Here is a 144,179-nt window from a genome sequence, read left to right as displayed (position 1 = left end):
TTCCACTGTTTCCCCATCTATTTCCCATGAAGTGATGGGACCGGATGCCATGATCTTCGTTTTCTGAATGTTGAGCTTTAAGCCAACTTTTTCACTCTCCACTTTCACTTTCACTCATGTTAAATCTTAAGTCTAATGAAAACCCACAGCAACTAGGTCTATGCATCACAGAGTGAAGCAGAGAGCAAATGAGTCACTTTCTAACATGACAGGGCATCTGAGCAAACCAAATGTTCTTGGTTGAGGAGAATTTCAGGCAGTTGACTGCACAGAGTTGGCTGGATCAATTTGTCTGTAGTCTGAATGGTAATCTTTAAGACAGTTGATTAGTTGGCCATTAGTTGCTTGCTCTGCAAGGCTTCTCTCTCTTTCTCAGGAATGGGAATGGCTCTGTCTTGGATGATAGATGGGCCTGGAATCTCCAGGCAATGGAGACCATCCTCCTCCCCTCCACAGCAAGAATCTTGACATCCCCAGGTCCCAGCTGATGTTTAAATGAGAAAGGAAGGGAAGGCACTGAGCACAATGAAGAGGAACCTGAGCTCTTGACTTCAGCAGCCTCCAAACTCAATGACCTTGATTGGATCCTGGTGGGGAAAAAAAACTCATACACTACACACAAACACGCACATCAGTACATATGTATGTAAGAGGATATCAGGACAGTGTAAAAGACATTTGGAAAAAATACGATACCTTAACCATACTGTTTGCTCAGTTCTGTAGACTGCTTTTAAAAATATAAAATTATAGACATCTTTTTAAAAATGTTGCTGTATGACCTTAAGACATTATTTAAATTGCTCTCTACAATTCTGCAGAGGAGTTCTGTTGCAATTTAACCTACCTCAGCATAACAGGTTGGTTATGTGGATTATTTGCTCTCCTCTGCTCTGTTTAGTAAGAGCAAAGAACATCTGGCTAGAGCATCTTTGTGCCTGAAGCCTTAAAAATATATCTATCTATTTTTGGGGAATGAAGAAGCTGCCTGCAGTAAACAAAGGATGCTGTGGCCATCAAGTCATCAACCACTGCAGCCACCGCCCCCCCTCCACTGTGCATGCTGAGGCAATTTGGGGTAGAGAAGAGCAGGATACTGGCCCTAGATAGGGAACGTGCATATCAAAGGAATGATTTCAGTAAGCCCAAACTCTTGCATTTTCCCAGCATAGATAAGCAGCAAATTCATTAACTAGAGATATCTGCTTTTCTTGAATTAACACGAATCTTTTGATGTTCCAACTACTGTTTTTCTTTTCTTTTTTCTTATTTGCAAAACCTCTTATATATCCTGGCTCTCCCCCTTACCTCTTTGGAGCAGACTCTCAGAGTTATCTGAGAAGCTGCCTTCTGGGCTTAAGTCCTCAGCAAGTCTACCAAATAAAACATAATTCTCATCTTTTAGGCTGTGCATTTTATTTCGGTGAACACTATCTTCTATCCATCCATCTATTCATTAGCTACCTATTCACCCGTCGATCCATTATCTATTTATCCATCATCTATCCATCCATCCATCCATCTATTCATCTATCTCTCTAGCCATCATTTAACCATATATTCATTATCTATCCATCAATTTATCCATTGTTTATTTATTATCTATCTACCCGTCTATGTGTCTACTTCCCTGTCTCTATATCTACCTGTTTATGTATCTATCATGTATCTATTTTTCTGGAGTAGATTTACAACTCAAAGGGAGAAAAACAGCCTTTTAGGACCAATTGGATAGAGCTGAAGTCTCCATCCTTCTCTCTCTTTCTCCCTTCTTTTCCTCATTTCTTCTTTCTCTCCCTATTTCCCTTCTTCTTTCCTTTATTCCCCACTTTACAAATTACTAAGACAATTATCTCTTCCCAGTAATCCTGGAACATTGGCTGTTAGAAGCTTCCAAGGGATGAATATAAAAATCATGAGAAGGAATGCATTTTTGTGCATCAATACCCATGGACTTATGCATATAATTGATGCAAAGAGTCTTAAAGTTGGAACTAGCTTTGTGCTATCTTTTCTGGAAAAATTGATGGGCTGACATAAGGCTGACGGCATTCTGATTTGGCATTTAGAAAATACACAAATATATTAAACCACCCAAACCAACACCCTATTCTGTCACCACAAATTCTTAAAAGACACTAACACCCTACCCTAAATGTCAATATATTTAACTTCATGAAAAATTAACTTCATTGAACTTATTTTTCTCATTTTGTTGCAGATGAGGGAGTGCTTGATTGTGAACTAGCATTTAAAAGTCATTGGTTCTGCCTGCAATGCAGGAGACACAGGAGATGCAGGTTCAGTCCCAGGGTTGGGAAGATCCCCTGGAGGAGGGCATGAAAACCTCCGCCTGTATTGGACAATACTCCAGTATTCTTGCCTAGAGAATCCCCAAGGGCAGAGAGCTATAGTCCGTGGGGTCACAAAGAGTCAGACTTGACCTAATGACTGGACAACTGGATTCAAGGAACTGCTTTGAGCCCTGCCTACTCCTTTTAGTTTCCCCCCACCCCGTCAGCTCTCATCTTTAATCCTTCTAATAAATTTCTTTTTTGGCTTAGATTACACAGAGTCTGTCTCTGTTGCTTGTAATTGGGTGGCAGAGCCTGGAGATTAGAAACCTAGGCTCTTAAACCTCTGTTCTTATCCCAGTTCTGCTGTTTACAACTATGTGACATTGGAAAAATTGCCTAATCTCACTAAGGATGTTTTCTTACCTATGAAATGGGGCTAATAGGAGTGTTGAAAAAGTGAGCCGCTTCATGTAATTCTCTTAGCAGAGTGCTTTTTAATTAAGTCCTTAATAAATATTGGCTGCTCTGATGTGCCTTAGCAAGCTAAAAAGAAGTATGTTTGCCCCCATCTCAATCCAGGACCAGGCAGTTTAAGCAATATTAAATATAAAGAGATATCAGAAAAGAAAATCACAAGAATGAAATTTTACAAAGTCAGAACTAAGGATAAACTGAAGACATACAAAGCAGTAGAATATGGAGGATTTGGGGGGCTAGAAATTTTGCAGATTTCAGAGCATTAAGAACTCACAAGATCATATGATCCAGTGTCTTGATTTTCAGGTATTTAAAAGTTTCGATTCCCACTTTACAGCAGAGGCAACTGTTGATCTTTTGTTCAGTGAGTATTTATTGCGAGTCTGACAATGTTCTTGGGACAAAGAGGAAAAAGATACGGCTGGGAGTGGAATCCAGGTTGGATCCAGAAACACAGGGCGTCACGGATGCAGCAAGCATGTCTGAATAATGGCACGAATCCTGAGTGGACAATCAGGAAATCTGACCAATACTAATGACCTGTGCTACTTAGGGTCACATTAAGCCACAGGAACAAGCAAAATCTCTAACATTTCAGTGGTTTAGCATGAAGTTAGTTTTTTGCTCCCAGAACTCTTCTGCATGGGTATTCTTGGTTTATAAGGAATGTTTTCCATTTGATGATTCAGCGATGTAGGTTTTTCCCATCTTGTGGAATTATCACCCTCAAGGGCCTCAGCATCCTCTGGGTCTAGTCAGGAAATGGGGGAAGGGAGGTATGAAAAAGCACAGCTGCTTCTTAACCTGAGATGGTTTAGGTGCTGAAAAGCCTGGGAGTGACACTTCCGGCTTCCCCACCCACTCTGTTGATGTGACCACATGGTCTCATTTGGATGCAGAGGCCACAAGACATGTGCTGCCCCTCACAGCAACTCTGCTGTATGAAGGGAGCAGAACCATTGCTGAAGGTCCAGCCGTCTCTGCCCCTCTGAAGACAGAACTCTCCGGGCATCAGTTCTTTAATATTAAAATGATGGTTTTGCACTGCCATGTGTAAAGCAGGTCGTTAGTAGGAAGTTGCTATATAGCCCAGGGAGCTCAGCTCTGTGCCCTGTGGTGATCCAGAGGGGTGGGAGGGAGGCCCAAGAGGGAGGGGATATATGCATGCATATAGCTGATTTGCTTCGTGGTGCGGCAGAAATTAACACAACATTGTAAAGCAACTATTGTTCAGTCACTAAGTCCTGTCTGACTCTGTGTGACCCCATGGACTGCAGTACGTCGGGCTCCTCTGTCCTTCACTATCTCCAGGAGTTTGCTCAAATTCATGTCCATTGAATCAGTGATGCCCATCTAATCATCTCATCTTCTGCTGCCCTCTTTTCCTTTTACCTTCAATCTTTTTAGCATCAGGGCCTCAAAAAAAAAAAAAATAATAATAAAATGACGGCTTTGACCTCAAGATGACACATTCCAGGGTTCTAAAAGTTTATGAACACTAAGAGATGCTTGGTTTTTATTTGACACACCAAATTTAAGATTCCATTTATCCACCAACAGACACAGACACACAGATAGTAGAAAACAGATGGAGTATTGAATCATTCTATTAACATTATACTAGCTTGGTAATTCTTTATAGCCTTATCTAGAAATAGTCTACATACCTTAATTTAACACCACTGTACCTTGAAAGGTAAATATTTTGTGTTTACATATATTTGTGTGTATAAAAGTTTTTCTTATCTAAGGAAATTCTGGTTTTATTCTTGAGGAGCAGAAGAATCTGATATTTTAGCTATTATTTATTTTTATTTTTAGTAGTGAGGTTTGCTCAAGTGATATTTATTAATTTTTATTAAAAAAATTTTTTTGTGATACCACATGGCATGTGGGGTCTTAGTTCCCTGAACTCATGTCCCCTGCCATGGAAGTATGGAGTTTTAACCACTGGACTGCCAGAGAAGTCCCATGGCTATTATTGAAACTGCAAGCTTTGAATCTGAGGTCAAGTTTTCCTCTTTCTTCCCCTTCTGCTCATTCTCTTTTTCACCGTCTTGTTTCTCCATTTCTCATTTTTCATCTTCTTGAGCAGCTGCAGAGACACCTAAAATGAACTGACTCCATGAAGATTAGTTCACACAACGTAAATCAGGAGATAGGAATTTTAGTGTGATTCTATGAGTATGCAAATTAGACTATGCTTCATATCAGGCCAAAGAGCTGCCAAGAAAATTAAAGGGAAACGAAATCTTACTTCCAAATTTTCCCTACACTTGTTGTGAACTGGAACTGACCATTTTGATTTTTTAACAGTGTTTGTGTGCTAAATGGACTTGACCTCTGTATGCTTCCAATATTTTTCAACCACAGTCTGTATACACAATGCATTTGTCCCATGTGTTAATTCAAATCAAACTTGAACACAGAATTGTGATGGCAAGCAGTCATTTTCTCCTTTGTCAGCTGTTTCAATCAATCATTGACCCAAAGGATGGAAACAGAGCTGACAATACTACCTCTGAGATCCTATCTATCTATCTACTCACTAGGATTGTTTTAAATAATAATGTACCACGACTCCATAAAAATCAGCAAGTCAACATCTTTTTCCCTCCTATGGCCAGGGCTACTAGATACAACACCCTGTAGACACTCCATAGACACTTGGCAGCTAAGCAGTAATATGTCAGTTCTCTTTCCAATAGTGGAGACAGAGATGCAAAAACGATGTATGCAATAGTTAAAAGTAAGCTCCAAGATCACATTGCTTAGAACTTACAAAACCAGGATTTCACACTGAGACAAAAATGATGATGGGAAGGTGACCACTGAGAGGCAGAAGGACAGCAAGTGCTTGTCTCTAAAGCAGAACTCTTCTGTTGGAATCACAGAACATGAACATCTCATCTTGAAAAGGCTTCTAAATCAATTTCATCCATTGCTTAGTTCTTAGATGAAGTGGCTGAGGTGCTTCTAGTGGCAGGTCACCCAGCTAGATACTAGGATTCAGATCTTCTGGTCCCCAAGGCAGTGCATGCATCGCTATTCCAGAGTCAATTCATGACGCTGGAGGTAAGAGGTTCTTTCAAATCAAGGGTTTCTTTCAATTTTTTTTTAAAGTTAATTAATTAATTATTTACTTTTGGCTGTGCTAGGTCTTGTTGCTATGTGAGGGCTTTCTTGTTGCGGTGAGCGAGGGCTACTCTTTTATTGAGGTATGCTGGCTTCTCATTGCGGTGGCTTCTTTTGTTGCACAGCACAGGCTCAGTAATTATGGTACACCGGCTTAGCTGCTTTATGGCATATAGAATCTTCCCGGGGCAAGATGGAACCTATGTCCCCTGCATTAGCAGGTGGATTCTTAACCACTAATCCAAGCCGATTACAAAGGAAGTCCCCAAACTCTAGGTTTTATTAGCTAGTTCTTTGCTTCCTTTAAATAGATTATGACATTGAGGGCTGAAAGCTGTGGTACATATACACAATGGAGTATTACTCAGCCATTAAAAAGAATACATTTGAATCAGTTCTAATGAGGTGGATGAAACTGGAGCCTATTATACAGAGTGAAGTAAGCCAGAAAGAAAAACACCAATACAGTATACTAACGTATATATGTGGAATTTAGAAAGATGGCAACAATAACCCTGTATATGAGACAGCAAAGGAGACGCTGATGTATAGAACAGTCTTATGGACTCTGTGGGAGAGGGAGAGAGTGGGAAGATTTGGCAGAATGACATTGAAACATGTAAAATATCATGTATGAAATGAGTCACCAGTCCAGGTTCGATGCATGATGCTGGATGCTTGGGGCTGGTGCACTGGGACGACCCAGAGGGATGGTATGGGGAGGGAGGAGGGAGGAGGGTTCAGGATGGGGAACACATGTATACCTGGGTGGATTCATTTCAATAAAAAAAAATAAAACCTTCCAAAAAAAAAGTCAAAAACAAAACCAAAAAACTGTCCCTATCCTTGCTCAGATCTGGGTTTCCTCTCTGAGGTAGAATTGTCTGCTTATTTGGTTTTTACTGAGTACTTGTATCTCACATCCTGGACCTGGAGTAGGAGGCAGGGTTCCAGCATGAAGGTCACAGAGTCGGCTCTGTTGCTTACTAGATATTTGGTCATGGGAGAATTGTTTAATTTCTCTTTCTCCTTTCTTTCTCCTACTTCTAAAGTGAGGGCCACTGTGAATACTTATCTGATAGGGTTGTTGTAGTAATACAAGTTATATGTGGAAATGAATTAAAACAGTGACTGTGAGTATAAGGTAATATAATACCCTTATTTAGGGAGGTTATAATCTAATGGAGTGAGCTGGCATTATTTTTAAAACTAAGGTACAAGTGTTTTGTTAGAAGGAGACCAGGGTTCTGGAAGGCTATACAGGATGGAGACTCAGGCTAATGGAAGTGGGGACTCCAAGGGTCCAGGAAGATGGCTCATCTGGACCAAGTCCTAGGGAGGGCATGTTGGAGAGGGAAGACCTGCAGGGGAGAAGAGCCTGCCACTTCCTGGGTGTGTGTAGCTCCATGTGCTCCTTTACAGCAGAGAGACAGGTGGGGACAGGGGCAGGAGTTGGATGAGCCGGGAGAAACATGGAGGTCAGACCACGTGGAGCCTTGTGCGTCATGCTACGGAGTTCAGACTTTGTCTTCGAACCAAGACAATCCAATTGTTTGCAAATCATTCAAACCACCTATTGTGTGATGGGAAGAGTAGGACTGGAGAAACTCAGAATTTGCTTGTGATACAGAGGAGTTTTGTTCCATGAATCCAGAAGCATTGCTAAAGTTTTAAATTATGCAATGACTATTCAAAATATTAACAGTTGGCTTGAACATGGAATGCAGAGTAGATTTCATGTCTTATACAATTGCTTGCCTCCAAAACTTAATTTTTTTTTACCTTATTTAAAGTGACGTTTGATGAGAAGAAGCAATTTATTTTAAAATGCACAAGAAGGACTTGCTGGTGGTGATTTTGAGAGACTGAGTAGGAAATTCATCAGGAGACTGTGAGGGTGACTAACAAGATTTTGCAAGGTTTTGTCAAACACTTGTCAGATGAGACCTGAGGATGAGACTATTTTTCCCTCTTCACAAGGGAACACAAGCCAGGCTCATCTCTATTACTGCTCTCTGGTTCCATGGACTTCTCAGGCTTTGGAACTCTGGAAGGGGTTTTGGTGACAATTTTCATAATTTCCATACTTTTTAAAGCTTTTTCCATATCTTTCAAAAAGCCTCATTTTTCAATACAGTCCCAGATGATCTATTTCCAGAATATCCTATGTGTTCTTTAATTTGGTACTCTTTCTTCACAATTGAACATCCAAAGGACCGGCTTCAGTCCACTGGGGATTCCGATATAACCAAAGATTGGCTTGTTTCAGCACACCGAGTGGTTTTTTTCTTTGTCTCAATTGTTTAACTGCTAGTGTCAGTGCTTATGTTTTTCCACTTCCCACTCATCTTTATAAAACACTAGGGCAAAGTGCAGGAGAACACCGAAATGACTGCACAAACACAGCTACAAGGGCCAGTGATGCTGCAGAATATATCTGGATTCTGATTATGAAGTGGCTTTAACGAAGTCCACAAGAAAAGGAAATATGTGGAAATCAAGAATTGCTGTCATGAATTTATTCAGTCAACACATTGTCTTAGGGTGACTTTTCCAGAAGCAGAATCTAACACAAGGATTTGCATGAAACTGACTCATTTAGGAAGAGTTCCCATTAAAGCCTCCAGGAGATTGAGGAAATGAAACAGGAAAAGGAAGCAAGCCAATCAAGGGTATACAGTTACTTTGGTCACAATAAGAAAATAAGCTAGAAAGGTCCTGTGGAGGGGACCTTGGTTCACTCCTGTAGGTGAGAACTGCAGGCAGGGTAGGTCAGAGCCCAGAGTTGTTCCGGCCTGGGGGTAAAGGGGCTGGAGTCTTTACACCCATTACCACACTTCCTCCCTGAGGGCTCAGCAGTAAAGAATTGCCGGCAATGCAAGAGACATGGGTTCGATCTCTGGGTCGGGTAGATCTGGAGGAGAAAGTGGCAACCCACTCTAGCATTCTTGCCTGGAGAATCCTATGGATAGAGTAGCTTGGCGGGCTACGAAGTCCATGGGTTCGCAAAGTGTTAGACACGACTGAGTGCGCACACACCCCGTTTCCTGATCATTGGCCCGGGCTATACACATTCCCAGTCTTCAATTCTCTGTACTTCATTGCAGGTCAATCCACCTGGCCTTCATCAGCCATGGGGGGAGCCCTCCAAAAGGAGAAGCAAGGGCTGGTTGTTGAGAGTGTGCAGAAGTGTGCACAAAAATGATAAAGGAAGTTTAAGGGAAGGCAGACGAATCCCTCTGCCAGGCATTCTGCAGTGGAGAATGGGATAAATATTCTACCTCCTCTCACAGAGCTTACAGTTGGGTAGGAGGAAAATAGGCAATAACAAACCAGTTGCAGATTATTATACATGCATTGAAATGCAAGGCAAGGGACTGGTATGGAGACTAAGAAATCTACTGTATATAGATGATCAGGAAAGGATTTTCTCTGGTAGTGATTTTAAGCTGTGGCCTAAAGGATGTCAAGGAGTAAACCACTGGATAAGGCAGGAGGGGGAAATTTCCCTTGTCTAGGGCTCAGAAAACTGAGAGAAGACCAGAGAAGCTGGAGCACAGAGCCTGAAGGGTGATGGTAGCCCCGTTATCCTTTGCTGCCTAACATACCTCCCACCAGCTTAGGGGCTCGAGATATGTCTTGGCACTGTAGTCATGTTGGAGGCTTTATGGTCAAGGAGGGCCTCGTTCTGGCAAACGCTACTGCTTCCTGATGGACCATGTCTCTAATAGGTCAGTTTGGACTTCTTTATGTGGATGGAGTATTTGCGACTATAAAGTAGAAGCTGTAATGTCTTGTGAGGCCCTGCTTCAGAAGACATCAGTATCACTTCCACCAAATGCAACAGGTCAAAGGCAGTCGTAGACCAGCCCAGAATCAAAAGATCAGGAAAATGACTTCACTTCTTGATGAGGGAGGCATTGCATAGTATTTGCGACCTTTGAAAAATCTACCACATGAGGAGGATGTGACTCGAGATATGCCAGGGGTCATGTGAAGCAGGTCATTGTGGGCCATGGTAAGGTGCATAGATAGTGGATATGTGAGTGTCCAGAATCCATTCTTGATCAAGATCTAAATTAATATGTAAATATATTAAAGGTGTTAAGATGCCTGGACATCAAATTCTTCCTTTATTGCTTAGCATGTGGTTTGTGTCTGTGAGCACATGAAGTCCCTAATAGAGAACCACAGAATTAAGCAGAATTACCCACCTGGTCACTGCAAAGCTCTTCAATTATTAGATGCGTGATCTTGAACAAATTGCTTACCCTTCCTGTTAAAGAGAATACAAGAAACAATGCTTTCTAAGTGTATAGTCCAGTCTGTGGCGTGGAGTGGGTGTTCCACAAAGTCTGCAACTGTTATTAATAAAAGCAGGTAACTCTAGGTCAGTGACCTGCACAGAGTTCATGGAGAGTAGTATGCCTGCTGTTTTCTTCTTCCCTTATCTTCTTTTTTGAAAAGCCACTATTCCTCCTTTTATCATAGCCTTTTCCTTTCCTTTTCTCCAACATTTTTGGTATTTGCTCTCATGGATGTCTCAGGCATAAGAATGAAATAGATTTCAGCAGAGAAACATTTGTAGATCTTAACAAGTGGTGGTGGTGGTTTAGTCACTGTCGTGTCCAACTCTTTGCAATCCCATGGGCTGCAGCCCACCAGGCTCGTCTGTCCGTAGGATTTCCCAGGCAAGAATACTGTAGTGAGTTATCATTTCCTTCTCCAGGGGATCTTCCCGACCTAGGGATTGAACCTGTGTCTATTGTGTCTCCTGCACTGGCAGTTGGATTCTTTACCACTGCGCCATCTAGTAAGTCCCCTTAACAAGTAATTCTTTGGTTTATTATCTTAGTGAAGATGACAGTGAATTTTAATAAAAATAATCAACAAACCTCATTCTTTTATTCCATTATGAAAACAAAAACCATGAGAAGTGGTTCTTGGCATCATCTGGTATAACTGTTTCTCAGAAGACAGACAATGAAATATTTCCTCTTAGGAAGATTCCACGAAAACACACAGATGTATCTGATGCAGTCTCTCAGATCTGAACTTCCAGACAACTAATCGTTTCTGTCTTTAACACTATGTACTGCAGGGAATCCATAAATTCCATAATTTGCTATATGTCATTGCTTATACAAAAATGATGGTCGTTATCTCAGACATATTTATGGACCTGGCTAATACTTAGTATTTAAAATGTTATTGGAGATTTAAATCTAGGCAAGTGACTTTCACCAAGCTCCCAGAGATATCCAGTTTGCTGCTCCCGTTCCAGAGTGAGCCAGCCAGATATGGAAAAAGTATTACATGGTTGGATGAAAAGGAAACAGAATAACAGAAATAGCTTCCACCACTAAAGGACAATGATCTATGAAACAGCTAAAGGGGATAAGGAAATGAAGTTTCTCAATTAAAAAGGAGAGTGAGACCTAGGCACCGAGACACTCTACATCCATCGAGAGACAATGAACGCTCTTGGAAATCAACTTCCTGTGCATGCTTGCTGCATTTACATCTCTTGCTTAATTTCCTCCAACTGTTTCCTGCAGAAATAACAGTCTATTTCAGAATATTTTTGTATAGTGTCCAGAATACGTTTATATCACTTTATCTGATTTTCATAGTTTCATGAGACCTGCAAGATAGGGCTGGCAGATGATAACCCTGCCTCAAAACAAGCTAATACAAAGGGGTCCTCACACTCTAAAGCTTTATAGAAAAATTTTCTATTTTATCTCAGCTTGTAAGAGCAGGGAATAATTGAGAGAGATAAAAAAGATGAGCCACACACACACACACACACATAAGACACAGGGTTGGGCTCTGAACCAGATCTCCCGTCATTGGTCTGGACAGCTCTAGAAAGACCCTTGAGAATAACCAATTCCAAATTCTTCACTTGTCACAAGCAGAAACTGAAGCCCAAAGGCAGGGGAGTTACTGCCTCCATTCTCTGTACCAGCTGAAAAAGCTCATTTTAGATCATGGGATTTCTAGAACTTGGCCAAGAGTTCTTTCCTGATTCGCAAACCAATTTTCAAAGCACACGGTGAGATTTCTATACAAGAAAATGTGAAGAAACTAAAAAGGGAGCTAAACTAGTAAATTTTCACAAAGCTAAGGCCATCACTCTGTCTCAATGCATTTTAATGATGCATTGATTAATGTACAGCAATTTTTCTTTGTTGCTGAAATCTGTCTCTGTTAAAAAAAAAAAAAAACAAAAACACAAAACAGTGAATCAATAAGTGTTTGTATATTCTGACTTCCACCTTCCTTTGTCCTTCCTTTGTGCCCTAAACCTCTTATTTTGCCTCTTACTCTCTTTATCCAGGTATTTTCTCAAATCTCCTGCCCAGTTTCATCTCTGCAGGGAGGTCTGGTGGAAAAGAGACAGACCTGAAGACAAAGAGGGTTGGGTTTAAACACCTCACTGGTCTCTTGCCAGGTGTGTCAGGTTGGACAAATCACTCATCTTTGACATGCTGGTTTTTCTAGAAGTACAACTCTTCCCTTAGTAAGCACCAGCCCCTTTTTGGCTTGAGTCCATATGTACTCACTGACCCACTCTCCATCAAATATTTTTGAATCTTTGCCTCGTTTCAGTGTTTGTAGGATGTGATTACCTGAGCAGGTCACCTCCAAGGTCTCAGGGAGACAGACAGAGCAGAGATAGCTCTGCAATTTACAACCTGTGCAAAATAGAACACTTTTTATTTTTTTCTTTTTTTTTAAAATTTTATTTTATTTTTAAACTTTACATAATTGTATTAGTTTTGCCAAATATCAAAATGAATCCATCACAGGTATACTTTTTAAAATTCTAGTTAAGCCTCATGCATTCCTCCAATTCCTCATGCAACCCCTGCAAACAAGATAGTAGGAAGACAGACAACAACCAGACTAGGAAACTCTAGGGTTGTGATGAGTGGTATGCAGTTATGATGGGGGTGTGTCCTCCTGTTACGCTCTCACTGGGTCTTTTTGTTTTGATTTTTTGTTTGCTTTGCTTTCTTTTACTTGGAACTATTTTAGGGCTTTAAAAAATAAACCTGTTTTTATTGGAGCACAGTTGATTTGCGATGTGGTATTAGTTTCAAGTGTACAGCAAAGTGAATCAATTATACATACACACACTCTTTTTTAAGACTCCTTTCCCATATAGATCATTACAGAATACTAAGTAGAGTTCCTTGTGCTCTACAGTAAGTCTTTATTAGTTATCTATTTTATATATAGTATTGTGTATATGTCAAGCCCAATCAGGTCTTGTACATTTTTTTCAATTTTCCCTGGTACTCTGTAATGTTTACATATTAGAATATACATTAAAATCCTCCATTAGAATCCAAGTTTATGAAGAAATGTGACCTTATCATCTTACTTCTAAATTACCAGTTCTACCTGGGTCAGCTCAGTAAAACTTTGTTTACATTTTCAGTGCTAACCTCATCCTTTCCTTCATCTTATTTTTTTTCTCTACTCTGACTTCCTTTCTTCCTGAGGTCATAACATATTTGCACATGTTTTTATAAACTACTAAAAATCTTTTCAGAATGAGTTGACTTTGTATAAGTCACTGGCAAATAAATAAATAGAAATATAAAATGCCTGAAGAGTGTGGAATGGATAAGTGAGTAAATTAAGAGGTATGTAAGCCTAGGTTAAACAGCATTTCAACTTTTTTGCTGTTAACACTAATTTAGGACTTATGATGGAAAACAGTAAAATAGTGAAGTGAAGACTTATCAGACAGACTTGAGTTTGAATATAAACTTTTTTTGTGACTTTTGGAAAGCAGCTTACCTTTGTTGACCCTCAGTGTTCTCATCTGAAAAATTAGGTTAATGATATTCGCTTCACCAGGCTTCTGAAAGGATTAGAGAGTATTATGTACAAAGAATTCTGCATGCGATTGTGAAAGCTCACCTCTTTGAGTCCTACTTCGTACCAGTGCTTTATGTTTGCTAAAGACAGAGGCTCAGAGGGACTGATCAGTCTACCAGATGGTTAGAATCAAACTGATGTTCTTAATCACAACTCTAGATCTTTAGGACCACAAAGTAGGCACTCAATAAAAGGTAGCCACTGTAGTATTGTTTATTATCTCTTTTTGCATTATCTCTTTGGCAATATTTAACATTCCACAGAAATGCATTTTATGAGATGAGAAAGCACAGACCTACACTACTCATATAAGGCATGATGACCTCAAACTAGGATGAACACACAACCTTGCTTTCCAGGAACTGTCCCAGATTACTCATCGTCATTGGGTAAGAGTGCCCCACCTGCCTTTTTACAAAAATGTCCTGATTTATACAGTGACCCAATAAAGCTGATTCATATTCAATGACAAGGGTGCCTAAGGAGGAAAAAAGAGGAAAAAAGAAAGAAACAGAAACACAAAGCACTCTCACTGTGTAAACATGTCTTCTTCTCACGCACACGTCCTCAAAAGAGTCTCTGATTTATGGGTCCTGATTCGTAGCAACTGGAAGCGTGTAAGATTTGTCACCTTGGATTTTGAGGGTCTAATTATTTACACTCTAAAACCGTGTCTTCACCTCCCAGAAATGATGGAGGGGTGGTATGTGATGTCTCATGTTAATGGGAGGGCTGCAAAAATCAATGGCAAGATTGGGGATGGAGCCATTTAATCTCATTTCTGCAGCTAGACATGCCAGCCCATTTGTCTTTCTCAAGAGTATACACACAGCTCTATTAGGTGCTGGGCATGCCATAATTCTACTGTAATTGCAGTAGCATTATAAATTATTGTCATAACACCATGGACTAAGTGTGCCAGAGCTTTGGTTCATGGCTCTATATGTTCTCTGTGTGTGGCCATTTTTTTCTTTGAGATGGTATACGTGGCTGTGGGCATAAATATGCCCATACCCTCATGTCACATGATTAGCCTGCTATCTGCTTCTCTGATCAGCTTTGTGAGATCATGCAGTGAAGTGAGGATGGAGTTGTGTGCTCTACTTAACATTACTCTTACTACTACCTATGTGACCTTGTAAGGGTCATATTCCCTTCCTCATTTTCATGGTATGTCAAGTAAGTGCATTGAATTGAATCATGGATTTCAAATTTCAGTCATTTTGCTATGTCCTCATTTTGGGATCCTTTTTGCAAATTGCATGTACTATTAATCTTTTTTCTTTTAATTGCCTATGCTCCATGCAAATCATTGTAATCACAGAGTTATGCAAATAGCATGCACAAGGATATATATATATATATATATATATATATATATATATATAGAAAGTGGTTTTCTCCAGGTTTGAGAGTTTGTGTCAGAGATGGAGACAGAAAGCACAAATGCCCTCTGTATTATTAGATGCACCTGAAGTCTGTCCTTGGGGCTTCCAAAACTTGTGTCCTGGCTCATTGTTATTCTTGTAAAATATGGTGCCTGCCCCAGCAGACATACAGCTGGTGCTAAGAAAGTGTGTCTGATAACCTTCTCCTTCTTATGTCTACTACCCACACTGATATGCTTCTGCTTTAGAAGCCGCTGGGGTGAGCCCAACATCACCACACCTCCCAGTTTCTTTCACAGTCTACTGCTAAGTCTTGAGATTAAAAGCATTCTTGGGACTCAACTTCCAAACCTTTTGAAACTGAATTTGGAGGCAAAATGGTCTGACCTGCCTCTTGAGAAATCTGTATGCAGGTCAGGAAGCAACAGTTAGAACTGGACATGAAACAACAAACTGGTTCCAAATAGGAAAAGGAGTATGTCAAGGCTGTATATTGTCACCCTGTTTATTTAACTTATATTCAGAGTACATCATGAGAAATGCTGGGCTGGATGAAGCACAATCTGGAATCAAGATTGCCAGGAGAAACATTAATACCCTCAGATACACAGATGACATCACCCTTATGGCAGAAAGTGAAGAGGAACTAAAAAGCCTCTTGATGAAAGTGAAAGTGGAGAGTGAAAAAGTTGGCTTAAAGCTCAACATTCAGAAAACGAAGGTCATGGCATCCGGTCCCATCACTTCATGGGAAATAGATGGGGAAACAGTGGATGACTTTATTTTGGGGGGCTCCAAAATCACAGCAGATGGTGACTGCAGCCATGAAATTAAAAGACACTTACTCCTTGGAAGGAAAGTTATGACCAACCTAGACAGCATATTAAAAAGCAAAGACATTACCTTGTCACCAAAGGTCCATCTAATCAAGGCTATGGTTTTCCCAGTAGTCATGTATGGATATGAAAGTTGGACTATAAAGAAAGCTGAGCACCGAAGAATTGATGCTTTTGAACTGTGGTGTTGGAGAAGACTCTTGAGAGTCCCTTGGACTGCAAGGAGATCCAACCAGCCCATCCTAAAGGAGATCAGTCCTGAGTGTTCATTGGAAGGACTGATGTTGAAGCTGAAACTCCAATACTTTGGCCACCTGATGCGAAGAACTGACTCATTAGAAAAGACCCCGATGCTGGGAAAGATTGAAGGTAGGAGGAGAAGGGGACGACAGAGGATGAGATAGTTTGATGGCATCACCGACTCAATTGGAGATGAGTTTGAGTAGACTCCAGGAGTTGGTGATGGACAGGGAGGCCTGGAGTGCTGTGGTCCATGGGGTCGCAAAGAGTCGGACATGACTGAGCGACTGAACTGAACTGAACTGGTCTTGTCCATCTGTCTTTCAGGCAGATCCCCATTGTACCATCTCTTCCTAATCCTCTACTCTTCTTTTCTGGTACTACAGAGGCAATTCTAGAGATTTACAATTATGCGGGCAACAAATCAGGCTTCCCTGGTAGCAGAGCAGTAAAGAATACACCTGCAGTCCAAGAGACAAAGGAGGCGCTGGTTGGATTTTTGGGTCAGGAAGATCCCCTGGAGGAGGAAATGGCAACCACTCCAGTATTCCTGCCTGGACAAATCCTATGGCTAGAGGAGCTTGGTGGGCTACAGTCCATGGGATCACAAAGAGTCAGACATGACTGAGCGACTGAGCACAAAAGTAGCTAACTTAGCACCCAGAGTGATCATTTGAAATTAAATAGAGGGGATCTCCTGGCAGTCCGGTGATTAAGACTTTGCCTCCCAATGCAGAGGGTGCAGGTTTGGTTCAATCATTGGTTGGGAAGCTAAGATCCCACAAGCCTTGTAGCCAAAAATCCAAAACATAAAACAGAAGCAGTATTGTAACAAATTCAGTAAAGATTTTAAAAATGGTCCACATTAAAAAAAAATCTTTAAACAATAAATTAATTAAAGTAAATAGAAATCAGATCTGTTCACATCTTTGCTTAAAACTCTTCAACATTTTTTTCCTGTCACTCAGAGAAAAAGATATAATCCTTAAAATGATACTCAAATCCATGTACATGCTGGCCCCAGCTAAAATCTCCATTTGTACTTCCTCCTGCTCACCTCTGTCTTCAGTCAATCTGGCCATGCTGGGTGCCACGCAGTTTTTAAAAAGCTAAGACATTTCTGCCTTGGGGTGTTTAATGCTTCCTCTTGCTTCTGCCTGGGATATTTGTCTGTTATTCTCCCTCTAGAGTCAGACACGACTGAAGTGAATTAGTACACACTCATGTATGCACACATGCACACTCCCTCACCTATAGGTCTCTCCTGAGTGTCCTCTTAGCTATGAAGCCTTCCCTGACTACCCTATCTAAGGCAGCAACTTCTCTTTCCCCTGGCCTGCTCTATTTCCCTTACTGTGTTTTATTTTTCTCCATCTTTTATCTTTTGACATATAGTATGTTTTTTTGGTCTGTTGTCCATCTCTCCTCTTTAGAATGAAAGTTCACAAAGACAGAGATTTCTATCTGCTTTCCTTATTGTCTCATACTCAGTACTAGACTGGTGACTGACACAGAATGGAATTCAGCATGAGTTTGCTGAACACATCTGAATCCATAATTGTTGAAGCAAGCCTATTACTTTTCCTTCCTATTTATTATGTTTCTATCTTGTTCTTTTTTTTTCTGCTTAAAAAATTCACATGTAATAATTCATGTCATCCAGAAATCATAATAAATAAAATGCTGTATAGTGTGCAGCATTAAAAACATTACTTGTATTTTAAAAACATGATTTCTTAAAAGAGAAGTGAAAAAATGCTATCTCATCATGTTCATGTGGGAAATTCTTATCCTTGTTTTTGACTATGTTGATTCTCATTAGAATTTCCTAAAAAGCAGATGAAGTAGATTTCCTAGCTTTTTTTTAATGCTCTGAGCTTTCTGAATTGAAGTGTTTGGGACTTCCGTTCTAGCAGTGTAGATACATGTTTGCTGAGTCAATCATTACCTCTCATTCAGACTCCTATAAAAGAGTTGCCTAGGGATAGAAGTGTGTGGGCTATGAAAAGAAAATTTACATCTGAAAGGAATGCATTTTGCTATTGGGAGAAGTACTGGAGTTCACTAATACTCTTGCTTTAGAGAGGGTCAAGTTTATTTTCGGTCACATAATGTAACAACAGAGCCAGAAAGAACCACAGATGCATCTTGCCTCACACATCACTTGAAAGATGTAGAAAGTAAGTTTAGAGTCTGGAACTGACTTACCCCAGGGTTTCAAGGCCAAGAGTATTGATCCAAAAAGTTTAATGCAAAAGTAAGTTGGAGGGTACAGGAAAAGTAACATTCTGGAACACTATTCAGATTATGCAGACCAGTGGGCAGGATAACTGTTGTATATGCACACAATTGTTAAAAGGTTGCAGTAATAGCCATTCAGACTTTCTTTGTCTTATTCTTGTTAAAGACTAAAATAGTAATCTAACAATTCTATATAGCAGAAGCCCCACGTGTTACTCTTGCTCTACTACTCTTAAACATGTGCTGCAGTTGTTAATCTCTCAAATCTTTCTTCCCAAGGGCCTCCCCCCAGAGGACCATGGATTTGTGTCTGGACTTGGAGGGTAGGTGAAACTCCTTAGGCTTTTGTGCAGTGTGTGAGCCAAGCCATGTCTCCAGCCCAACCTACTGAAGAACATATAACTGGAGTCAGCTGAAAGCTCATGTGATTATAATAAATATATAATTATATAATATATAAATAAATAAAGAGGCCCTTGATTTTTTGTTTTCTATTTTCTCTTGTGCATTTCTCTCTCTTAAGACTTTATAAGAAGGTAACATGGAAACATACCTTACCATATGTAAAACAGATAGCCAATGGGAATTTGCCGTATGACTCAGGGAACTCAAATGGGGGGCTTGGTAACAACCTAGAGGTAGGAGGGATGTTCAAGTGGGAGGGGACATGGGTAAACAAACCTATGGATGATTCATGTTGATGTTCGGTAGAAACCAACGCAATACTGTAAAGCAATTAGCCTTCAATTAAAAATAAATAAATTAAAAAAAAAAAGACTTCCATAAGAAGGGGTGATAAAGCCTAGGCTGCTGCTGCTGCTAAGTTGCGTCTGCGGTGTCGACTCTGTGCGACCCCATAGATGGCAGCCTACCAGACTCTGTGGTCCCTGGGATTCTCCAGGCAAGAACACTGGAGTGGGTTGCCATTCCCTTCTTCAGTGCATGAAAGTGAAACGTGAAAGTGAAGTCGCTCAGTCATGTCTGACTCAGCGACCCCATGGGCTGCAGCCCACCAGGTTCCTCTGCCCATGGGATTTTCCAGGCAAGAGTACTGGAGTGGGTTGCCATCGCCTTCTCCAAAAGCCTTGGCAGGGTGTGGGTTTTCATGGGGCCTATAAATACCCTCTATATGTGTCCCCAAACTCACCATAATCCCAAACAGAAATTGTCAGTACACTTCAGCTATGTGTCCAATTGAGAAGTGGCTATCTTACTGCCTGTGTGTACAAGTACAGCTTAGCAGGGCACGAGATGAAATTCTCTCCAAGTTTAAAGGCAGCCACGTATTTAATTAAGCAAAATCATATGTTTATCATTTCCCAATATTTCTAAAGTATTGGTTCAATCTGTGCTGCAGATGCTTTTTAAGATGTATTGTAAGCTGGCCAGGGTGACTTTGGGAATGCTTAGATTATGACTGCATTAGCAGTGCAAGCAAATAGGCCAGAGCAGGAACCTGCAAAGCAGAAAGCCTGATGAGTCCATAATGGATCCTCTCTTTGGTAAGCAAACTGGCATCTGCTCCTCTTTGAACATCGTTAGAGCAGATTACCTTTCCCTTCTCTGTGCATTGGAGAGACGGGGGTTTTCTTCCATTCTTTTTAAAATTTAATTAATTAATTTACGGCCGCACTAGGTCTTCGTTGCTATACAGGCTTTCTCTAGTTACAGCAAGCGAGGGAGAGCTACTCTCTAGCTGCAATGCACAGGCTTCTTACTGCAGCGGCTTCCCCTGTTGCACAGCACAGGCTCTAGAGCACGGGCTCAGTGACTATGGGCTTAGCTGCCATTGCAGCAGGTGATATCTTCCTGGACCAGGGATCAAACCCGTGTCCCCTGCACTGGCAGGTGGATTTTTAACCCCTGGACCACCAGGGAAGTCCCTGAGGTTTTCTGCTTTAAGCAAGAAAAAAATTATTTTTGGATCTAATCTTTTGAAGATAAGATTGGAAAGAAAGGTCTAGGCAAGAGGAAGTATAGACAGAGGAGTACAAGTAAATGGAAGGATGTCTTCATAATTACCAAATGGCTCTGTGTGGCTGGAGGTTCAGAGCAAGGACAGGAAATAAGGGAAAGAAAAGAAAGGCAGGGGAAGATAGCAGAAGAAGCCAGGGTTGGATTTGGAAAGATGTAATCTGCCACATTAGGGGTCCTTGACACTATTCTATGAACAATAGAGACCTATTAGATTGCTTAATGCATGGAAAAATATGATCAAGTTTATATTTTAGAAAACTGACTCTGGCTGCAATTTTGAGAGTGGATTTAAAGGAGGCAAGATTGGACACAGGGCTAACTTTGAAGCTATGGAGGTGGATGGGGATGACTGTGTAATGAGGGTAGCATGGCAGACATGGAGTTGGTCATTGTCATACATTAGGTGACTCAGTTCTCATTGCAACCCAGAGGTAGAGAATATCATGTCCCCTGCTTTATGGATGAGGACTTGGCAGTCACACAGAGAGTAAGAGGTAGACTAGGATTCCAACATGGGGGTCTAACTCTGGAGGTGGAATGTATTTTGGAGCACAAAACATGGAGCGCCTGAAATAAGCCAGACCTTGTAGATCACAGATCACCAGGTCAGGAAGGCACCTATCCACTGGATGGTTCTAGTTCATCTGTTGACTCTTCCCAACTTTATTAGCTTGAGCATTTCATTTATTTTTAACACAGATATTGTAGAGGTAGGTGAGATAATTTACCTGATGCTAAATTCTTAAAGAGATGGGAATACCAGACCATCTGACCTGTCTCTTGAGAAACCTGTATGCAGGCCAGGAAGCAACAGTTAGAACTGGATATGGAACAACAGACTGGTTCCAAATAGGAAAAGGAGTACATCAAGGCTGTATATTGTCACCCTGTTTATTTAACTTATATGCAGAGTACATCATGAGAAACTCTGGGGTGGAAGAAGTACAAGCTGGAATCAAGATTGTGGGAGAAATATCAATAACCTCAGATATGCAGATGACACCACCCTTATGGCAGAAAATGAAGAGGAATTAAAAAGCCTCTTGATGAAAATGAAAGAGGAGAGTGAAAAAGTTGGCTTAAAGCTCAACATTCAGAAAATGAAGATCATGGCATCTGGTCCCATCACTTCATGGGAAGTAGATGGGGAAACAGTGGAACAGTGTCAGACTTTATTTTTTGAGGCTCTAAGATCACGGCAGATGGTGACTGCAGCCATGAAATTAAAAGAAACTTACTCTTTGGAAGGAAAGTTATGACCAACCTAGATAGCATATTTAAAAGCAGAGACATTACTTTGCCAACAAAGGTCCGCCTAGTCAAGGCTATGGTTTTTCCAGTAGTCATGTATGGATGTGAGAGTTGGACTGTGAAGAAACCTAAGCACCGAAGAATTGATGCTTTTGAACTGTGGTGTTGGAGAAGACTCTTGAGAGTCCCTTGGACTGAAAGAAGATCCAACCAGTCCATCCTAAAGGAGATCAGTCCTGGGTATTCATTGGAAGGACTGATGTTGAAGCTGAAACTCCATGCGACCTCATGTGAAGAGTTGACTCATTGGAAAAGACCCTGATGCTGGGAGGGATTGGGAGCAGGAGGAGAAGGGGACGACAGAGGATGAGATGGCTGGATGGCATCACCGACTCGACGCACATGAGTTTGGGCGAACTCTGGGAGCTGGTGATGGACAGGGAGGCCTGGCGTGCTGCGAGTCTGTGCAAAGAGTCAGCGATTGAAGCGACTGATTGAGCGACTGAACTGAACTGAAATTTTTTCTCATCCATCCTGAGGAAGTTTCTTATGCAGTTATAAAGGAGGAGAAAATTTAATCCAGAATTTATAAAGACTTTCAAATGAAAGTGGTTAGATTAATGCAAAGTATTGTCCCAGAAACACTCTGACATCCTTGAAGGCAAATGTAAGTCAAGTAAATTACACTTAATGGTAGGGCAGATATTCTATGAATAAATGTAATTTGGTCTGTTTTTCATTTCCATGAAAAAAAATTAGTGCCCTGTGTTAGATCTATTAGCTAAAAATAAGTCTCCTACATGTTAGGTTCAGAAAGAGTCATATTTTAGATTCTAAAATTGGAATACCACTTATATATCCAGTTTTCGTAGAAAATTGATTTTTTTTTTAACCTTTCAGTAACTCTAAGTTTTTTCTTATGATGAAAATAAGGACTGGATTAATATCCCCAAACATCTTAAAATAAATTTGGTAGATTTTTTCCCCACCTTCTCTCCTTCCCTCCCTTCTCCTGTCTCTCCTTCCTTCCTTCTTCCCTCTTTTTTATTCTACTTTTGGCTGCACCACATGACTTGTGGGATCTCAGTTCCCTGACCAGGGGTTGGACTCAGTGAAAGCGCTGAGTCCTAAACACTGGACCACCAGGGAACTCCCACCTTTTTCTCATTTTAATTAAGCACTCACCAAAGGCAGGGAAATCCATTTGAAGAAAAGAGTGAGCTCTTGTCTCTTCCTCCTTGTGCTGTAAAATCTGCACCTCGTTGACAGAATGTTGATTTAGAATTACACTAATTGACAGTGAAAGACTTCATATAATCCTGTTTATATGACCTCCAATAATGTTGAAAGATCAAATAAAAGACCTACCCTGGCAATTTTCAGAAGCCGTCATAGACTATAACAGAAATGATTTAGACGGATGAACTTCCAGTTTCCACAAAATGTGAATTTACATTTTACACAAAACCTACTTCATCAGTCACCCGGCCTGCTGCACAAGGAAGCCTTCCGTGGGGACCAAGTGCCCACTTTTCTTTATAGGCACATTCAAAAAATCCTTATTAACTGTTTCTTATCAGCTGCAAATATGGTCACTTCTCCAGGAGAATCACCACCAGGTCTTTGTGTCCTTTATTCGGGAGGGACACTGGTTTTCAATATCAATGCCAAGACCCATCAGTAACACAAGTGGAAATGGTTCCTGATGCTAGCGAGGGTCATCATAACCTTTTCACAGGTAGATATTGAAAGAAAGGGCCAGATCTTTAAAGACCGGTCTAAAACAATATACATAACAAAATCTGAGACCATTCATGCTTTCCTAAAGGCATACTTTTTTTTTCTACTTTGTTATAAAATAGTGATTCACACAACTGCTTATGTAATTTTCAACATACTGTATCTTTTATATAACCTTCAGCGTCTTTCTTTCCTATTCTTAGAATAAGAACATCAGAACCCAGAGTGACCTTACTTAAGAAGCATCCTTTCCATCAGCTCCACCAGGGGCAAACAGTGCTGAGAATGAGCAGCAAGACGTGCACACTGGAGACAGAGAAGAATGGAGGCTAGGGATGTGGGTAACAGAGGGACACTGTTTCAGGCTGAGCAGCCAGAGACTTGAACAAAGCTAGGGTGTGAGCCGTGCAGATGTCTGGAGCCAGGGTATTCTTGGCGGAAAGAACGGAATGTGTACGCTACCCGAGGTGGGAGTGGTTGTGGCTGTGATAATAGTTATTTGCAACCTTACAGGGCTCTGGCAAAGCCAGCCTAGGACACCATGTGTGATAGTATCTAGAACACTCTCTGGAACTTACTAATCATTTAAAGAATGCTTTTAAAGAATGAGAACTCCCTCAACTGCTGACTTGACAAATTCAAATGCTATCTATAGAGCGATTATATGCAGCACGGTTGAATTCCTCAATGATTGACAAGTCAAAGGCTTTAGAACCTGACGGTGTCTCTCAGCAGAGTTGGTCTTCATAGTATTGTTGAAATAAGCTTGTGTAGATTCTAGAGAAAGCGAAATATGCCATACATAACAGCTATCATTTAATGAGACTTTACTAGTCAGAGTAAGTAACAGTAACTGCTGTAACAAATAATCCTCTAAAATATGACTTAACCCCAAAACGTTTTGTTCTCACTCACAAAGTTCAACATGGATATTCTTGTTCAGGCAACTTTCTTCCACATAGTGATTCAAGCATCCAGCTCCTGCTATTTTGGGATGCTGCTATCTTTAATATAGTTCGTGTGGAAAGATGACAGGAGTAAAGTGGGGCCTGTGGACTTCTAGGAACAGACATATCACTTCTGTATACTTTCATCACAGCCAGAACTCATCACAAGGCCCCACCCAGCTGCAAAAGTCTGGAAAGACCATTTACCTCAATATCCAAAAAGAAAAAAAATAATCTGGTGAGCACATGGGCACAGACGGTATAGCCATTGTCTCACTTATAATATCCAGGAGGCAGGCGATATTGTTCCCATTTGTTTCCTGGGAAGGAACCTGTAAAAGGTCACAGATTTGGCGAGTGTCCCAAAGAGATTCCATCTTAGGTCTGCATGAAGAGCCGACGTCTTTCTGACCACTTTACAGTGTCTCCTGAACAAGAAACAGGAGACGGTGTCAGAAAGAGCCTGGACTGAGTGCAGCTTGGCTTCCTGGTGCACCTTAATAGCTCAGCATCTCTGGGAAGACAGCAGCTTTTGGAAGTTGGCATGCCCACTTCCTCATAAGAAGCGGTACTATTTGATCATAACTGCCACGCAACTGGACTCTCTACTTCTACTCTTGTTCCCCTAAGTCTTCAATCGATTTGGTTCCCATATAGAAGTCAGAATGGTCTTTTAAAAAACATGTCAAGTAGAGACACAGGCGTGGACACAGGTGGGGGAGGGGAGGGTGGGATGAGTTGGGAGAATAGCTTTGACATATAACCTGTCAATGTGTGAAACAGAGAGCTAGTGGGAAGCTGCTGTCTAGCATAGGGAGCTCGGCTTGGTGGTCTGTGGTAACCTAGAGGGGTGCGTGGGGAAAGGGGTGGCAGGAAGGCTCAAGAGGGAGGGGATATATGGATACATAGAGCTGATTCACGTTGTTAGCAGAAAAAATTCTCTAGCTCAAAAATCCATTTAGCTTTCTGGCTTTTACATTTTTTATGTCAGTTGGAGAACTACTTACTTCTGCATCCCTTATAATGGTCCTTACCAGGACTAGAGGATACTGGGGAACAGTTCTGCTAGAGTCATATCTGTATGGAATACTCAGCTCCTTCTCATTCTCTTTATTTCTGTCCCTCTTAAAGAACTTTCCATCTGTTAGCAGACCCCTCTGTCAGAGAGCAGCTGATTTCTGTTGGTTTAGGAACGAGTCCAGAGTGACTTGTGTTCAACAGCCTTGTTCTCTTTTCCAGAGCACCCTGAGAATGGAAACTGCCAAATCGCTTTCACCCTAAACACAACATGAAATGCACCCACACGTCCAGGCTTCAGAGCCGGCCAGCTCATAAACCAGGAGATTGCTGAGGAAAAGCGGCTCCTTGCGCTGCTCCGGAACTCCTCCTCCTCCGCGTGTCCAGACTCGGCCCTCCTGGTTGCTGGAGGGGATGCTGAGGTTTTACAGGTTTAAAGTCAAGACTACAACTCTGGCCCTCAGCCAGCTTCCTCAGGGGCGGGGGGCGGTGAAAGTCCCTATCAGAATTCCCTCTGCTCTTCTCTTCATGTTTTCTTCTCTGTCTGGTTGGAGCAGAACCTGCTTTCCCTTTCTTTTTCTTTGCCAGAAACAGGAGGCTGTTTCCTATTCACAGGAATGAACAGTGGCAAGTAAATGATGTCAAACATGATACCATGTTACTAAGACAAGATGGTGATTTTTGCAAGCCTCTGACATGGGAAAGCTTGGCCTGAGATGAATGAGGAATTTCCGGAATGTGGTTGATGAACGTTTTTCAGAATAAGTCGAGTGCTGTAGGTGTTACGGGGAAGGAAGAGATATTAATCACAACCGGCTGGTAAAGCACTGGCTGGCCATAATTTTTCTGTAAGCCCCAGGGTAATCTAACCCATTCATTCACTCATTCTTTTATATTGAACGCCTCTGCCCAGAACTGGATGGGGGGCATCCCGGGTGTTGCAGTAGTAAAGCATTCCACCTGCCAGTGTAGGAGACACAAGAGATGTGGGTTCAATCCCTGGGTCAGGAAGATCCCCTGGAGTAAGAAATGGCAACCCATTCTAGTATTCTTGTCTGGAAACTTCCGTGGGCAGAGGAGCCTGGTGGGCCATAGTCCATGGGATTGCAAAGAGTCTGTCATGACTGAGTGACAGTGCTCATACACAGCGAGAGGAGACATTGAGTTTGGTCATGGAACAATAACCCCTGTAACTAGACTGTCTACTTCTCCTCTTGTTCCCCTAAGTCTTCAATCTATTTACTTCCCGTATAGAAATCAGAATAGGCTTTTAAAAAACGTAAGTCAAGGAGAGAAAGGACACGTGGACCCGGATGGGGGATGGGAGGGTGGGATGAACTGGGAGAGTAGTGTTGACATAGACACACGACCTGGTGTGAAATAGATAGCCAGTGGGGAGCTGCTGTATAGCACAGAACTCAGCTTGGTGATCTGTGATGACCTCGAGGGGCTGGGGGGAGGAGAGTGGTGGCAGGGAGGCTCAAGAGGGAGGGGTAGATATATACATGGAACTGATTCATGTTGTTGTACAGCAGAAACTAACACAACATTGCAAAGCAATTATACTCCAATAATAAAATAAAAAGATAAGTAGATAAATAATAAAAAACACAAGTCAAATAATGTCACTCTCTTGTTGTTTAGTCCCTAAGTCGTGTCCAACTCCTTTGCAACCCCACGGACTATAGCCTGCTTGGCTCCACTGTCCACTGGATTTCCCAAGCAAGAATAGTGGAATGGGTTGCCATTCCCTTCTCCAGGGGATCTTCCCAACCCAGGTATCAAACCTGCATCTCCTGCATTGGCAGGTGGATTCTTTGCTGCTGAACCACCAGGGAAGCCCCAGTCCTTCAGTAAATACATTTTAGTACCTTCCCACTGCATTTAGAATACCCAGAACTCTTTTCTGTGGCCTGCAAGGCAGAGAGCCTGATCTGGTCTGGCTTTGTGTCTACTCTGTATTTAGTCTTGCTTCTGTCTCCCTGTTTCTTACCACTTCCCATGGTCACGCTGGCCTCCTAGCTCCCCACTGAACTGAGCTCTTGCCACGGCATTCAGTGGGGCTCCTATGGGCCTGTCCTTGGCCCAGCTCGTAGTGGACCTGAATCGTCCTTTTCCTTCAGACCACAGCATAAATTCAACTTCCTCTAAGAGCTCTTTTCTGATCGCCCAAGCTTAGAAGTTGCCTTTTCCCTATATTCTCTTCTGTATCACCCATTTATGTTCCTGCCAAGAAGTTATCACAATCTATAATATTTTGCTTATTTATGCGTTTGCTTTCCCATTCATTGACTGTCTCCCCTACTTGAATGAGAGCTGTTTTTCTTTTTCACCAGAAAACAGAGCCATAAAAATAATCTCACTAAAGCCATTCTCTAGGACTGTCAATTGAGTGGGGAAGAAAGGTGTTCCAAGGCATACCCCAGGTATGCAGCGATAATGGCCATGTCAGAGGGAAGCAGGGCGCAAGGAGACTAATCCTTGATCTCCTCAGGCTAGGTGGTCAGGGGAAGCTTCATCAGTAAGGTGAATTCTGAGCTGGGCCTTGAACTTGACCTTGATGTGATTTGTGGATAGGGCTTAGGGGATAGAGTCTTCAGCGTGTTGAGTGATGCAGGGATCTCTGGGCAGTTGAAGCATAGTGCGTACGAGCTGAAGGAGGGAGAGAGAAATTGGTAAGCAGCTGTGGACAGATCTGGGAGACTTTGTGATGACGGAGTGTGGAGAGCGTGTCAGTCACCACAACACCCTGAATCCAGTGAAAAATTACATTCCTCCCTCTGCCGACAGTTTGCAAGACAGCTATGCTTCTGTTGAGAACTGTCTCCTTGGTGTGCTTTTGAAGAGGAAGAATCCATTAACTACACTTAATTTCTTGCCCTTATTATGGCCCCCAATTATATGTTTCACATGACTTCAAGCCTATCTATGTCTGGTTTGGAAATCTTGAAGCCACTTAGAAGAAGAGAGAGACAGATATGACAGGATTATTTTCTTTTTCATTAATGTCATTCAAATATACCTTTTGGAGAAGGATCAAGCTATCGTTGCTGTTTAAAGAAGGGCTGTTTAAAGCAACAGGATGGAGGCCTGTGCCTTTAGGAAGGTGCTCACCTGCTGTCCCTGAACACTCTTGAATGCATTGCAAATACAAAGGCTTCTGTAAAGAGCAGTGTGACTGGGGTTGCTGCTGTCGGATTTGCTTTTTCTTCACTTGCTTTCTTCACTTGCTTTCCTCCCTTCAGGAGGACGGGAGGTGGTAGAAAGTCACAGGTGTGTACCAAAATGGGAAACTGGAAGGTCAAAAGAGAGTTCACGCATCTTTATTTGGTGGTGTTCTCTATTAGTGCTAATTGGTATAATTCTGCTTTTTTATTAAAGTCATTTAGTCAAATCAGTTTGTTTTCACAGTGGTGAGTTAGCGAGAATGAGGAAGTTCAGCATGAAGGTTAGGAGGGTGAATTTGGGTCAGACAGACCTGGGTTGCCTCTTGGTTCTGTCCCACTTCCAGATTATATGATCTTGGTCATGTTGTATAACCTCTCTGAGCTCTGTTCTCTCCCTTGTAAAATGGAAATAATAATTCCTATCACAGAAGAGTGCTTAAAATGCTAAAGAGATGATGCTGGCAAGATGCCAGTTATTGTGTCTGGAATGTACTGCACATCAGCCTAGGCTAGTGCATTATCTTATTGTTATTATTATTTACTTCTACTGTCACTAGAGCAATTTCTGCATGTTTACTAGGCTATACATGGTAAGTAGGCAGAATTCATATCTAATTCCTTTTTATCTCCCATAGCAGCACAATGACTAGCACATAAATAGCCCTTGATAAATATTTATGAAATGGTTTTTAATTATTAATATATGAATTTGATTTATTAATAGTTTCTTAATGACTTTAATTCTCATTAAATTATTTGTTTAAGAAACATTTGACTAAATTCTTTTTTTCTCTCTTGGACTCTTTTTCCCATGGGTTTTAGCCAAACTCCATGAGGCAAGAGGCAGGGTGGCACTCTTTTGATAGGGTGAAGAAGAGGGGTTTGAAGTCAGGCAGAACTGGATTAGACTACCTGCTATGTGGCCTCCTGGACTCAGGCTTTTCCTCTACAAAACGGGGCTAGAGTCCGTGGTGTTGCAAAAGAGTTGGACCCAACTTAGTGACTAAACGGCAACAATATTTGTAGTAATAATACTGATGACAATACATACTTTGTAGATTTGTGATGCTAAGCCCTTCATCTATATTATTTCACTGATTCTCACAGACACCTAGGGAAGGACATGTTGTCATCAACTGTTAAGTGGTCTCCTACGGGGAAACAGAGGATCAAACCAGGTGAGATGAGTGAAGAGCCTGGTCCGTAGAAGAGGCTGATGACATTGCAGCCCATCTTCCTCTCCCTTCCTTCATGTCACGGGGCACTAAAATGCAGAGACATTCCAGCCACACAGTTGCGGAGGACTGGGCTGAGCATCCCAGTTCATCCAGGTGGTTCCTGGCCTGTGCCATTCCCACTGGGCCCTAGAGCTTCCATTGGAGGTGCTTGGAAGATGTTTTTGCATTTATATGAACCCCTCCCTCGCTCTCTAATCCATCTTCACCTAGCTGTTTTGGGGCCAGGCAGAATGAGTCAGCCAGTCACAAGCCTGCTCTCAAGGCCAACTTGCAGGTGATGGAGACAAATGCCACACTCGACCCGGACATAAAGACCTGCCTGGATTGGCAGCCCTTATGTTCACGTCCCTGGAAGCACCCTGCCATCGTCCTTATAAAAGAGCCAGCACTGTCTGCCCACCAGCTTCCTAGTGGGTAGTAGCTTACTGTGGAATCAGTTTGAGGTCTTATTGAAGCTGCCTTTTCTTTTTTAAAATAGCTGATGGTTGAGCCTTGCTGAGGGCCAGAGCTGAGTCATCTTCGGCGTAAGCTACTCTCACGTCTGCTGCCAATTGCCAGATGGGCACTCTCTGCTTTTCTGATGCAAGGGACAGCAAGCTTCCATCTCTGAGTCAATGTCACCCTGCTGGCTGGCTCTGTCCACACAGTTCAATAAAACAATTTAGCCTGGATAGAGGGAATGAGCATGAGGGGGGGAGAGAGAGGGAGGGAGGGAGAGAGTTGTTGCTGGTGGAAAGGGAGGGAAAGAGGGAGGAAGAGATTATCCTTAGACTCTAGGATGAAACCTGAGTCCTCCAGTTCACATACCTGGCATGACCAGGCAGAATGAAGACGTCTCATTTGGAGTCACCCCTGCCCCCTGCTCTCCACCCTTGCTGTCGCTACTCAGAATCTGGGAATCATGCCTCAAGGAAGAGTTTTGACTCCCTGCCCTAAGCCTTTGTTTCTGTAGCATCATGACTAATAACTCGCAAGGTTGTCTGGGGACTAACCTACCTAATATGAAAGAGTCCCTGCCTCCGCCTCTGACTGCCACCCTCAGACTGCATTGAGACCCGGTGTGGTCCACTTTCAGAAGCCAGTAAACTTCCTAGAATGTTTCATTCTAATAATGTGATTAATTGTGCCTATTGTTTAATATTTGTCACCCTTACCAGAACAGGACATAGGTAGGTGTGTGAATAATGTCAGCCTTCTTCACCACTCTATTTTGTCTGTCTAGCCAAGTGTCTGGCAGCAAGGGTAGGTACTAAAGTAATAGTTGTTGAATGATTACACTGAAAATTGTTTGAACACATTCCTAATGGGTTTCCATCAGTCCCTTGTATTTGGTTATATCCCGTCCCCAAACCATGCAGCTCAGAGGTGATGGGGTAATCTTTGTAAAGTACAAATCCTACTTTTCATGCCTTTCCTTAAAGTCCTGCTCCTTTACAGACAAGGAATATTCCAGCTACCCATTTTCAACCCCTGGTCTTTCCTCTTCGTAATTCAAGCTCTCACCATCCCAGAGTTTTGGGGTGGTTCCAAGACATGGCACTATTTAGAGCATCTCCATCTTTTCACATGAGATTCCTTCTGCCTTGGGACTTCTCTGGTGGTCCAATGCAGTGGGGCTGGGTTTGATCCTTGGTCAGGGAACTAGATCCCACTTGCTGAAAATAAGAGTTTGCATACCTCAACTAAAGAGCCCACGTGTTGCAATGAAGAATCAGTGCAGCCACATAAATAAATAAACATTAAAAAAAGGTTCCCTCTGCCTGAAATGTCCTCTTTTGTTTGGAAGTCTTCTTCATACTTATTCTTTTTTTTTTTTTTTTAGCCATATAGCAGGTGCAATCTTAGTTCCCTGACCAGAGATCAAACCCATGGCTGCTGCATTGGAAGCACGAAGCCTTAACCACTGGACCACCAGGAAAATCCCACACTTGTTCTTCTTGGAAAACTTCTGCCTGTTTACCTCCACTTTAACCCATCCCTGAGCAGTCACTCAGGCCTCCAAGTAGGACCGTGGGGCCCCTCTTTGTGTCCCTAGCTCTGTTCTACCTTCATTTGTTAATTGTTGGTTGCATACTCATCTTCCCGTAAAAGATAGTAAGTCTGGGGGAAGGGGCGATGGGGTGGGTGAGGATGAGACAGTGGGAGGGGAGAAGAGGCAGAAATCATAATGAGTGAGAGGACCGAAAAGAAGACGGCTACAAGGACAAGCCTACACCAGAAACAGTGCGTCTCTAGCCCAGGATGGATGTAGGCTGCGCTGGACTGGTCAGGCACCTGCAGCAGCCGCAGCTGAGTGTTCTGAAACAGACTGCACACCAGGAGAGCGTGTGTGCACCCGTGCTCCAGTGCAAGGCCTGGCACGCGGCCCAGAGTCAGGCACCGATCCAGATTAGGCTTGAATTCCCACATCAGCAAACAGCAGGGCAGGGAACAGAGGCACCAGTTAATTTTGAGTGAGTCAATGCCTTCTTTGCTGGAGACGTCCTAAAACAGGTCAAGAATTATGCCAGGATCCTGGACTGCCTCAGCTGGTCCTCAGTGATGCTGGAGGCATGCGACTGGGGTTTTGCCCCTGACTTTGGAGAACTGGTTAATTGGCCCATAATATCGAGCTGGTTTGGGGCATTTTGAAATAGAAAGTGGAAATTAATGGCATAGTAGAAAGGACCTAGGCCTTACAGTCAGACAGAACTAGATAATACTCCCAAGTGACCATGGATAATCATTTAACTCTCTGAGCCTCAGTTTATCCTTCAATAAAATGGAAATAGTTTTAGTATCTGCCTTATGCCCTGCTGAGGATTAGATGTGATACTGTATCCCTAGGAGGCTTCCCAGGAGGTGCTTGTGGTAAAGAACCCATCTATCAATACAGTAAACGTGAAAGATGCAGGTTTGATCCCTGGGTCTGGAAAGATCTCCTGGGGTGGGGCACAGCAACCCTCTCCAGTATTCTTGCCTGGAGAATTCCATGGACAGAGGAGCCTGGTGGGCTACAGTCCATAGGGGTGGCAAAGAGTCGGATGCGACTGAAACGATTTAGCACATACACTATATGGTATCCCAGTGTTTAGTGGTTAAGTGCTTCTTAACTAGGGGCAATTTTGTCCTCCTGGGAACATATAGCAATGTGTTGAGACATTTTTGATTGTTACAACTGGGCAGTGTGTTATTGCCATCTACTCAGAAGAGATTGAGGATGCTGCTAAACATTCTGTAATTCACGACACAACATCTCCCTCCCCCACCAAAAACAAAGAATTGTCCAGTCCAAAATGCTAACAGTGCTGAGGTAGAGAAAATCTGCCTTAGAGTAAGCTTGGCCATCTGGAGGCAGTAAAAATGCTAACTATTAAAATATAATCATTATCTCTTTCCACTTATATTTACTGAACATATATTTAGAAAATCTGTAAGAAGCTATGGCAAATTAAAAATGGCTATAATTTCTTTGGTGCTTCTTCCTTTAAGAAGTGGGGTCTCTGTCACCTCACTTTGAACCTAAGAAGGCTCTTCAATTGCTTTAAACAACAAAATATGGTATAAATGAACATCTGCCAATTTATGAAACTAGTAGCTTCTGCTTCCTGCCTCTTAGAACATCCTCTTTGAGAATCTTGAAATACCATGTGGGAAGGCTGGCTTCTTGAGAATATCATGCTGGAACACCCAAGGCAGGTGATCTGGTGGACAGCCCCAGTGAAGCCTTCCAACCACTCCTGCCAAGGATCAGCCATGTGAGCAAATTCTCTTGAACACTCCAGAGCAGCCCATCCACTAGGGAAATATCACTGACAAAGTGACATAGTCATCACACTGAGAATTGCCCAGTTGGGTCCTGCCTGGATTTCTGCTCCACAAAACTGCGTGATATAAAAAAAGTTTACTGTCTTTAGCTATGTCCTGTGGTAGTTTGTTTTGCACTGATACATGATCACAAAGAAGGATTAGATCTCTTCAATTGATAATAAGTTGATAATTGATAAGAAAAGATCCCATCAACAGAAAAGAGAAAAATGCAAGACAAAATATTTGGAAGTATGGTCATTAGAGGAAGCCACTGCAGTGGCCTTGAAGATTACTGCATTTAAATCACAAAGATCAAAAGTCTTGCTACCTGAATCATTTGGGGCCAGTTTCTTAAGCTCTTAGGGCATAAAGGTTTTTAACTGTATATGTCGATAATAGTAATACCTACCACATGGAGTAATTCTGAGTATTTAATAAGAAAAAAATACATGAAAGTGCCTAATGCAGTCATTGGCACAAAACAAGCCTTTGTTAATATCTGTTGAATTTTAATACTTTTAGGAGTTAGGAGAAAAAAGATTAGTAAAAGCTTGTGTTATAGAGGTTAATTCCTGAGAGTCATAAATCTTGAAGAAAATCATAAATTATTATAATTCTGAACTTCTTCCTGAAGTATAAATAGGCAACATTTGGATTTTCCATTGGTTTAGGATGGGTATGGAAATAGTTTTCTGGGGAAAGGGCTCAGGTGATTATTCTAAAGCCCATTTAAGTTGGGCTAGAAGCCTTCTGAGAAAGAACTCTTTTAAGATACATGTTGGGCTTTACTCATAGAGAAAAATGAAGACGGAGTAGTTAGGAGGGACAATAGAAACTAAATTTCAAAGATGAACTGTAGGTCTCCTGGAGAAAGTCTCTTATGTGTATTATCAAAAAACAACTTACACAACTTGAAAGTTATGAGTTAAGCTTTATTTGGGGTAAAATGAGGACTGCAGCCCAGGAGAAAATGTTTTCGATAGCTCTGAGAAACTGCTCCTAGTAGGCGAGGGGAGGAATTAGGATACACAGGAGTTTTGCAACAAAAGCAGATAGGTGGGAACATCAAAAGATTACTGTTAATTAAAGCAACCAGATATGACAAATTGAGGGATTTAGTGCTTTTTTATGTATGGGAGGACGCAAGAGTCCGGGCTCACTGAAATCATTCCTTTGATACGCACCTCAACTGTGGGGCCAGTACCCCATGTTTTCACATCCTGAGTCTCCTTAGGGCTCACAGTGGGGAGAGGCTGCAGTCCGGGACTGCTATGTGGCAGGCGATCTTTCTCCCCTGAGTGTCCTCAGGGCCCACCAGCTCACCAAAGGGAGTGGCTGCAGTGACTGTGACATTCTTTTCTTACTCATTTGGCAGGAAATATTCCATTTCTCAGTATCAAGGCCTAGTAAGATGGATTTAGTAACTCAACCCAAGGTTTGGAGGGGACTAGATCTTGATGAGGGGACTAGACTAGATCTTTAGTGTCATGACTATAATGTCTAAGCAACCGAGGGGAAAGACACTTGCATCTGGAGAGAAAATCAAGTGATTGCGACTCACCCTTAGAATCTGAGTGGTGCTGCTGTGGAATCCACTTTGAGAAGAGGAACGAAAGAGTGAGAAGCATTTTCTCACCGAGAGAAGAAACGTGACTCTGGAGCAGGGGATGTATGGTGCAAGAGGAACACCAAATATGGCCTCCCCTAAAGTATGAGGCCCACAGCATGGAAGTTAACCTCAGGGACTCAGAGTGACCCAAAAGACCAAGGAGAGAGACCCCCCAAGAGCAAAATAAGGTCATGAACTTAGAAAAGGGGAAGTAACTAGGCTAGCACAATTTGGGTCTAAATTTGAGTCCATGAGTTAATGAAGTGTGGAGATATTTGGTTGACAGACATAATAAAACACTACTCCTGAATTGTGAATTTCTTAACCTTGAAAATGTTTATTTTTCTCATCCAAATCTGTCCAAAGGAGTGATTTGAAAAAGCTTCCTTTCAGAGAGCTCATGATCTTTCCACTCCCTGTATAATTCCCGCTGTATGTTTGGTATATTTTGTTTCTCTAAGGGTAATAGTTGGTCTGTGAAATTGGGCAGGCTATGGCTCCATGGCTCCAAGAGTAATAATTGGTCTGTGAAATTGGGGAATAGCTCATGAAACAGTCACAGAACAAGGCATGACTGCTGTAGGGAGAAAGACAGAATGTATGCCAGGTGGCTCATTGGTAAAGAACCCACCTGCCAATTCAGCAGATGCAGGTTCAATCCCTGGATTGGGAAGATCCCCTGGAGAAGGAAGTGGCAATCCTCTCCAGTACACCTGCCTGGGAAATCCTATGGACAAAGGAGCCTGGTGGGCTACAGTCCATGGGGTCACAAAGAATTGGACACAACTTAATAAGTGAGCACCCATACAATCAAAACAGAGCTAGATGGAAGGAAGACTTTGCCTCTGATTGATTACTCATCCTGACTCCTGCATCCATCCACAGGGGAGCATTAGGCCAGGCTGAGCTCAGTTCAACTCCATCTCTGGGGCCTGTCTATGCTATAAATTCTTTCCCAACTTCCTACCCTGCATGTAGTCCTCATCTTCATGGTACCACAAAGTTCCTCATATATGCTCCTATCATGTCTATTCTCCTTTTGGAATAAGAGAAAGTGTGCTTTGGGGATAAAACCTAGGATTTGTAATGAACTTTCTTAGTACTATAATTTAAGAACTCCATGACTTGGGGACAGCTGTAAAACTTTCCAAACCTTGCTTCTTTCATCTGTAAAATGCTAATAATAAACAAACCTTTTCCAAAGGCATGTGGAGGAGATGGATATTAAAATGCTCTGTAATATTATTTGGATGTTCTTTGGCTGATTCCTTCATTTTCTACTCATCAGTCTGAATTGGAATGGTCTTTTTTAGAACCAAACAACCATAAGCAGTCAGAGTGCCCAGTATGCTTGAATTTATACCCTTCCAAAGAGGTCTTCTTAGGGCTGAAAATCTCTTATGTTCACTTGTCTTAGGGCAGAGAAACCCCAAGATACTGAGGAACATAAACAAGAAAGATGAATATGAGCCACGGTGTTTGGACTTGTGTGGTCTTTCTCCACTCCTACCAGGGACTATCGAAGGAAGAGAAAAAATAAGAGTGCGTGAAGTTGTTTACTTCTTTCCAGAGTGTTCACCATCATTATCTGATTTGAGCTATAACATAACTCTGTGAAGCAGGAACAGCAGACATTATTATTGTTACCCTTGGTTTACAAGCCAAGGTACTAAGCCTTAGAGAAGTTCTGTGTTTAATGATTGCTTGATATACAGACTTTGGGTCATGAGGACAGTCGCTAGAATGTGGTTGATCTGTCTTTTGTCTCCTGATTTTTACTGTATTGGATCACATATGGAGTTAGAGGGAGGTGCTAGTATTTTCCAAAATAACAAATATGTTCTATAGAAGAAAGACTTTTTTCCATTTAATACTTACAACAGCCCTTCTAAGAAGTGGTTACCATCTCCACTTTATTTATGAAGCAAATGAGGCTGAGCAAGGCTAAATGACTATACTAGGTTATACAGCAAGTAAGTGGTGAATCCAGGATTTGAACTCAGCTCCTCTATCTCAAAACCCTGTGCTCCTTTCTTCCCAGTGGGCCTCCTCTGTATATGGTATTTCATGTCAAAAGAGTACTACTGTATATCTAAAATGACCTTCTGGAAATAATTCTTTTTACTAAAATGACAAGGTTCTTTCTCAGCAGAAAGAGATTTCACTTAATGGCAAGTCACACACCCACTGACATTTCTCTTTGCTCTGTTAACTTAGTTGTTAAAAAAAAAAAAAAAGGTTACAATCAGCGATTTTGCCACAAGAGTGGAACTGACACCCTTAGCCAGCTGTGACCGAATGATCCATTATTCATGAAGCACAGAGGCTCTGTGACTGCTCACCACCTTGCTCGTCTGGGATGGACTCTCGTTTGCTCTGGTCTCTTGGGGATATTTTCTGATTGTGACCACACAGAGCAAGCCCACTGGATCACTTATACCCAACAACCTCCCTATGCTAAAGATTCAGAAGGACAACTTTCTCTATTTCAATGTTATAGAAAACATCTTTTTGTTGCTGTTACAAGCTAAAGACATTTCTCACTGTATCCAAAATGGGAATCATCTGCAGTATGGCTTTAAGCCACATGGAAGCAAGTAATAGTCAAAAAGAAGTCATTCCAAGGGGATAAGTGGAGTGTTTTAAATTCCAATAGCTGAGGCCAAGGTGATTGATCGTAGCACAACTGTAGGGACTGTGGAGAGATGGTCTTTTCAGAAAAGGAGGAAAATATCCTAGTAACATTAAGTATGGAAATTGTTCTTTTTCTGTCCAAAGAAATGGAGATTCACAAAATCTTTTGTAGTGAGTGTGTGGATGCTAAGTTGCTTCAGTTGTGTCCAACTCTTTGTAACCCTCTGGACTGTAGCCCTCCAGGCTCCTCTGTCCATAGGATTCTCCAGGCAAGAACTCTAGTGGGTTGCCATGCCCTCCTCCAGGGGATCTTTCTAACCCAGGGATTGAACCCGTGTCTCTTATATCTCTTGCATTTGCGGATGGGTTCTTTACCATTAGCAATACCCGGGAAGAGTTGGGTTTCACTTACTCATTTAAAAATGGTTTCTTTAGTTATAAATATGTGGGCTTCCCTGGTGGCTGAGGAAGATCCCCTGGAGAGGGGAAGGGCTACCTACTCCAGTATTCTGGCCTGGAGAATTCCCTTGACTGTATAGTGCAGGGGATTGCAAAGAGTCATACAGGACTGAGCAACTTTCACTTTCACTGGTGGCTGAGATGGTAAAGAATTTGCCTGCAATGCAGGAGACCCAAGTTCTATCCTTGGGTCAAGAAGATCCCCTGGAGAAGGGGATGTCAACCCACTCTAGTATTCTTGCTTGAAGAATTCCATGGACAGAGGAGCCTGGTGGGCTACTGTCTATGAAGTCGCAAAGAGTCGCTACCTAACACTTATTTACCATTTAAAGATGGTTCCTTTAGTTCTAAATTTATGCCAGATTCACAGATTTCCAAACTAGCAAACAAAACAAAAAATCCATGTCCTTGCTGCATGCAAAATCCAGGTGCGTAGTTGAGTACGTATAAGCACTTGGGTTTCAGTTTCCATATAACCTTATATAATTTTATGCATATATGTAAATGCAGATAAGTATATATAATGTATACGTATGTATAAAAATTATATAATCATGTGTGGAGGGAGAGAGGGGGTGGTAATAGCTCTCAATGAACCCTTTGTTATGCTTTTTAAGTCCTGAGTTAGAGAATCCACTAAGATAACAATGAGAGGAGGAATCTGAATTGAAGCGATTCAACTGTCCCATCCATTCACCTTCTTGGTGACTGGAATGGATCAGTAATAGTCTCTCCCCAAGGACGATTCTTATTTGGATACAGCATCCCTTACGTGGTTGCTCGAGATAGCAGGGTCAACAGCCCATCTGAGGCTGCTTGGTTCAGCTAGTTAAAGATTAATGTAGAGGCTGGAGTGCAAGTTTCAGGGCCTGGGCGAGTCTGCAGCCCTATCACTTGTTTGATAAGAACAGCAGAGTTCAGGGTAAGGGAATGTGAGCAGATCTCACCCATAATCGATTTTTGGTCTTAAAAGACAATGTAGCACCGCAGCACGGAATGTTCCAAAGTTCTGGATTCAGGAAATGCGGGTTCAAGCCTGGTTCAGCTACCTCTTTGTTTAACAATCTTGAGTAACTTAATTAATCTCTCTGAGCCCAGTATTTTAATTAATGATGAGTGAATGACAATATTCCGTTTTGCCATGACAATGGAGAGTAAATTAGCTTGTATGAACAGAGCATATTACATAGTATCTCATCCATAAGAAGCAGTTAATGAATTATACCTTTGTTTGTCTGTCTCTTATCCATCATCTATCCATTCACTTATCGATATATCTAACTCAGAGTTATGTATGGTTGGTCAGAGTCAATCTGTTGTGCTTTCCAGATGATGATTTTGGAACAATGAATAAAGAAATCATTACTTGACACATTAATACTATAATAATCATTGATCTGTAAAGTTTGACAATGGTAAGTACAAATAGATAATGACAGGAAAAATTACATTTATTTTGGAGGATTTATTTACTTAACATTTTAAAATTAAACATAGAATTTCTGTAACACGTATTATTATTAAACACATAATATATTCTGAACTCACAAAATTAGTGGAATTTTATGAATTAATAGAACACACAAAAGCATTTATGCAAATTGTGTGCACCTTCTGAGCACCTTCTAAGTTCAGTGGGGCTTCCCTTATGGCTCAGACGGTAAAGGGTCTGCCTACAATGTGGGAGACCCAGGTTCAACCCCTGGGTCAGGAAGTTCCCCTGGAGGAGGAAATGGCAACCCACTCCAGTACTCTTGCCTGGAAAATCCCATGGATGGAGGAGCCCAGTTGGCTACAGTCCACGGGGTCACAAAGAGTCAGACACAACTGAGAGACTTCACTTCACTTCTAAGTTCAGTATATGTTTAAAAATCTGCTTAAAATTTCCAAAATTTGCTTACTTATGAATAACCTTTTATTGATTACTTAAGAATTTGATCATTAGATTCATTAAATGTTGCCTTGAAAAGAATAACATTGTTTATTGTGATGACAATAAAATATATCAAAAGTATAGAAGGTGAACTAAATTATTATTATCTACTATTGAAGTCATTCAGAATGCTATATACAATTGGTTGCTATTGATTTTCATTGATCAGCCTTATTTCTGGGCTCCTGTTGTACTCCTGATCTGTATTCCAAAGTATATCCATCTCTCACATTCACACTGTCACATGTTCTTCTCAAGTTAAACCTTTTAATTGTTTCATATCTGTACATTCACTTTATTCAGCAACCTATTAAATGCCTACTGTGTGGGTTCATTTATTCATTCATTCATTCATTCATTCATTCAACTTCTTTGGGGAGTTTGATATATTACAGATGTTAAATTAGCTTCTGGGGACACAATGCAAACTAAGACAAAATCTTCACCCTAAAGCAGCTTATGATACAATGTGGATGAGTGGCAAGGCTGTATAAATATTAAAACAATATAATACGGTTGGCATAGACAAGAACTCTGAGTCACGGATCATTTTGGAGAGTCAGTTAGCCCACAGTTAACCTGGAATCTGGGACAGCTTCTTGGAGGAAGTGACACCTAAGCTGATTACTTTAAAATAAAATAGATTAACACTAGATGAAATTGAGAATTAACATTTGAAGCTGAGGAAATAGCATGTGCAAATACCCTGGAGCAGAAGAAACAACAGCATATTGAGAAATAGAAGATAGTCCAATGTAGGTGCATTAGACATTGAAGTTGGATAAATTAGAAAAATATTTCTCTTGAGTAGTGTTTCATCTGCAGTAAAGGAGAAAAATGGATCAGAAGAAAGTGTGTTGAGTTATTGTATTAGCATGTGCCAAGTCTTAAGGGAGTGAAGGAGAGGGTGCGTCAGTCTGCCTGGCAATATCAGGGAAGGCATTACAGAGGGGGTGACTTTGTTCCTCCATTTGATCACAGCTCCTTGAAGCCAGAAGCCAAGTCTTTTTTTTTTTTTTTTTTAATGATGCTTTATTCATTTTGCCCAGCGCAGTAACATGTGCCTCATAAGTACCGGATAGATCCCTGGCTTAGTGTTATTTGTTACAATGAACCCTGAGTGACTGGAGCAAAGGCTAGTAAGAGAATGTGTGCATGGTGGTGACGGGCCAGGTCAGTACAGGGATACTACCATATTATTTTTCTGGGGCTCCCGCCAGAGGCTGCATAGTTTCTATTAATTCACTTTTGCATTCGTTCATTGACCGGCTATGTGTTGGGTATTGGTTCAACATGGTGAATGTAAAGATTAATTGCTCATGGCCTTGCCCTTGACAAAGTTTAACATGGAGCTGGGAGACAATTATTAGATCAATGAGATGTGAGAAATGCTCTGACATAGTACAAAGGATTGAAAACCATATAAACAGAAGTGATGATGTTTGTGGGTTTGGGTGATGAAATATGACTAGGACTTTTCCTTGGCTTCTCTCTCTTCTCTTTCTAGGGCCTTCCCCTTGGTAGTTCATCCAGGGCTGTATCTTCTCCTAACCTCTGTGTGTCTAATTCCCAAATCTATTTCTGCAGATACGGCTTCTTTTCAAAGCTTCATCCTAGATATCTAATTCTTGTGACATCGCCACCTAATGTCCTGCTGACACCTCTAACTGAATTTCTTCAATGCTGAGCTCATCTTTTTCCTACAAATCCTGTTCATCATCCCACTTCTTATTTTAAACCTAGTGATACAGACTCTAAGGCTCACCACAAACTTTGATTCACCTCTTTCCTTTCCCCACACTTGAATCCACTTTTTTTGGTTAGTTCTTCCTCTGTGATACCACTTATGCCATCTTCTGTCCTTCCTATTGTTACCCTAATTCAGGTCCACATTTCTTCTCTCATGGAAGCAACAGACCTTCAGCCATAAAGAAAACATCATGGATATTTATAAAGCAAAAGCAGACCTCCAAGGTTTACCTCTTTTTTTAAAAAAAGTATTCATTTGTTTATTTATGATTTATTGGACTGCTTTTGGTCTTAGCTGCTGCTCCCAGAGTCCTCCTTGCATCATGTGGGTCTTTCATTGTGGTGCACGAACCCTTTAATTGTGGCAAGTGGGCTTAATTGCTCTGCAGGATGTGGGATCTTAGTTCCCTGGTCAGGGATGGAACCTGAGACCCCTGCATTGCAAGGCAAATTCTTAACCACTGGACCACCAGGGAAGTCCCCAAGGTTTACCTCTTGATGGACACTTTCCAGGGGAGAAGGGAGATTCTGGACTAAAGTTTCCCAAGTTTGGTTGTATTGGAATTACTGGAGAGCTTTAGAAAATGCTGAGTCCTAGCTTCTGCCCTCAAGAGACTCCAGCTTAATTAATCTGAGGACTTTCAAAAACTCTGTAGCTGAGATTTGAATGTGAAGTTAAGGTTGAGAACCACCAAACTAGACCAAGAGAACTCAACTCTCTGTTCTTTGATTGACACACCCATCAACACCACTGTAAGGGTAGGTCAAAGTTACACATTAATGCAGGATGGAAGTTTTCAAAGGCTTTAAAAAATACTAAACAGAAGGGGAATAAATATAAAATACATGAAGTACAAAAACCTGTTTCTGATGCTATGATAGCTTTCTCTAGTCTGACAGATGAATGTGACAGTACTGCACAATAGTCACAGCATCTGTATAAAAAACTATATAAACATAGAGGATAGAAACATCCTTCTCTCATACTTATTTTCTTTTCTTCCAATTTTTCTCCACTCAATCAATCTCAAGCATTACTGTCAAATTACGTTTCATGACAAAGGTTTTGAACTTACCAATCCTTTTCTTAAAATCTTTCAATAATTCCTTACTACTTGTAGAAAAAAAATATTTGGCAAAACTAATACAATTATGTAAAGTTTAAAAATAAAATAAAATTGGAAGAATAAAAAAAAAAATAAAAAAAAAAAATAAATAAAAAGTTCTTTTCCAATTTGGCCAACAATTGACCATTCCAACTTTATTGATTATAATTCTCTTTCATGCAATCTTGCCTTCCGGGCCTTGCTTTTTTTGTTCTGTATCATTTGTTCCTGCCAATTGCACATATATGGAGTCCCCTTATCCTTAAAGATTCTACTCACATGCTGCCTCCTCCACAAAGCTTTTCATGATCATTTTGGCAGGAAGTTACTTTTCCATCCTCTTAAATAGCATAGTCCTTTTGTAGTCTATAAAACTAATGTATTAATAATGAGAAACTTTTCGCATTAAAATCACTTGGTTCATAAAAATATTTCAACCATTCAACATGCAACAGCAACCTGCTGTATGGGCTTCCTGCTAGGAATATACATAGGCCATGGAAGACATGGTCTCTGCCCACAGTGAGGCTGAACTGGATGCAAGACTTTAATTAAGCAAGTAACATTATTATTTGTGATTGTGTCTGGGAATTTGAGGGGAAAATGCAAATGAGTGTCAGACTGTAAACTTTCACACTCTGATAAGAAAGTGAATTATCTTTCTAAATGAAGCCAATAGTTGAGCCAATGATGATTAGGTGCTAATTCTAAGAAGCTGGTCCTAGAAGTAAGGGAAATTACTGAGAAGAAGATCTTGATTTTGATGAAACAACCTTGGAGGAGATGGACAACAAAGTAAGCTTAAAGGAGGCTCTGGGATGGAGGGAATCTGACAAAGCTTAGCCTTGGTTATAACTGGACTTCTTGCAGTGCTCATGCTACACACTGGATGATATATGAAGACTTCAACTGACTTTTGGGGTCTTGTTAAGGATAAATGCTATTGGTGGGGACCCACCAGCAGCTGAGCCTCAAAGAATTGATGCTTTTCAACTGTGGTGTTGGAGAAAACTCTTGAGAGGCCCTTGGACTGCAAGGAGATCCAACCAGTCAATCCTAAAGGAAATTAGTCTTGAGTATTTGTTGGAAGGACTGATACTGAAGCTGAAACTTCAATACTCTGACCACCTGATGCGAACAACTGACTCACTAGAAAAGACCCTGATGCTGGGAAAGATTGAAGGCAGGAGGAGAAGGGGATGACAGAGGATGAGATGGTTGGATGGCATCACCAACTCAATGGACATGAGCTTGAGCAAGTTCCAGGAGTTGGTAATGGACAGGGAAGCTTGGCATGCTGCAGTCCATGGGGTAGCAAAGAGTAGGACATGACTGAGCCTCTGAACTGAAGTGAACACACCAGCAGCGGGTTGTGCACTGAGCAGGATTGCTAACATTTGTCACCAGCTGCATCCACCATGTAGAAGATGGAGACAATGAGGGTCTCATGGAAAAGAAATGGGATACTGAGGCCGGGAGGAAGCGGTAGCACTACTAATTCATATATTGTCCACTAAAACAAGCAGCAAATTGTACTCTTTTACTTCTAAGAGCTTACTGAGCCTCATTGTAATGAGCCCTTACAGCAGGGTCTAGAGAACTATTATCCTTTTTAAACCCTCCATCTACTTTCGGGGAACCCCAAGAACTTTCACAGAACCTTTATCTCTTTCTACTTTTGTTATATTAACTTAGGTAATGTTTTTATCACCCCTACTAGGCTAGGAGTCTCTTAGAGGAAGATCCAATTATCTTGATATTCCTTCAATTGCCTACTGCTATTTTTAGTACCGAATAAGTGTGTGGCATCCACTGGTCAACAAATGAATGAATGAAGAATGTCTTAGTAGGTTAAGTCTGTTGTCACAAACTAAGTGGCTTCAAGAGAATTTTATCGTCTCATAGTTTTGAAGGCTTGAAGTTCAAAGTCACAGTGTCGATAGTGTTGGTTCTTTCTGAGGATCTGTTCCAGTCCTCTCTCCTTGTAGATGGCCATCTTCTCTCTGTGTCTCTTCATATCATCATCCTTCTATGCATGTTTCTCTGTCCAAATTTCCCTTTTTCATATGGACACCAATCACACTGGACTAGGGCCCATTCTAATGACCACATTTTAACTTGATTATCTTTATAAAGACCTTGTAACCAAATAAGATTCTGAGATACTAAGGATTAGAAATTCAACCTATGAATTTTTGAGTAGACACCATGCAATCCATACAAAGAATCAGGTCTCTCAGACTCCATGTTCTTCTTTCTTTTTGTACTTCTTCCATTTTCCAGGAATAGTCTAGAGCAATAATGTCCAATAAAACTTTCTGTGATGAGGAAAATGTTCCCTATCTGAGCTTTTCAACATGACTGCCTCTCACCAACATGGCCATTGAGCACTTGGAAGGTGGTTACTGTGGCTGAGGACTTGAATATTAAACTTTGTTTGGTTTAAATTCATTTTTAAGCAAAAATGATCATATGTTATAGCCCACATTTTACAAAGGAATACTTCTAATACAAAAGCATACTACAATTGATCTATTCTGAGAATAAATTCACACTATACAATGGGTTTGGTTATGGTCTACATGTCTAATGCTCCCAGGGGAAGTTATCTTCCCTCTGTAACTCTGTGACTCCATTTGTCCTCATCTGGAGACGACATCAAAACACGTACATTTGTGGCCTTTGGGAATATAAGGCTGGGCCTTGTGGTCCCTCTGACTTCTCCTGTTCATAGACCCTGGTTTGGACCCACACACTGGTCTCACTTCTTTGGTGATGATGGCATCTGATTCCTTCTCGAAATGCTTTATCACTAAATGTCAGTTGATATACATTAATTTAAATTTAAGTAGCCACATGTGGCTGGCAGCAAGCACACTGAAGAGCATAGTTCTATACATTGGAAAGTAGGACCAATTACTCATCCAAAGTGAAAAATGTCACTTCTGTGGTTTGAGGTAGATAAGGCTTATGTGAGTTCATGTTTGCATGGCTTTTAATATCACAGTTGAATATTAGGTATATGTACCCCTCATAATGATAAGAACAAGACAAGGCAGAAAATGGAGGTTGCCTCCAAGGGCCAAGTGGTAACTGGTAGATGCCAACACAGTAGAAGTGGAATGCTGACTCTTCTGAATAGCAGCATTTACACTCCAGTCTAGCCAAATGTCAGAGAAAGCAATGGCACCCCACTCCAGTACTCTTGCCTGGAAAATCCCATGGATGGAGGAGCCTGGTAGGCTGCAGTCCATGGGGTCTCGAAGAGTCACACATGACTGAATGACTTCACTTTCACTTTTCACTTTCATGCATTGAAGAAGGAATTAGCAACCCATTCCAGTGTTCTTGCCTGGAGAACCCCAGGGACGGGGGAGCCTGGTGAGGGTCACACAGAGTCGGACACGACTGAAGTGACTTAGCAGCAGCAAGCAGCTAGTCAAATGTTGGCATGAGAGAAGGTAATCCCAGTGCTCAGCCCAGTGTTGGACTGACTGATTTTCTATGAAAACCTGGACATCTAGGTCTTCATGTGGGACCTTCTGTTTTTTTACATATTGGAGACTGATTTTACCATTTCTATCTGGCTAAAGCATCTTGTTGGCTGGATGTAACCTTGAGTATCCCAGTTTGTAATCTCTGTTTTGAAACAAAAATTTTGCAGAGACTTTCCTAGAAGATCTTTCCTTATTAACATCACAGAACTTTGGGGAAACATCAAGTTTTAAAAAACATTCCTGTACAACGAGTTCTCTTTACACATTCAGATTTAGAGAGAATATGAATGATGGTCAGTTTTAAATGAACGTATTGTGAATTTCAGGATCAGCTCTCTTCCATAAGCTTCCAAAACTTACGCCGTGTTGTGATATTCCTGGGACTGACAGATGTGTTTCTGTCTCTGATTTTTCCCATCAAATCAATTCATAGAACGAAAAAGAGGAGCTGACAGAAGGAAGATTGGCAATTGCCAGCTCCAGAGATGCTCAGATCTCTCTTGGACATACAGGGACTCTTTAAAAATACATAGGGTGATAACTATAGTAATTTCTTTGTCTCTTACAAAGACATTTGATTTTACTGAAATTTTTTTTTTTGCTCATAAATTTAGTCCTTTCAACCATTTAGCATTCACTGAGCATCTGCATCATGCCAGGTCATGGGCAAGATGGTGCAGACAGTGGACCAGCCAGGTCAGACGTAGGCTCTGCCCACACCAATGCTGGAAATTGAGCAGGGAAACTGGACTTTTACTAATCTTTTTCAGTGCATTCATTCCAATGGTAAAATGTGCTATAAATGAAAATCTCTAGGAAATCTTGCAACAGGGAACCCTATGGTTGTCTAGGGGAGTGTGTGAGATTGCGAGTTAGCTCCGCCAAGAGGGAGGTGGGACCAGGACAAGGCATGTGACGTCTTGGGGAAGAAGATGAGCATGACACTGTGCAGGATCTGAAGGCAGGCCATTGTGACCATAAGATGGTTGAAGGCAAGGTGGTGAGGGAGCAAAATGAAGGTGGTCAGTTTGTGTGGGGATTTGTAGCTCATGTTCAAAGCCAATTGTCTAAGACACCCTTTTTGGCAATAACAGTAGGTCCAAGGAAGTCTGTCTTGTAGAAGCTGTGAAGGAAGAACTGGGCTTCTGCAGCTATGCTGCCTGTGAATCAGAGCTAGTCCTCAGTGAAGTTTAACCTCAGCGCAAAGCACACAACCCCTGTGCAAAACCTCCATGTGCTGCAGAAGTTTAACTCACATGGTGTTGATTCTCAGTGGAGGCATTTCTGCCCCCCACAGGATATTCGGCAATGTCTGCAGACGTATTTATTGTTAGGATTTGTAGAGGAAGTGCTCTTGGCATCTAGGGGGAAAAGGCAAGCGATGCTGCTGAACATCCTGTAATGCACTCATGGGGCAGCCCCCACAATAAGGAATTATCAGCTCTAAAACATCAATTACACCAAGGATTTGAAACTCAAGTTCAAGTGCACATCAAGGGAAGTAGTAATTAATGGAATTAGGAACTTGGACAGAAGCAACAGCAGGTAAAGATGTCGAGAAATAGGGGAACACTTTCAGTTTCATGACTAAATTAGCAAATGTGAAATTGTTTAAAGATACAAACCCTATGTTTTGTCTATTTGCTTCTTTCTTCTCGGTTTACCAACTGCCAGTAGCATCTCTTGAAATATCTGGCCTCAGCCAATCAGCCTTATTTGCCTTAATAATCCTGACTGTAATTCTGTCTGCTCGGCATTGAAATAACTGTTTAGAATATTGATTGAATAAATAAATGAACATTGACTTATTTCCAGAGAATGAAATTTTGTTTAATTATGATAACTATTGAGCTATTCATTTGTGCAAAGCACATTCTACACTTTGATCTAATCCTTTTAAAAGCCCTGCAAGGGAATTATTAACTATAATTGACAGAGGAAGAAACAGAGGCTCGGGGATGTTAAGACCCCTGCCGAAGGTCAAACAACAAGTAAGTCTGTTTGATACCACTGCCTGTCCTTTTTCATCACTTTGTAAGTGATTTTGCATTGAGAATGGGATGTGAGCCAAATTTTATTTGCTTCATGCACCAGCAGCAATCAAGAATGACTACATACGTGAAAATGCCCAAAATAGTGACCCAACATATACGGCTTTTATTTTGATGCACATAAATCAAGTTCAAGGTAGACAGAGTGACTGCAAAGCTATCTATCAGAGGTCCAGACTCCTCTGTTTTACCTCGACTTCCTTAGCACCTATTTGCATCTCAAGGCTGCCTCATGGCCCACCATGTCAGCTGGATCTCTAACCATCGAGCTACTCAGAAAGAATGGGATGGGATAAGCAGGAGCAATTAGCCTTATGTCCCGCTTGATTCAGCTCATGTTTCAGTAACTCCACTGGAATATCCATCTAAATGCTTTGCCTTACCAATCATTGGCCATTCCTCTGCAAGAGAGCCTAGGAGATGTCATTTTGGGGCTGAGAGTATTACTGTTATCAAGGAAGAGGGAGGGATACCTACCATATGAAACCAGCAGCCCTCTCTGCCAGACCACAGTAGCAACTATCACACTTAGAGAGAAGCTTAGCGGTTTCTCATGTGGTTGAGAAATCCCAATAGAAAAAGCAGTGTGACAATTCAGTTACTGTCAGTTGATTGTGTTTGGATCCATGAAGCCCTTTAGGACTCCAGTCTGCTCTAATGAGCCACTTGGCTTCTGACTGTCCTCTATCTTTTCTCCCCAAAATTTGACCTGCCCTCCTCGCATGTTTCTCCAGTCTGACACCCCTTTCCATCTTTTCTTTCTTGGTCCTTTTTATCTTTTGCTTCTGGTCTCCTGCTTTTGTCTCTTTTCCACACTTGGAGATTCTAAAAACAAGAAAGAGGGGACTGAACCCTGCAGAACATTCTGTAACCCAATGTTTTTAAGTGAAATTATATTCATTATAAAACACTGCAAGCAGGAGAGACAGATGTTTTACTTCACGAAAGAAAAGGGGTTCAACCTGAAATGAACATAACATTGTAAATCAGCTATACTCCAATAAAAGTTAATTTCAGAAAAAGAGCCAGGATATGATTTAACATGTTACCTTTTCCATGTAATCATGAAACCATCTGTCCAAATGGAACTTCAGTTGGAGATCCTGCAGATCATTTCGGGACACAGCATCGGTGAGAGCTAAACCTTCGTTTTGTTAAACCACTACAATTTGGGCCTTCTTTGTTACTGAAGCATATTCTAGCCCAATCAGTATAAATGAATTGATTTTACACACACGCACACACAAACACACACATGTAAAGAGGCTCAACTGGATTGCTAGAAAGATTTTTTTTTTTGTCTTGGATAGGCTGTGCAAGGTCAAACACTGAATCTATGGAAGAAAGGAACTTCTATGAGCTAAAACATCGCTCAACGGACTAGACTAGGTTAGCATAGATAGATTGGTCTGCCCTCTGCATAGAAAAGTAGAAGTTGTTTACCACACAAAGCCTGGATCCTGTGAAGAATGGATGAGATAATGCAAGAATCAAACCTAGATTAAGCTATGATTGATGATAATTGAAGTTTAGTATATGGAAAAACTACCAGCCTGTACCTAAGTGTTCACGTTTCTATAAATCTTGCTCTAAGTTGTGATGTATCATCTATATATTCCAGTAATGAACAAATAATTTATATCACTCCTTTAATACAAAGATATATTTTGTAGGAGTGCAATCAGAGAGTTTGTTTGTGACTCATCTTAGTCACTTTTTCCTACTTGGGCTCACCTTTGAGCCAAGAAAGTTTGACTGAAAACACCACATCTCATCTGCTGGCAGTTTTCCAACTTGCATCTTGGGAAAACACAATAGGTTTCTTCCAGAGAGGTCATGCAAACCTAAAACCTATTAACCATTATAGCACCCAAAGCTGATGCTCTGGGACAACCCAGAGGGAAAGGTGGGGAGGCAGGTGGGAGGGAGTGTTCAGGATGAGGGGACACGTGCATACCTGTGGCTGATTCATGCTGATGTGTGGCAAAAGCCATCATGGTATTGTAATTATCCTCCAATTAAAATAAGCTAATTAATAGGGGAAAAAAAAAGAAAAGAAAAGACACTGCAGCCTCACCTCAGACAAATAAGTAGAAACTTACATGGTCAGTTAAAATCTTAGTCCTCCTCACTGAAGAATCTGACACAGATTGTGTTGTGTTTTTTATTAATATTTTATTTAGCCAACCTACTATTACATAAGCCAGTCTCTCTCCATGAACTTCTCTTTAACTTTTTTATTAACTTATTAATGGGATTGGGGAGATGGATACAGTTTAATGGGACATTTCTCCCTCCCTCTGAAAAGCATGACATTCATAAATTAAAGAAGTTATACATTTACATCCAGCCAAGGGGCTGGCTCTGACGAGATGGTTTGTAATCATGAATTCTGGACTTGTGCGAAGTCTGAGAAGTAAGGGAGAGGGGAAGTTTAACTACAGATGGGGCAAGGAGACAGACAGTTTAGGGTCTGTGGATGAGAAAGCAGAGGCAAAGCTGGCCCTAAAATAGATGAACTAACACAACGTGATAACAAGAGCCTGGGTCGTGGGGAAGGAGGGCTGGGAGAATGGACAGACAGGGACAGCCAAGTTTCTTTGCATCAGGAGGCTTCCAGTCTGAGGCGGGATGGAGGGTTTCCCAGGAGCTGGAAAGAATGGAGTGCTTCCTGAATTTCTGTCAGTGTGTGAGAGTACAGAGCTTCCAAACGTACAGTCCTTGACCTAGAAGATCCAATGATCTATTGAAAGAGAAGGACTTTCAGTACAATATTATCAAGACAGTGTGGTAAAATGCCATGATGGAACTACGTTATGTAAGCACTAGTGATGAAGACATGAAGTCTTTCTGGGAAGATGAGGAATGACATATCAGAAAAAGAGCCTGGCTTAGGTCAGTCCACCGGAAGCAGAGCCTGAGATGGGGATTTATTTAGGGTGTGCTCTTAGGGGAACCAGGTAGTAAGGGATGCAGGATAGGACAGAGGAAGGACCTATGCAGAGATGTCCTTTCATTGCACCACAGAGGTGGTCCTACCTAATGCAAGGGGCCTGAGGTTTTATTTCCCTTCATCATTCAGCCATTTGCCCTGGGTGGGTGGGTGTCTGTGTGCCACATCCTGGGCATCTCTAGGAAAGCCAAAGACAATCTTTCTGGAGGAGGAAGCCATGAGTGGTTAACTTTAGCAGCCAGTGCCTGCAGCCAGTGACGGATGAGCGCACCCAGTGCTGTACGTGGACAGTGGGCAGGGAGCTCACAGAGTCTGGTAGGGTGACATGTGAGGGCACTCCTCTGCTGAGATGGGTTGGAGGATGCTCCAGCATCCCATGGAGAAGCAAAAGTACATGCAAGGGTCCAAAAGATTTGTAGGATCAGTCTTTCTTAGAAGGGCCAGCAGTCAAGTGCGTGTGAGATGGGAAGATGGGAGAAGTGATCAGAGATGAGGCTGAGAGAATGGTTAACAGCATGGGTTTGGGAGTGAAACAAGTCAGGGTTTGAATTCCGACTATTGCTTATTGACTGTGTGGCCTTAAGCAAGATACATTACTTTTCCTAGCCTCAATGTCCTCATCTGACAAATGGGCATGATAAGGTTACTTATCAGGGTTGTTCTAAGAATGAGATGAGGTAATATAAGGAAACCATTGTGAACAGGACCTAAGACGTGTTAACTTTCGATAAATGGCAGTTATTCTAATTATTATAAAGTTGGAAATAGTGACTGATTTTGAACATCTTGAATTATATTCAAAGGAGTTTGGATTTTATCTAGAAATGATAATCATGATGGTGGTGGTGGTGGTGATGGTGGTGATTATAATGGCAATGTGCTGTGTGCTGTGCTTAGTCGTTCAGTCATGTCTGACCCTTTGTGACCCCTGGCCTGTGGCTTTCCAGGCTCCTCTGTCTATGGGATTCTCCAGGCAAGAATCCTGGAGTGGGTTGCCATGCCCAGGGGATCTTCCCTACCCAAGGACTGAACCCAGGTCTCCCGCATTGCAGGCAGATTCTTTACTGTCTGAGCCACCAGGGAATAATGGCGATAGTGGCAACAATAGAAGTAGCAGCAGCAGCAGCAAAACCTAAAAGGTAAAGTGGAGAACAAATGGATGTCTTTTAAAAAGTAGGGAATTTGCAGGTCTGTGCTTGAGGAGGATATTTCAATCAGTCCTGTAGAGAATGGATTGATAGGAAGAGGATCCCTCAATAGTCTATGCAAGAGAAAATGAGGGTTTGAATTTGGTCAAAAGTGGGGATAGAGTCCCTTCCCTTGGTCCCAGGAAGGGACCAAGCCAAGATGAGAGTGAAGCCAATGGAATTCCTTAGCAACAGAGCTCAAATTGCATGCTTGGGGCTCAACCACCACTCAAATGAGCCCTTTCTACTACACACGGTACAAAAACAGCAGCATCTCACTCTGGAAATGGCCTTTTATTAATGGAAAATTGGCTTTGTGAGATGCAGGTGGCCCCTGGTAAGGATGATTTCAGTGATGCTCCTGAGCCTTCTCTGTCACTTTTACTGAGTTTCTGTGTACTCAAATTCATTAATAAAGAGACAAAGGAGAAACCTGGGCATATTTTACTCTCATCATTATCTGGAAGCGTTTTTTGATGAAACTCATTGAGCATGATGAAATCGCTGTTTGTGCTGAAAGCTCATCTCTATACCGATTGACCTTGGTTACAATCCTTGATGAAAATTGGGGAAACATGCTTTATTAAGTTGGTCTCATAAAAGCCCTCTATGGAGGAAATCAATAGACTTATCTCAAGGCTGCTACTGTTGCTAAGTCACTTAAGTCGTGTCTGACTCTGTGCGACCCCATAGACGGCAGCCTACCAGGCTCCCCCGTCCCTGGGATTCTCCAGGCGAGAACACTGGAGTGGGTTGCCATTTCCTTCTCCAATGCATGAAAGTGAAAAGTGAAAGTGAAGTTGTTCAGTCATGTCCGACCCTCAGCGACCCCATGGACTTCAGCCTACCAGTTTCCTCCGTCCATGGGATTTTCCAGGCAAGTGTACTGGAGTGGGGTGCTATTGCCTTCTCTGATAGATAAGTGCAAATAAAAATCTCCTACTCAACTTCATTGAATTTCCACCTTATCCTCAGAAATAAGACCATTAGAAGAGAAATTCCTATCTCTAGATTATACTGTTAGGTTTGATGGAGTGTCATATTTTTTTAGCTCTAACATTCTGATCCTTTGACTTTTCCAAATAATAAGAGAATAATGCTAACATTTATTGAATCATTACTTTGTGGCAGGCACTGTGTTAACCACTTTACCTAGATTTCATGCAGTTGCTACTATTGCAATTTCCATTTTACAGATGGGAAAACTGAGGATTGGTGAGGTCAAACAAAGTTGGGAAGGGCAGGGATTGAGAGAAGGAGTCCAATATACCTGGTTTCAATTTCTATGAATTCTGAATTCTGTCCTTTGCCTCTCTTTTTCACTTATTTTTAATAGTACTGTTCTTTTGACATCCAGAACAAATCCCCCATCTGGTCATTTAACAGATAACTGTTAAAAGCCCTGTATGTTTTCTAACCTCTCTGGTTGTCAGTGGACTGTCTCAATGTATGCTCTTCCTGTGGACCAAAGGAACATGAGTTCACATTGTCCTGTGCTATTTTCTGCTTGTTTAATGAGTGGGATCCATCACCTCCCAATCACACTTTGGGAAAAGTGCCATACCCTGGTATACCTGTCATAAATTTTTAGCTCATGCTGATCACTTCCTGTTGGAACTGAACCACTAAATATCTGTCTCTTTTCCATGCTAAGCATTTGTTAATATACACCATTTTCCTGCTTCATATTTGAAATTATATTTACTCAGCCAGATTGTAGGCTTCCTGAAGGCCAGAGACAATATTTCTTTTTTTCCTTTCTTCTACCTTCCCTACAGCACCTTATCCATAATATAAGGCATAGAGAAGCACAGTAATTACAGATTTATTAGAGATTCTTTCCTGGTATAGAAATAAGATGGTGAAGAGAGAGAGAAACAATTTCCTGGAAAAGAAGATATCCTATTTCCTGTGCCAAGTAGTTTTCTTATTAATAGTATTCCACTCTCAGAGCTCCCTATTCAAGGATGGAGAGCCTACTACAACCATCTGCATAAATAATATATGCTAAAATGCTTCTTTGTGCCACAAATATTGACCTTGTTTAATAATTGATGATGAACTCCGGTACTAGCCTGGAACCATGCTGACACAGTTTTGTGTCCTTGCCATGGCTTATATTTATAGCTTTTGTTTTCTTAAGCCTGAAATTTGCTTAAATTTCTTTGAGGAAGGGCATTTTTACCCTGGGGATCTAATATGATACTAGAAACTGAATTCCATAAGGCAAGTACAGTGGAGTTGAAAGGGAGGCATCTCACTCCATCACTGTAAAGAAAGTCAAGTTTCTTTCCTTTAAATGATATTCCTATGTCCCTTCTTTGCCATAATCTTTCAAAGCTTTACTTTTGTCAAGTAATAATACAAAACATGGGACTTCTTTGGTGGTCCAGTGGTTTAGATTCCATGCTCCACCACAGGGGTTATGAGTTCGACACTTGGTTGGGGAGCTAAGCCCGAAACCAACCAACCTACCAAACAAACAAAATCTATTTAAATTACTAAGTGCCAGATTCCCTTGTAAGCACTTAACTTGTATTGTCTGATTTAATCCTCAAAATTAAAGGGGAAAATTGTGATTATTTATATCCTACAGAGGAGAAAACTGGAATTTGGGAGGTTAAGTAATGTTTTAAACACACAGAGGAAGTGACAGGGTTATGATTCCAACATCAACAGCCTGAATGAAAACCTTATGTTCTAAAACAGTATGACAAACTGACTTCCTGCTTGCACATCCTCGTAGCGGAAAAGGGCTGAGTTTGCTTTCTAATCATCACTTCATATGGGAACAGCACTTCACTTTCCCCTTAGAAACCATCATTGCTAAGCTTTTTGTTCACACTCGGTTCATAGAAACTAATTTAAAGATGAGACTTTCACACAAGACCAGTATGAAATTTATTGCAAAAATGATCTCAATTTCTCACCTTCCCTGTATCCATGCCCTTTGCAATGTGACTTTAAATTTCTTTCTGGGGACTTCGCAGGTGGTCCAGTGGTAAAGAATCCACCTTCCAATGTGGGGCACACAGGTTCAATCCCTGATCAGGGAACTAAGATTCCACATGTCTCAGGGCAACTATGCCCATGCACCACAACTAGAGAGAAGCCCACGCATGCTGCAATTAGAGAATGCCCATGTGCTGCAATGAGGAGACTGTATGCTGCAACGAAGACCAAGCACAGTTGAAAACTAACCAACCAACCAACGAAAAACACACACACACACATGCACACACACACAAACTCTTTCCAGTGAGTTTTTTCCAATTCTTTTAATATGAACTGGCTTCGTGACTTTGTATGACCAAAAGATTGTGGCAGAAGTAAGTTATATGAATTCTAAGTCTCGACCTCAAGTTGACTTGTGAATTTCCATCCTCTCTCTTATACCCATGTAACTGCCATTAGAAAAAGTTTTGGAAGATAAGAGACATATGGAGGGGAGCCTGGTTGTTCTAACTAACATCACTCTAGAGCGGCCAGTCTGCCATTGCCCAAACAAGCCGAGAGCCCAGACAAGATCAGCAGCCAGCTGTCTCCTTGCTGACTTCAGACACACCAATGAGCCTGACTGAGATGATCAGAACAAATAATTTCAACTGTAGACTCATGAGTGACAACAGATTATCATTGTTCTAAATGATGAGTTTTAGGGTGATTGGTTACAAAGCAATAGATAATTAGTCTAACCGACTAGCAGAAATCTTTTGAAATTTTTTCTGTAGCTATTAAAAAAATAACTTGATTTTTTTAATATTGTTAAGCAATTTTTCTATCACTTTTTTAATATTACTAAGCTATTAGAATTTAAGATGTAATTATCCGTGGTCATTTCTACCACCAATAGAAAGATGACTTAAAAAATACCAACACAAAGAAACAGATATGAAAGATTAAAGAAAAATATTTCTGATAACATTCTTTGATCACCTGGATGCACCAATGCCTAAAGCCACTGCCAGAATTTTCTTGGAAGATGAAGTAATAAATTTCCTTTCTGGCTTAAAACACCCTGGTTTGGCTGTATGACCCTTATTAACTAGAGTTCTGCTTAATATGATGACTATAGACTTTCACTTCAGTTCAGTTCAGTTCAGTCACTCAGTCGTGTCCAACTCTTTGCGACCCCATGAATCGCAGCACGCTAGGCCTCCCTGTCCATCACCAACTCCCGGAGTTCACTCAGACTCACGTCCATCGAGTCAGTGATGCCATCCAGCCATCTCATCCTCTGTCGTCCCCTTCTCCTCCTGCCCCCAATCCCTCCCAGCATCAGTCTTTTCCAATGAGTCAACTCTTCACATGAGGTGGCCAAAGTACTGGAGTTTCAGCTTCAGCATCATTCCCTCCAAAGAAATCCCAGGGCTGATCTTCTTCAGAATGGACTGGTTGGATCTCCTTGCAGTCCAAGGGACTCTCAAGAGTCTTCTCAAACACCACAGTTCAAAAGCATCAATTCTTTGCTGCTCAGCTTTCTTTATAGTCCAAATCTCACATCCATACATGACCACTGGAAAAACCATAGCCTTGACTAGATGGACATTTGTTGGCAAAGTAATGTCTCTGCTTTTGCATATGCTATCTAGGTTGTTACAATAGCCTTTAATGAACATTATTAAATTCTTTATCTTTCTCTGTCCTTTTTCTCATACATATCCTCATCCTGGAATGTCCTTTCCTCATATTTTTATCTTAATCTTTTGAAGTCCAAGCCTTGCTTCAAAATCTTATGAAAGTGAAAGGGAGAAGATTTATATGATCTGCAAAGAAACCAGAGTATATGGAAAATATTTGCAAGTTATATATTTGACAAGGGGTTAACATTCAATAGACACAAAAAAAATCATACAACTTGATAGTAACCCATTTGCCCCAGTCAATCCATCTGATTAAAATATGGGCAAACTGAATAGACATTTTTCCAAAGACGTACAAATGGCCGATAGATACACAAAAGGTACTGATTATCATGAATCATCATGAAAATGCAAATCAAAACCACAATGAGATATCACCTCACAGGTGTTAGAATGACTATCATCAAAAAGACAAAAGATAGTAAGTGTTGGCAAGGACACAGAGAAAAAGGAACCACTGTACACTCTTGGTGGGAATGTAAATTGGTGCAGTTATGATAAAAAACAGTACAGAAGTTCCACAAAAATTTAAAAATAGAACCTCCCTGTGATCCAGCAGTTCCACTACTAGGTATCTATCCAAAAGTATTGAAAACTGTATATTGAAGTGCTATCTGCACTAGCATGTTAATTGCATCATTATCCATGATAGCCAAGATATGGAAACAATCTAAGTGCCCATGAATGAATGAATGAAGATGCTTTATGTATATATATATATGTATACACATACATATATATGTGTGTGAATACTATTTAACCAGGAGATCAAACCAGTCAATCCTAAAGGAAATCAGTCCTGAATATTCATTAGAAGGACTGATGCTGAAGCTGAAGCTTCAATACTTTGGCCACCTGATACAAAGAACAGAGTCATTGGAAAAGACCTTGAAGCTGAGAAAGATTGAAGGCAGAAGGAGACGGGGATGACAGAGGATGAGATGGTTGGATGGCACCACTGATTCAATGGACATGAGTTTGAGCAAGTTCTGGGAGTTGGTAATGGACAGAGACACCTGGCTGCTGTAGTTCATGGGGTCGCAAAGAGACAGGACTGAGCTACTGAACTGAACTATTAAACCAGCACAAAGAAAGAAACCTCGCCATTTGCAGCAATATGGATGGACCTTGAAGGCCAGGGAAATAGGAAGAATTTGGTAAAATGGTACAAACTTTCGGTTACAAGATGGATAAGGCCTGGGGGTCCAATGTATAATACAGTGACTATTGCTGATAATACCACACTGTATAACTGAAATTGCTAACAGAGTAAAACCTAAGTGTTCTCACCAAGAATATAAAAAGTAAATATGTAAGCTGATGGATATGATAATTAACAATAGGAGAAATCCTTTCACATGTGTATATATATGAAATCATCATGATGTATGCTTCAAATATATTATAATTTTATCTTTCAATTATATCTCAATGAGACTGAAAAAATGTTATGAAAGTATGGTCAAAGATCCAAAATGAAGTTAATTAGCAGGGATGCGAATGAAAGATACTAAGGATGAAATAGGAGGAATATCACTCTTTGGAGCAGGTATAAGCCAAGGTCAGAATCATTCATTCATTCACCAAATAGATAGTTGTTGAGTACTCCATGCACATAGGGTCATGCTAGGTTTTGGGAATATAGAGAAAGCAGATAATTTTTCTTTCTCCAAGAAAATGTATTTTCTAGAGAAGACAGATGCACACAAGAAGTGCACAATTTCAGAGAAAGATAAATGTTTAATTTCAATACAGCTAGGCAGTGGAAAGGCAGTGATTCATGTGGAATTGGAGCAAATGAGTGGTTCTGGAGGCCTCTCTAAGCAATGACATTGACTAGGAGCCTAGAGGATGAGAAGCAGCTAGCTTGAATTCATCTGAAGGAGAAGCATTTCAGGCAGAGGTAAGCTCAGTACAAAGGTTTGAGAGAAGCCTAAGGTCTTATGTTTTGAGGACAAGGGGAAAAGAACAATAAAAAATTCTTGTTTTGAGGTAAGTGTGGGAGGGCTTAGCAAGAGGTGAAGTTGGAAGATTTGGCCAGAGTTTTCAGGTCATGGTTAATAAGGAGTTTGGATTTTATTCTGAGTGTAAAGGTAAGCTGTTGCAGGCTTTTCATACGAGAACGGCAGGATCAATTTTACAGTTTTAAACTGTAAAGCTGTGAAAAGAGTGGACTATACGGTCAAAAGTGATGACACAGAGACCTGTTAAAAGGCTTTGTGGCAGTTCAAGGGAGAGATGATGGTGGAAGCTTAGACTACAGAGGAGGCAATGGAGATAAAGAAAATAAGAAAGATTCAGAGCTGCCCCACAATAGAAAGAAGGGATCAAGAAGCATCAGCATAGCACTGATATAGATACACACCACACACACAAATGCACAGATGCAACTGTGTATCACAGACCACGTGCAAGTGCTCAGTCACTCGGCGTCCTACTCTTTGTGACTCTGTGGACTGTAGCCTGCCAGGTTCCTCTGCCCTTAGAGGAGCTACAGTTTTTCCAGGCAAAAATACTGGAGCAGGTTGCCATTTCCTACTCCAGGGCATCTTCCCATCCCAGAGATCAAACCTGTGTTTCCTGGATCCCCTGCATTGTAGGTGGATTCTTTACCGCTGAGCCATCAGGGAAGCCCAGATATCACAGATAATCAGACTGAATCTAAAGTTAAATAAAACCACCTGAGTTTTTTTTTTAATGAGTGTTTTATACCTCTTTTATACTTTTGCATCTCAAGGAAAAATAAATTTATGATAGTCAAGATATATTCAGACTCACATATACACATATATTAACTTTATAAAATTAGAGTCATCATGTGCAATACTAAGTTTATCTGCTTTTGCACTTGACATTAAATTTATTTATTCAGGAAATAGTTATTGAATGTTATCTGCCAAGTAATTTTCTAAGAATTGGGGGCTAATACAAAGTACAAAATAGACAATAATATTATGGCCATCATGAAACATACATCCCAACTTGAAAAAGCAAAAGTAAACATAATTAGTGGGATGTATAGATTTCAGGAAGGTCATGGAGGCTAAGGGGGAATACAAGAGAGTGTTTGGAGGGCTGACATTTTAGAGATGAAAGCCACAACATACTTCTATTGTCTTAAATAATTAGCCAAACATTTTAATGACTCCTCAATATTCATTATGTTAACTAAACTTTAAAACCCTTATTTTTAATGACAGTACATATTCCTGTATTTAATATTCCTATTGGATTTGGACATTTTAATTGCTCTTACTTTTCTCTATTATATATAGTTATATCCAATTCCCTGTAGACACCTAGGTTTCTTGTATTTCTTTCAATGTGAGCTTACTTAAGGCTCTTGAAACCTGTACCTTCCACAAAGGAGTTATAATTTGTCTTCCAAACATCAGTATTTTTGAATGCCTTACTGTTGAACGCTTACTCATATTCATGAGATACAGAGGCAATAAAACATTGTCAACTCTAAAAGGCCTTACTACACATTTATTTTTGAACTAGGAGAATTTATAAGATCCACTGAGCCCATTATCAGCATTTAAAAGATGGTAAATTGAGAAACAGAGGAAAGAAGTGATTTGGCTAGATCTTCAGTGATTTAATGACAAAATCTGTACTATATCCTAGATTATTTAATTCTCAGTCCTAGGCTCTTTTCACTCCTTGATTCAATCATTCTTATCAAGTGGACACACCTTAAAGTGCTCAAGGGAATTTCCTGTATGAACAGCAATACTCATTTTTATATAGCATCGCAAGGGTGCTCTTTACCTTTTTTACTATGGTGCTCTTTACCCTTTTCTGTGGAAATCTTACTTATATTTGAAAGATCCAGGTGGCTATCCAGGGTTCAGCACCAAGGAGAGCTCCAGCAAGCCTGTGGCCCTTGAAGTTCTACAGACTTTGAAGCTTATATCATGAATAATTTAGTATTGTCTGTCTTTGGGAAAGAACTTCCTAAGCTTTAAGAGAGCTGGTGTATTAATATTAGTCCTGATCCCTCAGAATAGAATAATAGATCTCTCTGCAGAGACTACTAGCTCTTAATCCGCATCAGATTGGCCATGAAACTGGATCCTAGCTAATGGAATATGGGCAGAAATGATGTGTTCCAACTTCAGGCCTGGGCATAAAACCTCCCATGGAAATTCTTCTAAGCTCTTTTCCATCAAGATGATAACATAGAACAAACCTAGAAGTCATGTGTTGAACATGACACAGCCATTACAAACCTGGGTTTTAAGTGGCCAACTGAGGAAGAGCAATTGCTAACTTGGATACCTGACTCTGATCATGAGAAAGAAATAAGCATCTTGTTCTGTTAGCTACTGAATTCTTTATTTAAGGGGGGAGGGACGATCAAGCTATTTTATTGGGTTGAAATAAAATGGGAGAGAATCAAAAGGTTGAGAGGACAAAGAGATCCAACATTCTTCTGGGGGAGGGGGTGGATCTTGACAGCTTCACAGTTGCTGAAAAGTCACTGAATTCTTTGAGTTCTTTTCGTCACAGTAGTTTACAATGATTTACCTTATCTTGCCCTAATATAGTTCTTTCTTTTATTAACAAAAAATCTTTCTGCTTTGTTTGAAATCTCTGCTCCCTCCCAAAATTGCTATTCAGAACTGATTGTGTGTTTCACAAACCCCCTTTCTTTACTTACGCCTGCTTTTATTCGTGCACATTTATAAAATAGTAAAGCCACCTAATTTGGATTTTTTCATCTCATTTCCTCAAATCTTCATCATCATACCTATCTTGAAATTTCTTACCTTTACCTTCTTTCTTCTGCCTGAAGAGATATCCTTATACCAATGTTTTCAATTCCATTTCTTCTCACCACCCCAAGAAAAGTTGATATAACATTTATCAGGTCTTCTCCTTAGAGCACTGGTCTCTCATTCTATGCTGCAACCAACACTTCTTCCTATCACAATGGTTTGCTTTTCATTGTCAAATCAACCCCCTTACCTCTCCTTTTATTTCTTTCTCTTTTTACTGTTATCTTTATTTCCATCCTGTCTCCATTTACCACCAACCTATGAGAAAAGTCATTCCTCATCTTTTTGCATTGACTTTCAATACAATCTCCTCCTTTCCCTTGAGATTTGATATGTTCCATGTTTTCTGAGGTTGGAATTGCTCTAGCAATCATTTTAGCAGTGGTTTCTTAGTTCTACTTTCTTGACTTCTCCCTACATTTTAACCTTGTCCATCATTTTTTCTTCTCCTTCTTTTGTCTTTAACCTCATGGAATACTGAAGCTTTTCTATGTGCTTCTGTCATATTAAAAAGTAGAGACATTACTTTGCCAACAAAGGTCCATCTAGTCAAGGTTATAGTTTTTCCAGTGGTCATGTGTAGATGTGAGAGTTGGACTGTGAAGAAAGCTCAGCACCAAAGAATTGATGCTTTTGAACTGTGGTGTTGGAGAAGATTCCTGAGAGTCCCTTGGACTGCAAGGAGCTCAAACCAGTCCATCCTAAAGGAGATCAGTCCTGGGGGTTCATTGGAAGGACTGATGTTGAAGCTGAAATTCCAATACTTTGGCCACCTCATGCAAAGAGCTGACTCATTTGAAAAGGCCCTGATGCTGGGAAAGATTGAGGGCAGGAGGCGAAGGGGACGACAGAGGATGAGATGGTTGGATGGCATCAGTGACTCGATGGACATGGGTTTGTGTGGACTCCGGGAGTTGGTGATGGACAGGGAGGCCTGGCATGCTGCAATTCATGGAGTCGCAAAGAGTTGGACAGGACTGAGCGATTGAACTGATACTGATTCTTCTTAGTTGGTTCTTCTCCTTCTGGCTTTATACTAAATGCATATTTTTTCTTAGCCCCTGACTTCAGCATCCATGAGCTGTTTTCTTTCCAACACTGTTTCCGTGAGGACTTGTTCATACTAAAGTAATTGCTGGGCTTCAAATTTACATGATATCTGTGACATTGCTCTTGTTATTTCCTCTTGCCTTCATTTTCTTAATGTTTACTATAATGATATTCCTTCTTCTAGTTACTGATCAAACATTAAACCCACTATGAAGCTTTCTCTGAATCTCTCAGATGAAAATTCTATTGCAGTCTAAAGTCATTTTATACTTTACTTATACCTCTACCATGAAATATTTAATTTTACTGCCATGAAATATTTTTGAATAGAGCTAGACAGACAAAGAGTTGGCCCTCATCAAATAACTTCTTCCTGAGAAGAAGAAGAAGAATGAAAGAGAGATTGAAAGGTTCTTTTTTTCCTGGATAATTTTGTGCAACTGCAACCAAATAGCACATGCATTGTCTGTGACCATCAGGATCTTGAGTCTAAATAGCAGTTAACCTCCATGAAACCTCATGCATCAAGCTCTGGATGTGTTCTGTGCCATTTTCTCCTTTTCAGAGAATGATGAATCAGACTCGTCATGGTATTCAATTAATTCTATACAGCTGACTCCTGAGGGAGTTTGTACCCAATGTCCTCTAACTGATGATCAATCATGCTCTTGTGGTTGGTACCCAAGGCAGCAGGCAGCAGGCCTGTGACATGCTCCAGGTTGTCGAACAGAACATGTCCCCATCCAAGCAGGAAAGGTTCTGGTGACCTTTGATGGCATTTGAGAGAAGTCATTTGCTCTGGCTTTTCTGAGGCCATATTGATCTCTGCCCAGGATTCAATTTTAGACAAACAGGCGGCATAATTTATGTAAACTGGGCAGGTAATTAAACTCTCCTCCCAGGCAAAAAAAGGTCAGGGAAGAATATTTAAAGTTTTATTTCTAAGTATAAGCAGCTAGCTAAAAAAAAAAGAGAAAGAAATCTCACTGCGACTGTCATGTAGCCAACTGTTACCCTGTAAATTATATGACCCAGATTATCTCCCTAAGAACAGGTCTGAGTGCTTTTGGCTGAAGGAGCAATAAAAGACAAAAATACTCATCAAGTACAAAGTTTGCATATTCAAAACAACTGAGGGGTAGGAGGCTTAATGCTAGATTGTGATGACACCTTTCAATAACTTTTTCAGAGTGATTTCTAAACAACATCAAGTTTAAATAAAAGTTGCAAGTACATTATAAAGAATTTCCCTTTTCTTCCCCTGAACCATTTGAGAGTAATTTACAACAGGATGTTGCATCACCCTCAAATCATTTAAGATTCATTTTCTGTAAATAAGAACATCCTTCTCTATGATCACAAAACAACTATCAAAGTCAGAAGGTACCATGGATACATTACTACTATCTAATCTTCAGCCCCAATTAGGGTTTTCCAGGTATTCTACAATAGTTGTTTTTAGATAGCACATCTTTTTAGTTTATTTCAGTTTGGAACAATTTCTCAGTCTTCCTTGGACTTTAATGATCTTGATATTTTTGAGCAGTTACTGGCCAGTTATTTTGTAGATGGTTCCCTCGATTTAGGCTGGTCTCCTGTTCATTAGTAGACTCACGATGTACGTCTTCAGTAGGAACACCACTGAAGTGCTGCTGTGTCCTTGTTTCCTGTCAGGTCACACATCGTTTCCACTTGTCCCACTACTAGTGATATTAACACTGACCACTTGGTTAACTGGACTCTACCGGGCTTCTCCACTGTGAAATTATTCCTTTTTCTTTTGTGGTTAAAAATGTTTTGAAGGGAGCTACTGTGTATGCTGCTGCTGCTAAGTCGCGTCAGTCGTGTCCAACTCTGTGCGACCCCATAGACGGCAGCCCACCAGGCTCCCCCATCCCTGGGATTCTCCAAGCAAGAACACTGGAGTGGGTTTTGGTTGCCATTTCCTTCTCCAATGCATGAAAGTGAAAAGTGAAAGTGAAGTCGCTCAGTCGTATCCGACTCTTAGCAACCCCATGGACTGCAGCCTACCAGGCTCCTCTGTCCATGGGATTCTCCAGGTGAGAGTACTGGAGTTGGGTGCCATCGCTGGAACTATGTAAATATCCCATTATTCACAAACCTTTCAATTTATTCATTGATATATTTATATCTGTGTAGACACTTGGATTCTTCTTTTATTCAATAGGTCATAGCCCATTACTCTTATTGTTTTTTGATGCTATAATTGCCTGTAATTTGACAGATGGGAGCTCTTTTAGGTTGACACGTGTGTCCTCTTGACATGTCCCCATTCATCTTTGAGCATTTTTTTACACTGGCCAAAAAAGGTGCCCCAGGCTCATTTTTTTTATTGTCCCTGTACAGCCCTAGATTCAGTCACTTCTCCAAGTAACTCTGACTCCTTTTACTGGAAAACAGTACTTTTTTGAAACCAAGAGGTGACTGTCAAATGTGATCATTGATATCGGAATGACTCAGCCCTTTGGCCCTTGCTGTGGACAGAGCACGAGAATATATGCACATACTTTCAGTTCAGTTCGGTCGCTCAGTCGTGTCCAACTCTTTGCGACCCCATGAATCGCAGCACGCTAGGCCTCCCTGTCCATCACCAACTCCCGGAGTTCACTCAGACTCATGTCCATCAAGTCAGTGATGCCATCCAGCCATCTCATCCTCTGTCATCCCCTTCTCCTCCTGCCCCCAATCCCTCCCAGCATCAGTCTTTTCCAATGAGTCAACTCTTCACATGAGGTGGCCAAAGTACTGGAGTTTCAGCTTCAGCATCATTCCTTCCAAAGAAATCCCAGGGCTGATCTCCTTCAGAATGGACTGGTTGGATCTCCTTGTAGTCCAAGGGACTCTCAACAGTCTTCTCCAACATCCCAGTTCAAAAGCATCAATTCTTTGGTGCTGAGCTTTCTTCACAGTCCAACTCTCACATCCATACATGATTACTGGAATAGCCTTGACTAGACAGACCTTTGTTGGCAAAGTAAAGTCTCTGCTTTTCAATATGCTATCTAGGTTGGTCATAACTTTCCTTCCAAAAAGTAAGCCTCTTTTAATTTCATGGCTGCAATCACCATCTGCAGTGATTTTGGAGCCCCAGAAAATAAAGTCTGCCACTGTTTCCACTGTTTCCACATCTATTTCCCATGAAGTGATGGGACCAGATGCCATGATCTTCGTTTTCTGAATGTTGAGCTTAAAGTCAAATTTTTCACTCTCCTCTTTCACTTTTATCAAGAGGCTTTTGAGTTCCTCTTCACTTTCTGCCATAAGGGTGGTGTCATCTGCATATCTGAGGCTATTGATATTTCTCCCGGCGATCTTGACTCCAGCTGTGCTTCTTCTAGCCCAGCGTTTCTCATGATGTCTCTGCATAAAAGTTAAATAAGCAGGGTGACAGTATACAGCCTTGATGTACTCCTTTTCCTATTTGGAACCAGTCTGTTGTTCCATGTCCAGTTCTAACTGTTGCTTCCTGACCTGCATACAGATTTCTCAAGAGGCAGATCAGGTGGTCTGGTATTCCCATCTCTTTCAGAATTTCCCACAGTTTATTGTGATCCACACAGTCAAAGGCTTTGGCATAGTCAATAAAGCAGAAATAAATGTTTTTCCAGCAGATGTTGGCAATTTGATCTCTGGTTCCTCTGCCTTTTCTAAAACCAGCTTGAACATCTGGAAATACGGTTCATGTATTGCTGAAGTCTGGCTTGGAGAATTTTGAGCATTACTTATACTAGCGTGTGAGATGAGTGCAATTGTGCAGTAGTTTGAGCATTCTTTGGCATTGCCTTTCTTTGGGATTGGAATGAAAATGACCTTTTCCAGTCCTGTGGCCACTGCTGAGTTTTCCAAATTTGCTGGCATATTGAGTGCAGCACTTTCACAGCATCATCTTTTAGGATTTGAAATAGCTCCACTGGAATTCCATCACCTCCACTAGCTTTGTTCGTAGTGATGCTTCCTGAGGCCCACTTGACTTCACATTCCAGGATGTCTGGGTCTAGGTGAGTGATCACACCATCATGATTATCTTGGTCATGAAGATCTCGTGAAGAGTATGCACATACTTTATATATATATATATATATATATATATATATATATATATATGCACATTTGCATAATCCTCCTTGTTGTGCCTATCTATATATTAAAAACCATGAGATTATACTGGCACCTCCAATTCCAGTTCTACACTACAAGGTTCATTCTGGTTTTCTCTCTTTTTATATTTAAAACTCTCTTTCGCGAGAATCTTGAAGTCATTATCCTTAATGCACTTACTTGATCATTCTCCCTGTATGTAAACAGCTCCTCACCACAAAAGTCACCCTTGGCTTTTGCAGAGATCACCTGTGCACCCTGCTTGGGCTCTCATGCTCTCTTTCACTGTCTAGCCCTGATTCCTCCTGGGCATACTCCTCACCAGCCCAGGCTGTGACATACCTCTCTGCCACCATTGCTGGTTCTCTGCCCACTGCAGAGATGCCTTCCTCTCCTCATCTGAGCTTCAGTCTCCCAGGCTGGGCTACTGCTGCTGTTATTCTGCTGCATGGATGCCTTCTTTGCCCTGCCCAGGCTCTGGTGCCCTGCATTGGGCTAACCCCTTCCCCCATGTGGAAATCCTTCCCTGCCCACTCAGGCTCTGATGCTGTGCTGGGATGTCCTCTACATCAGGTTTCCTAAGTCTTTCTGAACTCTGACATCCCATACCTGATTGCAAATTCTGCCATCCCTTTATGTGTATGTGTCTCTTACCTCGTTTAGGCTCCAGTAACCCTGCAGGTTAATACTCCCACATGAATACCTTCCAGAGGCCAGTCAGACTCTGACATCCATGGCAGGCTGCCCCTCCCCTGGGGCACTCCCCAACATCCGATTGGGCTCCATTCCTCTGGGCTGGGCAGCCCTGCTGGGCAGGTCCCCTCCTTACTCTGCTCAGACTTCAAAGCTGGGGCTGTGTGACTATGATCTGCCTCTTCCACCCACAGACACCTGCCTTACTCAATGTCCCCCTGAATCACTTCTGCATTGAATTATTTGGGAGAGTAGGGCTTCCCAGGTGGTTCAGTGGGTCAAAAATATTCCTGAAATGCAAGAGATGCAGGAGACCCAGGTTTGATCCCTGGGTCAGGAAGGTCCCCTGGAGGAGGGCAGGGCAACCCCCTCCAGTGTTCTTGCCTGGAGAATGCCATGGACAGAGGAGACTGGCGGGCTACAGTGCATGAGATCACAAAGAGTTGGACACAACTGAGGGGACTGAGCATGCACTCATGCATTTGGGAAGGAACCAGGAAGAGAAAACTATTTTTTAATTATGATTTTTTAACTTTGAATTTGAAAATTAATGTGACTTTTTTGTTTGTGTGTGTGTGTGTGGTTTTTTTTTTTTTTTTTTTTAGTTAAAAAGTTCTGGCGTATTTATCAGAACATGGTCCTTAATTTTCCAAAATGATTCTAACCTCTTTGTTATCTTGTGGTCTAAAAAAAGCGTCTGGTTTTTATAATCTTCCTAGATAGGTGTGATCTTCTGACATTATAATATTAACACCTGAAAAAGAAGTGTTCCCAGTAGAAAATAGATGGCGTGTGGAAATTAGGATGATTTAAGTAGAGTTTAATAAAGGAACTAGTTACAGAGTTATAGGTGAAGCAAAAAATCCACGAGGGATCATGCTGCATCTTGGAGGTAGTACGTCTAGACAAAATCAGCATTCCCGGGCCTTGTGTCTTTGGATCCCATGGGTGGACTGTTCCTAGCTCTCTTCTTGGAGAACCAGCAAGCTGGCGGTTTCATCCATTCTACATTTTTCCAGTTACTTTCTGTACTCAGGAGGATGTTTGTTTTCCTTTTAGAGTGTGGCTTCCCCTACTCTTATACTTTGTTCTCCCCTTTCTATAATTTCCTTACAGTCACTCCAGTTCCTTACATGTTAAAAACATAAATAAGAGAAAGAGAAAAAAAGCAACCATGACCTTCTGAGACATCTTTTTCTCTTTCTAGAATCAGTCTGGGTTTCATGGTTATTATCTCCCTGTAGGATCAAGCAAACAACACTCTGTTTTGGAATTCAGAGCTTGATAGTGATGTCTTCCTTCTGAGCAGCATTAGGTAGAGAAAGCCACATAATCATTAGGAACAACCAGGGGTCCTTGAGTCAGTTCAGTTGCTCAGTCGTGTCCAACTCTTTGTGACCCCATGGACTGCAGCAGGCCAGGCCTCCCTGTCCATCACCGACTCCTGGAACCTACTCAGACTCATGTCCATCGAGTCAGTGATGCCATCAAGCCATCTCATCCTCTGTCGTCCCCTTCTCCTCCTGCCTTCAATCTTTCTCAGCATCAGGATCTTTTCAAATGAGTCAGTTCTTTGCATCAGGTGGCCAAAGAATTGGAGTTTCAGCTTCAGCATCAATCCTTCCAAAGAACATCCAAGGCTGCTCTCCTTTAGGATGGACTGGTTGGATCTCATTGCAGTCCAAGGGACTCTCAAGAGTCTTCTCCAACTCCACAGTTCAAAAGCATCAATTATTCGGCACTCAGCTCTCTTTATAGTCCAACTCTCACATCCATACATGACTACTAGAAAAACCATAGCTTTGACTAGATGGACTTTTTTTGGCAAAGTAATGTCTCTGCTTTTTAATATGCTGTCTAGGTTGGTCATAACTTTTCTTCCAAGGATTAAGTGGTCCTTAGGAATTAGCAAAGGGGTCCTTCCAAAGGGTCCTTAGGAATTGGCAAATTCTTGTTTAATTCATCATATAGAGTCTTCCACTATATGTATAGGCGATGATATGGGTATTATTATCTCTATTTTGCAGGTGAGGAATCTGGCCCCCAAAACTATGTTTTCCTGAAGACATAGCCTGTCATGACAGGTTCAGGATTCAAACCTAGCTTTGACTATAAATACATTCCTTTTCTACCATTGCCTACTGTTACTCCATCACTCTCAACTGTATATAATAATCTATAATTTATTTACACAATGAACACTCTCATGATTGCTAACACAGGTCTAAAAATAATAGCTTGTTGTGAAAACTAGGGTCATTTTGTGTCTGTGTACATAAAGAAATGACATTTTGTTGTCATAGTTCTTTTTGTTGGGGGGAGGGGAGCATCTTAAATTTCAGCTGTTTAAAATGTAGAGTGGTTGAGGTTGCTTAAACTGTCTGTGAGTTATTGGTAGATTTGGAGTCAATTTCCAAAAACTGTGAAGCATAACCATCCATATGCTAACTCAGTGATTGCTAGAGAGAAGATTGTGCTATACAAGTCTTTGAGGATTGGTGTTCACCATTGAGATGTAGGGCTCAGATAACTATTTAACCAAGAACTTGCTCTTCATTTGTAGGGAGTAAGGTCAGATGACATACTCTAGCTATAGAACTCTAGCCAAAATATTTGAGCAAGACTGTACTCTTCTGGGGCACAAGGAGGTACCCATTTTTGCCCAATTGTGGCTGATGAAGGAATGCCCTTGTTCTAATGAGTAGTCTTTGCTCTCTGTTGGCTGAGACTTTGTCAGACCTGCATTGCAGACTGAGGCTTTCCCTGCCCAGTCCTACTTCCTCCTCTTTTTGTCATTCACTGGCTCATACCACACCACCCACCCTATAAGCCTCTTGCTCTTGTAACTCTGTCTCAGCACCTCATTCCTGGAAGCCTCATTTCGTGCAGAACTACTAAACAGAGTGTTTAATCTTTTATCTCCAGGGTTTACCAGTAGTGACACAAACAAAAGTCAAACTCAAGACTATTGGGCTCAATTTATCACATTGCCTGATGATATCTGAGGAAGTAAGAAGCATCATTAAATGGTTGAGTGTCAGGAATTTATAGATCTCAGCAAAACTGGGTTGGAAGCAATGGAGTGTACTGACATAAGAGTGGGTAAGAGGTTTAGTCAAAGTAGTCAGTCTAGGCTGGAAACTATGACACAAACTGAAGGAAAGTCAAAGCAGGCCAAACCTGCTTATTTCCCGTGCAGCCAAATCATTCCCATCTCCATGACCCCATCTTTTTCTATTCATATGTCTATTGTAACACTTACCAGATATTAATTAAGAAAACGCATCTTTCTTTAATATAATCTTAGGTATGCTAGAGCAGCAAGCACCATGCTTTGGGGCTCTCCGGAGCTCACCAGGGCACAAAATGGGGCCAGTGCTTCCTAGGTGCTCAAAGACTGTTTACTGAATAAATTTATGAACAATGATATATGAAAGTCCCTGATATATCAGTTTCTAATTATGCATTCTAATCACATCAAATTATTTCTTTAGATTTCACAGGTGTTATTCACAATGAACTGACATTAAGGTCCTTCCAGAGGGAAGAGTCAGACTTCTCTGTTTTAGCTGGTGATGGAGTCTACTGGCAAATCCATTATGGAACAGTGGAGTCATCATGGAAGAGAGACTGGCTTGTCCCATGGGGAGTTAGTCGGGATGGATTTGCCACCAAGAGAGTCAGCAACAGCCATATCATCTTGGTATTACTCAGATCTGTAACACTGTGACTTTTGCTTCCAAGAACCATCCTCTCTTCACTAACCATCCCACTGAACACTTTTTCTGTTCATCTGAACTTCTCATCAGAAAACGTGCTTCAGATATTTGGTCATAGCACACCTTTTTGAATGTTCAGTCCTAAATCTACACAAATGCATAATATTCTGTTCTGTAAAGCCTTTATTAGCATTGCATAATTATTGAATATTATTCCATTCTCAACACTAGTACTATTAAATGATTTGAATGTATTTAATTTGCTTTTGCTTCCTTTATCTTAAGTATATTTGTTTGTAACATCATTTTCTTGGGTCTAAAGTATGGTTTTAAAAATAAAAATGATAACACATTCATGTGTGCTAAATTGCTTCAGTCATGTCTGACTCTGTGTGACCCCATGGACTGTAGCCTGTCAGGCTCCTTTGTCTATGGGATTCTCCAGGCAAGAATACTGAAGTGGGTTGCCATGCCCTTCTCCAGGGCATTCATGTGTAGAAGACTCCACATTTTACAAAGAACTACCACATATATTAGCTCCTGGGGATAAGGACAGTTGTAGCACAAATCCATGTGCATTAAGAGATTTGAATGAGTTCATTACCAAAGTCCTTTGGTCTGTTTAAGGATAGGTAATTACAATATACTTTGATCACAGTGATTATGAGACATTATTGAACATTTTCAATATGCTAAGGGATGTGAAAAATGTGTTCCAATGAAACAGATTCCTGGAAATTTTTTTTTTCTATAGCAGTATAGTGTATACTCCACCTGTCTAGTCATTCCTAGAGGGTGGAGGTCATAGGGCACTGTTGTCCTGGCAGACTGTGGGCTGAGGGTTCTAGGCAGATGTCATGCAGCATCCTTATCCTGAAACCAGAGGGCCACTATTAAGTGCATTCAAGGGAAATGCCAGACAATCTATAAGACAAATACTTCACGCTTTATTGACCAAGTCAATTGGAATTACTAGAACAATGATTGCTAAACCAGAATCGCATGAAGCAGAGGCCAAGGTGAGAGGAATTTGGAGATGGGTTGAGAGTCTGGGAGCAATTTCAGTGTGAGAATGCAGACAAGCATGGCGGCATTTGATCTAGTACTGGGAGCCTCTTCAGGAATACTGAAAGCCACTGTCCTCAGTCTGGCTTCACATTAGAAACACATGAGTTGCTTTGACAAGTATATAGTTGCCTGGCTCCACCTCCTAAGAGGTGGAGCTCTTTTGATTTAAGGTTGGCCTAGGAAGGTGCATCTTTTTTCTTGAACTGTAACTTTATTTGGAGCAGAATTTTCCTTAAGTAATGTTTTTAAACACCTTAGGACAAATTATTCCAAAAAGGAACATTTTATTCAGAAGGGGCTTGAGTAAGTGGTTTTTTTATTCCTATCTTCCTATCATTATGAATATTTGCTTTATAGTTAAGTATATTCTTAGTTACATCCTTGTAATCAAATCAGGTGATGAAATTGCTGTCAGTACTGAAATATTATAGACAAGAAGTAGGCATATGTATTTTTGAAAGTTCTTCAGAAGACTTGATCAGTTGAGAACAAGTGATCCCAAAGAAATAACATTTAAGGTACAGAACTTATTAATTCTGACTGCTGTTTCATAAACACACAGGTATTTTTGATGAGTTCTTGTGAACAGTTGGTAATGAATAAAGTCAGTCTCCCCTGCTGAATTGATACACATAAGGTCAGTGCAATGGCAGTGAAGAATTCTTGCTTTGGTCCATCTACTATTAGTGATATGTGGTATGATGTGTTCTTATAGTGTGAACCCTTGAAGGCAAGAAAGTGTTTCAGGCAGGATCTGAGTAGGGAAGAGATGATGCACTCAAATGGGGTACTGCAAAGAAAGTTTAAGTACATTTGCAAGTGTGTTAGTGGGGAGTGTGGAAGCCCTAAGGAATAATTACCATCAAGGCAGAATCTAGCACTCTTGGACCTAAAGGGGAAAGAGAAGAGGAAGTTCCTGGAAACAGGTCAGGAGAGGGCTGTGACTCTGTTGAAGGAGGCACTTAGCCCTCATCCAGCCCTAAGAGATGGAGCCAAGGACATAAATTATCTGACCACATCCTTTCCTTTTTTCCAATTGGCCACTGCTGCTTCCCAGTCAAAATGAAGCCCAACCATAATCTAGAAGGCAAGAAAACCTATTGACTTGGTTCACATAAGTTTAACTCATAGGACACAGTAGGGAGCACGAATCTAGAAAGCAAGTGAAAGACAGCCACACAGGGACCAAAAGCATTTCATCTATGTGATCATTCCCCACGATACCAACACGGCTTGTATTCTAATAAAATACAGAATTACTATGGTCAATGACCAATGAGGTTACAAGAGAGAGAGAAGTAGCATTTACTAGATATGTTCCATGTGTTGAGTGTCCTATTTCATTTTGTTGAATTTCCTAAGAACTTGGTAAGATGAGTTATTATCACTGCCATTTACAGGTAAGAAAGAGCAAGTCAGAGAGGCTGAGTGGCTTAATGAGGAGCACGTGACCAGCACATGGTAGAGTAGGAATGAGAGTCTGTAGAGCAGCCCATTCCTGGCTTACTTTATATCCAAATCTCTTTGATTAAAATCATGCCACCCTTTACTCCAAACAGAAATACCAGTCATTGCTACAGGAAATTTTGTGCAATCTCCCTATGATGAGGTAGATGTAAAGATTGATTCAATTCCCTTTGTCCTAACAAAGCCTGTCCAGAGTTCCAGAAGTTCAGGGCTTGTTCCCGCCCTCACAGAGTGAGCAGTCTCATACATATTGTAACCATCTGTGGCAAGGTCAGTGCACAAGTGGCCCAAGCTTTAAAATAAAGCCATCATTTATCTATCACCCACATGTTCATTCATCTATTGTTTCATTGTTTTTATTCACTCAATAGTTCTTGTCAATGTTCTAGGCCTGGGCAATAATACTGTAAATAATTTTGAGTCTATGATCATATAAAACTTACATCATAGTGGGAGCAGACAAACCAACAAACAGCTAAATAAACAAGAAAAAGTAAGTAGTGATAGGTATTCATATATGCAGAGAATTAAAGAAGGTGATGTGATAGTGACGGTGGCTAGGTCAGTTTGCATGATCAGGAAAGGCTCTTTTGAGAGATTTGCATCTAAGCTGAAATCTGCATGATCAAGAGGATTTTCCAGAGAGGAAACATTTAGTGGAGAGGGTCTAAGGCAGGAATCCCAGGAAATGAAAGACAACTGAGAACGCTAAAGTGTGGCAAGTTAGGAGAAGAGTTGTGAGAGATGAAATTGGAGAAGTATACCAGGGCTAGAGGACACAGGATTTAGTAACCTCTCTGAGGACAATGGGAAGCCATTGGAAGGCTTCGAGCATGGCAGTCAGGTGATCTCATGCACAATTAAAAGCATTACTCTAACTAGTGTCCAGAGAAAAGATTATAGAGGGAAGGAATGGAATTGGTAAAATGACTATCACAGAGATACAGAGAAATGTTGGAGGGTTGGACCAAGGTGATGAGTGAAAGTAGATGGTCAATGGGACTTGCTGATGTATCAGATGTGAGAGATGTAAGAAACAGTTATGAAGAATAAACTCACTGAGATGAGAAAGAGTAGGGAGAGAGTAGATGGGGACAAGTGAATGGGGATGGAAATCTGGAATTTTGTTTTAACACTTAATTTTTAAACACTTGTTAGAAGCCTAAGTGGAGGTGACATTGGTAGTTAGATACAGATATCTGGAAGTCAGGGCTGAAGACACTCTTGGACTTACTGATATAGAGACCAGAGGAAAGCCCTGGGACTTGATGAAATTACTTAGAAAGTGGTTACAAAGAAAGAACAGGCAGAGTCTTGGCCAGAACCCCAAGGCATTCCAACATTTTGAAGGCAAGTAGAATAGGAAAAGGAGTACGTCAAGGCTGTATATTGTCACCCTGCTTATTTAACTTATATGCAGAGTACATCATGAGAAATGCTGGGCTGGAAGAAGCACAAGCTGGAATCAAGATTGCCAGGAGAAATATCAATAACCTCAGATATGCAAATGACACCACCCTTATGGCAGAAAGTGAAGAGGAACTGAAAAGCCTCTTGATGAAAGTGAAAGAGGGAAGTGAAAAAGTTGGCTTAAAGCTCAACATTCAGAAAACGAAGATCATGGCATCCGGTCCCATCACTTCATGGGAAATAGATGGGGAAACAGTGGAAACAGTGTCAGACTTTGTTTTTTGGGGCTCCAAAATCACTGCAGATGGTGACTGCAGCCATGAAATTAAAAGACGCTTACTCCTTGGAAGAAAAGTTATGACCAACCTAGACAGCATATTGAAAAGCAGAGACATTACTTTGCCAACAAAGGTTCGACAAGTCAAGGCTATGGTTTTTCCGGTGGTCATGTATGGATGTGAGAGTTGGACTATAAAGAAAACTGAGCACCAAAGAATTGATGCTTTTGAACTGTGGTGTTGGAGAAGACCCTTGAGAGTCCCTTGGACTGCAAGGAGATCCAACCAGTCCATTCTGAAGGAGATGAGCCCTGGGATTTCTTTGGAAGGAATGATGCTAAAGCTGTACAAAGTACTCCAGTACTTTGGCCACCTCATGCAAATTGACTCATTGGAAAAGACTCTGATGCTGGGAGGGATTGGGGGCAGGAGGAGAAGGGGACGACAGAGGATGAGATGGCTGGATGGCACTCAGTAGATGTGAGTTTGAGTGAACTCCAGGAGATGGTGATGGACAGGGAGGCCTGGCGTGCTGCGATTCATTGAGTCACAAAGAGTCGGACATGACTGAGCAACTGAACTGAACTGAGAAGATGAGCCAGCAGGGAATGACAAGGAGCCACTTTTATAAAATATGTGAAGATCCTGACATTGCAGAACAGAGAGACTTTTAAAAACGCAAAAAGAATTCATCATTGAAATCAAATTCACAAGCTTGGAGATATCTTTGTCCACCCAGCACTACATTGTGAGTTATAAGGGTGAATATAAATCCTTTTTCATGTTCATAGCAGTAACTTATATTTGTAAGTGCAGGGTTGTTTACAGGACATTTCAGAATATATCAGCTTCTTTGAGCAGTCCCCAGTGTGTGGGAGTTGGGTGTCATTATCCTTTATTTCACATTTTAGAGAAGTTACGTGACTCTCCTAACTTCTCACTAAAGATGAGAAGGACAGCGAAAATTTGTGTAAAGCATCTGATACCAGTATCCTCCCACCCCACCATCCTTTCCATCAGTGCAAATTCTTTGATTTTCCCCTGAACCAGCTTCACAGTTGACAGTATAGATGAACTGCACTACATATGGCATTGCTTTCTAGCTCTCTCTATCCCAAAGAAAGTGGATACCTGGGACCTGACTTTCTCAGGCTCAATTAGGTACACTGCTTTCCATATAGGCTAGCATTTTACTGTGTCTCAGAAGACAACAATGAACAATAGCTTTGAGACACAGAGGCTTTATTTCAAAGTCTGGCCCTATCATTCATTAGATGTATGTTATCACATAAGTCACTTAACTTCTCTGAACCTCTCTTTTCTCCTGGGCAAAATGAAGACAGTGTCAATTTGTAATGGATATTCATTGATATTGCTGCCTTGTATCCATTTTTTCTCCCTATTCCACTGTTATAGCAACAATCTCACTTTTTTTTTTTTTTGATAGTATCATCCTACCCACCCTTGGTTCTTTGGCTTTGAATGAATTTGTCTCAATCATTTCTCTCCAGAGTGCAAACAGGTGACATAAGTTAAGGTTAAGCCAATCAATGCAATCTAGAGCATTCATACCTCAGGCTTTGATGATTGGCTTAGGGTAGGTCACATGATCTAAGCTTGACCAATCAGAACCAAGAAAATTTTATTCTAGGTTTTCTTTTCTTAGCTGATGGAAGAAATAGATTCTCTCTCTTCTGCTGAATTGGGTGCTATACTTGTGAGTTTGAGCTAAGAGCTAATGGTCACCACAAGCACTTTGAGAAGACAAGTTTATCTAGGAGATGCAGATGGAGAAAATGATTCCAGGGATATCATTTGAGGCATTGGTTGAATTATGCCCGCATATCCTGGATTGTACCCTGAACTTGAAGACAAGTTAATAAATCTTTCTTGTTTGAGTCAGTCTGAACTTGGTTTTCTGTTGCTTGAATGCATGAGTTTAAATTGATAAAATTTTCTTTAAAGGGTTGTAGCAAGGATAAAGTGAATAATTATGAAAAGCACTAATCCAGAGGAGACTCTCAATAAATAGAAGCAATCAATGTGATTTCATCTTTAGGTTTTTTATAAATGTGATGCTCTTTCCATAATAACGATTGGAGTAGTCTCAAAAATGGAAAGCTTCACAGGGATCTGAGCAGAACCAGGTGCTGCAGGTGCATGTGTATTTTCAAAAGATCAAAACATCAAGCCCAAATGCCAGCTACTCGGATGCAGACTGAATATTCATCATCAGAAGTACATATGCAGACAACATACACATGTGCACATGTATAAGACTCCAGAAACATTCCTCCTCATACCCAGTGACTATGTAAGTCTAGGGTAAAAAAGAAAAGAACAAAACTTGGCATAGCCTATCAGATGAAGTCCATGGAGTGTTCAAAGCATATTACATTGATTCCAAAAGTAATTTTTAATATTTGTAATGTAGTATATTACTTGATAAGATTGTGAAACCTTCTGACAGCTTATTAGCCAGTGTCATTAAAACCAAATGTCAACTTTATCAACTGCTGTCAGTGAAATTAGCAGTGAAACTGTCTCTAAGGGATGGAGGCTCAGTTTGTGTTGGGTAATGGTGTGAGTAATCACTTGGATTATACAGCACCTTTTTTTCTGAAGGGTTTAAAGTTTTTACATATATTTATTCCTTGGTGGCTACAACAGCACATGAGTGTGGCCAAGAGGAGCTACCCCGAGCTGGAGGTCAGGAGCAGCAGCCGAGAGGATCTACCCCATGCCTGAGGTCAGGGGTGGTGGCTGAGAGGAGCTACCCTGTGTCCGAGGTAAGGAGCAGAGCTGTGCTTTGTTGGAACAGCTGTGAAGAGATACCCTATGTCCAAGGTAAGTGAAACCCAAGTAAGACGGCAAGCACTGAGAGAGGGGATCAGAGGGCAGACAGACTGAAACTACAATCACAGACAACAAGCCAATCTGATCACATGGACCACAGCCTTGTCTAACTCAATGAAACTAAGTCATGCCATATGGGGCGACCCAAGACAGACGGGTCATGGTGGAGCGGTCTGCCAGAATGCGGTGCACTGGAGAAGGGAATGGCAAACCACTTCAGTATTCTTGCCTTGAGAACCCCATGAAGAGTATGAAAAGGCAAAAAGATAGGACACTGAAAGATGAATTCCCCAGGTTGGTAGGTGCCCAATATGATACTAGAGATCAGTGGAGAAATAGCTCCAGAAAGAATGAAGGGATGGAGCCAAAGCAAAAGCAACACCCAGTTGTGAATGGGACTGGCGACAGAAGCAAGGTCTGATGCTGTAAAGAGAAATATTGCATAGGAACCTGGAATGTTAGGTCCATGAATCAAGGCAAATTGAAAGTGGTTAAACAGGAGATAGCAAGAGTGAACGTCGACATTCTAGGAATCAGTGAACCAAAATGGACTGGAATGGGTGAATTTAACTCAGATAACCATTATATCTACTACTGTGGGTAGGAATCCCTTAGAAGAAATGGAGTAGCCATCATAGTCAACAAAAGAGTCTGAAATGCAGTACTTGGATGCAATCTCAAAAACGACAGAATGATCTCTGTTTGTTTCCAAGGCAAACCATTCAATCTCACAATAATCCAAGTGTATGCCCTGACCAGTAATGCTGAAGAAGCTTAAGTTGAGTGGTTCTATGAAGACTTACAAGACCTTCTAGAACTAACACCCATAAAAGATGCCCTTTTCATTATAGGGGACTGGAATGCAAAAGTAGGAAGTCAAGAGATACCTGGAGTAACAGGCAAATTTGGCCTTGGAGTACAGAATGAAGCCGGGCAAAGGCTAATAGAGTTCTGCCAAGAGAATGCACTGGTCATAGCAAACACCCTCTTTCAACAACACAAGAGAAGAATCTACACATGGACTTCACCAGATGGTCAACACCGAAATCATATTGATTATATTCTTTGCAGCCAAAGATGGAGAAGCTCTATACAGTCAACAAAAACAAGACCAGGAGCTGACTGTGGTTCGGATCATGAACTCCTTATTGACAAATTCAGACTGAAATTGAAGAAAGTGGAGAAAACCACTAGATCATTCAGTTATGACCTAAATCAAATCCCTTATGACTACACAGTGGAAGTGAGAAATAGATTTAAGGGACTAGATCTGATAGATAGAGTGCCTGATGAACTATGGATGGAGGTTCATGACATTGTACAGGAGACAGGAATCAAGACCATCCCCAAGAAAAAGAAATGTAAAAAAGCAAAATGGCTCTCTGAGGAGGTCTTACAAATAGCTGTGAAAAGAAGGGAAGCGAAAAGCAAAGGAGAAAAGGAAAGATATACCCATTTGAATTCAGGGTTCCAAAGACTAGCAAGGAGAGATAAGAAAGCCTTCCTCAGCAATCAATGCAAAGAAATAGAGGAAAACAATAGAATGGGAAAGACTAGAGATCTCTTCAAGAAAATTAGAGATACCAAGGGAATATTTCATACAAAGATGGGCTCAATAAAGGACAGAAATGGTAGGGGCCCAACAGAAGCAGAAGATATTAAGAAGAGATGGCAAGAATACCCATAAGAACTGTACAGAAAAGATCTTCACAACCCAGATAATCATGATGGTGTGATCACTCACCTAGACCCAGACATCCTGGAATGTGAAGTCAAGTGGGCCTTAGGAAGCATCACTACGAACAAAGCTAGTGGAGTTGGTGGAATTCCGGTTGAGCTATTTCAAATCCTAAAAGATGATGCGTGAAAATACTGCACTCAATATGCCAGCAAATTTGGAAAACTCAGCAGTGGCCACAGGACTGGAAAAGGTCAATTTTCATTCCAATCCCAAAGAAAAGCAATGCCAAAGAATGTTCAAACTACCACACAATTGCACTCATCTCACACACTAGTAAAGTAATGCTTAAAATTCTCCAAACCAGGCTTCAGCAATACATGAACCGTGAACTTCCAGATGTTCAAGCTGGTTTTAGAAAAGGCAGAGGAACCAGTGATCAAATTGCCAACATCCACTGGATCATGGAAAAAGCAAGAGAGTTGCAGAAAAACATCTATTTCTGCTTTATTGACTATGCCAAAGCCTTTGACTGTGTGGATCACAATAAACTGTGGGAAATTCTGAAAGAGATGGGAATACCAGACCACCTGATCTGCCTCTTGAGAAACCTGTATGCAGGTCAGGAAGCAACAGTTAGAACTGGACATGGAACAACAGGCTGGTTCCAAATAGGAAAAGGAGTACGTCAAGGCTGTATGTTATTACCCTGCTTATTTAACTTATATGCAGAGTACATCATGAGAAATGCTGGGCTGGAGGAAGCACAAGCTGGAATCAAGATTGCCGGGAGAAATATCAATAACCTCAGATATGCAGATGACACCACCCTTATGGCAGAAAGTGAAGAAGAATTAGAGCCTCTTTATGAAAGTGAAAGAGGAGAGTGAAAAGGTTGGCTTAAAGCTCAACGTTCAGAAAACGAAGATCATGGCATCTGGTCCCATCACTTCATGGGAAATAGATGGGGAAATAGTGGAAACAGTGTCAGACTTTATTTTTTGGGCTCCAAAATCACTGCAGATGGTAATTGCAGCCGTGAAATTAAAAGAAACTTACTCCTTGGAAGGAAAGTTATGACCAACCTAGACAGCATATTGAAAAGCAGAGACATTACTTTGCCAACAAAGGTCTGTCTAGTCAAGGCTATGGTTTTTCCAGTGGTCATGTATGGATGTGAGAGTTGGACTATAAAGAAAGCTGAGCACCAAAGAATTGATGCTTTTGAACTGTTGTGTTGGAGAAGACTCTTGAGAGTCCCTTGAATTGCAAGGAAATCCAACCAGTCCATCCTAAAGGAGATCAGTCTTGGGTGTTTACTGGAAGGACTGATGTTGAAGATGAAACTCCAGTACTTTGGCCACCTGATGTGAAAAGTTGACTCATTTGAAAAGGTCCTGATGCTGGGAAAGACTGAGGGCAGGAAGAGAAGGAGACAACAGAAGATGAGATGGTTGGATGGCATCACCGACTCGATGGGCATGTGTTTGGGTGGACTCTGGGAGTTGGTGATGGACAGGGAGGCCTGGCGTGCTGCCATTCATGGGGTCACAAAGAGTCGAACATGACTGTGTGACTGAACTGAACTGATTCTCACAATATCCCTGAATAGAAAGAAGGGACCAACTTTATTACCGCATGTGGTTGGTGGTCACTTCACAGCTTTGCGTTTGTGGAGCTATGCTCAAAATAGTATTTACATCTCCTCTAACTACTTTTCTTGCAGTTAGGATATAGCATCACTGGATGTGGAGAGATGCCTACATAGAAGAGACTAATACTAGAAAAAAGAGAATGGAGTTATTTTCCATTTTATTGAATTAAAACATTCAGTTCAGTTCAGTTCAGTTGCTCAGTCATGTCCAACTCTTTGAGACCCCATGGACCACAGCACGCCAGACCTCTCTGTCCATCAGCAACTCCTGGAGTTTACTCAGACTCATGTCTATTGAGTCGGTGATGCCATCCAACCATCTCATCTTCTGTTGTCCCCTTCTCCTCCTGCCTTCAATCTTTCCCAGTATCAGGGTCTTTTCCAATGAGTCACTGTCTCTTATATGAGACAAATTGAATGGACTTTGAACATTTGCTAATCAAAAAGATTGTATACATGTGGTGCCTACTAAACCACACATGTCATGGATTACTAATTAACCTAAGGTTGCTTTCCTTTTGAGTGGATATGTAGTCAGGATGGGCTAGGGTTTGCTGTGGTAACAAACATGCTGTAGTCATAGTAGTTTAAAACTATAATTTGTTTTTGTTTTTCCAGCTTAAATGCAAATCTATAGTGGGTGGGCTAGAGGCTCTTTGCCTTCTCAATAAGGGTCTCATCTGTCAAAAAGACCCCACATAGCAAATATTGACAAAGATATGGAGAAAAAGAAACGCTTGTACACAGCTGGTGAGATGGTCCACTGGTAACCATAATGGAAAACAATATGGAGGTTCCTCAAAACACTAAAAATTACCATAAGACCCAGCAATTCCACTCCTGAGTATGTATAGCCATCTGATTACTTTTAAAACAATGGCATGTGAACAGAAATGGTGTACACTATTATGAAACAAACCATAAAACTTCCTGACTAACCCCCACTCTATAGTCATGGTAATGGTGGAAGTCACATATTGAAAACAGTAGAGTCATAAGTTATGAGGAGCTAGGATCACAGAATCATTGCTTAAAGAGAGCTACCCAGGAGAGTCAGAGATCTCCATAGACACATACTGTAAGAAAAGCCTATGTGCTAAGCTACTGTGCTGTGCTAAGTTACTTCAGTCATGTCTGACTGTTTGAGACCTCATGGACTGTAGCCCACCAGGCTCCTCTGTCCGTGGGGCTTTCCAGGCAAGAATACTGGAGTGGGTTGCCATTTCCTCCTCTAGGGGATCTTAAGCCACTGAGTTTATTCTTTTTTAAAATTTTTATTGCATTATATGTGATTTACAGTGTTGTGTTAGCTTCTGCTGTATAGCAAAGTGAATCAGTTATGCATATACATGTATCCACTCTTTTTTAGGTTCTTTCCCCATATAGGTCATTATAGAGTATTGAGTAGGGTTCTGTGTGCTATACAGTAGGTTCTTATTTGTTATGTGTTTTATATATAATAGTGTGTACATGTCAATTCCAATCTCCCAATTTATCCTTCCCTCCTCTCCCCGCCTCGTATGGTAGCCATAAGTTATATTTACTCTTTTTATAGCTGGTGTGGATTTTTGCTCTAATATATCAGAATGTACAGAGACCATCCCAACCATTTCACAGCAATTGCTGCCTTGGGTTGCAATGACATAGGACTTCTCTGGTGGCTCAGCAGTGAAGAATCTGCCGGCAATGCAGGAGGTGTAGGAGTCATGGGTTCAATTCCTGCGTTGGGAAGATCCCCTGGAGAAGGGGTCCCCACTCCAGTATTCTGGCCTGGAGAATTCCATGGACAGAGGAGCCTGGTGGGCTCTGGTCCATGGGGTTGCAAGGAGTCAGACGTGACTGAGCACACACAGACATAGAACACGCACATGACTCGAATGAGTCCTCCCAGGTCATCTGGAATAGTCTCTCCATCTCAAGATTCTGGGGGTTAGGTATTGTTGGGGGAGGAAGGACATTTTCCTGTCTACTACAGAACCTAAAGACAGTGTTTCTAATGAACTTGTGTATGCAATCAAAATCACCCTGCAAAGCACCTAATAAGTAAGAGATTAGGCCATTTTAGAAATGGGTATATTAGCTTTCATTGGATCCTGCCCACCCAGTTTTCACTCCAGTGTTGCCTCAGAATCATTTTCTTCAACTGTGTGTTGGGCAAAGCCATTGGTTGGTACTAGGGTCCATCATGTTAGAAAAAGTATGTTGTTGTCGTTTAGTTGCTAAGTCATGTCCAACTCTTTTGTGACCCCATAGACTGTATCCCACCAGACTCCTCTGTCTGTGGGATTCTCCAGGCAAGAATACTGGAGTGGATCAAACCAGCATCTCATTCATTGGTAGGTGGATTCTTTACCAATGAGCCATCTGGGGAGCTCCTGAAAAAGTATGTGTACATATAAAATATCACACACAGTATAGAGACATCCCTAGAGAAATCCAGATGAATGATGCTTGCAAACTGAGCTCACCAAAGAAGCAACCATACATAGCATGCATGCGCAACTACAGAGCATGAATAGAAAATATAGGGGCAGTGAGATGGACTTAAATTTGGGGCATCTTTAATTAGACTTAATCTTGTTCAATGATAACTTTTGTGTATAGGTCTCTTCTGAGCTGGAGACTTTATTCCAAGAAAAATGCACATGTGTACATAATTTAATACTTTGCCTATCATTCTAGGAGAATTATAAATTTTGAAGTCCACACACGGATTCCCATGAGTTAACAACTTTTGACCTAGTCTACCTTAACTCTGAGGATAGGATTTTGCTTGATGGTTCCATGTAGCAATCCCTAAAAATAATTTTCTAAGACTCCAAGATTTATGAGTATTAAATTCTGAGAACATAGGACTGTTACATGACAATTCAATCAGAAATACAATCCAAATACCTTTTCACTTGGGTCATGCTTTGGAGATAATTCTAATAAAGTCTCTTTTGATGTCCCCATGGATGACGTTTTGACAAGTCTTGCCCAGGATGACCTTATTGGCAGTTGAATTGTGGAATGAGTTGAGTAGCTATCCTTGAAGAATATTAATAATGGCTCTATGTCACAGGGGAGCATTGTCTCAAGTGGAGAGTGAGGACTAAACAGTATTTAATAGTTTTATCTGTTATTTAGGAGATACACAGAAGGGAGGTATATGGAATATAAAGATTCTACAGTTTAAAATGCCCTAAACAAATTAAAATTTTGGAAGAAACCAAAGATGTGATTAGAAGACTAAAGTCCAACATTTACAGTGATGCCATAAATTACATTAATGGAAATACATTGAGTAAATGACCATCTTGCACATCTTCTCATCACTTCTAAGGGTTCTCTTGGCAACTCTGCCTAAGAGACGTGAATGAATTTGAGCAAGTGCAAGTGTGAGCATCCAGTATGATGGGTGGTGTGTGGTAAGAGTAGAATTGATCTAGAAATTATAAAGACTAGATTTAGGAAATGAAGGACTTTTCCCAAAAGTAAAGAAGACCATGGAGAAAGAGAAATCTGCTTCCAAATACTTGCAAAGAATCTATGTTCTGAGTGGCTCCTGGTGGTGAAGTTCCAGCTTGTACATGGAAGTCATAAAGAGGTACTTTTCATCCATTCTGAGTGAATAAAAGTCTAAGCTCAGTCCCTCATCATGTAATGACTTGTCTGAGTGTCTATTGGGTTCTTATTATGGTTTTGCTTGTAATTACAAGGTTATCATTGGCCAAGTTTGCTAAAGAAATAGTGTTAACATTCTGTGGGTGGTTAGATTGAGGATCCCAAAGATTCTTAGGATCTTACAACTATAATACTTTGTATCTGTGATTTACTGTAAGCCTTAAAATGATAGTCAAGTAAGAGCTCTGATTTAATGGTTAGCATCAGTATTAAAGTGCTAAGTAAATAATGATTCATACATTTCAAAATTATTGTTCTGTGGTCTTGATATAAAACATATTAGATTTATTTAGAACCAGGCATTTGATAATTATTTCGAATTAAATAACTATTATTTGTGGAGTGCCTGTGTATTCCAGATGTTTATGGAACACCTATGAAGTAGATGTGGCATTATTTCCAACATGTAAAATTTAAATAAAAGGGTCAATGATGTACAATGTGTACATGGCAGGGCTAAGGTTCAAAGTCCAGGTGCTAAACTAGTCTGCCATTTTGCCATCTTCTAATTTGGAAGGAACTCACATTTCCCGAGGCTGTAAACATGTTGGATTTAGAATACATAGTCTTCAGGAGTGGTTTATTTTGGTCTGTTTACTGTGGGTCATTTTCTCTGCTTGAACCCTTTAAACACTAATAAGACCCATACAAATGTCTGAACTTGACAAACATTTGAAAAGCAAATATCAATGAAAAACATATAAAACCCTTTAGTGGGCTCTGAGGAGTTTTCCTAAATGAATCAGAGGAAGCTGAGAGGGGAACATCAAGCTGACCATTAGCACACATTTGAAGAGTCACAGATGTGATGCTTTTTAAAGCAGATTTACATTTGTGAAAGGTCACTCTCCACTGAGTATTTGCACTTACGTCTAAGACATAAGAAGACCACTTTACCTCGTTCCTCCAATTTGTCTGTTCCGTGATCAATATCAGAGTCTAGACTGGCAAGACTACAGAATCTTACTGCTGCCTAATTTCCCAGAAGATCAGCTGGACTTCCTGAGTGATCTCAGGTGGACAGCACAGACAAGTGCATTGGAGAGGCAGAGGTCCTTATGTTCCACTAAGATGCACAATTAGCAGAGCTGAATGCTTCCTGTTGTCTTCATCCACCACTCTGCGGAGATAGTCCAGCAAAATGTTTATGTACGAAATAAAGAAAATGTCCCTGTAAGGACTGAGTCACAGAGCCCTGCTTTTGAAGAAAAGTCAAAGATGTATGCGGCATTTCACACTCTGTCTAGCAATGACCTGAAAATATGCTGCTCTTAATAGGCTTTTCTCCCCACTGGTAGAGCCTCTTGCCTTCCATCAGAAGACTGCTTAGTCTCAGGCTCAAGCACTGATGGCATCATCGACTCAATGGGCATGCTGCTGCTGCTAAGTCGCTTCAGTCGTGTCCGACTCTGTGCGGCCCCATAGAGGGCAGCCCACCAGGCTTCCCCGTTCCTGGGATTCTCCAGGCGAGAACACTGGAGTGGGTTGCCATTTCTTTCTCCAATGCAAGAAAGTGAAAAGTGAGAGTGAAGTCGCTCAGTCATGACATGAATTCGAGCAAATTCCGGGATGTAGTGAAGGACAGGGAAGCCTGATGTGGGCGTCACAAAGAGTCGGACACAAATGAGTGACTGAATAACAGCAATAACAAGTGCAGAAGTTATCTTTATTCAAAGACATTAAAACAGGTCCACAGGAGTTCCCCTTGGGAGACATCCTTTAATTCCTCTTCCTCATAGTCCTGTCCAACTGAAGGTCTTTAGTCCCAGGGACTAGGCATCTGCCTTAACTGAGATCATGTTCTAATTTAAACATATAAGTTTATGGTACTTAACCTTTCTTTCTGTCCCCATGTCTACATCCTGTGCCTTGGAAGATTAGATCCTTGGGAACCCAAGTCTAACTACATGTGGATATTTCTTCCATCCAGCAAAAATGTACTGACTACTTACTCTGTGCTGGAAAACACAGTGATGAACAAGATAGACATTTTCTGCTCTCATGGAGCTTACAGTCTAGGAAAAGGAGATGACCAAAAATGTAAATTAAATGTGTGTGCTCAGTTGCTCAGTCATGTCTGACTCTTTGCAACCCCATGGACAGAGAAGCCCATGAGGCTCCTCTGTCTGTGGAGTTTTCCAAACAAGAATACTGGAGTGGGTTGCCATTTCCTCCTCCAGGGGATCTTCCCTACCCAGGGATCAAAACTGTGTCTCTTGAGTCTCCTGCATGGGCAGGCAGATTCTTTACCAAAAATGCAAATTAAATAAACAAGAAAACTAAGATGCTAAGAGGAGGCCACAGCTGAGCAAATACTCAATGATCTAAGGGAGCAAGAGTACAGACATGTGGGAGAAGCTATTCAAGGTGGAGAGCAGTGACAACAAAGTGAATTAGGAAGCCTATGCTTGGTGTGTATGAGAAAAGTTATAAGGGCTATGTGACATTAAAAGGGCAGAGTGGGAGTGAATGAGGCCCTGGCTTCTGTGCCTTGGTAAGTTTCACTGCGTCTTTTCAGTTTTAGCAGTGGCACTGACTTTCTATTGCTGTGCATCTCTGAGTTGCCTCACTGTCCCATGTTTTGCTTCCCTGCTTTCTTATCACCCATGTATCTAATACCAAGTGCTAGATTCTCTTTACCGAAATATCTGAAGTGATTCCCGTTCCTGGCTAGACACTGTCAGACTCATACGTTAATAACTTAACATGCGTTAAGTACTGCCTAATTCTCAGCCTGACCAGTGGGTGAGATGAGTGGGTAGGAACTTTCATAATTATTGCTATTTTTCAGTTGAGAACATTCCATTGAAAGAATGCATATAATTCATCAAATGATTAGTAAATGGTGAAATCAAAGTTTGTTGCTGTTATTCAGTCGCTAAGTCGTGTCTGACTCTTTGTGACCCCATGAATTGTAGCATGCCAGGCTCCTCTGTTCTCCACTATCTCCTGGAGTTTGCTCAAATTCATGTCCATTGAGTCGGTGATATTATCTAACCACCTTATCCTCTGCTGGCCCCTACTTCTTTTAGTTTCAATATTTCCCATCATCAGGGTCTTTTTCCAACTTGAATTTCAGCAATTCATCTCCAGAAACCATACCACCTGACTTTTATGCTGTATTGTCTCCTTTGAAGAAATATCTGGGTTCTGCATTTCTCCTATGCATTTGACATAGAGTTTGTGTTGCTGAAGTTTGCACTGCTTACTTTTATCCTAGCTTCTAAAAATAACTTAGATTATAAGATTACCCTCTTCTGGGTCTGGCATCTAATGGATATTTTCCCTCCTCTCATTCCTGACAGACTGTTCTCAGCATGACATCCATTTTTTAAAGGCTGAGTTGATAAAAATTCTCATAGTCTTTTTCAAGGTTATATAACTAAGAAACAGGAAAGGTCACTTTCAAATCCAGGTTAATTTGAGTTTCAATCCAGCTCCCTCATTTCAAATAGCGTTGCCAAGAGTAATTTCTTTGCCTTTGTTAGTATGAAATGGAAATACATCATTGACTGCTGAGAAGAGTGAGTTAACTTCTGCTAACTGTAACAGTTCCTTGTACATGGATGGCACTTGACTGTTAGCTCTAATTAATCAAAGTATGCCAGATTTACCTGTTTATTCAATTGCTTATTTGGCATCTTCATTTGGTCTCCTATCTTAAACTCAATTTATTATCTCTCATATCTGTTTTTTATTCATTGTTTTCTATCTCAATAAACCATCCGTTCAACTATCCAAGGTGACCCAATTCTCTCCCTAAATTACCCTACCTAACCAGTCATGAAGCTCATATGTGAATGTTTAGGGTTAAAAACTCATCCAAATTGGCCCAGAATTGTCCCAATTTCAACACTGAAAGTCTGTTCTTTGATCATTCTATTTGATCATTCTGTGTCTCTTTCTTAAACATTTCCCACCTAATTTTATTTCTCCCTATTCCTAATCTAATCTGCCATTTTTGTTCTCACTTGGACTACCTCAATAGCTCTCCAACTGTTCTGAAAACTTTCCATTTTTCAATGGCCAGATCAAGCCTTTAAAAGACCAAAATCTGATCTTATCATGCACTTAAAATATTCCAGTGGCTTCCTATTGCCCATGGGATAAAGCCCCAGGCCTTTAATTGGTCTGTATTTCCCTGAGTGATCTGTCTCCTGTTTTCCCATCAAAACTCATATCTCCTAACAATCACGTCTTCTTGTCTTCCCCATATCTATTGGACTCCAGACACCCTGCATGTTACTTAGTAGATTCTACTGGACTCCAGACACCCTGCATGTTACTTAGTAGATTTGCTGTCAGGACTGTTGCTTATTCTTTGCCAGTTGTGTATTACTCAACCCCACTAGCACTCTACATCTTGTAGCCTTGTTGAATTGTACGTTTTTTTATGACAATTTCTTCAGTAGGTAAGAAACAGACTACTGTAAGGAAGGAGTCCTCTATCTGTAAGGATAGGCTAAGTTAGGCTGCATAACAAACAATGCCTAAATTTCAGTGGCTTCATCAAAAGCTTATTTCCCGCTCACAGGCAACTACTTCAAATCCATGGTGACTGTCTTCAGTAGCAGTCCTTCATTCTTTGTGATCCCATGATGTTTGGTTTTGCTGCTGCCATTTCAGTATGAATACTTTGGCCACCTGATGTGAAGAGCTGACTCATTTGAAAAGACCCTGATGCTGGGAAAGATTGAAGGCAGGAGGAGAAGGGGATGACAGAGGATGAGATGGTTGGATTGCATCACTGACCTGATGGACATGAGTTTGAGTAAGCTCCAGGAGTTGGTGATGGACAAGGAAGCCTGGTGTGCTGCAGTCCATGGTATTGCAGAGTTGACATGACTGAGCAACTGAACTGAAGTAATTTCAATATGAAGCTCCCTCCACAGTTGCTGAGTCAGAGGGAAAATATACTGGAGGATCTTACATTAAACTTTACCTAGGGTTGTCTGGAAAGGACACACAGCCCTTCTCTCAGAACCACAAACTAGAGTCATCACATAGGCCGGCTCTCTATAAAAAGGAGTTCATGGCAAAGTGTCATCTTTCCAAGTTCATAGGAAGAAGGGGAAACTGGGTATACCTTAGCATTAAATATTTATACCATGAAAATATCAACCTAAATTGTACAAATTTTCCCTTAAGGTTAGTGGGATATACTTCTGAACACTTAAGCCATTGCTTTGTCTGTGCAATCATTTTATTGGGTTTGGGGAAGGCATCTGGTACTTTAAACCTGGAATAGGCATGTGGGGATGTGGCTTCCTAGGCAACAGGTACCCAGCGTGATATCAAATTGGAGGAAGTGCTAAACAGAATAAACACTTCACCAGATAGTGGCTGGCTAGAGGGTGTTTTGGGGAGAAGCAATGGCACCCCACTCCAGTACTGTTGCCTGGAAAATCCCATGGATGGAGGAGCCTGGTAGGCTGCAGTCCATGGGGTCGCTAAGAGTTGGACATGACTGAGCGACTTCACTGTCACTTTCCACTTTCATGCATTGGAGAAGGAAATGGCAACCCACTCCAGTGTTCTTGCCTGGAGAATCCCATGGATGGAGAAGCCTGGTAGGCTGCAGTCCATGGGGTCTCACAGAGTTGGACATGACTGAAGTGACACAGCAGTAGCAGAGGGTGTTTTGAAGGAGAGTGGTCTAGAGCTTTTATGGTATGATACAGCTTAACTTGGTCAAAAGTTCTTTGGACTTGATATTGCTTGCACTTGATCAAGAGTTCAGGTCCACTGACTGTGGGATTTCAGTTGTTTAGTATTCCTGAATTTGCTTTTATATTTGTCAAAAAGGATTATAATTGCCCTGTCTTCCTTCATAGGCTCATTTGAAGAATCACATGAGATGAAGTATTTTTCATAAAAAGTGGACTCCTGGTTGTACTAGATTGAATGGATGTGAGAGCACAATGGAAACTCTAAAGTACTCTATGAAAATATCACATAGCATTATTATTGCAATAATTATCAGGGACAATTAAAGTGAATCTAGAGTAGGAGGATCATGGTGATCTCTTTTGAGTATTCACCTGAGTGTGTCTCCCTTAATTTGTATTCCTAGAGGGAAGAATGTGAAGACATATTGACTTCATTCCATATTTACATATTATGGATTACCACTAGTATGCACTGAGTGAAAATCTTTATGAAAAAAATGGTGCTGGTGCAGCAGACTATACTGTGACAGCTTTATTCACTCTTCTCTGAGGATTGCAGCCCTTTAGCCTTGAGATAAGAAAAAAAAAAGTAAATATTTCAAGTAAATAGCCTAAGATTGTCATATTAAAACCAAAAAAAAAAAAAAAATACAATGCATGGATCTTATTTAGTTCTGATACACTGAATCCAATTGTAAAAAGACATCTTCTAGATAATTAGAGAAATTTGAATATGGACATTGTATAAGATGAAATTAAGTGACTGCTGTTAGTTTTATTAGATGTATTACTGTCATGGTGTTAGGGAAACCATACAAACAAAACATGACCTTATCATTCAGAAATTCATACCGAAGCATTTACACATGAAATGACATGGCATCTGGGATTTGCTTTAAACCAATCTAGTAAGCAAATAAATAAACAAAATTAGAAAAGGCACTCATAGATGAGAGGTGATACTGGCAAAGCCATGATTATTGTTGAAACTGAGGGCCTTGATAGGCAGGGGTTCATTTGCATATATTTACGTTAGAAAGTTTCTATAATAAAAGAACTTCAAAAACTTCCACATAGAAGAATGAAGTCATCTTGGGGGTGTGGAGGAGCTTCTAGAATGCTTTTATGAACAATGAGTACTTTTGGAAACATCACAAGCAACTCACGCCAAGAAGAGGATTATTGTACTTCACTCTGGAACCTATCCCTTTTCTAAGGGTGACTAAGAGATAAATCCAAACGTATGCTCATAACAGAATAGTATAGTCAGTTCTCTTTCAAAGAAGGGGGAAAATTGACAAGAAACTGACAACTGGTCTTCAATCAACAAAAATAATTTGAAAGTCAAGTTTTTCTCAGGTCAGTCCTCTTTGTTTTCTATGCGGGCCCCCACCAATGACTGTTGAATATTCTGACAGCTTGTAGACTTATTTATCTAAATATGGGTAAGTGTGTTTATATGTATGCTCAATTCCTTTGTCTTCTCAATTCCATGCAGACAAATCATTGATGCAAAGCTGTGGAAACAGCTAAAGGTTCCGGAAATGTGAACAGAGCTGAAAAGGATATTAATGATGATTAATTGACTTTCATTTATTGGGTTGTTCACACATTTAACCAAATTTGAGTGCCCACATGTGCCAGGCACTATGCTAGGCACTGGGACTCAAGTGGTGACTCAATTATGGAAGTTACAGTTTAATGACCCAGGGACTCTACATCTTATTATTAATGAGGTCATAGGGGAGCCTGGTGGGCTACAGTCCATGGGATCACAAAGAGTTGGACACAACTGAGCGACTGACACACACAGAAAACTGAAGAAGGTAAATCATGATGATGCATGTGCATGAAATCACACACTAGGACAACATCCATAAAAACAAAGAGTTTTAGCTTCATCTCTGATATCTGGCTTACCCTGTTCTCACTCTCACCAATCATGGCACACATATTACAACTAGACAAATTCATTCTTCTATTCCCTAAACATGTCACCTCATTGAATGCCTCTGGATCTGTGTCCCAGCCTAATCTGGCTTCCCTCCTCTGTCCTCGAGAGGACTGACTCCTCATCTTTCTTCAAAGCCTACAGTGCATGTCACCACCTAGCACCCTTACTGTGATACTCTTTCTTGTCACCCAGAAGAATTACATCCTCTCTCGTGTCTTTTCTCACAGCACTCTGTGCAGACACGTGCTGTAGCACTTAAGATCTGTGTTGTCATTTTTGTTTGTTTATACATCCAGCCTTCATGCTGAACTCTGAAACTCTCAAGGTAGAGTTTATACATGCATCCCTGTAACATCAATGCCTAGGGCCATACCTGAATCATAGTAGGTGATCAATAGATTATATTAAACAAGTGAAAGTGTTACTCATTCAGTCCTCTCTGACTCTTCGCAACCCCATGGACTGTAGCCTGCCAGGCTCCTCTGTCCATGGGATTCTCCAGGCAAGAATACTGGAGTGGGTTCCATGCCCTTCTCCAGGGGATCCTCCCAACCCAGGGATCAAACCCAGGTCTCCTGCACTGCAGGCAGATCCTTTACCATTTGAGCCACCAGGTAAGCCCAGATGAATAGATATATTAATGAATCATATACATGAGCTTTTGATATAAAGGTTTAGTTCCCTAAGAGCAGTATACAGCAGTTCTTTCAATCAAAGTCATAGGATTTCAAAGTTGGGAGAAATCTTAGAGATTATTCTAAACCCATAATTTAGCTTTCAAGTATACATTATGATGAACTGGACTTTCCTGGTTGGCGTAGAATGAATTGCCTTATTATGCTTTGATTACTGTAATGATTCTGTGTTAACAGATTCAGAAAGAAAATAGAAGAGCCAGGACACATGAGAGAGGAGCAGGGAGAAGCCAAGGCAAAGTTAAACATTTACAAAGGGGCTTATCTGCCTCTGGAAAATGGTCACATACTGTCCTAATGACCTCCTTATTTAATAGTGTGGGCCCCTCCCTTGCCTCCTGATTCCCTTACCTTGTTCTAGTCTTTCAGTTTTCCCATGACACTTATTAACTTTTAACATGCAATATCACTTATTTATTGAGCGTGCCCATTGTTTAATATCTTCTGGTTCCTGATTTGGTGCTCCTTTAAGTGTATTCATTTATGCCTCACAGGTTTATTACTTTCACAGCAAACATTGAGGTTTGGGGCCTCAGGGCAGAGAGCAGTAGGTATCAAACCTTCTCTGGTGAAGGACTTGTTTCTGAATTTCCAGTCGTTCAGGGATCTACTTGTGGTCCTACTGAACATAACCAGCATGCAGCCTACGTCACATGTACTTTATCATGTGAGTTCGACCACACCAGAACTGTTCTATACCCTGTTCACTCAGATGAATCTGCTGATCATGCTCTTGGCAAAGGGCTATAACATTGCCTAGTGCTCACTCTCAATTTCTGTACTCATCTCATCACACTTGGGGCTTCCCGGATGCCTCAGATAGTAAAGAATCTGCCTGCAATGCAGGAGACCTGGGTTTGATCCGTGGGTTGGGAGGATCCCCTGGAGGGGGGCATGGCAACCCACTCCAGTATTCTTGCCTGGAGAAACCCCTGGACAGAGGAGCCTGGCAGGCTATAGCCCATGGGGTCACAAAGAGTCGGACACAACTGAGTGACTAAGCATAGCAGCACACGGCAGCACACGCTGGTCATGGGTTGGGACCTGTCCCCAGACCACCTTTTTGACTTGAGGGTCCATTGCCTGGGTTTGAATTCTAGCTCCACCCTTCCCCAGTGAGCCTTCCTGGTCTCAATTTCCTCTTCTGCAAAATGAGGGTAATTGTGATGGCCCCCATAAAGGGCTATTGTGTAAGTGACATAAGTCTGTGCACGTGAATGGCTGAGAACAGTGCCGGGCACAGAGTCAGTTCTCAATAAATGTCAGCTCTTATTGTTACCCCTTGACGTTTTTTCAATCAGGGATACTCCCTTCGTCTCATGGTTACTGCATTTCACAGCCGTGAGTGCTCAGGGGGTGCAGGAGAAGTTGGCTGTGGAGGCTTGGGGAGGTGAGCAGCAGGACAGCTGTCTAGAGATGGAAATAATTCCCCTTTCCTTCCTCTTTGCTTCTCACCAGCAGAGGGGCTCATTCTGTGCCTCTAGCAGGGGGAGGAAAGAGAACTCATTGTTCTAAATTTGAATGGCTAAAGATGAGAAGAGATGTTTTTCTTGGCCTGGAGATGCCTGGTGAGTCTCTCCATCCTGCAATGAAGCGTTCACTTCTGGGTAGAGCTCAGCTTGTCCCAGAAGAGGTGAGCATGTGAGTAACATGAACCCTTGCGTCACTCTCTGAGGAGCTCAGACCCCGGCTTTCATCCTAATTTCATGGGCATTGCCTGGTTCACTCAGCACCTCTTTGGGGAAATACTCTTTTGGATAGTTCATAATGTCCTGAGATGCTGTTGTTGTTTAGTTGCTCAGTCGTGTCTGATTCTTTGCGACCCCATGGACTGTAGCCCACCAGGCTCATCTGTTTGTGGGATTTCCCAGGCAAGAATACTAGAGTGGGTTGCCATTTCCTTCTCCAGGGGATCTGCCTGACCCAGAGACCAAACCCATGTTTCCTGCTTTGGCAGGCAGATCTTTACCACTCAGCCACCAGGGAAGCCAGTGTCCTGAGAGCAGCGGTGATGCAAATGTTCTGGAAGATGATTTCTCCACCCTGGATGAGCATTTATTTGTCGAAAGGATTTGCGTATATAAGCGTAAGCCACTTCCTAAGGATGTGACATCTCCTTATGTCACTTTGACATATTGATACTTAAAACAGATAAAAGAGAACAGTCAAGTAATAAACAAGGAAGAAATCTGTTTACTAAGCTGATTTGCTTAATTTAACCAATATTTCAGGGATGGCATAACTAAACTTTTATGAATATACATACTTAGCACTGAGTCAGCTAAAAAGTTCATTTAGGTTTTCTGTATCATCTTATGTAGAAAGCCAAATGAACCTTTGGCCAACCCAGCACTACAGACTTTTGTATAGCACCTCCTATAAGCTAAAGGTTTTTATGTTTTAACTAATTTAATCCCCTTAAAGTCAGCTACCAAGATCGTCTCTATTTAGAGATCAAGAAACTAAGATGCAAATAGGTTAAGTGATTTACCCTAAGGTTACAGTGTAGCAAGTGGCAGAGTTGGGATTTGAAATCAATCTGGAGGTAAATACCCAGGTTCTTAACCACCATGGCACCATGCAGGATGTTAGAGCTCCATTTATGGTTAAGTATATAAAAAGAAGTTTAACTGTTTAAGAATCAGGTAAAAGGTGGAGCATTTGGTCAGTGTGATGTGTGGGTCTAGATGAGTTACTTTCTGTCTCTGAACCTTAGTTTGCCAACCTTGTGAATGGAAGGATTTGATAAGGCACTTCTTGAGGACTCTTTTAGTCACAGCATCCAAGGATTCTCTGCCTCTAATAGTGTTTCCTTCTCAGCAGCTCTGTTTCGTCTCCCCACCTCTCCTTTACCTAGCACCTCCTACCTTTCCTGATTGCCCTATTTATTGCCTGACTTCTATCACAGCAGGCTGAAAGGAACATTCCATGTTGTTTCTGCATAAAGGTTAACAACTCCACCAGGCACAACCCTGACAGAGATCCAGAAGTGCAAGGATTCCCACATGGGGCAAAATTAAGGGTCACCTATCTCTTCATTATATCAAACCCTCCCTTTTGCCCACCCCCAATACAGACGTCACAGATAAGTTCAGGATCAGAGAACAAAGGAAAGATCCCTTAAAAAGTCCCTAAATTATAGGAGCCTCCAAAAACCTGAGACTGTATTTTTTTTTTTTTTTTGATTCACTGATACATCCTCAAGGCTCAGCATAGCACCTGCTACACATTAAACACCCAATAAATATTTGTAGTATTAAGAAGACTAGGTTCACCCCTGTCCTATACATAATTCCACATTTACAATGACTGTCAATATCTGTAGATCTATGTAGAGTTTAAAAGCCCCTGCATATCCATTCTCTCATGTATTTACAATTATCTCACTTAATTCTGCCTTGTCTCTAGTGCACCAAGAAAAATTCAGTTCACTTCCTAGTTTTTAAGAGGACTTCCCCTTGCAACAGTGAAAACCTCTTATCTCTAAAGTAGGTCAGGATTCAATTCAATAAACTTTCTTCTGAGCCTCGTAGGTTTTAGGCGCTCAACCTGGGCACTAAAAAGCCAAAGAAAGCACAAACAGCCAACAACATAGCAGGCAGCAGTGACTCAAATGGCAGGGAAAGAAAGATTCTACAAGAATGTCCCTCTTTTTCTTAGTCAATGAAGCATTCAGAGCACTTGCAGAAAAAGATGTGACTCACACGGAGACTGACCACATCATTGAATGAAATCCTCAAGATGGTCAGTCTTGGTATTCATGGTTGGGGAGAAAAAATTTCAGATAATTTCTATGGCACATATAAGAAATAAACAGTTTGATTTATTCAGGAACATACTAGTTGTGTTTTCCCTTTCACTAACAATTGGCTGACAGGGGACAATAGTAGATACTGATGGTGTGTACAAAGACTTCTACTATTTTACATAATTATTCATGAGGGCTTATTAAAAGCTTTGCTTTAGAGTAACTTGCCTGCCCTGAAGTATGTAAAGCTCTGGCTTATTAGATATATGAGTTAAATGATCTCTAAGAATTGTAAACTCCTCTTTTTAAATTAGAGATTTGAGTTGAAGATTTCAGTAGGCACTTGTGGGCTTAATTCAGTCTGAGCCTTTTTGGAAAATGGAGAGTGGATATAGTGGTATTATGAGGTGGCATTGAGTAATAAATGTAGACCCTGGAAAGCTTGGGATGGGGATTATTATTTTTTAAAGGATCATCTCAGTTCTCCCTGACTAATCAAGTTGATGCCTGGCACAGTGGAGGTACCTGATAAACGTCAGTTAAAAAAGGACTGAACAGCAAGATGTACAATCCGGGGATGACAGTGGAGACTGGGTTAGTAACTGGACTCTGAAAACAAGGATCTGACTCAGACCTTCCTGCAGGTGCAGGGAGGCTCTGCAAAGACCTGGCTCTGTGATTGGAATCCATTGCACTACCTTTCAGTAGGGTGTCCGCTTCAAGGACATACTTTATTGAAACCTGTTTTAGTCAAGCTTCATTTTTTAGTTGAGGTTTCCCATTTAGCAGGAAGCGACTACCCTTAGGGGCATACTTCTAAACTCTCTTGAGTCATAAACACCTGAAGAAAAATAGAACTAAAGACTGGCAGGGGCTTCCCAGGTGGCTTGGAATCCATCTGTAATGCAGGAGACGTGGGTTCAGTCCCTGGGTTAGGAAGAACCCCTGGAGGAAGAAATGGTAACCTATCCAGTATTCTTGCCTGGGAAGTCCCATGGACAGAGGAGCCTGGTGGGCTACAGTCTAGGAGGTCACAAAGAATTGGGCATCAGCAAACAACAGCAGCAAAACAACTGGAGGCTGGTTTTGATGAGTGTAGGGACAGAGACTATGAGACCTGTAATCATCTGGGAAGGAGTGTGGGTAAGGGGAGGCCTCCAAAGGGGCAAGACGCTTCCCTCCACTCCATGACTGGTGCAAGAGCACCTTCCTTGTAATTTTGCCGAGGACTGTCCTTGACACCGCCTTCGTCTTAAATTACAGTCAAATTGAAGGGAGATAGCAAATCTCAAGGTGCGATTAAGAACCTTTTAAAAGGGCAAAGTTCAGAGGGAACAAAAATGGTCTGCACAAAACCATAAACAGTTATGGTCCTTCGGCCTTTTTCATTCATGATTGTTAATCAGCTCCTTGCCCAAGGATGGAAGGTGTGATATTTGTGCACGCGCTAATCAAACTGTGCCAAACGTTAGGCTCACGTGAGACTTACCCCTCTGCAAAGTAAACACGGGCCCTTATTGGTTATCACGTCAACTGCAAAGAATTCTAAGTCAGGTCTTACGGATCCCAGTGTGCTTAGTCGCTCAGTCGTGTCCGACTCTTTGCGACCCCATGGACTGTAGCCCACCAGACTCCTCTGTCCTTGGAATTCTCCAGGCAAGAATACTGGGGTGGGTTGCCATGTCCTTTTCCAGGGGATCTTCCCAACCCAGGGATTGAACCTAGGTCTTCTGCATTGCAGGCAGATTCTTTACCATCTGAGCCACTAGGGAAGCCCAGTAAAAGAGATTAAAACCTGAAGAAGTTAGAGTGCAGTTCTTTTCCTTGGGCCGACTTCTGTCTGTCTCTCCAGTTTCATATTTCATAGCGTCATAAAGTGAACTATGCAATGCCTCACGTGAATGCGGCTGTCACTGACATTGCCAATAATAACAGCTCCTGAGAGGCTGAAGGTGAGAAGTAGGTACAGTATTGGCATTGTAAGAGGAACATGGGCCGCGGGGCCAGACAGGCCTATTTCTGCAAATATTATCACAGTGTTACTACCTCTTTTCCACTCTGGTTCCTGTCCAGTGCCATGATCTTTGTATATTTTGCAGCTCTTTTGTTTGGTGTAAACAAACTTGGGATTGTTATATCTTCTTGTTGAACTGAACCTTGATCACTATAAAATCTTTCATAAAAAAAAAACTCTAATGATGATTCTTACTTTAAAATAAGTTCTGCTTCTGTCTGAAATGATTGTGACCACATTAGCTGTCTTTCTTTTTGTAGTATAGCTTTTCCTGTCTTTTTACTAACAACTTCTAACTTCCTTTTAATTTTAAGTGTGTTTCATAAACAACGTATCACTGGATTTGTTGTTGTTGTTGTCTTAAATTTAGGCTGACAGTTTTGTGATCGAATTACTGATAGAATGAATCACCAATTTATATTGAATACTAATTATTAATAAAATTGGGCTTATGTTTGTGTGTGTGTGCGCTCAGTCTCTCTGTCATGTCCAGCTCTTTGCGATCCCACGGGCAGAAGCCCATGAGGCTCTTCTGTCCGTGAAATTTTCTAGGCAAGGATACTGGAGTGGGTTGCCGTTTCCTCCTCCAGGGTAACTTCCTGACCCAGGGATTGAACCTGTGTCCCTTGCATCTCCTGAATTGGCAAGCGGGGTCTTTCCCACTGTGCCTCTTGGGAAGCCCGTCTTGGCTTATGTTTACACCTTACTCTGTTTTCTACTTGCCCCATGCCCTATTTCTTCGCCCTTTGTCTCTCTCTTTTTTTCTGGATTAACCAAGTATTTAAATAAAAATTACTCCATTTTGTCACCACTTTCTTTTGGAGGAATTACTTCTATCCCTCAAAAGTTCATCTCTTTAACCTCATGCTTCAGACAACATTAAAAGATGGCAAATGCCCTGGGAGGAAAAAGGAAATTTCATGCTGCCTTCTCAGGCCACTCTCAGCCGCCGTGCCTCCCTCGCACTTGGCTCTAGTTTCTAGGGCTCTTCCAGGTTCCAACATGCTTCACCTGTCCCTGTCGCTGTCAAGCCCCCACAGCGGCCTCTTTCCCTTGCTGGGGGCTGTTGGCTTAGGCCAAGTCCAGTCCTCAGTCTGTATTCAGGATTGGCCAACACTCTCAAGGGAGGAAAATGGTAGCCAGCTCAGCTGCCCTAAGAAAGACTCCTTACAGTTCTAGTTCATCCAGCCCTCTATGTTTCCCAGCTTGCCAATGTAACTAAAATTATGATTTTGTGTGTGGCGGGGGGAGAGTAATTTATCGTTTGAATTTTTCTAGCCATTTTAGTAGAAGCAATGGCCTATAACTATCTCCCCAGAAACTGAAGTCACCATCATCATTGAAATTACACATTTGAAATGCAGAGACACATACCAGAGGTAAAGTGAGCAGGGCTGGAGTCGGATTGCTTGGTTTGAATTGCTGCTCTGCCGGCAGCCTTTGCTGGGCTCTGGACACGGGGTATCACCACTGCACTTCTATTTCTTCTCTTATAAACTGGGAATGATGACAGAACTCATGGGTCACTGTGAGGATCTGATCATATGTGTGTGTTTGTGTGCACTCAGTCGTGTCCAACTCTGCAATTCCATGGACTACAGCCCACTAGGCTCCTCTTTCCGTGGAATTATAACTAGTCAAGAATACTGGAGTGGATTGCCATTCCCTACTACAGGGGATCTTCCCTGCACTGCACCACCCGGGAAATCCTTTGCTAATGTAATGACTGTCGAATATTTCACATGAAGACTTGTACATAGTAAATAACCAAACTGTTAGCTATTATTTGATATTACTGATTATATTAATTAGGAATCCAGAAATCACTGGTTTTGAATCAGATACCACTTAGGAACAGTGCTAGTTTGAATGATTTGCTTAATCTCTTTATGGATTCATCCTCTCATTGTGAAGCATTGGATTTGTAATTATATCTCATAAGGGCTTAATTTCTAATTTTATAAAGCCTCAGCTTTGAATCATAGGGATGTGAGCTGGGGACAAGGTTACTCATGACCAAGACTCATGTCATGGGTTTGAAGCTGAGCTAAGGTTTTAGAAAGAATTCTAAGTATTGAAGGAATAGCACAATGGGTATTGTTCTCATTCTCATGACATGAAAACAGATTTCTAACAACAGTGTTCCAGGTCAAGTTGCATATTCTAGTTCAACTTTATGTGAGCATGTTGAATATAGATGTCCAAGTTTTAAATAAGCAGCAGAAAATTCCATATTACTTTTAATAATATCATCTTTTTAATACTAACATCTATCAATGCATGTTGGAATTTTTCTTTGTTTTCATATATTTATGTTATTTAACCAATGTGGGAAATATATCTTTGATTCTGAGATTATGGCTTTTATTTTTTTTTTTTTATTAAAGTGATTCTTGTTTTGCAAAATGATGCCAAATAGTAAAAATAGTTCTGAGTATTTTAAGTGATTTTATTTTGTTAAAATAAAATCCTGGAAAACTTAGTCTCTTAGTTAAAAAAGCAAGTAAGCAAAACTTTTTGCTCATTCATGAAAGCAGAAAGTCTGAGAAGAACTCACTTGGGTATATCATAATTCAGATTCCCCTCAAACTTCATTTTTCTCCTTTCAGCTTCAGATATGTTGTAACACTTGCCAAGTATCTACAAATTGTGGATTTCAATTTTTCATGTATACTTTGGTGGCTCAGATGGTAAAGGATCTGTCTGCAATGAAAGAGACCATGGTTCAGTCCCTGGGTCAGAAAGATCCCCTGGCCAAGGGAATGGCATCCCACTCCAGTATTCTTGCCTGGAGAATCCCATGGACAGAGGAGCCTGATGGGCTACACAGTCCATGGGGTCTCAAAGAGTCAAACAGGACTGAGCGACTAACACTTTCACCGTTACCAAGTATCACATTGTTGACATTTTAATTCTCTTTGTTACAAAAGGAAGAAACTGAGGCATGGAGAGTTTGGGTGAGGTATTTGAAATCTACTCCCAACTCTATGAATTCCTAATCTCTTCCAGGCAAGTGGAAAAGCTGTCTGGTCTCCTTTCCGGTCTCCAGTCAGGGTAAACATCAGAGAAAGTAATAATTCTCTTCCTCTACCCTGGGTATTACTCACCTACCCCAGAAGCTGTATCACAAAATTGCCCTGTTCCTTGGTGACTTCTGAATCCAAACCAACTCCTATTCCATCTCTTGGCCTGCAGGAGACTGGCTGCCCTCCCGCCTCTCTGGAGGCCGCCAATCAAAGATGTGGATTCCAGCACATAGTTGGTACCCATGTTTCCAAGAGGTGCACAGAAGACATTTTGTCAGGCTTGCCCTGCACCTCAATGCCCTTCTATTTTTTTTCTGTCATCAGCACAGACTGTTCATCTGGTTTGTGCATACTTTGTGGTTTTTTTCTCCCGTAGAACTTGGAGCCTTGCTAATAAAGTCAGTTTTCAAGGAAGCAGTGGATTGAATGTGACTCTTTCAATGAAGCTCAGAATCACAGCACTTACTTGTCTCTCGATGTTGACAGTCGCATTTTTCTGAAAGGACTCTGGCTTGCCTGTGTTGTATTTATGTGGGCCTCACACGATGACATGGTTTTGATCATTGGAAGTCAACTACCACATACGAGGTCCTAGAAGGTTCGCTTCTTAGCACTGTATGAACTTAGCATTGTTGATTTTTAAACGGGAATGTCAACATGTATTTGGTTCAATTCCTTGTCACTGGGCTATTATTAACCCTACCTGGTTGATGAGCCAACTGAGGTTAACCAAGATTAAAATTCCCCAAAATAAGTGACAGGGGAAAAGGAAGTGAAGCTCCCTTGTTTTCGAATTCTTTAAGAAATGAATCCTTTTCTCAAAGGAAATATTATGGGAAAATCTAACTTTTAAACCCATTAAAGCAATTGGCATGCCATTATTTCAGAAGTTCTACTTGTTTATGTTTATTTTACTATCAATAAATGAAAAAATCATGAGGCAGTTTTGATGAAATAAATAAGCAAATTTGCCAATCTGAAGTGATAATTTATTTCATATTGGCATCAGCACTCCGTTTACTTTTGGTTTTTGTTTCTTGTTTGAATTTTGTAGTCTCAGGTAAGCCTCCACTCACATGTGGACAGAGATGTAAAAGTAGTGAGAACCAAAATGCTGTACATTCTCTGGTTAAATTGACTAAGCAGCTGTGAAGAGCACTGAGTCTTTTCTACTCAAGTTGAAGCACTAAGCGTATCTACCTACTGCTCATATTCCTTATTATAAACACAAATGTCAGAGGATCCAACACCTATAAGCACTAAAATTAAAAAAGGTGATGCTCTGGTGTTTTGTGTAACTTTTGACTGGGCCACCTACACCACACCATGTTGAAAGTCTGCTCTGAGTACACAGAGCCCTGCCGAACAGTTAATTGAACACAGTGTGTGTGTGTGCTCATTTGTGCCGTTTTTCTGTGAGCAGATGTGTACAGGGCTGAATTCCAAGAAAAAGGAATTCTAAGTTAGAAAAAAAAAAATCTTTCTAAATAATGATATAATTCCATGAAGTTTAGCTGTATGTGCAGAAATGGGATAAGAATCTCTAAGTTTTACACAAAAACTAGTTAACTTAGCCTAAGAGATCACATTAGAGGGTCTCTGAGGTCTTAAAATGTAACGAACATATTTAAGTGTGCTTCCTGTGATAGTTTTTTTTTTTTTAATAGTGTTTATTGGGTTGGCCAAAGAGTTTGTTTGGGTTTTTCTGTTATACTTTGTGGGAAAACCCAAATAAATTCTTTGGCCAACCTGATATACTATGAATATTTGAATTGAAAATTGTGAAACTTCTAAAACACCCTGGGGAATTATTTCCTATGGTGTGTACCTCTCTAGATTCTGGCTCTTGTCTGCTGCCCCATCTACACCTTCTATAATAATCCCCTCTCTGTACCTTCAGCAAAGTGCTTTCCCATTGAAAGATCTTTGTATTAGCTGTTGCTTTCTCTACACTCCTTCATCTATGTGTACTTCCCTCTTAATCTTAAGATCTCCACTCAAAGATCACTTCTGTAGTGGGAGAAGACCTCCGCCAGAGGGATTATCTCTTCTAAAGCACCCTCCTTCCTTCAGCCACATCCTATCACATCACCTGGTAGACCCTAAGACATATCGAGGGCCTTTACTTTTTACGATTGTGTTCCCTTCCTTCCTCAACTAGGAAAAACACGCTGCAAGGACAGAGGCTCTATGACCTGAATATATCTGGATAATCCTGATTTATACATAGCTGTTGTTCTGACTCTTATTTTTCTCTAAAATATGTCATTTTGGACAATAAATTAAATAGTCTCTTAAGTCGGGTTTGTCTAATCTAAAGTCTCACCCCCTAGTCCTAATTTTGCGCACGGGACAGGATAAATGTTTAGTGAGATTTTGCTGATAGTCACATGTCCTGGATTGGAAATCATGAGTCCAGTCCCAGGTCCAATCAGGTAGTGATCCTAATACCCCTAATGATCAGAAAAGCAGGTTTTAGCAGGCAACATCCTCAAATAGTTTCCATGATCTTGCTTTCTACCATATCAGGTAGATAACCGAGTACTTTTAGGCAAAGTAGTTCTATTTTCAGAGGTTTACATGTAACTTCAAAGTTAATTAACACCTTGAAGCATCCACTGACACAGGAGCAGTTTAACTTAAGGAAGAATTCTCAGAGTCAGGGAGACCACATGAGGCAGTGAGTGCCTGCTGCCAGAACTGCTCAGTGAGCTTCCCAGGGAAGCGTATTCCCGTGGAGGGAATGCTAGGCTCTATGTTCTAATCTTGAACCGTCAAGTAAGAACTGTGACACTATCTCCCTGAGACCAAGGCTTCTCGTGTGACATATTATTATATATAAGTAAATAACTAATAAGGACCTATTGTGTAGCATGGGGTACTCTACTCAATAGTCTGTAATAGCCTATTCGGGAAGATAATCTAAAAAAGAATGCATACTAAGTCATTCAGTTGTGTCCAACTCTGCAACCCTATGGAGTATAGCCCACCAGGGTCTTTTGTCCATGGAATTCTCCAGGCAAGAATACTGGAGTGGGTTGCCATTTCCTTCTCCAGGGAATCTTCCCAACCCAGGAATCAAACTCGCATCCTTGCGTCTCCTGCGTTGGCAGGCAGGTTCTTTACTATTAATGCCACCTAGGAAGCCCAAAGAAGAATGGATATATGTATATACGTAACTGATTCACTTGCTGTACTCCTGAAACTAATACATTATAAATCAACTTAACTGCAATAAAACATTTTTTAAAATGATAATTTAAAAAAGACTTCTCATGTATAAAATGTAGAATATGATTTTGGTTCTTCCTATCAAATTCTCCCATTTTCTCTGTCTCTTTTAAGTTTGCTATTAATTAAAGGAGTTGAAACATTATTTTATTATAAAGTACAAGTGACAAAACTGTTTGTTGGCATATGAATAAGAAGGCAGTCCAGCATAAAATAATTCATCCCGGATGGTTGCCTGGATTTCCATTCCAGGAGTGGAGGGGTTAGGCAAACTATGTGAGGAGCTCAGGCGAACTGTTCAAGAGTCCTTTAGACAGAGCTAAGTCTGTTCCTGCCTTTTATGTCTCAATTTTGGGCTTTGTAAAATGGTTGTGATGAGTTGTTTTGCTTCCGTTCCAAGACCAAAAGAGGATTCCATTTGAGAGTGCTGCTTGTGGTTGAGGAAGTACTATAGGGATATGAAAGTCTTGAGGTATTGCACAAAATCTAGGTGGGGGGCTCTTGCATGTCTAGATGGAAGTGAGAAACATTCAGGGGTGAATGAATTTCCCTTCCTCCAAGGTGATGAGGTTGAAGGCACAGTTGTTCCTATAGATGTAAGAGCCTTGAAAGGTGAGAGTGTAAGAATGATCCTATATGTCCATGATGGGGATAAAAGCAGAGTGGAAAGGAAAATGGTATTTTTTAGCACTTATTTGGTGCAAGGTTGTCTTACATAGTGATCTCATTTATCTTAAGTTTCATACAGAGCCAATGAAGGAGATGCTGTAATATTATTCTTACATTCCAAGTGGAGAAACTAAGGCTCAAAGAGCTTAAATAACTCGCCCTGGATACTGTAGGTCCTGGGCAGCTGGCTGGAATCCTAATAAGCAGAGACAGAAGTAAAAACTGGAAGTATGTGAATACTCCACAAGACCAACCCTCCTCCAATTTAGTGGTATAAACAGTAGCAATCTTTTCTCACCCTCACCTCTCAGTTCCACTCAACTTCAGTTCCACTTATAAGGACAGCAAGAGAAGTCCAAGGAATTGTGTCCATTCATCTGTATCCATGTCTTGTGTGCCATCTACAAAGCTTGTTTACTTGTTTAGTGATGAAAGTAACCTTAAACCTAGTCCCAGCCAACATTCTCAGAAATCCTGGGACTCAACCCAGACCTCTGTGGTTTTGCTTAGGCATAAGGGCACACCGATTGTAAGTGGCAGAACCAGAATTTTAACACACTTCTCTCTAACCCATGCTCAACCTGTTCCACCTTCAGCTCCCTTGGCTATACACAAAAGGATAAACTGTACTTCATAGAAGATTCTTTTTCTGAACCATAAAAGGATAGTTATGGGGAGTTTCAACTCCTTAAAATTCATTCAGACCCATAGGAGTTAACATCATATTAGTAGATAATGTATTTGCTTAGCTGCTTCCAAAGAAATGAGTCTAAATTAAATACAAATGATGACTGTTCTATAAATATTGTCTTTTTTTTAATTGGCAAAGGAGATGGAATTGATGACTACCTAGTTCTTTTATCATCAAGGTCTATTTTATTTTCATGATGACCTCAGAGTACCCAGGGCATTTATGACCTTATTCATATGGGCTCCCTGCCCAGAAGCACAAGGGAATGAATCTTTCCCTAAAATGAATAATTGTGATGACTCTCAAGCACCTCACTGCCCCCTAAAACAATTTAAATATTTTATTGCTATTAATAAATATACCTTTTATGTACATCTATGTTTCATTTATTTTCTGCCTCTAAAGAACTTCACAAAGAGTTTCTTCCCATAGCATCTCCAAGAGTGAAAAAAAAAAATTCTCAAAGTGTTGCTTCTAGAATTATCACTGTGGTGTGCTGGGAAGCACATGTATTTGAGGATGTAACAGACTCAGGGCTAAAGGTCACGCTTGAAGTTCCAGCAAACTGTGTGTCCTTGGGCGTATAGCTTAACCTTTCAGAACTTTGGTGACCTCATCTATAAAATCCATATCATTGTGCCCACCTCTCTGGGTGCAGGAAGCTGTATGATACTGTCTGGGTTTTGTGATGGGCTTCCTCATTGCTCAGTTGGTAAAGAATCCACCTGCAATGCAAGATACCCCAATTTGATTCCTGAGTTGGGAAGATCTGCTGAAGAAGGAATAGGTTACCCACTCCAATATTCTTGGGCTTCCCTTGTGGCTCAGCTGGTAAAGAATCTGCCTGCAATGTGGGAGACCTGGGTTCCATCCCTGGGTTGGGAAGATCCCCTGGAGAAGGAAAAGGCTACCCCAGTATTCACAAAGAGTCGGACATGACTGAGAGACTTTCACTTTCACTTTCTTTTTGTGATGGTTCAGTAAATCTTATTTCCATTCCCTTACACCTTCACAGGCTCCTGACTGATCTGATCTGGCACATTTTCCTATATTGGTAGTCATCACCATGATTAAGTCAAATATTTATGTTATTTAGCTAAATGAAATTGATTTTGATCAATTTTAAAGAAAATTTTACTTGTATTGTACAATAATACATCTTCATTTACAAGCATGTCCAGCCTGCAGGGGCATGTATATAATGAAAAGTAAGTCCCTTCTCATCTACCCTGAATACCTATGTGCCACTTCTTAGAAGTGTAACAATTTAATGCACAAATTTCAATAAAATTACAACATATATACATATATAAATATGGGTATAATATTATTTTAAAATCACTTACTATGGCTTCTCTCCATTTTTTCACTTAATTTATCTGACTTATTTATTAGCATCAATTTACTTCATTCTGTTGAATAGACTCATAATATACCATAAGATAATCATACAGAATAATATTTTTAAACATAAATTAGCAGCAACGTTTAATATTTATTTTTGAGGCAAGCATGTGGTTTTTGAAACAAATTTTGGTTCCAATTCTGGATCTGCCTCCAACACAGTAAACTTGGACTTTCTAAGCTTCTATGTTCCCATCAGGACAAGACTAACTGGCTCAAAGTATCATAAGGATTACATAGATAATGCCAAAGATAACCTAGTATACCACCAACTTACATAACTTGCATAAGTTTCCAGTATATGTTAATGGTAACCTTGTAATTTCTAATTGAAGGGCATTCCTTGTGAGTTGATGACTTTGAGAAACGACTGTTAGCAGGACTTTGCAGGATGTTGTGGTTATCTCTGTTGATGTGTTTTGGCGACCAATAGGGGGAGGCTGGGTAAACCACAGGTCTTGACCGCTCTAAAGAAATCTGCAGACGACAACATTTTGAGGTCATCTCTCAAGCTGTATTTTTCATTGTGTGCAATTAACTTGTTCCCTCCCTAAGGATAAAAGGGGGGTGTATCTTTTCACATAACTTTCACCTTACTGAAATGGAGAAATATTGTAGTAGAGATATGGCCTTGATTATGGTGGTGGTGGAGAAAGAAGAAATCTTAGTGGGAGAAGGTAATATTTACTGAATATCTGTGTTTGGGACTTTACTTGAATTATCTGATTTAAGATACACACTATGAGGTAGGTGGTATAATTTTCAGCACACTACCTAGATTTGGGGTGTATGTTTCCATGTGTGTAAGACAGGGATCTTTGCAGGAAGATCTTAGAGCTTAGGTGTAAGGTTTCATTGAGATCATATGTGCAAAGGGTTTAAGGTGTAAGGTTTTATTGAGATCATACATGCAAAGGGTTTAGAATGAGATTCAGTGTATGGAGAGCATCTAAAGAGCAAACTGAGGGTCAGTGGGGTTTTGAGATGCCTTCAAGGGAACCTGTGGTCTAGACATAGCAGTCGACTTTACTGCTGCTTCTCTATGCTTGTCATGAAAGTGAGTCAAATGACTCACTGCCTTTATAGAGAAAAGAAATTCGATTTAGGAAAGCAGAGTGACTCAGGTGTATCTGGTATTAGGACATTTCAATATCCTTCCAAGCTCTCTGTTTGGGGATGTTCTCCACTACCATCAGCAATGCAGTTCCTGGGTTTTGAATCAGATGCATGCTTGCATTTTCCACTTTCACTTAGAGGATCGGGAGGCTGGAGAGTGTAGGAATCCAGGGCCAAAGTTCCAGTGTTCCTCATATGTTCCTTTGGACTAGTTACCATCATGCCTCAATTCCCTCATCATCTATAAAATTAAGACATTTTTGTAACCCCTTATTTCCCTATCAGGTTTACTCAGCTTTGTCTGTTTCTTACCTCTTATCCAATGAGAGTGGTTATTGCTGTTTAGTTGCTAAGTCATGTCTGACTCTTTTCCCACCCTATGGACTGTAGCCCACCAGGCTACTCTATCCATGGGATTTCCCATGCAAGAATACTGGAGTGGGTTGCCATTTCCTTCTCCAAGGGGTCTTCCTGACCCAGGGATTGAACCTTCATCTCCTGCATTGGCAGGCAGATTCCTTACCACTGAGCCACCAGGGAAGCCCATCCAGTGAGAGCTAAAAACCTATAAACCCGTCTTCTCCCACTGCTCATTTGCCAGTGATCTTCAGTAGTCATTGAGATGATTTATATTTTCAGGTTAACCTGAGCAAAGATATAATGGGAGTTAGTTGAGATTCCTTCTCTGATCCATTGACCTGGGACCTAATGAAGGGGCCAAGCCCTCTTGTAATGAGTTGTCTCTGAGCAGTCTGTCCCAGTGACATCAACATCACTTTTTTTTTGGGTGCTATGATGAGCCATCTTTAAATGGCTCACACCTGTTGTTACTATATGGGTAGTTAAGGCTCAGATGCTTTGACATCAAAACAAGAATGGTTGCTGGGAGACAGAACAAAGATGTAGAGTTCATGGACACTTGTGTCAGTACTACAGAATGCTCAGCAGCATGTCAACTCAAATACTCGATAGGCATGTTGGGGAGACAAAAGAAATACAGATATTAAATGCATCTAACAGGGAGTTTCAGACTCCTACAGTCAAAGGAGGTTGAAATAATGTTCAACCACTTCAGTTGCCATATGCAATGAGCTGCTTTACCCTTACTCTAGCACAGATGTGTCAAACTCCTGTTGTAACATCCCCTGGGATGGAAACCTCACTTCCTCACAAGTCTCCTGAAGTCTAGACAATTCTATGATTTTGTATGCCTATGCCAAACTGAAGTCTTTATGACCTTTATAACAACAATCTCTGTTGTATCTCCATTGGCATAGAGCCTAAACCCAGTCATTCTTCCACATGGCAGCTCTCAATTCTTCCCAACTTTTTCTTTATCCTAAGACATTTCCCCCTGATATAAACACGTCCTTCTACTATTTCTCAAAGGATATGATCTCAAATCTTGTCCTAGTTATGACAGAGACCATGGTTGATTAGGGAGGTTAAATCCTGTACATCTGTTCATTAATTCAACCTGTCGTTAAACATAAATATCTTACATGCCTGCTGAAAGCAAGGCATTCTGAATGATGTAGAGATGAATCACATCTGATCCCTTTCTTCAAGTTGTCTCAACTTTGTCAGTTTTTGCTTGCTGTGAGACTTTAGATGAGTTGTTTAACCTTTCTGAATCTCAGTTTTCTCACCACTAGAATGTGGATCAATTGAACAGCCTCATAGGATCGATGTGAGAATCAAATACAAAAATTTTTGTGACACTCTGAGCAAACTGATTTACCATAAGGACACAGGGCATCCTGGTTAGAGAAGAGAGGAAGATCGCAAACCAACTAACCATCCATTGTAGATAGAAAAGGATCCATATCACAAAAGAATCACTAACCATGCACTAAGATTGAAAGACTGAATGTTAAGTGCAGTCTTTTTGGTATTGTTAAATATCAGAAAAAGGAGAAGTTCCTAAGTGCTAGTCCAAATTAGGAATTGTTATGTGAACGTCCAAGCAGACAAAATTAACCCACCACAGAGATAGTGATGACTCTAACGGAGAAAGGCAGACACTTTTACTGTACAAAAATCTAAGTGAGAAATGACTGCATTCAAAATTCTTTCTGTGAAGCAAATCAAAGAAAAATACTTTTGGAAGTTGGCCTAAAAATGCACAAGTGTGAGAAATCCCTTGTATTCCTATACACTAATAATGAGAAAACAGAAAGAGAAATTAAGGAAACAATTCCATTCACCATTGCAACGGAAAGAATAAAATACTTAGGAATATATCTACCTAAAGAAACTAAAGACCTATATATAGAAAACTATAAAACACTGGTGAAAGAAATCAAAGAGGAGACTAATAGATGGAGAAATATACCATGTTCATGGATTGGAAGAATCAATATAGTGAAAATGAGTATACTACCCAAAGCAATTTATAGATTCAACGCAATCCCTATCAAGCTACCAACAGTATTCTTCACAGAGCTAGAACAAATAATTTCACAATTTGTATGGAAATACAAAAAACCTCGAATAGCCAAAGCGATCTTGAGAAAGAAGAATGGAACTGGAGGAATCAACCTACCTGACTTCAGGCTCTACTACAAAGCCACAGTTATCAAGACAGTATGGTACTGGCACAAAGACAGAAATATAGATCAATGGAACAAAATAGAAAGCCCAGAGATAAATCCACGCACATATGGACACCTTATCTTTGACAAAGGAGGCAAGAATATACAATGGATTAAAGACAATCTCTTTAACAAGTGGTATTGGGAAATCTGGTCAACCACTTGTAAAAGAATGAAACTAGACCACTTTTTAACACCATACACAAAAATAAACTCAAAATGGATTAAAGATCTAAACGTAAGACCAGAAACTATAAAACTCCTAGAGGAGAACATAGGCAAAACACTCTCCGACATACATCACAGCAGGATCCTCTATGACCCACCTCCCAGAATATTGGAAATAAAAGCAAAAATAAACAAATGGGACCTAATTAACCTTAAAAGCTTCTGCACATCAAAGGAAACTATTAGCAAGGTGAAAAGACAGCCTTCAGAATGGGAGAAAATAATAGCAAATGAAACAACCGACAAACAACTAATCTCAAAAATATACAAGCAACTCCTACAGCTCAACTCCAGAAAAATAAATGACCCAATCAAAAAATGGGCCAAAGAACTAAATAGACATTTCTCCAAAGAAGACATACAGATGGCTAACAAACACATGAAAAGATGCTCAACATCACTCATTATCAGAGAAATGCAAATCAAAACCACTACGAGGTACCATTTCACACCAGTCAGAATGGCTGCGATCCAAAAGTCTACAAATAATAAATGCTGGAGAGGGTGTGGAGAAAAGGGAACCCTCTTACACTGTTGGTGGGAATGCAAACTAGTACAGCCACTATGGAGAACAGTGTGGAGATTCCTTAAAAAACTGGAAATAGAACTGCCTTATGATCCAGCAATCCCATTGCTGCGCATACACACTGAGGAAACCAGAAGGGAAAGAGACACGTGTACCCCAATGTTCATCGCAGCACTGTTTATAATAGCCAGGACATGGAAGCAACCTAGATGTCCATCAGCAGATGAATGGATAAGAAAGCAGTGGTACATATACACAATGGAGTATTACTCAGCCATTAAAAAGAATATGTTTGAATCAGTTCTAATGAGGTGGATGAAACTGGAGCCTATTATACAGAGTGAAGTAAGCCAGAAGGAAAAACATAAGTACAGTATACTAACGCATATATATGGAATTTAGAAAGATGGTAACAATAACCCGGTGTACGAGACAGCAAAGGAGACACTGACGTATAGAACAGTCTTATGGACTCTGTGGGAGAGGGAGAAGGTGGGAAGATTTGGGAGAATGGCATTGAAACATGTAAAATGTCATGTAAGAGATGAGTTGCCAGTCCAGGTTCGATGCACGATGCTGGATGCTTGGGGCTAGAGCACTGGGACGACCCAGAGGGATGGTATGGGGAGGGAGGAGGGAGAAGGGTTCAGGATGGGGAACACATGTATACCTGTGGCGGATTCATTTTGATGTTTGGCAAAACTAATACAATTATGTAAAGTTTAAAAATAAAATAAAATTAGAAAAAAAAATGCACAAGTGTGTATCTGTCTCTGTCTACATGCCCTTGGACATGTGCGTTTTCAGTGGCATTCATGTTATATGTTCCCTGCTTCCCATGACATAATAGCCAATGGCATGGCAAGCGCTCCACAGGCTATATGGGGCAACTGGTGGTCTCCTCGTTGGAATGCCCCTGACTCTGGGATGAAATCCTAGTCAGGGGGCTTCTGATTGGATTTTTATCCATGGCAGAGGCCAGAGCTTGCTCCAGGGAGATGGAAAATTATAGGCAGATGATTAGATCACATGCTTTCTAAAATGGAACACTTTTTAGAGTACAAAAAAATGACTTTAATAATTGTTCTAGGACAAAGGGTGGATACTAAGACTTTCCCAGATAAACAGGGATGTGTGGCTTAAGAAATGAGATTTAGGGTCAGTATAGACCAGATTTCTCTTTCATCTCTGCCCCCAATTAGCTGTATCACTTTGGGCAAATCATGACACGTCTCTAAGACTCTTTATTTGTGAAACAGAGTCAGTAATACCCATTTCAAAGTTGCGTAGAAAGGATTGGAAAACATACTGTGTATAGAAGTACCCACTTCAGTCGTGACATCTTGAAGCCTGTGAGATGTGTTGGTGTTCTTTTGGTCCTTGGTTATGTTGGTCTTTTCTCACCTCTCTGCCTTCTCTTCCTTCCTTCCTGCCACCCTGCTCTTCTCAAGTCTTCAGGTAGCAAAGCTAAGGACAAGAATTGGCACACCCATCTATGCAGAATCCATCAGAGCTATCATTATGATGATTATGATCTCCAGGCTCAGGTGCAGATTGAGGCCAGAAAAGAAGGGAGATTTTTGAAGTGTCTACTTAATGTCTGCACCACATGGCTTGCAGGGATGGATCCTGAGCCCCCAACATTGGAAGCACAGAGTCCTAACCGCTGGCCTGCCAGGGAATTCCCAAGAAGGGAGATTTTCTAAGGAGGTCAGCTATAGGTCAGGACATTTGATTCATTGGAAAGTGGACATCTGTATAACATAGATAATGAAAAATAAGAAGGAGTATATAAACATAGAATATTGGAATTTATTCAACCATCCACCCATTCATTCAAAAATATTGAGTGCTTCTTGAGTCTCTGACCCTGTGCTCGGCATGGCAAACATGGTGGGAACATAAGACAGATTCTATGCTTGTGAAATTACTACTCTAAACTTTCAAGAATCCTGAGAAACCCTAAACTGTTCTATGAATCTCAACAAGGAAGAAAACAGTGATATTTTAGCAAGTTTACTTAAAGTATTTTCTTATTACTGAATTTTTACATTTACTGGCAAAATCATAGGTGCACATGTACACCTGAAACTGATACTGTGTGCTCTGCTGCTGCTGCTGCTGCTGCTGCGTCGCTCCAGTCGTGTCTGACTCTGTGCGACCCCATAGATGGCAGCCCATCAGGCTCCCCCATCCCTGGGATCCTCCAGGCAAGAACACTGGAGTGGGTTGCCATTTCCTTCTCCAATGCATGAAAGTGAAAAGTGAAAGTGAAGTCGCTCAGTCGTGTCCAACTCTTAGCGACCCCATGGACTGCAGCCCACCAGGCTCCTCTGTCCATGGGGTTTGCATGTCCAGCTCTTTGAGACCCCACGGACTATAGCTTACCAGGCTTCTCTGTCCATGGAATTTCCCAGGCAAGAATACTGGAGTGGGCTGCTACTTCCTCCTCTAGGGGATCTTCCCAATCCAGGGATCAAATCTGCATCTCCTGCATTGGCAGGTGGATTCTTTACCACTGAGCCACCTGGGAATCCCCTTCTCATATTGCAAATCTCATATTACAGATACATATGTATCAGCATTTCACTCTGTTCTCTGGTATAGAGATTCCATAACAAAAAGTTGTTATCGTTAATTATCATCAGCGAAAGTCATAATCTCTAATCCAGGAGTTGGGAAATACAGTGTTTTTGTAAATAAAGTTTTATTGGAACACAGCCACAGCATCTTGTGTATGAATGATCTGTGGCTGCTTTTTGCAACTGAGTTTAATTGGGACAGAGGTCCTCATAAGCATCTGGCTGTCTAAGAGAAAGTTTCCTGACCCCTACTCAAATGATGATCCAAAAAACACATTTGTATATTAAAAGCCCTGAGAAGTGTTGTAGTGAAGATTAACCCAGAACTTTTGGACTGGGCATTTCCTAAAATGATCATCAATGATTCCCATTCCCTGGTGTCCCAGTCCTTGTAGAATCTTCTCTCTTTGAGTATAAGCTGGATTTTTTATTTGCTTTTAATGATAATATGCTTTTGCTGATGAGATGTCACTTTAAAGATTAGGTTATAAGAGAAAACGTGATTCTGTCTCTGGTTCTCTCTTGCTTAGGATCACTGTCCATGTCAAATACACTTGGGAAGTCTCTGGTGAAGCCCACATGGTGAAGATCTGAGACCTACAAACAACTACATAAGCACACTTGGAAATACACCTTTTGATGCTGCCGACAGCCACGTGAGTGAACTTGGAAATAAATTTGTTCTCTGTCTCATTTGAGCCTCGAGGTGATTGTAGCTATGACTGATTATCCCAAGGCTTCTTCATGGGAAACTGAGCCAGAGGCATCCTGCTAGGCAGACACCATATTCCTGGCCCCCTGAGACAAGTGAGGCAATAAGTTCCTGTGGTCTTCAGTTGATAAGCATTGGAGTAGTTTGTTATACTATAAAAGATGATACAACTTCTTAAAGTATTTAGCCGTTGAAAACACTCTGTTTTCTCTCTTTTCAGCTCTTTCCCATGAATCATTTATTGCCTTCTCTCAGGATGCCAACCATCCAGAGAATGCCATTTGGGAAATGATAATATAAGATATTAAATAATGGAATCTTCCAAATATTCTGAACTAAATAAAAATAAAGATAAATTTTGTCTCCATCCTAGACTTGGATTAAAACCTCAAAGGGTTTGGTTTTAACGGCTTTTATTTGATATGGTACTAACATGTAATCTTTACAAAAAGGATGATTATTCAGATCAAGTTTCCCACACCACCATAAAAAAGAAATACAGTTATGGAAAATCATCAGAAATAACAACTGCTTCAGAAAAGAGTTTACCATTTGCTGCCCTCTAAACTGTGTTTTCCTTGTTCTAGGAAAGACAGAGATGCTGTGCAATAGAGACACATGTTGCTAAGTACTGAGCACTGATATTTTCCCTGCGTCCTCACCTGCAGACATAGAACTGAACATCATTATTGTTTATGAGCTCCGGGGAAATGTCTTGGTTGTCCTGGAACCTGCTTTGCCTTCTGACTTAGCCCTCAACCGACTTATTGTTTCATGATGTCAGTTTTGCTGACTCATTAAACATGTGGGTTAGTGATGTATTTTTCCCTCATAAATGACCATAAAGCCTTTTCAATTGAGCTGGATCAACAACAGAAGAGACAAGAGCTCAGAATAAATGATTCTGGAGAGCTTAGATACTCAATCTATCTTTCATTGCCAGTAGCAGTTGAGCAAAATGCTCATCAATTCAATGATGTCTCTATAATAAGCTTGTTTTTAGTATCTATTTTGAGGCTTCCCTTGTGGCTCAGCTGGTAAAGAATCTGCCTGCAATGCAGGAGATGTGGGTTCGACCCCTGGGTTGGGAAGATCCCCTGGAAAGGGAAAGGCTACCCACTCCAGCATTCTGGCCTGGAGAATTCCATGGACTATATAGTCGATGGGCTCTCAAAGAGTCAGACATGACTGAGTGACTTTCACTTTCACTTTCACTAGTGTCTATTTTGTGCTCAGGGCTGGGATTGCACAAGAGCTTGCTTTTCTCTCAGTGAAGAATTTAAGCCCTTTGCTAAGTGGAACCCATGGTGACTCAAAAGAATGTGCACTTGGGAATTAGACAAAACGGAGTTAGAATTCTAACTTCACCATTGGCTGGCTATTTGGACAAGATACTTTGTTTCCCCATCTATCAAGGTGTAAAACCATGATTTTTAAAATTATGAAATATATGTGAAGTATAACCAAACATAAAAATTTGCTTTTTCTATAAAAAATTAGCTTTTTCTATAAAAGACCTTTTGCTGTCCCCCTGAAACTATCACAACATCATTAATCAACTATACTCCTACATAAAATGAAAGTTTTTTTTTTTAAATAGGCAAATCCATAGTGACAGAAAGTAGATCAGGAGTTGTTAGGACCTGGTTGAGGGGGTGGGGAAGGTGATTGCCACTGGGTATGGGGTTCTTTTTGAAAGACGCAAATATTATAGAGTTATAATAGATAGTGGTAATGATTTCACCATTCGTAAAATACTAAAAACCATTGAATTATATACTTTAAAAGGGTGTATTTGATATTTGAATTCTATCTCAATACACAAATTATAAATAAAAAACAAAGACAAAATAGTAAATACATTACACTTTGTGGTCATTACCTCTCTGTCACACAAGTACTCTATTTGGCAAATGTAGTGCGAAAGCAGCCATCCCTTAAAAGTGATCATTCCTTTCCTTACTTCACTCTCTTATGAGACTTACATTTCACAGGGAAACACCGTGAGGTCCTTTTTCTACACTGCCTTCTGGATGAGCGGAGCTACTGTTCTGTTTGTGTGTCAGTACCGCTTACTTAGCTCGTTATCTTTTGAATCCTTATTGTGTAGCTGCTTTTTACCTCTGATTTACATGTGCTCCCTTTGACTCGAAGGTTAGGAAGCTTCAGCATTTTCCATAAATGACTAAGACGCTCAGTAGTTAATAAAAATCCTAACTCATAGGATCTTAACTAGCTGAGGGATTACTGGGAAGCAGTATAGATCTCAAGCAGGGGTCAGTTAACTCAGGCTCTTGGACCAGGTCTGGTCCATTGCCAGTTTCTGGAAGTGAAATTTTATTGGAATGCAGCCGTTTGTTTATGTATTGTCTGCAACCACTTTCCTGATACAATGGAGTGGAGTATTTGTGACAGAGACCATATGGCCCACCAAGCCTGAAGCATTTACTATCTGGCCTTGTATAGAAAATATTTGATAAGCCCTAATCTAAAGAGTTGATCTCTGGAGGCAACTTTAGGGGCTAGACTCCTGAAGGGCTGACCTGATAAATATTATTGTGGAAGTAAATTAGACTTGAGAAAACAATAAACATCAGAATGTGGGAAAAAACAGCCTGAAAGGTCTAGAACTAGGATGCATTTTAATGAGATTAGTAAAGGTAGCTGGGAGAAAATAGGCATGAATTCAGGTATTTCGTGTGTAAAGACATAGATTCCTTTCACAGCTCTGTCACTTTCAAGCCTATGACCTTGAACAAAATACGCTGCTCTTAAAGAACTGGTTCCCAAACCTGTAGAATAAGGATGGTGGTTAGTCCTTTGTCAGAGAATTTTTGTAAGAGTTAATGAGATAGAGTATTCTATAAACTTTAATGCTTTATACAAATGTCATTGTTACATTGTTATAACTCACAATAGGTATTGGAAATATGTTTGCTGAGTTAATTAATTCCTTACTTGAAAAGAAGTACATCTCTAAGGTTATTGGCAAATTTCTACAATTCTACGTCACATTATATGTTTTTTTTTTTCTCTTCTATTTTTTTTTTTCTTTTTAATTCTAAATTTTTAAAAGAAAATCCATCCTGAACCCTCCTCCCTCCTCCCTCCCCATACCATCCCTCTGGGTCGTCCCAGTGCACCAGTCCCAAGCATCCAGCATCGTGCATTGAACCTGGACTGGCATCTCGTTTCATACATGACATTTCACATGTTTCAATGCCATTCTCCCAAATCTTTATATGTTATTTTAATAGTCAAGTATGGGTTAAATTCATCCTTGCCCAGTGTATTCCAATTACATTTTGTTTTCAACTCAAATGATATTTTACAGTTTAAGGTGAACGTCCAACGTGGACACTTTCAAATCCTTGTAGACGATGTTCCATGTGTAAAATGATAAAAGCCATGAAATGCCATTGGATCCCGTCCGTACTGATCAATGGCAAGATCAAGCATTCTTGACTCTTCTTTAGGGACCGTTCCATCACTGGGCCTGGAATGACCAGCCTGTCTCTGAACCACTGGAACCATATTGGATAAAAACCTTTTCCATTCTTCCTTCAGCCTAGGGTCATTGATACCTTGGCAATTTAGGTAAGTCTTCTTGTGTTCCTACCCTGTGAGTCTTCAGGCCTTGTTTCAGACTCACCATGCCCATTTTGTAGGCATCTATAAATGATATCTTTGGGAAGGTGCAGGAAGAATCCAGGGGCTTTTACAACCAGGATGAGAGGGGAGGAAGAGTGAGACAGTTAAGATGATGATAGAGAAAGAGGTCTTCCTTGAGGAGGGAAAAAGGGGGCGAATTTAAATGAAAAATTATTATTCTGGGAAGATGCTGGCAGGATTCCCAGATTCCCCTTTGTGTGAATGGCATTTGGTTCAATTAGGTTTCCAGGCTGGGACACGCTCCAGCTGTGACTGGTGCTGCCATGTCAGTGATTTACTCTCTGCCACTTTTAATCCACACATTTCAGGGCTGGTGACAAGACATCCTGGCACCTCATTTGCAGTGACTGGTGTCATTCTGACATCAAAATGCCAAAAAGTAGAAAGTGCCTATAGGGAAAATTCCTTGCAAGTGTGGGCCACAGAGGGAGTTTGGGTGCCCAGGGAAAGAACCTTAGGAAGACCTAAGGCCTGTGCCCAGATTCCAAAGCAAGCCCTCATTCTCTCCTCTGCTTCACATACTTTTATTTCAGATACTGTGTATAGACAGATATTCTCCCCATTTTACAGATGAAGAAACTGAACTGAGATGAAGGACTTGTGTACAGTTATTCAGGTAGCAAGTATTACCTGTGTAGAGAACAGAGATTGCTGCTGCTGCTGCTGCTGCTAAGTCGCTTCAGTTGTGTCCGACTCTGTGCAACCCCATAGACAGCAGCCCACCAGGCTCTGCCATCCCTGGGATTAGTTTGTCCATATTCTTTCCATTTTAACGGGCTGTTCTTATAAGCCCTGGCTGGACCTTTTAGTGCCAGAAGTGTCTATTGCTTCCTTCTCTTCCTATTCCCTCCCTCCCTCCCTTCCTCCTTCCTTTACTTCTTTCCTTCCTTCCTTTATAGAGCTTAGAATTGGAGTTCAGTCAAACAATCAGTCCATGCCAACAAAGCAAGTTTCTCTTCCTGCTGGCAGAATTGAGAGTGGTTGTGAATAAAGGCATGGTGGTCCCCTTACCACCAAATCCAGTGCCAAGCCAACTCCATCAGAGTTCCTCATCTAACTGATACATGTGAGTTAATTTCTGAAGGAGAATGATTAACTTTTTCTGTAAAGGTTAGATAGTCCACATACTTGGGCTCTGTCCCAGCTCTGCAGCTCCAGTGTAAAAGCAGGCACGGACTGTCTGTAAACAGATGAGCAGGGCTGTGTTCCAGTATAAAATCTTATTTACGAATATAAGCAGCAGACCAGCTTTGGGCCTCAGTCTGCTGACCTTTGTAAAAGACTGCCTTCAGCTTTAAGGGGCTGAGCTGGGATTTCTCTGCAGTGTACGTCAGATAGGATGAAAACAAGGAGACTGCCTGGGGAAAACGTCTGATTGGCAGAAAGTGCCTCCAGAGATCTCCATCTTCCCTGATTTTTGTATGATGAGGTGAAAGAGGGTGATCACTGGTGACCAGAACAGCCAGACCCAAGAGCACCTGATCCTATGAGCCTAAATATGAGAGGGCAATTGATGGACCTCAGTCCTGAGGGCCAGCACTGGGGTTGAACTTGAATATTTCTAGAGACACTGAAGAAAAGATAAAATAAGGAAGAGGTGGTGGAGGGATTTAGGGACCTGTGTATGGACAGAAGTCAAGCATTTCAAGCATCTGCTCTGGCATCAAACTGACTTTGAAAGATGACAGGTACTTCTTTTGTCCTGTGTTCTAAGCAGCCAGGGCACACTCCATCTATCCAACCATCCACTCCCTCACTGACTCATTCATTACACATTCACACCAATCACATTAATTGCTTACTATGTGTCAAAGACTCGCATTGCAGGTCTCCGCCCTTGAGAAGCTTAGAATCTAACCGCATGGGCCTGGCAAGTGACTAACAAGTGCAGTGACATCTTGTGGATTTCAGGATAGAAGTTTATATAAGGTACACAAAAGAGGCACAGATAAATGAGTGTGTATCAGTCTCAGGTCAGAATATGGGCATACCTCCTTTTAATGATGAGCTTCTCAGATACTGCATTTTTTACACACAGAAGGTTTGTGGCAACCCTGCATCCAGCATATATATCTGTTGGTACCATTTTCTCACCAGCATTTGCTCACTCCATGTCTCTGTATCACATTTTGGTATTTATCACAATATATCAAACTTTTCCTCATTATTACATTTGTTATCGTGAACTGTGATCATTGATCTTTGATGTTACTTTGGCAAAAAGATTATGACCCACTGAAGGTTCAAATGATGGTTGGCAAATTTTAGCAATGAATGATCTTCTATTTAAGATATGTACATTGTTCTTTTAGACATAATGCTACTGCATACTCAATAGACTATGTGCTAAGTCGCTACATTCGTGTCCGTCTCTTTGCAACCTTATGGACTGTAGCCTGCCAGGCTCCTTTGTTCATGGGATTCTCCAGACAAGAATACTGGAGTTGGTTGCCATTTCCTTCTCCAGAGGATCTTCCAGAGCCAGGGATTGAACCTGCATCTCTGCATCTCCTGCATTACAGGGAAACCCAATTTGTCATGAGGAACCAATAAAAAAAAATTCACTTTGGGGCTTTTGCTAGGTACAGTTTAGTAAGTATCAACACATTTTTATTATCAATGTTAATAATTATCTAGACGGCTAGTGTTTATATAGGGCTTTAGCATCTGAAGAATACTTTTATATATCATCTTTTTTTCTGGTTCTATAGCAATCTTATGAAACTGGATGAAGATGGAGGGGCAGAGATGTTAAATGACTTAGTCAAGTTCTCATAGTTTATTAGTAGCTGGAGCTGAATCTCAAAGCTGCTTCCCCAGTTCCAAATTCTGGTTTAAAATTCTTTAGAATCCACCATGCCAATTCTAGCTCTATTATTTCCCTCTGTTGCAGATATTAAGTGAGCATCATGAAATATTATTTTTTAAGTTAACACAGAAGGGCAGGGAAGATAGAGCACTGGGACCTTAAAGTTGGGAGGGAAATTGATTGCTGAGGATTTGCTCTATCAACGTCTGCCCTCCAAATGGGCAGGGGGTGTTTGTGGTCATAAATGTAAGCTAATCCTCTCTTAGTCTCTGGGAGGTTATAAAAAGAAGACCTAAAGTGGTAGGGAGATTTTGATATCTCTAAGGAGAGAGAATGGATCCAGTGATCTCATTATTTGGGGCTGGAGATGAGTGTTAGAATTATTCAGAAAGAATGTCACATAAGGAGTTCTGTGTTTACTCAGTCTTACTTCTGTATAAGGATCAGGAAAAAAAAGGGGGGGGAGTGGATATAAACCAAAAGGATTTTCAAACTTCCTTACAGTCCAACAAGTATTTTCTCATTGGTTATCTCATTGAGGCCTCCCAAATTTTTGGAAGTATCATGATTGTTTTTAAGTAGTGTTATCACCACTTTCATGGAGTAGATGGGAAAACAGGCTTAGTGAGATGAAAAGCCATGTTCATACTCACTCAGCAAGTGACAGAGTTGAGAGCTGCCTCATTCTTAGTTCTATGTGAGGTCCTGGCTTTTCTTAGCTTATTGCTTCTCTACTGAAAAGCTTATTTGTATTTTGCCCAGATGGAAGGAGATCTCTATCTTTTTTGGCCACCAGCCGTGTTCATTGCTAAAGGACAGGGCAACAAATTAGTTCACCACTGTCTCGTTGAGTAGCCTGGGTGTTCCCTGGTGCCTGACACATACACAGCGGAGATGCTGACACACACACAGAGATGCTTGATACATGTTTGCCATGAAAAAGTGAGGAACTGATTAATGGATTAATGGGTGGAAGCCACGGATGTGTCATTGACCCAGATCACAATACCTCACGGACTATGGACATGACTTTTATTCTCCCTGGGGACCATTTTTCAAATCCTTGACTGTCAGAGCTGGAAGAGGTTTGAGGTCATTCTAATCCAACCTCCTGATGTTGCAGACAAGGAGCAATGAAGCCACATTGGAGAACTGTCTAGCTTAAGGCTCAACTCGGCAGCCATAAAGCGTCGCTTTGTAACTATGCCGTGCTATGCTCAGTCTCTCAGTCGTGTCCAGCTCTTTGCAACCCTATGGACTCTAGCCCTCCAGGCTCCTCTGTCCATAGGATTCTCCAGGCAAGAATACTGGCGTGGATTGCCATGCCCTTCTCCAGGGGAGCTTCCTGACCCGGGGATCAAACTGGCATCTACTGTGTCTCCTGCTTTGGCAGGCAGATTCTTTTACCACTGAGCCACCTGGGAAGCCCCTGGTAGCTATGTGCAAGGGTGCAAATTATTCACGAGGCTGGCCAGTTCAATGGGGGAACTCTGCGTGGTGCTGAAATACATGCTAGGTCTGATAACGTACGGATGCTGGAATAAATGAGCAAACCCATGGTCACTCCTGGCAAACGATCCTAAACACATGCCTTACAGAGAATGCGTCATCCTGTTCTTATGGCCAGGAAAGAGAGAATGTGTGTCTGGGTGTCCACTCCAGAAAGAGTCTCAGAGCCCGTACATGTGTGACTTTTAAGGACTCGTTTACTTCTGGGTCCAGAATACCCTGGCTGACAGGTACAAATCCCCTCTGCCTTTCCAGAACCATCTCATTTAGCTAGATGTTAAAAACCTCTGTCTCTTTATTCAGAGAAATCAAGGTTGACTCTACTGTTTTCTCCTGCTTTTTGGTCTCCGATGGATTCTTGAGGACCAGCTTCCCCTGCCAGCAAATTATCTGCTTTCTCATAGATAAATGCAACCACAATGGCTATTCATGTTTCTGAGGAACTTACCTGGAACAAAGGCATCTTTGTGTAAGGCTAAGTAAAGAAAACCCCTCTTTTCTGATTTTTTTCTTCCTGGGCCTTTTAATGCCACTGGAATAAAATTTAGTTTCAACAATCCTGAAACTACAATAAGATCAATTAACAGAAATATGGGTCCAGGTCAAGCCAGAGACTTCCTTCTCTGAAGGCTTTTGAGAAACCTACCTGAGCAAGTGAAATTAATTTGTATGTCCTTTCAAATTGAGGACGCTGGAAATCAAGCAATCAAACTTGTAAATAACAGGTGATTTGTGTCCATATTGTATGGCTGAACAGGAATAACACTGGCTCAGAGTTTGAGTTCTGCTCTATCATCATCATTTCCTATTTATGTGACTTTGGGAAGGCAGGTCCCTTATAGTCTCCACAACACTCAGTTTTCTTATTTCTAAAATGGAGAGCTTCCCAGGTGGTACTAGTGGTAAAGAAGCTGTTTGCTAATGCAGGAGACTTAAGAGATGGGGGTTGATCCCTGGGTCAGGAAGATTTCCTGAAGGGCACTGCAACCCACTCCCATATTCTTGCCTGGAGAATCCCAAGGACAGAGGAGCCTGGTGGGTGATAGTCTATAGGATTGCAAAGAGTCAGACCTGACTGAAGCGACTGAGAACGTACTCAGAGGTTACCTGGGAAAAGAACTAACACAATCTGAGGCACCTAGTTGGCTCATGGCTTGATTTCAACCAGTGTGTGGAACTTTTGGAAACTAGATTTCAATGGAATGAACCTCAGGCAAGAATGACATTGGTCAAGGAAATATTCCTTTGGACCTCAGTTCCCACACTGTGTTCTGAGTGTAGCTGGGCTGATCTCTGAGAGGTTTTCAAACAGTAGGAATTATATGCAAACTACTTAAAAAGTACTTTATATATGTATATGTATGTATGACCAGCCTGGATATCATATTAAAAAGCAGAGACATTACTTTGCCAACAAAGGTCCGTCTAGTCAAGGCTATGGTTTTTCCAGTGGTCATGTATGGATGTGAGAGTTGGACTGTGAAGAAAGCTAAGCACCAAAGAATTGATGTTTTTGAACTGTGGTGTTGGAGGGACTCTTGAGAGTCCTTTGGACTGCAAGGAAATCCAACCAGTCCATCCTAAAGGAGATCAGTCCTGGGTGTTCATTGGAAGGACTGATGCTAAAGCTGAAACTCCAATACTTTGGCTACCTCACACAGAGTTAACTCATTGGAAAAGACTCTGATGCTGGGAGGGATTGGGATCAGGAGGAGAAGGGGATGACAGAGGATGAGATGGCTGGATGGCATCACCGACTCAATGGACATAAGTTTGAGTGAACTCCAGGAGTTGGTGATGGACAGGGAGGCTTGGCGTGCTGCAACTCATGGGGTTGCAAAGAGTCGGCCACAACTGAGCTACTGAACTGAACTGAACTGATGTATGTTATTGTGATATATGTCCATAGAAGAAGAGTCTGGCAGGCTATATAGTCCACAGAGTCACAAAGAGTCAGACACGACTGAGTGACTAAGCACAGCACACACACACACACACACACACACACACACACACAGGAGTTAAATAATATCATCAGTTAAAAGAGGAAGGTGGCAAGGTTGGGAGAGAGAAAATCCAAGGCCACAATACCAAGAATAGGAAATACCAGATCCTGAAGACTATCAAGACCCTACACGGATCTGCCATATGACACTGTCATCTCAGAGATGGTGCCACGATGAAATAAATAGGTATGTTGGGGGCAATACTAAGGCACTTTGATTAGCATGCCAGCCTCTCAACGATTCCAACATTGTCTTCTTAGGTCAAGCCTCCCTGAACCTAGACAAAATTAGACAAAAATTAAATAATCTATAATCTTTTCCTCCTTATTAGTTTAGACTGATAACTAACAAACTGACTATGAGCCCCTCTAGGGTGGATGATGTCTCTCCCCTTTGAATTCCCAGCTCCCACTGGACACATAGATCTTTGACTTGAGCTTACCTGTACTTTGTCTATCTCTGTTTCCTGCTCATCTTTGCAGCATTTTTTATTGACTTTCAGTTCAGTTCAGTTCAGTCACTCAGGCGTGTCCAACTCTTTGCAACCCCATGGACTGCAGCATGCCAGGCCTCCCTGTCCATCATCAACACCCAGAGCTTACCAAAACTTGTGTCCATTGAGTCGGTGGTGCCATCCAACCATCTCATCCTCTGCCGTCCCCTTCTCTTCCTGCCTTCAATCTTTCTCAGAATCTGGGTCTTTTCAAGTGAGTCAGTTCTTTGCATTAGGTAGCCAAAGTATTGGAGTTTAAGCTTCAACATCAGTCCTTCCAATGTATACCCAGGACTGATCTCTTTTAGGATGGACTGGTTGGATCTCCTTGCAGTCCAAGGGACTCTAAAGAGTCTTCTCCAACACTACAGTTCAAAAGCATCAATCCTTCAGTGTTCAGCTTTCTTTATAGTCCAACTCTCACATCTATACATGTCTACTGGAAAAACCATAGCCTTTACTTTAAGCCTATTAAAAAAAACTCATCAGAATCTTATAGTAAAATAGCTAAAGAGCATTTATTTTAATGCTTTCTTATTTTAGAAAGGAGTCTGAATTTATAAGGTGAGCTGATGGCAGAGGAAGTTCTTTCTAAGCGCAGGATTCTTCATATTCCAGCTTCTTATCTCAATGAGACTGTCCCATGCTAGCTCCCACTGCCTCCAACCCCACTGGCAGCTTCTATTCCCTACAATTGCATCAAGTGATGAAAAGCATTTTGGCCCCACAATGTTAGAGTTGATTGGGGATATTTCTTTTTTACATCAGGTAGGTTAGTAAGCTACAGGGCCAGGGACTCTCACTGCTGTTTACAAGTATACCTGATTGACTTTATTTTGAAAGCCTACTGTGATACTGTAATTTAGTAGAAATAAATATTTAGTCTTCAACCTCCTTCCTCACCCAGGGCTCCTAAAACTCTTGGAATTTCCTAAGTGATGAGAGTAATCAAGGTTTTTTTATGTTAATGAGGTGACTTTTGGAACACCCCCTTGGTAACCTAAAGATGCTTGCTGCTGCTTCATTTGCTCAATCGTCTCTGACTCTTTGAGACCCCATGAACCGCAGCACACCAGGCCTCCCTGTCCATCACCAACTCCCGGAGTCCACCCAAATCCATGTCCATTGAGTCGGTGATGCCATCCAGCCATCTCATCCTCTGTCATCCCCTTCTCCTCCTGCCCTCAGTCTTTCCCAGCATCAAGGTCTTTTCAAATGAGTCAGCTCTTTGCATCAGGTGGCCAAAGTATTGGAGTTTCAGCTTTAGCATCAGTCCTTCCAATGAACACCCAAGACTGATGTCCTTTAGGATGGACTGGTTGGATCTCCTTGCAGTCCAAGGGACTCTCAAGAGTTCTCTCCAACACCACAGTTCAAAAGCATCAATTCTTCTGCACTCAGCTTTCTTTATAGTTCAACTCTCACATCCATACATGACCACTGGAAAAACCATAGCCTTGATTAGACAGAACTTTGTTGACAAAGTAATGTCTCTGCTTTTCAATATGCTGTCTAGATTGGTCATAACTTTCCTTCCAAGGAGTAAGCATCTTTTAATTTCATGGCTACAATCACCATCTGCAGTGATTTTGGAGCTCAAAAAAATAAAGTCTGACACTGTTTCCACTGTTTCCCCATCTATTTCCCATGAAGTGATGGGACCGGATGCCATGATCTTAGTTTTCTGAATGTTGAGCATTAAGCCCAACTTTTTCACTCTCCTCTTTCACTTTCATCAAGAGGCTTTTTAGTTCCTCTTCACTTTCTGCCATGAGGGTGTTGTCATCTGCATATCTGAGGTTATTGATATTTCTCCTGGCAATCTTGATTCCAGCTTGTGCTTCCTCCAGCCCAGTGTTTCTCATGATGTACTCTGCATATAAGTTAAATAAGCAGGGTGACATTATACAGCCTTGATGAACTCCTTTTCCTATTTGGAACTAATCTGTTGTTCCATGTCCAGTTCTAACTATTGCTTCCTGACCTGCGTACAGATTTCTCAAGAGGCAGGTCAGGTGGTCTGGTATTTCCATCTCTTTTAGAATTTTCCACAGTTTATTGTGATGCACATAGTTAAAGGCTTTGGCATAGTCAGTAAAGCAAAAGTAGATGTTTTTCTGGAACTCTCTTGCTTTTTCGATAATCCACCGGATGTTGGCAATTTGATCTCTGGTTCCTCTGCCTTTTCTAGAACCAGCTTGAACATCTGGGAAGTTCAGGGTTCACATATTGCTGAAGCGGCGGCTGCAGCGTAGTGCAGGCGTGGCCAAGAGGAGCTACCCCATGCCCGAGGTCAAGATGCTTAGCCTGTGGAATTTGCATTCCTTATCCCTAAGTATTGAGCTGGCCAAAAATGTTTGTTCAGGTTTTCCTTAAAATGTTATAGTAAAACCCAAACCAAATTTTTGGCCAGCCCAATGCAGCATGGGGATTGAGTTGAATTGTGAGACAATCATTTAGTGTTGCCGTTTTTCTTAGACGTTTGGGGACCCTTCCCCACTGAAGCTGGGTGCAGCACTCATCTCCCTAGCTGCGTGCGGGAGTAACAAAACCTATCAATTGCGATGCCACCCAAAGCATGAGAAGGCCCTGGGGAAAAGGAAGATGAAGACTCATCAGGAGGAAAAAATGCATGGGCTAATATTTTATTCAGTTCTCCACAGTGAAAACTCTCAGTGGGCTATTCCATGTTAATAGCAAGACATACTTGGCCCTGAGATATCTGTCACAAGAAAAAAAAAAAAGTTGTCTTCAGTCTTGTCAAAACTGGGCTTGGGCCAATGAAGTCTGTGCGTCTGGTGTCCCTGAGAGAGATGTGTGGACAAAATCTAATTGTACTTTCCTGAGGAGTTAGCCAAAGACACTAGCTCCTGCTCCTGCAGGCATGCTCAGTAATGTCTGACTCTTTGAGACCCCATGGACTGTAGCCCGCCAGGCTTCTCTGTCCATGGGATTTCCCAGGCAAGAATGCTGGAGTGGGTTGCCATTTCCTTCTCCAGGGGATCTTTCTCAACTGAGGGATGGAACCTGCATCTCCTGCATTTCCTGCATTAGTAGGAGGATTCTCTACCACTGAGCCACCTGGGAAGTCCCTATATGGAAAAAAGGAAGAGAATGTTTATTGAGTATGTACCATGCTCCTGGTCAAGAAGGCTTTCACCTACAATCCTGCAAACCCAGATCCTCAACTCTCCAGTTATATAACCCAGCAATTTATTTAATCTTCCAGTACATTATAAAGTTTTTATGAGCATTAAACCAGATCAATTAAATAAAGTTCTTAGAACACTCCCTAGCATGCGGTAGCACTTGATAAGTTTTATCTATTATGTTGGGGTTTTTCGCAATGTTTGTGTGGGTGGGGGTGGGGCAGAGAGGAGAGCATATTTTCAGTCAACTAGGTGACCAGGGGTATTACTGATATTCAAAGCTCAGCTTTCAGAGATATTTACTATTTTACAATGTATGCAACAGACTCACACAAAAGAGGGTTTTCCCCGCCCCAAATGTCAATAGTACTTTTGTTGGGAAACCACAGAGCTAGGACCTATAATGTGAGTTGCCTAAGTTTTAATCATTACCAAATACAATAAGGTCAGTTATGATTACCCCTAATTCACAGATGAGATACCTAAGATTTTCCATCACTTGCTCAAGGTCAAAAAGCTATTAATTACCATGGCTTGCTTTTGAATGTACACATTTCTGTTTCCAAAGTTAATAGGCTTTTTGCTATACACTGCTTTCTCGATTTTGGGGATCCAGATATTGCAGTTCAAGTCCTGTAGAAAAATGGAAAGTTGGGAGTGAGTCCAAATGTCTATCATAATTTGAGTAGAAATATCCTAATTGGGTGGAAAAAATAGCTAATTTACAGGACAGGTTGTTGAAGTTTAGCAGCTTCAGCTATGTGAGAAGCTGCTCGTTAGCTAGGAGGGAGTTTGTGTTACTAATAACCAGTCTCTCCTGTATCAGGAGTCTCTACTATCATAGATGGTGTGATCACACCGTGGAGATGCCATGGACATCCACAGTGGCCACGAGAAACATAAGCTTCCCACATAGGTGTTTTGAGCTGATGTGTGGAGAAACCTGGTAATTAAATGAAGGACCAAACACATCAACATGATACGATTTAGGGCACTAGATGAAAGCACCTCTGTGAAATATATATTTTTCTTCAACTCAAAAAAAAAAAAAAAAAAATCAGCAGCATAGCCTCCAAAGGCTTCCTGCATCTACTTCCCAATGTCCACAAAAATCCCTTGGACAGGGTACAATGCATTATTACCCAGCACCTGATTTCATCTGTGTCTAAATTCACTTATTCATTTAACAGTTGTTTCTTGACTCCATTCAAGGACAAGCCATTGTGCCAAGAACTGTGGATACAAAGATGAATGTAGCATATTATTGTCTTTAAGTTTATGATTTAATGAGGGAGGGTGTTAAGAAATGATTGTTATCCCTTGTGCGAAGAATGATACTAGAAGGATTTACAAGGTGCAAAGGTAGCACAGAAGGCAGAAAGGCCAAAGGCTCATCTGGAGAATCCAATCTGCTGCTGCTGCTGCTAAGTCACTTCAGTCGTGTCCGACTCCTGTGCGACCCCAGAGACGGCAGCCCACCAGGCTCCCCCGTCCCTGGGATTCTCCAGGCAAGAACACTGGAGTGGGTTGCCATTTCCTTCTCCAATGCATGAAAGTAAAAGGTGTAAGTGAAGTCGCTCAGTCGTATCTGACTCTTAGCCACCCCACGGACTGCAGCCTACCAGGCTCCTCTGTCCATGGCATTTTCCAGGCAAGAGTACTGGAGTAAGTGCCATTGCCTTCTCGGAGAATCCAATCAGGCTTCCTTTATTTCAGTATTGGTTTGGGCATTCGTCAAGGGTACTAGAGGAAAGGGCTTTCCAGGAAGACAGGTGAGCAGGTATGCCACAGTAAGAAGCTCAGCTCCAAGAAGTCTGGTGAGGTGTGAACAAAGGTAGGAGGGGAAAATGGAGACATACAAGGCTGGAGAGCAGGCAGGTGCAAGGTCAGGAAGGGAGCTTGCTGAAAAAATGTTGCCTTTTATTTGACAGTTAATAGTGAACCAGTAGCAGTGTAGGGATATAACAAAATAAAAACTGAAAGTGGATGCCTCTTAGTATTTGATACAGAAAAAAAAAAGGTATTGAGATCTACCTTTTATCCTATGATGTCCCTGTTAATATTCAATGAGATACCAAGTCTATGCCTCTGTCCTTTAGGGCTGTATCTCACATTCCTTTCTTAGGATCCACTCAATATGTGTGTATTAACTCCTCAGTCGTGTCTGACTCTTTGCGACCCCATGGACTGTAACCCACCAGGCTCCTCTGTCCTTGGAATTCTCCAGGCAAGATTACTGGAATGGGTTGCCGTTTCCTTCTCCAAGGGATCTTCCTGACCCAGGGATTGAACCTTCATTTCCTGCATTGGCAGGCAGATTCCTTACCACTGAGCCACCAGGGAAGCCCAGTTGTGTAAAAACACCATAGTTGCAAATTAAATATAATGGAAGTCTGAATTAGGAGACCACTCTTTTTTTTTTTTTTTAATGTTTTAGGATATTTTAATTTTTATTTATTTATTTATTTTTAATTTAATTTTATTTTTAAACTTTACAATATTGTATTGGTTCTGCCATATATCAAAATGAATCCACCACAGGCATACATGTGTTCCCCATCCTGAACCCTCCTCCCTCCTCCCTCCCTCCTCCCTCCTCATACCATCCCTCTGGGTCGTCCCAGTGCACCAGCCCCAAGCATCCAGTATCCTGCATCGAACCTGGACTGGCGACTCATTTCATATATGATATTATACGTATTTCAATGCCATTCTCCCAAATCATCCCACCCTCTCCCTCTCCCACAGAGTCCAAAAGACTGTTCTATACATCAGTGTCTCTTTTGCTGTCTCGTATACAGGGTTACTGTTACCATCTTTCTAAATCCCATATATATGTGTTAGTATACTGTATTGGTGTTTTTCTTTCTGGCTTACTTCACTCTGTATAATAGGCTCCAGTTTTTTAGTATTTAATACAGAAAAAAAAGGTATTGACATCTGCCTTTTATCCCATAATGTCCCTGTTGATATCCAATGAGATACCAAGTCTATGCCTCTGTCCTTTAGGGTTGTATCTCACATTTCTTTCTGAGGATCCATTCTGTGGCCCCCTAATTCAGACTCCAATTATATTTAATTTGCAACTATAGTGTTACTCACAATTACTGTCTCCTTCCTTTCAGCCATCGTGCTCTTACAGAGTTTTTTAAAATCAGAAAAATATGTGCTAAATACAAGATAGAAGCCCAATACATACTTCTTGAGAGACTGCTTCTTCTTGTTTTGTTGTTTGGTTGCTAAGTCAGGTGCAACTCTTTTGTGAGCTCCTGGACTGTAACCCACCAGGCTCCTCTGTCCATGGGAGTTCACGGCAAGAATACTGGAGTGCCTTGCCATTTCCTTCTTCAGGGAATCTTCTTGACCCAGAGATCAAACTCCCATCTCCTGCATTGCCTGTATCTCTTGCGTTGCAAGTGAATTCTTTATCACTGAGCCACCTGAGAAGCCTGAGAGACTACTGCTGCTGCCAAGTTGCTTCAGTCAGGTCCCGACTCTGCGCGACCCCATAGACGGAAGCCCACAAGGCTCCCCCATCCCTCAGATTCTCCAGGCAAGAACACTGGAGTGGGTTGCCATTTCCTTCTCCAAAGCATGAAAGTGAAAAGTGAAAGTGAATACGCTCAGTCGTGTCCAGCTCTTTGTGACCCCGTGGACTGCAGCCCACCAGGTTCCTCCATCCATGGGATTTTCCAGGCAAGAGTATTGGAGTGGGGTGCCATTGCCTTCTCTGGAGAGACTGCTAATAAATGCTAATTAAAAGTCACATAAAATTTTATTACTTACATAGTATTTTTTCATACCCTTTACATGTTATAGCTATCCTATGTTGTGTTCATAAAGGACTGAAGATTGTGATAAAGACAACAAGCAGATATGGTGAGGGTATGTCAAGAGTTAAAATTAAGAGTTAATGTCAAGTTAACATCAAGAGTTAAAATCCCAGACAGCAGTACCAGGAGGTGAGAAGGTGAATATGGGTATGGAAGTGGGTTACTGTTTTGGGGTTTAATAAAGTTTGTGAACTGGAAGAATATTTTTATAGATTGAATGGTGTCTTGTTAAAATTCATACATTAAAGTCCTAACACCGAATACCTCAGAATGTTATCTTGTTTGGAAACAGGGTCATTGCAGATATTAAATAGAATTAGTTAAGATAAGGTCATGTTGGAATAGGATGGGCTTTTAATGACTGGTGTATTTATAAAGGGGAAATCTGGAAAGAGACATGCATAGAGAAAAAACCGTGAGAGGAGACTCGGGGAGAAGATGTTACTGAGTCCAAGCTCACTCTGATCACCTCACATCATGCCAATAAATCTGAGAGATGAGGTACTGATGCAAGGATTATGACTTTATTCAGAAATTTGGCTGGCTAAGAAGATGGCAGATTAAGTTCTCAAAATAACCATCTCATTTGTGTCTGGATGCTAGGGTCTTTTATGGAACAGAGATGGGGGGCGGGATGAGAAAATAAAGTAAAAAGACCATTAATATTGTAAATATTTCCTAGAATGGCAAGCCTCATGGAGGGGGTGTATTAATTTCCTCCTTCCTGTGGCCACCCACAGGTAGACATGGTCCTGAATGAAGGCACCTTGGTTTAATATTCAGGCAGAGGGTCCGAATTTCCTGAGGCAGTCCATTATGTATAAAGCAGCATCTTCTTAGTGAGCAATAGCACTTGGGAGCAAAGGAGTCAGAGCTGGTTCTTCCCTGCAACAAAGACAGATGTCTATAAGCCAAGGAGTGAACAGTGGAGCAGACCCTGCACTCACAGCCCTCAGAACGAGTCAATCTTGCCAACTCTTGGATTTTGAACTTCCCGCCTACAGAATGGTAAGACAATGCATTTCCTGTTGTTTAAGTCACTCAGTTTGTGATACTTTGTTATGGTAGCCCTAGAAGACCGATATGAATGTCAAGGAGTTATGACATTGGGCTTTGGATAACTGATCTATGTGACTGCCTGTAGTGGATACTATTGGTATCTCACCTTTATTCCCTTGAGTGGGTGAAAGTGGCTCAGTCATGTCTGATTCTTTGCAACCCCCTGGACTGTAGCCTGCCAGGCTCTTTTGTCCATAGGATTCTTCCGGTAAGAATACTGGAGTGAGTAACCATTCCCTTCTCCAGGGCATCTTCCTGACCCAGGAATCAAACCCAGGTGTCCTGCATTTCAGGCAGATTCTTTACCATCTGAGCCACCAGAGAAGCCCTATTCCTTTAGAAGACTTTTATCATTTCCTTAAGCTCTGCCCCACTCCCTCCCCACTTCATTGGGCCTTATCTACTTTCTGGAAGATAGCCCTTGGCTTATAGGAGCAGCTTTGCCCTCACCTGCAGACTGTGGGAATTTAGAAGCACCCTCCCTATACCCAGTGGCCCTAGACCAATAACTGAAGGGTGAAGGTGTAGAAACACCCAGCTTTCTGGACTCTGAGGTGGAATCTCCACTCCAGAGGTCCCTGGCAGGATGAGGATGAAGCTCCCTTTCACAGAGGTTCATCTGAGATTGCCCTCTTGGCCTGCTACCTCCATTTTTAAAAACCAGATTCTCCTGGGAATACTGCTTTCTTAAATCATTGCATCTGAATCCTCACTTCAGAATCTGCTTCTGAGGACCCCAGACTAAGATAATGTTGACTCTCCACCCAGAACCCGAAAGACTAAAGTTAGAGTATAGGTAGTAAGACTCTGATTTCCATATGAGCAAACGAAGTGACTCTTCCCTGGTGACTCAGTGGTAAAGAATCCGCCTGCAATGCAGGAGACCTGGGTTCTACCCCTGTGTTGGGCAGATCCCCTGGAGAAGGGAATGACAACCCACTCCAGTATTCTTGCCTGGAGAATTCCATGGACAGAGGAGCCTGGCAGGCTACAGTCCATGGGGTCACAAAGAGTCAGACACACCTGAGAGACTTTCATTTTCACTTTCAAAGGAAGTGAGGTTGGTAAATGTCAGCCAAGGTTACAGCTGAAAGGCAGAATGGAAAGATAACATGTTCCTTAGAAGACAGGGTTTGCATGAGGATGAAAAAGATAACACGTGGAGGTGACAAAAGGAACCTAGGAGAATGTCAACACAACCACTGTATCTTTGGCACGGAGGAAGTCATGTTAGTAGGAATAACATCAGTGGGACTTCCCTGGTGGTCCAGTGATTAAGACTGCATTAAGACTGCTTGGGGGCACTGGTTTGATCCTTGGTTGGGGAACTAAGATTCCACATCCCACTCAGTGGGGCCAAAATAAATAAATAACATAAGCATACTTGTAATCAGAGCAGATAGATTAATAGTTCACACACCTTGATTCTTAGCATATTGTTTTACATCTCATTGTACTCCAAGAATTAAGGCAACCTGTGTAGCTTGTAGCAAGGAAGTGACTTTTTCACCTGCAGAATTTGGCTCTGTGTTACTTAAACGCTTTGGAATTTAAGGTGATGTTTTTCTCTTTCTTTAAAATGTCTGAGTGCTGTGTTGATAAATGTCATAGACAATAACAAATGTGATGGAATGTGCTGAGGATAATGGGAGTGACTTTCTCGTTCACCTGAACCATGACTTGTCTGTGTTTAACAAGAATAATGAATGTAATTTAATACAGCACCTTTGTAGGAAAGGAACTCAAAACACCTCTCACAGAGAATATTAAAATGCTGAATTATGCAATAAAGACATAGATTTAAGTAGATAATAATAAATCACAGTTACAAAGTCACACAATGTAGCAGAGGGTACATTTATTTAAATATGCATTATATTGTTATTAGGTAGAAATGTGAACATAGAGGGGTCCATATGGAATAAAGAAAACAAAGGTCATAGAAAGATTAAACAGCTATTTTAATGAATAGAACCAGCACCAGATACAACACGAGAGCCAGACACAGATGGAAGATAATTGGATCCACCATGGTTGAGCTGGGTGGCTTTAAACGAATCAATTAACCTATTTGGGCTTCAATCTCTCTACATATATAAAATGAGCCAATATTACCTGCTTTATAGGGTTTTATGGGGAATTAATGAGATAATACATATTTTAGCAGGTGTTCAATAAAAGATAGCATTTTAAAATATTACCCTTATTTTCAATAAGATGTAATAACTACAGCCACCTTCTACTACCTCATAAGGTCCCACTACACACGTCAACATACATCAGTGACATGTCAGTCTATAAATCCTTAACAATCCCATCGCTCTCTGTTCCATGAAATACAGTCATAAATCATGTACAGCACTCAAAGAAAAAGATTGGAACTCATCTAGTTCAACCAACTTACTTAATACACAAAGAAATTGAGGCTCAATGAGGTGAAATGATCTTGTAATCATACCCAATTGTAGCTACTATTTTGTTCCATGGACTCTGTCCACACTTTAGGTGCATTATTATATTGGATTCTTATGAGAAGTTTATGAAGGAGATATTCTTAGTTATCCTGAACAAAGTGAGGCACAGAAAGAGGAAACCCTTTGCCTAAAATTTCATAGCTGTCTGGTGGCACAGTCAACTGACGTTTGGGTTTTCAGTCAACTGACAATTTAGCAGATGTCTTCAGAGTCTCTACCTTCCATCCCATCTTCCCACCTCTATGTTGCTACTGAATTTACATAGGGCCAGGAAGCAGCTTGGGTTTTACTTTATTGGTGTTAATAGTTATATGAGCAGGTTGCAGGTAACTACTGTCATTTCTCCTTCCCTAGAGATTTTCTGTGGCTCAAAGGGAAAAACCAAAAAAGACCACATATTGTTTATATTTTAAACATCAAACAAGAGGTGAGACTTAAAATGAGTTTTCGGGTAATCCATATTTTTTGACAGAGAAGTGTTTGCTGGTCCACTAGCCATAGGACACAGATTCACAAAACATGATTACTCTGTTGACTTTTTATGTCATTTTGGCTATAGAGGTTTTTTTTTTTTTTTTTGGCTAAGCAGTTTTAATTTAGAACAAAAGTAAAATATCAGCTACTTTGTTTTTATTTTATTAAAGTATAATTGATTTACAATATTGTATTAATTTCAGGTGTCCTATTGATACAAAGTGATTTGGCTATACATATACATTGGGTATATGTTTATTCAGATTTTTTCAGGTTTTTCCATAACATTTCACAAATAAACCTGAACAAGCTTTTAGGACAACCCAATATATGTGTATATACCTATATAATCTTTTTTTCAACTCTTTTCCACTCTAGGTTATTGCAAGACATTGAATACAGTTCCCTGTGTTATACAGTAAATCCTAGTTTTTCAAATATCAGTTACTTTGAAATGATGGCTAAGGAAGTGATGGTTAAGAACTCAGAACTTTCACATCACCAATATGACTTTCTGAGCCTGCAAGATCCTTGGCAGCAACTTCTTGTAAAAAATCAGCATGTCAAAAGAAACAATGACCCTTCCCATGAAACAGGAATAAAACCACTGAACTCTCCAAGTGGACTTGGAACAGAAGTCTCCAAGACAACCTCGATACATCTCCTTCCTTTCTCACTCATTGAGGGCAAGTACACGGGGTGATGGAATTCCTTCAACCTAATCAAGAGGTTCACCAATCCAGAACGACACTAGGGGACTCAGATAAGAGAGTGAATTAATTGCCCATTGTAAACAGCAGTTTCCTTTGGCCAAGCCACCGACCGTTAGTTATTCTCTGATGTGAGTAACATGAAGCATTTTCACTTGGACTGGAACCTAGGAAGCAAAAACACAATAGTTCATTTTATCTTCCTGACAACAATTGAGGTAGGATTATTTGTCACCAGAAATTGAAGGAGAACCAGATCAATGGTGGGATATTTTCAATTTCATAGATCTTGAGAGATGAAAGGCAATTTATATATCATCCTATCCAAACTCCTTGTTTTAGCCAGGAGAAAACATGGACCCAAGAGGCAAGGCAATTCATCCAAGGGCACACAGGTAGTACTATGGTAGAATGGGATCTAGTTGCTAGCCTCCTGGTTGTTTGACATTGCTCTTTCCATAATATAGTATGGTCTCTCTGATTATGAGCTGGGGGTCTGGCATTCCATCCTCTGTCATGTGTGTAACGAGCACTTCCAATGTTCTTACTACATCTCCAGGACCAACTCTCGGAAATTAAAATGAATGAAGTAAATGATCAAAGAGCCACTTATTAATGTATATTGCCTCTTTAATTCTCACAGTGCACTGAGTCCCTTTTACCAGTGAGGAAACCAAAGCTTTCTTATGACTACACTGCTAATTGATAGCAAAGCTGTGATTCAAACTGAAGCTGTTTGGCTCAGTGTTTTAGGCTTATGACCCTATCATTCTGCCTTTCACAATCCAGATTTTTTTCCTCTTCAACTTGTATAACCCCTGACATACCCACAGGGCCTTTTTCTAATCTAGTTGTCGGGGATGAACCATGATCTGGAAACATACAAAGCCCTTGACCTCAAGGAGCTGACATTCTAGGGGTTATAGATCAAAGATCATAAATAGATACATACAGGATATGCTCTATTTTGGGATAAAGGCTAAGAAAGAAAATGAAGCAGTGGAAAGAAGAATCTGGCCAGAGAGGGTGCTCTTTTAGATGGGGTAGTCAGGGAAGGTCCCTCTGAGGAGGGAAGGTCCCTCTGAGGAGGGAACGTCTGAACAGAGGGTGAAAATGACAAAGAGCAAGGACAGATATGGCCACAAAGGGAGATTTGGGGGAGGGGTCAGCAGAGCGTGGCAATTAAGGGCATTCACCATTATGTCACTATTCCTGGGATTAAATATCTACTGGACTACATAGCTTGAGTAGGTTCACTCAAATTCTCTGAACCTCCTCTCTAAAATGAGACTAATAATACTTCTCCCTTCTAGGGTCATGTAAAAATTAAATGAAAACAATATCTGACACACACACAAAAATCATCTCTTTCTCCCTCTCTCTAAATTATGTGCTCATCATCCTTTAACTTCAAATCATTGCCCTAGATGCTGTTTCCACATTTAAAAAAAAAAAAAAAAGACTTTTTATTTTTACATTTTTATCTCTTCAATAAAATATTATGGAGAAGGCCAATAAAATAAAGCAGATACAAGGGAAGCTGTTCTGGTTGACCCAGGGGGGCAGCAGGCAGGCACAATCTGCTCAGCTCCACCTTTACGTAACCCACCCCATGTGGTCCCAAGAAGGCCCTAGGCTTCAGAGAAAGCACTTAATCACATTCCCATCTGACAGAGCTCCTAACAAAATGACTGACGTGAAATATGGGCTGAACATGTAATTGTTAAAATAGTGTTGAAAACTACAAAGTCTAGCCTCTTGGCTCTTTGATTTTTTGAGTCAAGAGATTACTAGGCCATACCGCACAGAGCCATCCTCCTTGAGGTGGGTGCTGGGGGGGGTTGTTTATTTAGCTCAGGCTTAGTCACAAGTTCAGAACGTTCTGTGTGGGTTTTACTGGAACTCGGTATCATGGCTCATCCAATCTCAGATCACTCTGGCTAAGGCTGCCAGTTATCTCCCCTGGGGAAGTGACTAGGGTTCCCAGGCTCCACAAGAGCCAATGGGCTTCCTGCTTTTCCTTCAGCCTAAGGGACAGCTCCCCAAGAGCTCAAAGGGGCCTTGGCCTGTGTGTCCAGTGCCCCATGAGGGAGGCCTCCCTGTGTTGAGGAACCTGGACAGCCTGCTACTTTAGATTTCTAGAAATATCTTCATCACCTGGAGACCAACTTGTGTTTTTATTCCTTTTGTGTGTTCTACTTGTATGCTGCTGTGAATCTGGGTGTGGTTAGCCCAAATATGGGTCTGTTGTTGAGGGTTTGTTGGTCTCTGGGATGTTTACTTCACTTCACTTCACCACAGCACTTACCAAACCCTCTTTGCTTCAGTTCTTGAACCTCACTTTCTTCAGGGAAAGAGACTTGTGTTTGTTGAAGACCCTCCTAGATGCCAGTCAGAGGACAGTCACGTCCAACTACAGAAACTTATTCAATCCTTTCAATAGTCCTCTGAGGAAGAACTTGTCCTCTCTCTTTAAAAGAAGAAAATGAGTCCCAAAAACATTAAATATGTCATGCATATTCACTCATGCTCATACAGTGAGTGAAAAAGAGAGTCATTTCCAGCCAAAGTCAGGCAGGCTCAAAAGGCTGTGCACTAATGAGAAAATCCATCTAATTAAAAAAAAAAGGCTGGTGCACAGTTTAATCCTCCAAGAAACAGTCACATTTTTAAGACCTGAGATTGACTTATCCAGATGAATTTTTAGGTGGATTAATTCCAGTGACAGTAGGTGTGTGTGTGTGTGTGTGTGTGTGTGTGTGCGCGCGCACACGCACACATGTGCATCTGTGTGGGGCAGAGAAGAAGGCAAACAGAATATGGGGGAAATTAACTTAATCCTTAGAAGGACAGCAGTTACGAACATGGGTAAAGTAAGATGGGCTTGGGGTGTCAACCATGGTACTTAGTAGTTGTATAGCTTTGGGCAAAAAAATAATCTTTATGAGCCTCAGTTTCTTTAAAGGAAATTGAAATTCTTTGCATTCTAGAGGGCATGATGTGAGGATTGAATAAGATGTTTATAAATTATTTAGCACATGATTAGAATAAGAAAAGTCTTCAATAAAAGTTAACTTATAATATGCTTTATGTAAATACATCTCATTTTAATCTTGTGAGCATCCTATGAAGTAGTTAGTATTAGCTCATTTTATGTGTGAGCAGATTGAGTCTAGAAGAATTTGAATTCAATCGACCATGGTACCAGAGCTAATAAATGGCAGAGTTGGGAATTAAACCTAGGCTGATATAGCTACTGCTGCTGCTGCTGCTGCTAAGTTGCTTCCTTCAGTCGTGTCCGACTCTGTGCGACCCCATAGACAGCAGCCCACCAGGCTCCCCCGTCCCTGGGATTCTCCAGGCAAGAACACTGGAGTGGGTTGCCATTTCTTTCTCCAATGCACGAAAGTGAAAAGTGAAAGTGAAGTCGCTCAGTCGTGTCTGACTCTTAGCAATCCCAGGGACTGCAGCCTACCAGGCTCCTCCATCCATGGGATTTTCCAGGCAAGAGTACTGGAGTGGGGTGCCATTGCTTTCCCCAGGTATAGCTACAAAATCTGTTTATTTCAATTAAATCACTGTGCCGTCTATGTTGAGTGAAATTCTGTTTTCTAGTGACTTGGAAACAGCACATTATAGATTTCAAGGACCTGAGATAATACTGTAAAAATCACTTGTAGTACTGCAAAAATTAGGTGAGATAATAAAAATAAAGCACCTTGCATACTGGCATATGGTATAGCACTCACTTGTGCTAAATTGCCACTGGTATTTCCATTGCCAGCACAGATCCTGGTACAGAGCAGGTGTTCAGTAAGTGATGGCTCATTAACTGATGGCGTACACTTTGAGTTTTGGAAGCATCACGGGTAAAGTCTACCTCTACTCAAGCACCATACAGACAGCAGAGGGCATTTATCATGTCTTTTCCCCAATTTCTCACCAAGGCTACCTGTTGCCCACCCCACCCCCCCCACCATCCTTCTGGCCATTTCTCATGCTTTTGGACAGAGGTCCATGGAAATACTGCCAGGGTCACTGTGGGAAAAACCCAAAGGAGAAAGTCACAGGCTTGACTCCCCCCACCCCCTGGTCACCCAGCCTCATTTCCGTTTCCCAAACAAGACACACTTTTATGAGACACTACTCTGATTTTCCCCTCCACTCTCAAGAAGAGAAAACTTTAAAGCCTGGTTGAGGAATGTAGTCTGGGTGAGGCCCACTGGGTGGAAATATTTGATGAGCTTGTAACACTTAGATTAGAGCCTGAACACCACGCATTTGCAATGGGAAGTGGTTTTTTAGATCTCCATAGAAGAGCTGCCTCACTCAAATCTTTGTTCTTAATATGGTATTAACCTGCTTTTATTCTTCAACTTTAGCTCTCTACCTATTAACCCCAATTGCTCTTTCTCTTCTAATATTAGAAAATATGACATTGAGATAATGTGCAAGTGGCACATTATATGCTGGTAAAAAAATTCCTAAAGGAGATGGGGAGCTTTTACCCCTGCAGTTCTAGTTCATCTGACAAGTGGAAGGAGGGGAGAGAGCTGTCACTCTGCATCAGTGTGGAGGGAAGCTGGGAAGTGCTACCTGATTCCCAAGGACAGGCAGCCTGACCGGGATATTCTCTGGGGCAGTGGTCCCCAACCTTCAGGCCATGGATCAGTACCAGTACATGGCCTGTTGGGAACCAGGCCACACCACAGGAGATGAGCGGTGGGCAAGTGAGCGAAGCTTCAGCTGTATTTACAGCTGTTCCGCACTGCTCATATATCCCTGCTCTGTAGAAAAAATTGCCTTCCATGAAACTGGTCCTTAGTGCCAAAAACGCTGGGGAATACTGCTAGAGGGCCTGGATACCAGAGGAGGCCCACATGCCTTTAGTTACAGAATATAATCCATTGTTTCTACACAGAAAACTCGGCTTTCTGGAGTTGGGGATACACAACCCTCAATGTGTAAATTGCTAAGGTTTTTTCATTTACTCATATACTCATTTCACAAATTTCTTGATGATACTGATTGGCATTTGTTGAAGATTATTTTCCTTCTGCTTTTGTTTGTTGTTTGTTATACATCAGACATTGTACTGATTTTTTAATGAGTTGTTTTACTTCATCTGCATGATATTTCTGAGAGATGAGATTGGTATCACCATTTTTAGATGAGGAAATTGCAGCTCAGAATACTTATCACTTTCTAGTACTCTTAATTGTGGGGTTATTTT

This window comes from Bos taurus, chromosome 14 (genome assembly GCF_002263795.3).
Source record: "Bos taurus isolate L1 Dominette 01449 registration number 42190680 breed Hereford chromosome 14, ARS-UCD2.0, whole genome shotgun sequence".
NCBI lineage: Eukaryota > Metazoa > Chordata > Mammalia > Artiodactyla > Bovidae > Bos > Bos taurus.
This window is presented reverse-complemented; position numbering follows the sequence as displayed.